We start from the raw sequence: 121896 nt of genomic DNA, 5'->3' as shown, positions 1-121896 counted from the left end.
CTGTTCTGTGTCTGCACTGTCGTTTCCAGTAGCCCTGGGGCCGCTGAGTAATGGAAATGGGGCTAGTGCAGCGGAAGACCTACATGTTTGCTTTAATTTAGTTTTAATTAATTGAAAAAGTCACTGGTGGCTACTTTGTTGAATAGCACACATGTAGAATCAGAAGTGGAACATGAAAACTTAAAATCCTTTTATCCCAACTTTGAGGTTTTCTGGGTGCATTTCTCTCAGTTTACCTGGTGTTTATTGTAACACAGGCTTGGAGAGTTCATGGTCTTCTAGATCAGTGGTTCTCAACCTGTGGGTCGCCAACTTGTGGGTCGTAACCCCTCTGGGGGTTGAACGACCCTTTCACGGGGTCACCTAAGACCATCGGAAAACATATATAATTACATATTGTTTTTGTGATTAATCACTATGCTTTAATTATGTTCAATTTGTAACAATGAAAATACATCCTGCATATCAGATATTTACATTACGATTCATAACAGTAGCAAAATTACAGTTATGAAGCATCAACGAAAATAATTTTATGGAGAAACCAAGATGGTGGCATAGGTAAACACCGGAGTTTGATGCCTCGCACAACCACTTCAAAAATACAACTAAAAGACGGAACGGACATCACCCAGAACCACAGGAAGGCTGACTGAGTGGAAATTCTACAACTAGAAGGAAAGAGAAAAGCATACCGAGACTCAGAGGAGGTGTGGTGCGGAAGTAAAATACTAAGGTACAGAGGCACACGCAGAGCGGGCTGGCGGCTGATGGCGAGGTTGTCTTTTTCTTTTTTTTTTTTTTTCTTTTTTTTAATAATTTTTATTTCTTAAAGTATTACAAAGAGTATTACATATGTCTCCTTTTTTCCCCCCCTTGACATTACCCCGGCCCCTACCCCCCGCCCCCCCGGCCCCATGTCTTGTGTCCATTGGTTAATCTTGAGGTTGTCTTTTTCAATCGGGAGGGAGTCTCAGGCTCTGAGCTCCAGTTCTGGGTGAGTCTCTGGGGACCCAGACTCATATGGGAGAAGCGGGACTGTCTGGCATTGGTCAGAACTCGAGGGCAGCTTTCTCTCAGAGGTACTTGCAGCAATTGCTGGGACACTGAGAAGCGGGGCCTCTGAAGGCAGGACTGAGAGCAGCCATAACTGCTCGCTCCGCCCGCCCTGTTGATCCCCTGGGACCCGCCCTGCTCAAGCCTTGCACGAAGGCATTTGCTGGATAGCCTCAGGCAGAGGCTAGATTAGCACCTCCCTAGAGCTCCAGGACAGAAGTTCTCCCACTGCAGACACAGCTGATTCTCACAGCCAATTGGCCTGGAGGTCAATCCCTCCCAATGTTACTTACAGCAATCAAGGCTTAACTACAACAAGACTGTGCACAAAGACCACAAGGGGGAGCACCAAGAGTGTGCTCCTCAGGTAATTGGGGAGGCTGAGCCACTGGGCCCTAGAGGACACTTAGCACAGAAAACCACTTTATCAACACAAGGAAGCATGAAAAAATGCGGAGACAAAGAAACAGGACACAAATGACAGAAATGGAGGAAAGCAAACTGCTGGATATAGAGTTCAAAACCACACTTTTAAGGTTTTTCAAGAACTGTCTAGAAGCCGCCAATAAATTTAGAAAGACCCTCGAAAAGACTGGTGAGACTGCCGATAAATGTAGTGAGATCCTCAAGAAATCTAGTGAGACCCTCAATGTTGTGATAAAGGACCAACTAGAAATTAAGCATACACTGACTGAAATAAAGAATATTATACAGACTCCCAACAGCAGACCAGAGGATCGCAAGAATCAAGTCAAAGATTTGAAATGCGAAGAAGCGAGAAACACCCAATCGGAAAAACAAAATGAAAAAAGAACCCAAAAATACGAAGATGGTGTAAGGAGCCTCTGGGACAGCTTCAAGCATACCAACATCAGAATTATAGGGGTGCCAGAAGAAAAGAGAGAGCAAGATATTGAAAACCTATTTGAAGAAATAATGACAGAAAACTTCCCCTACCTGGTGAAAGAAATAGACTTCCAAGTCCAGGAAGCGCATAGAACCCCAAACAAAAGGCATCCAAAGAGGACCACACCAACACACATCATAATTAAAATGCCAAGAGCAAAAGACAAAGAGAGACTCTTAAAAGCAGCAAGAGAAAGAAAGTCAGTTACCTACAAGGGAGTACCCATACGACTGTCAGCTTATTTCTCAACAGAAACTGCAGGCCAGAAGGGAGTGGCAAGAAATATTCAAAGTGATGAATGCCAAGAACCTACAACCAAGATTACTTTATCCAGCAAAGCTATCATTCAGAAGTGAAGGTCAGATAAAGAGTTTCACAGATAAGAAAAAGCTAAAGGAGTTCATCACCACCAAACCAGTATTATATGAAATGCTGAAATGTATCCTTTAAGAAGAGGAAGAAGAAGAAAAAGGTAAAGATACAAATTATGAACAACAAATACACATCTATCAACAAGTGAATCTAAAAATCAAGTGAATAAATAATCTGATGAACAGAATGAACTGGTGATTATAATAGAATCAGGGACATAGAAAGGGAATGGACTGACTATCCTTGGGGGGGGGGAAGGGGTGTGGGGGATGCGGGAAGAGACTGGACAAAAATTGCGCACCTATGGATGAGGACAGTGGGTGGGGAGTGAGGGCGGAGGGTGGGGTGGGAACTGGGTGGAGGGGAGTTATGGGGGGAAAAAAGAGGAACAAATGTAATAATCTGAACAATAAAGATTTAATAATAAAAGAAAAAAGAAAAGAAAAGAATTTTATGGTTGGGGGTCACCACAACATGAGGAACTGTATTAAAGGGTAGCGGCATTAGGAAGGTTGAGAACCACTGTTTATATATGTTTTCCAATGGTCTTAGGTGACCCCTGTGAAAGGGTCGTTCAACCCCCAAAGGGGTCCCAACCCACAGGTTGGCGACCCACAGGTTGAGGACCGCTGTTCTAGATCATCCATAAGACACCAAATAGGTTCTCCTAACAGTTTCTAAGAACTTCATCTTCACACTTCACCAGCCAGAGACATGCACACTGAAGCAGCTGTTTCTAAGTCCTTTAATTTTTTTCATGAGAAGTGGCCCTCAAGCCCTATCCTCAGTTCTTCTACTCCCACCCCACCCCCAGGGACACATTTGGTTTGAAATCTCTGCAGATATTTCTGAAAAAGTAAAGTAAATCACACCTGCAGGTTCCCAGGCCAACTTATCCAAAATACATCCTCTGGCTGGACATGACTTTCCCACGTGCAGATGACCGTGTGGTTTGGTGGTGGGGGCTATTTTTGCTTGCTGTGTTAGGCGATGTTGCCCCTTATCATAAACCCCACATCCTTGGGGAACAGAGCTGGGCGCATTGGCATCTCTTGGTCCCTGCAACTCTCCATCACTGGCACAGCAACCATTTCAAATACAAAACGTATTTTTGTCAACAGTTGCTTGGCTTTCATTCTTGAGGTTCTCAGTTAAGGGCCATCATTTATGGGATACCATTGAATGCTTCCTGAGAGTCGAACACCAGTTGATCCGGCCCCTCCAATTCTCCCATCTCAGGGCCTCCTTTAGGAATGGGAACCTCCCTCACATGCTCTTTAGCAGAGAGCTGGCAAGACTGTGACTTGTCAGGTCACTCGACTCAGTAGAAGCAGCAGAGTATAGCAGCTCATTAAAGGCTTCCGGAGCTAGCTGCCAAGGGTTCAAATCCCACCTCTCCACCAATGTGGCTTTGGGCAAGTTATCCCCTTTGTCCAATGGGGGTGATGGCAGTCCATCTCCCCTGGGGTCCTGATAAGGACAAAGCAAGTTGGTGTGCATAAAGCATTTATTTACAGCAGCACTTGCCACGAAGTAAGTAGTATGAGCTATGTAGTATGAGCCATTTTTATTACCATAAGCAAGCCTTTCTTCATTGGGTTATTTCTGGCAAACGTCTTTTGTTTTATTTTTCTCTTTGGAAATAACTCAGGAGGCTTTCTTTAAAGCCTGCTTTTGGCCCTAGCTGGTTTTGCTCAGTGGATAGAGCACCCACCTGTGGACTGAAGGCTCCCGGGTTCCATTCTGGCTAAGGGCACGAACCCTGGTTGCAGGCTTCTCCCCGGCCTGGGGCCCTGGTCAGGGCTCGTCCAGGAGGCAACCAATTGATGAGTTTCTCTCACATCGATGTTTCTGTCTTTCCCTCTCTCTCCCACTCTCTCTAAAAACCAATGGGAAAATATCCTCGGGTGAGGATTAACTAACTAAATAAAGCCTGCTCTTCCGCTTCATGCCCAGCTTTCACCAAGTCTGTCGTACACCCCAATCTTTTCTGTTCGCCTCACTTGGATTCTCCCACTTATTCCCAGTGAGGCAGCAGAAGGAGCTCTCTCCCAGAATCTTGTTTAGTTGGCATTTTGGGGCACACACTTTCTAGAGTTTCCAATAATATATTTTAAAAGTATTCGATTTATGAACATCTGCCTTCACCTTCTCTCATTCTAAAGCAAAACAGATGATCATCACATTTCCTTCCAATTCAGCCCCATGAAATCTCACTTTTCCTTTTTTTTTCTTCCATCCCAGCTCCCAGACTTCCCTTTGGGAGTGGGGTGGGTTGTTGTGGGCCCAGGGCTGAGGAGCTGGCGTTCTCCATGTCCAGTCGGGACCTGGAGGAAGCAGGATCAGGGGGAGAGCTGGGAAGGCGGAGACATCACAAAGACAAATGCACTTTATTGATAAGGCAACAGTATTACAAGGGATGAGGCAGAGACCCCATCTGGCCAGGGCCACCCTGGGGGTGGGGGTTCTGATTCACATTGAGACACAGGCTGAGGTGTCCCTCACCCTCCTGATGGGTCAGTGGGGTGACAACCCCGGGAAGGGAGGCAGGGGGTTGGGATCTAGACTTGCTCTGTCTAAACTCCAGCACTTCCCCCAAAGGACTGGGTTGGCCACTGGGGGAATGAGCAATGGGGTCTGAGCTCAAGCGTGGTGTAGTGAAAAGAGCACGGGACCTGAAGTCAAAGTCGGGGTCTGGTCCTGGCGCTACTTCTAACTAGTTATATGAGTTGGGGTGAGTCACACCCTCCTCTAAGCGGCAGTTTTCTCTAATAAGGAGGCTGAATGACGTTAGCGATTTTCAAACTTTTTCTCCCACTGAATAGCAAGCTGGACCAATGTGTTTTGCAGCTAAAAATCAAATAACAAGGGTCTCCCCCAAAGTTACAAAACAACAACAATGACAACAATAATTACTGTATAGAATTTTCACAATATAAGTTCTCCCCCCATAAATATCTCTTAATCAGTGGTGCCTACTACCCGCTATATTAGAGTGTAGTGCGAAGTGGAGACGGATTCCAAAAACAACTCACGTCTAATAAACACAAGATTCGGCCATGAGGATGCTATTCTGCAATGAGGACTGTGGCTGCCAGATGTTTCCCACCTGAGGACACGCGGGGCCAGGTGGGCACTGACGGCTCTGGCTGTGGTAAGTCGGGTTGCTCCCGGCATTTTCAGGGGAAACAGATGCAGGTGGAAGGGTGTCCTACTGACATGAACTCCTCCGTATTGAGACCTCGAATATGGCTGTGTCCACCAAACTCAAGAGACTATCTGAAGGACCCTCGGGGACTCCTGGCAGAACCCTCTACGTTGGTCCCACATACCTACACTGAGGAACCCCCCGCCCAGAGTAAACGGACCTCGAGTTGCCATCTCCTGGGCTGGTCTGGCTACGAAGAGCACGGAGTTTGAAGTTATGTACCCCACCCCCACTCTGCCCGCCAGGCTCCTTATGACTTTGGGGTGGTGGAGCGAGAATAAGAGGGGAACCAGCCCCCCACACAACTCCACCCCTAAATGCTCTCCGACTAGGCACAGAGGCCAGCCCATTCTCCCTGCACCCACATCCTGAGGTCTCAGAGCACAGCTCCTAGGTCTCCTGAGGGAATGGCCACCTTAGAACTACAGCTAGGTGGGCAGGGAGAGTGTGACTTAGGCTGTTGGGGTCTGGAGGGCCCTCACCTCCATCCCACCCACCAGGTGGAAAGGACGTGGCCCCCACTGATAAGCAGAGCACTGCTTCTCTAGACTATGGGGTGGTGGGAGAGTGGGGGGATCTTTGGGTCATCCTTGGCCATCCGAGGGTGAGGTCCCACCAGCACCCGTGGCCACAGTGGGAGGGCCCTGGAGCTTGCAGCAGGTTCTCTCTCTGGGGTGGGAGGTAAGGCACTGGCAGGGAGGGTGAGGACGGTGCCTGGTGCTTCCCTGCAACCTGGGGGCAACTCAGTCCTGCCACGTGGATTGTTGCAAGGAGAGTTCCCGCCTCAGCTAACCTCTTAGATCCAGGCTGAGGAGCCAGGGAAACAGTTGTGGCCACCACCACTACTTATCTGTAAGGCAGGGTTTGCCTGTGTCCCACCACTGGGCCCTGCTTTCTTCCCTCCTTCGCTCTCCCAGCAGGTGGGTTTTGGGCCAGTGGCCCAGCCATAGGGAGAAAGCTCCCTCACCATAGCTACTTCCAAGGAGAACGTTACCATGGGGATGGGATGAAAGTGGGCTCTGAGGGAAAGGCAAGTGCACTTTGGCCAACGGATGGGTGAGGGGGGAGTTGTGACCTTAGTCACCCAGTTTTTGGTCATTCTTGGCAGTGAGTATCCTAGACAGGCCAGGGATGGGAAGACAGAGGGAGAAGGCCCCATCATGGCATGCTGCCCTGAGACAGAGCAGCACAGACTGGTGGCAGGATGAGGTGGGGATAAAGTGGGGGCTGTGGCCAGTTCTTTATCATGGTGGTGCAGGGGAGGGAGATCCCCACTAGGCTCTGGACATGTGGACCTGAATTGGGGGGGAGGTATGGGTATCTGTCCCTGAGGAATGGGTGTGTTTTTCCTGCCCACCTGTTTTTCCTTTCCTAACCCTGGGCACCAGCCAGCAGCCACTTCTGGAATGGTGGGGACATTCCCAGGTGAGGCCCTGCCTTCAGCCTTTGCCCTCTGCCCCGACTTGAGTCTCTCTGTCAAATAAACAACAACTCCTCATAACTGAGGTCTTCAGGGACTGGGGTCAGCCTGTGGCCTGTAGCTATCGGGGACCTGGTGTTAGGTTGGGCAGGGAGAAAAGGTGGGGGAAGAGGGGCTATACTGGAGAGTGGGTGGGAAGGGCTGTTGGGCAGCAGCCATCCCCAGGCCCCGTCACCCAGCCCTAGAGGAGCAGCCCCACCCAGGCACCACCACAGGGTGCTGTAGTCAGGAGATCTCATTGCCAAACACCTCCAGCACGAGAGGTGTGAGCTTCATGCTGCACTCGGGCTGGAAGGAGAGGCAGCGGTACTGCTTGGAGTGCTCCTCGTTGAGGCTACGCAGGTCAGCCAGCTTCTGGATCATCTTGGCATAGAGCAGGTGGCTGCCTGGGGGTGGGTGGCGGCAGCGGATATAGGTCTGCAGTGTATTGGACAGGCGGTCCTGGATGGCCTCGATCAGTGCAGCATCCTGCACTCCGGGACGGTCTGTAGGCACAGGGAGGCAGGAGGAGGAGGTACAGGAGCTCTGAGCTGGGTCCTTACTATTCAATCTCCCCACCACCCCTTGGTCTACACAGACAGACCCCCAACTTCAGCATCCTCCTAAGTCATCCCTGTATGACTACTGACCTGTGACATCACAGTCCGTAAAGCCCCTCAACCACTTCCTGTTGCATTTAGGACCAAGCTGCAGGGAATTTTATGGGCCCATCTGGCCCTGTCCCTCTATCTTTACAGTCTTTCCATCAGAGTCTTTGGCCTTCAGATACACATTTATGTTCCCTCTGCCTGGAACTCAACTCTTTATCTTTGCCTGACTTTTACTGATCCTTCAGGTAACAGTTTAAAAGACTTTCAAGAAAGCCATTCCTGATAACTCCCTACCTCCATGCTCCAGACTACATCAGGTTCCCTCCTTTTATTATACCCATCTGAAGTATCACACTCTTCTTTATTTTTTTAAAACTCTCATTACATTTGAAATTAGTTGTTAAATAGTATTTGTTTCATGTCTCCTCTTACACTTCATGGGAGAGAAAGCGTGTTTGCTGCTGAATCCCTATGCCCAGCATAGTACTTAGTACCTGGTAGGTGCTCAATAAATCATTGCTGAGTGTATGTATGAATGAATGAGTGAGTGAATGCTGGCTGAAAAGGGGAGGGGAGCCCATATCCATTCCTTGGTTCCCCAGCCTAGGAAAGCATCCCTGGGTAGAAGTCACTTACTTGTTCCCTGAGTAGAGTCTAGGCTGAGACGGCGCTGCACCACTTTGGGCCTCATCACCAAATATAACACCCTTAGGACCACAATTACCTCCTCCTCAGCCTCTCTCCCTCTTCCCATCCCAAACAGGCAGAAGAGTTCATGGATCACAGCACACTGCCTCCAAAATTAGTCAGGTATACTGTCTAGGCAGAACCATTCATTGGTTCCCAGGTTTGTTTTTGTTTTTTTTTACCCTGCCCCCCTAGGAGAGCTCAAGTGTCAAGGAAGTTCGGTGTTATTCACACAAGAGCAAACCCTGAATATTGGGACTATCCAGGACTGTCTGTGGTCTGAGAAACCCCATCTACCTGACTCCCAAGAATCCCACCTATGAATCACTAACCACCCCACTAGATAAGGCCAAGGACAGTGGGGCCCCTCAGTGTACAAACACCATATGAGCTTTGCAAACCCAGCAAAGTGGTTGCTTCCTGGTCTGTCTGTCTGTCTAAAATTTGCTCACTTCTCTCTTAAGACTGCCATGCTGGCTCTCAATAGGGCTTTCCCTATTCCCCATGTCCCAGGTCCCTGAGTTCCTCACCACTAGGCCTCATACCTGGGGAGACAATGCAGATGGCCATGAGCAGGACATGCTCTTCCTCATGCAAATTCAGTTTCTTTAAACCAACCTGGAACTTGATGAGCGGCTCAATCAGGTCAAGGCTGTGTCCAGCTATGAGAGAGAATGGTCAGATGCTGTGGGCCAAACTGAGGAGACACCCATTGCACCCCACCCCACCCCACCTCCAACCCTGACCAGGCCTGACCCTTGCCTTTCTCTCCCTGTTGCTGCCTGAGCAGGGCCCATGATCCCAGAATGGGTGGAGCCAGAGTCTGGAGCTAAGAGAGGGTGAAGACAGAGCCCAGACACACCTTTGGTCACATCACTGATGCGGTACTTGTAGTCCTCAGCCCCACAGGTCCAGGACATGTCGTCCATGGTGAAGGACTGATTGGAGCGTAACATGATGACTTCGATGGCACTTGACTTCAGCAGCACAATCTGGTCCTCAGCGGTCAGATCTCTGCCAGGGAGGGCAGAGGTGAAGGTTAGATCTGCAAGTAATGCAAATCAGTGTAGTGTTTTGACAGGTCTATACCTGCCAGGTAACCAGTATGTGCCTTGGATCCTCCATTGAGGAGCTTAAAGCCTAGTTGGAAAGAACAAGACTGTTTCTTGAGGGAGACAACTCAAGACTGTATGTCAAGATAAGAAATGAAGTAGCTCAGCTACTAAAAAAGAGGAAAACCCAGTGACTTGCCAGGATCTCCCAGTTCTAATCAACCAGAGATATTTTAGGGACAGGAGGATAGAGCCTGAGGAAGCTCCCAGGTTATGACATGAATATATGGTCTACAAATGTATGGCCAAATCTGTTAGCTCTTCATTAAAAGTCTTTATTCTGTTGATCTATAATTCACATGGTGACACATTGCTTGTACTTCTATTTTCTCAAGGAACACAGAACCAGACCTTTCCATTAGGTATGGGCATCCCTTTAACTTTTTAAAGAAAGCCACCATGCACCCCTTGCATCTTGTCCAGAATAGACAGCCCTAATGGCACGGCATCTAGACATCTCACCATCCTTATCACTTTTCTCTAAATGTTCAATCCACATTTAAAAAAATAGAAACACCCTCATTTGGGTTTTAATTCATTATATAGCTAATACATGTTCATCATTACATCTTTAGAAAATACAGAAAAAATATAAAAACAAATAAAACTATTCATAACCACAATGAACATTTTGGTATATTTTCTTACCTTTTTTTCTATGCAAATATCTTTTTAACATACTCAAGTTCATAGTAATTCTGTCCTACTCCTTTTTTTTCCAAAATGTTTTTATTAATGTCAGAGAGAAGGCGATAGAGAAATATAAACATCAACGAGAGAGAAACATTGATCAGCTGCCTCTTGCATGCCCCCTACTGGGGATTGAGCTCACAACTTGGGCATGTGCCCTGACCGGGAATCAAACCTGTGACCTCCCGATGCATGGGACATGCTCAACCAACTGAGCCACACCAGTTAGGCCTGTGTCCCACTTTTTGCATCACTAAAATTTCTTTAGCCCAGTTCATAGAGGGTTGGATAATGTTATATTATATCAACATACTATAAGTTATTTAATCAGTCTCCTATCCACTTATTTTGGGACATTTAGTTGCTTCTAATTTTTGTTATTACAAGTAATTTTGTGAGAATTATCTTAGAACATAACCCTTTGTTCAATGGCCCACTAAAAATTAATGTCCAGAAATGGTCAAACATCCCATGGGTGTTTGGCCAGAGAGATTGCTGGGGAGACCACTGCCTATTGTGATCTGGACTTCTATGAAAGCAAACCTAGAATGACCTTGAATTACTACCCAGGGCCTGAAAATACAGGGAATTTCTAAGTGCAGCTCACAGCCAGAACTGGAACTGGTGGAGGTGAGGGTAGAGGTGGAGAAATCCCAAGAGACCTTGTTCCTGCTATGACAGATACCAGCTCAGGCTCTGTCTTCCTCCCTGGGCCTGTGTAGTGTTTATACCCTGATCAGTTTTTGCACCTGTGGCCGCTTCTGGGCACCTGTGATGAGCTCTGGAAATGTGTCCCAATCCTGGCTTTCCCACCCCGCAGGCAGAATCCAGCCCCTCCCACCTGTATTCCCACGGTCCCTCTAGCAGGCCTCTCTAGAGCTCTTATCTCCTCCCAGCAGTTGTTTACATGTCTATCTCTTCCATCAGACTCTGATCCTGGGAGGACAGAGATTGTGTTCTTGTCAACTTTAATGCCTCACAGTTTATGTAAGAAAGCAGCTGGTTGGATAGATGAACAAGTGAATGCAAAGGGAAGGACATCGGAAGCACTCCGTCCCTCAGGTCTGAGACCCAGGAAGGAGCCCCTGGGAATGGAAATGCCAGTGAGGTTGAAGGCTCTTAGCCCACAGGGCCGGGCTCCAGCTGATTTGGCCTGGTCTCTCATGCACCTCTCTTGGCAGTGAAACCTATGGTCCTTGACTCCCCGATCCAGAACTGCTCCTGGCCCCACTTCCTCCATGCATTTCTTTTGCAACACGGAGGGAGGGATATTGATGGGGTGCAGACTGAGAGTCTGAGGGAGGGGAGGAGGGAGTCAGGAGCAGGGCCCAGGCCACACCACAGCACTGTTCATACCCCACAGTCCATCCAGTCCTACCCTACTTTGGTCCCATGCCCACATTAGAGTCTCATCCTGTTCCCCCACCACCCACTCACCCACGCAGACGTCTAATCCTGCCCTCTCCACACCCTCCACCCCTGCCTACGGGCAACAAGATCAAAGCCACCAAGGACATAGCCACTGTTCTTGCACTTCTTGGAAAAACAGAACCCCTAAGTACAGAAACCGGCAGAACCGGAGAGCTGATGGGCTGGCCCCACCTAGGTGCCCCCAGAACAGTGGTTCTCACCCTTCCTAATGCCGAGACCCTTTAATACAGTTCCTCATGTTGTGGTGACCCCCCACCATAAAATTATTTTCGTTGCTACTTCATAACTGTAATGTTGCTACTGTTATGAATCGTAATGTAAATATCTGATATGCAGGATGTATTTAGGCGACCCCTGTGAAAGGGTCGTTCGACCCCCAAAGGGGTCGCAACCCACCGGTTGAGAACCGCTGCCCCAGAACCTGGGCTCTGGCCCTCTTCCAGGCCACATCACCTCTGTATCCACATCAGTGTGCCCCCAAGAGCTCTTTCCAAGGCCTGCTCCATTTCTATTAGAACACAGTCCGATGAGTGACTTCTCAAGTCATGCTGAGGAGAGGGAAGCCAACCCAAGCATGTCAGGATCAAGTTACACGGTTTTGCATCCATAACTGCACGGCTCCAGTACCTGCTCAGATACATGTCATTTTGGCCATGACTGCAAGGCTAGACAAAGGAACTCTGGAAATGAGGCTTGAAAGGGAAGAAAAGTGAAAGACTTCAACTCATCCTGGGGGAGAGAAATTGAAGAACTGGTAGTGTTATTTGTGTAAGCATATATGTGCCGAGGTTAAGGGATAGGGGCCAAGGGCATGGGAGAAAAATGGGGGTTTGGGTTACGTAATGGAGGGGGCTGCCATGGGGTAATCTGGTTAAATGAGTGGCTTTCTTTTCGGGACCATTTCCCTCGTATGCCATCCCAGCCACCACTTAGAATCACCAAACCTTAGCATGAGATGGCCTTTCATCCCCCTCCCCACTTGGCAGGGAAGGATGGACCCTGCCTAAATAAGAACTGCTCCCTTAAATTAAGATGAAAGCCGGGTGCTGCCATGTATCCGTTGGCACCCTGAGGTGTTTTTTTCCTCTGGCTGTTTACATAAAACAAGACTCTGGAACACATGGAGTTTGCAAACAATAACGTGAAGAGTGGAGGAGAAAGTTGGAACTTGTACTAAGCGGAATGTGCTGTCTGTTCCAAGGAAAGGCTCTAGTCTAGAGGGTAGATCCCAGGCCCAGCACAATGCTGAGCTCACAGGTGACAGCAGCTCGCTCCTGCCTGACTGCCAGAGTGCCCCTTACTCCCTTTGCTACAACCAAATGTACAATGCAGTAAGCGTCTCAATGCCATTTGATGTTTTTTTCTTCTTTACAATTTTCCCATTAATTGTAGGGAAAGAGCATTGGAACACCCCTGGTATTTGGAGTGGTGAGAGGCATAAAATAACACAGAGCCAGTGGTCTTGGGGCAGAAACAAACTGGGAAGTGCTGGGTTTTAGCCTTGTGAATTACCATTATCTAGCTGGCATTGTGGTAACTTAGATAGTAACTGATGATTTCCCTAAGTAGCAGAGAGATTCACAAAACAATAAATGGTACCCCATTTTAGTTTCCATTCAGAGCTGGCCAATGTGAAATTGTTTTCTGGCTCCAGCACTGAATCTGAACATCAGTATCTAGGAGCCATTACGTGCCTGCTGCTACAATTGCAACTATTGTCATTACTTGAAATGATTGATTTATTTCTATTTCTCAATCACATTGTATATGTATATTATGACAATGTGCTAAATCAGTGGTTCTCAACCTGTGGGTTGCGACCCCTTTGGGGGTCGAACGACTCTTTCACAGGGGTCGCCTAAGACCAACAGAAAACACATATAATTACATATTGTTTTTGTGATTAATCACTATGCTTTAATTATGTTCAATTTGTAACAATGAAAATACATCCTGCATATCAGATATTTACATTACAATTCATAACAGTAGCAAAATTACAGTTATGAAGTAGCAACGAAAATAATTTTATGGTTGGGGGTCACTACAACATGAGGAACTGTATTAAAGGGTCTCGGCATTAGGAAGGTTGAGAACCACTGTTCTAAATGAACTTTTAGAAAGAATGAGGATATGAATATACATACATATAGATATAATTACCCCACCAACATATCTACTAAAGGTGTCAGCTTTTAACTATTTTAAGACTATTTGAGGTGGTACAGAAGAGGAGGAAAAACAGCAGCCGAATAGGCAGACATGTCCTGTGCCTTGTCCCAGAGCAAATAGAAGGAACAACTAAATTGAATAACATCAATTGGCAAATTAGACACAGCTGGTGAGACAATTTGCAGCCAGAAAGGGCAGAGGATGCCTAGAATGGTAGGATCGGGGATCTGGGCAGGAGAGAGACGTGTGACCACTGGGCTGAGAGGGTCAGAAAGAAGTTACACTGCACCAAGTCCGTGTCCCTTGGGGACAGGCGTAACATCCGACTGTGGAAAGGAAGTCCACAGGGCTGCTGATGGCTGGCGGCTGGTGGCTGGGGAATCTAGATCTAAGTCCACAGCCATGAGAGGCTGTGCCCAGAAAGGCGGCCTGAAGAGCTGCCTGAGCTGCACAGTGCTGGAGGGGGGCAGGGGAGAGAGAAACTCGTAGTCGTGTGGTTGTTTTGCTTCTGTTTTGTCTTTGCTTTAATTCGCTAAACCTAGTTCATAGGACCTTTCTATTACAAACACTCACCCAAGGCTGCGGTGCAGGTGGAGGTGCAGATTTGTGGAGTCTGGAGAGAGGTAGTAGAGGAGAGCAGGACAGGGAGAGGTGACCGGGAATCTGGCACTGAGACATTCCTGACCCTCCACACCTAAGCAGGCATTTTCCCCCTGAAGAGCGAGCCCCTCCCAGCAGCTTCAAGGCAGCTAATACAGCCACATCCAGCCTACACCACGAGCTTTTCAAAGGAAACAAAGACTCTGAATAGCCCCAAAGAGCCCTCGGTCCCAGAAAGCAATGCACCACCACCCCCACCTAAAGCCCAGTCAGAAACAGATGCTCGAGTGATTAAGATTGACAGCAGGCAGACAGGCAAAGCGGGCAGATGGTCCCGCCTGCTTGCAGCCAAGGCTGTGGAGATAGACACAGAGGAGCAGTGGATCGCTTGGAACTTCAACACGGTGCTGACTACCTAACAGGAAACTGAGAAGTGGCAGACAGAACAGAAAAATGAGATCTTAAACCAGCCCCCATGGGGCATTAAAACTCAGCTGAAGCGAGCAACACTTCACTTTTTATTTTATTTTTTATCTTTTATTAAAAAACTTTTTGTTTATTTATTTGTTTTTTTACCTTTTATTTTTTGTATTATTTTTTTTCATTCTGTTTTTATTCTTTTTTGTTATTTTATTTTATCTATTTTTTCCACCCTTTTTCTTCCTCACGTCTTCCTTTTTCATCCTGTTTTCTCTTCTCCTGTCCCCATTTTAGTTTTTCTCTTTCCTTTCTTTTTACCCCTTATTAAAATTGATCTTCTTTATCTGCTTTATTGATGTATTATTATTATTGTAGTCTCTGTTGGCTTACTCATATATCTAATTTCCTCTCCCCTGCTCCAAGTCCATGCACCCCTCTCTTTTCTCTTTCTTCACTAGTCAGTTTGTTTTAATGTTTTTATTTTCCTTTCCTCTCTTGCTCTCTTCTTCTAATTATTTAATTAGATTCACTCACTAAACTCAAGTCTATCTGCTCTCTCCTCTATTCTCCTTTTCCAAAAATAAATGAATAGCTAAATTTAAAATTTTTTTTGTTCTATCTATCTACCTATCTATCTATTTATTTTTCTTTTCTTCTTATCCACTCATTCTCTTTCTACCTCCTCTATGCTGAACTGTGGTCCTTCCCTTATTCATTCAATTCCTTAATCTTACTTTCTGTATATAAGCTCTGCCTCTACAGATTCTGTCTTCCCCTTTTTCTGGGTGTTTGTTGTTTGCATTTTTTGGTTTATTTGTTTGCATTGTGGTGTTCTCTCCCCATATATTTGTTCTTCTTTTTCTTTTCTCTCTTACCTTTTTTTCCTTTTCTCAATATAACTTTTGCTCTCTTTTCTCTCTCCTAATTCTCTTTTCTCTGGTGGTCACTTTTATTGGGGTTATCAGTGTAGTGAGTACATTCATGTTTTCTTCCCTTTGTGTTGTGTCTTGTTGAGTTGTATTTTGTGCTGTTCAGTCAACATGGTAGAGAGCGATCCACATAACTAGACATCCTGAGAGGAGACTTCATCCACAAACAGAAGAATAATACTCAAGACCCAACTACACCAAGAAAATGCAAATATCCCAAGTAGGGGGCATCCCTAGAATACTCAACCCATAAGACCTGAGATATTGCACCATTGGGTTCCACAAAACATCTACTATATAAGACAAACTCTTTTTTTTTTTAATATTTTATTGATTTTTTACAGAGAGGAAGGGAGAGAGATAGAGAGTTAGAAACATCGATGAGAGAGAAACATCAATCAGCTGCCTCTTGCACACCTCCCACCGGGGATGTGCCCGCAACCCAGGTACATGCCCTTGACCAGAATCGAACCTGGGACCCCTCAGTCCGCAGGCCGATGCTCTATCCACTGAGCCAAACCGGTTTCGGCTATATAAGACAAACTCAAAAAATCTGGGTGGCATAGCAGTTTAATCTAATACATAGAAACAATCACAAAGGAACAACAAAAATGGGGAGACAAAGAAACAACCCCATATGAAAGAAAAGGAGGAATCACTGGAAAAGGAAATAAACAAAATGGAGGCAAGCAATTTGTCAGAGAAAGAATTCAGAGCAATGGTTATAAGGATGCTGAAAAGACTGGAAGACAAATTCAGCAACATGTGTAAGAATCAAGAGGAAATGAAGAATGACATAGCTGCAAAGAACACAATGAAAAGTTTCAACAGTAGACTAGAAGAAGCTAAGGACTGCATCAGCGAGTTAGAAGATAGGGTAGAAAAAAACATCCAAGCAGAGCAGCAACTGAAATGATAGCCTTGCTGGGTATAGTATTCTTGGATTCAGGAGGAGAGCTTTGGGACAACATGAAACGAAACAACATCCACATAATGGGAGTGCCAGAAGGAGAAGAAGCAGAGCAAGAAATAGAAAACCTGTTTGAAGAAATAATGACAGAAAACTTCCCTGATGTTGGGAAGAAAAAAGTCACACAAGCCCAAGAAGCACACAGAGTCCCAAACAAGATGAACCCAAAAGACCAACACCAAGACACATCATAATTAAATTGGTAAACATCAACAACAAAGTAAGAATCTTTTTTAAAAAAAATATTTTTATTGATTTCAGAGAGGAAAGGAGAGGGAGAGAGATAGAAACATCAATGATGAGAGAGAATCAATGATTTGCTGCCTCCTGCATGCCCCCCACTGGAGATTGAACCTGCAACCCAGACATGTGCCCTTGACCAGAATCAAACCGAGGACCCTTTAGTCCTCAGGCTGACACTCTATCCACTGAGCCAAACTAGCTAGGGCCAAAATAAGAATCTTAAAGGCTGCCAGAGAGAGAGACAGAAATTTACCTATAAGGGATCTCCCATCAGGCTATCAACTGATTTCTCAACAGAAACATATCAGGCCAGAAGGGAGAAGAATGAAATATACAAAGTGATGCAAAGCAAGGGACTGAATCCAAGAATATTATACCCAGCAAGGCTATCATTCAAAATTGAAGGTGAAATCAGGAGCTTCACTGATAAAAAAAGGCTAAGGAAGTTTATTACTACCAAGCCAGCAATGCAAGAAATGCTAAAGGGACTGCTGTAAAAAGAATAAATAGAAAGGGAAGAAGGAACATAGGCATAAAGAATAAAGCTGGCAACAAAAAAGTACCTATCAATAATAACCTTAAAAGTAAATAGATTAAATGCTCCAATCAAAAGACATAGGATAGCTGAATGGATAAGAAAACATGACCCATATATTTACTGTCTCCAAGAGATCCCCCCTCAGAATAAAGGACTCACACAGACCAATAGAAAAGGGATGGAAAAAACAATTTTCAGGCAAATGAAAATGAAAAAATAGCAATACTTATATTGGACAAGATAGACTTCAAAGTGAAGTCCATAACAAGAGATAAGGAGGGCCACTTCATAATACTAAACGGAGCAATTCAACAAGAGGATACAACTCTGGTAAACATATATGCACTCTATACAGGAGCATGCAAATACGTAAAAAGACTTCTGGAAGATATCAAGGGAGAGATCAACAGCAATACAATCATAGTATGGGACTTTAATATGCCATTGATACCACTGGATAAATCCTCTAAACAAAAAATCAGCAAAGAAACAGCAATCCTAAATGACTCACTAGATCAAATGGAATTAATTAACATCTTCAGAACATTTTACCCCAAAGATACAGAATATACATTCTTCTCAATTGCACATGGGACATTTTTAAAGGTAGAACACATATTGGGACATAGGCAAAGTCTCTTCAAATTCAAGAAGATAGAAATCATATCAAGCATCTTCTCAGATCATGATGGCATAAAATTAGAAATTAACTACAATAAAAACAATGAGAAAAAAAATCTAACACTTGTAGGCTAAATAGCATGCTATTAAACAATGATTGGGTTACCAAAGAGATCAAAGAAGAAATAAAAAGCATCCTGGAAAAAAATTACAATGAAAACACAACAATCCAAAATCTATGGGACACAGTGAAAGCAGTCCTGAGAGGGAAATTCATAGCTCTACAGGCCTACTTCAAAAAACAATAAAAATAGTAATAAATTATATAACCCTACCACTTAAAGAATTAGAAAGAGAGTAACAAGAAAAGCCCAGGGTGAGCAGAAAGAAGGAAATAATAAAGATCAGAGAGGAAATAAATGACATAGAGACAAAAAAAAAAAAAAAAAAAAAAAAAAAAAAAAAAAAAAGAAAAGAAAAGAAGTAAGATCAATAAAACCAAGAGCTGGTTCCTTGAAAGGATAAACAAGATTGATGAACCTCTAGCCAGGCTCACCAAGAAACAAAGAGAGAGTACCCAAATAAACAAAATCAGAAATGAAAGAAATGAAGTAACAACTGACCCCCACAGACATACAAAAGGATTGTAAAAAAATACTACAAACAACTCTACTCCAACAAACTGGACAACCTAGATGAAATGGACATATTTCTAGAAAAATACAATCTTCCAAAACTCAATCAGGAAGAATAAAAAAACCTGAATAGGCTGATAACTACTGATGAAATTGAAGCAGTAACCAAAAAACTTCCAGCAAACAAAAGCCCTGGTCTGGATGGCTTCAAAGGGGAGTTTTACCATGCATTCAAAGAAAAACTAAACCTATCCTTCTCAGATTATTCAAAAAAGTTCAAGAGGAAGGCACACTTCCAAGCTCTTTCTATGAAGCCAACATTACCCTAATTTCAAAACCAGATAAAGACACTACAAAGAAAGAGAATTATAAGCCAGTATCCCTGGAACATAGATGCTAAAATCCTCAACAAAATTCTAGCAAATCAGATCCAACATTACATTAGAAAGATCATACACCATGACCAAGTGTGATTTATTCTGGGGGATGCAAGGCTAGTACAATATCCACAAATCAATAAATGTTATACATCACATAAACAAATTGAGAGACAAAAACCACATAATCATATCAATTGATGCAGAAAAAGCTTTTGACAAAATCCAACATCCATTCTTGATAAAATTTCTCAGCAAAGTGGGACTAGAGGGATCATACCTCAACATAATAAAAGCCTTATATGACAAACCTACAGCCAACATCATACTCAATGGGCAAAAACTAAAACAATTTCCCCTAAGAACGGGAACAATACAGGGATGCCCACTTTCACCACTCCTGTTCGACATAGTACTGGATGTACTAGCCATAGCGATCAAACAAGAAGAAGAAATAAAAGGCATCCAAACTAAAAAAGAAGTAAAACTGTCATTATTCACAGATGACATGATATTATTTATACATAAAAAAACCCTAAAGCCCTAACTGGTTTGACTCAGTGGATAGAGCGTCGGCCTACGGACTCAAGGGTCCCAGGTTCGATTCCGGTCATGGGCATGTACCTTGGTTGTGGGCACATCCCCAGTAGGGAGTGTGCAGCAGGCAGCTGATTGATGTCTCTCTCTCATCGATGTTTCTAACTCTCTATCCCTCTCCCTTCCTCTCTGTAAAAAATCAATAAAATATATTTTAAAAAAAGAAAAAGAAAACCCTAAAGATGCCATCAAAAAACTACTAGACTTAATAAATGAATTTGACAATAAAGCAGGATATAAAATTAACACCCAGAAATCGATGGCCTTTTTATACACCAATAATGAACGCACAGAAAGAAAAACTAAAAAAAAAAAAAATCCCATTTACCATTGCAACAAAAAAATTAAGATACCTAGGAATAAACTTAACTAAGAAGGTAAAAGATATGTACTTGGAAAACTACAGGACGTTGAAAAAGAGGTAGAGGAAGGCATAAGTAAATGGAATAATATACCGTGTTCATGGATTGGTAGAATAAACATAATTGAGATATCCATACTACCCAAAGTAATCTATAGATTCAATGCAATTCCCATTAAAATACCAATGGCATACTTCACAGACCTAGAACAAACTCTCCAAAAATTCATCTGGAATAAAAAAAGACCCCGAATAGCCACAGCAACCCTGGGAAAGAAGAACAAAGTTGGAGGGATCACAATACCAGACATCAAGCTATATTACAAAGCCACTGTTCTCAAAACTGCCTGGTACTGGCACAAGAACAGACATATAGACCAATGGAACAGAATATAGAAGCCAGAAATTGACCCAAGCCATTATGCTCAATTAATATTTGACAAAGGAGGCAAGAGCATACAATGGAGTCAAGACAGTTTCTTCAATAAATGGTGTTGGGAAAATTGGATGATACATGCAAAAAAATGAAAATAGACCACTAACTTACACCATACACAAAAATAAACTCAAAATGAATCAAGGACTTAAATGTAAGACAGGAAACCATAAAAATCTTAGAAGAATCCATAGGCAGCAAAACTAAGGAGAAACAAACAAATGGGACTACATCAAAATAAAGAGCTCTTGCACAACAAAATAAACCATCAACAAAACAACAAGAGAGCCCACTGCATGGGGGAACATATTTGTCAATATTATATCTGATAAGGGTTTAATCTCCAAAATTTATAGGGAACTCATAGAACTTAACAAAAGGAAGATAGACAATCCAATCAATAAATGGGCAAAGAGCAGATCAGTGGATTAAATAACTGAGGTACATCTGCAAAATGGAATACTAGGTTGCTCTAAAAGAAGAAGGAACTCTTACCATTTGCAACAGCATGGATGGACCTGTAGAGCATTATGCTAAGCAAAATAAGCCAGTTGGAGAAAGATAAATATCACATTGTCTCACTCATTTGTGGAATATAATGAACAACATAAACTGATGAACAAAAATAGAGCCAGAGACATAGAAGCATTGAACAGACTGTCCAACCTAAGAGGAAAGGCAGGGGAAAGCAGGGGTCTAAGAGATTAACCAAAGGACTTGTATGCATGTATATGAGCATAAGCAGTGGACAAAGACAGTAGGGGGATGAGGGCATGTGCTGGGGGTGGGGTGGGAGTGGCCAGGGAGAGGTCAATGGGGGAGGGGGAGGGAGACTTATATAATACTTTAAACAATAAAGAATTTAAATTTAAAAAAATGGGCAAAAGACCTAAATAGACACTTTTCAAAAGAAGATATACAGAAGGCCAAGAAACATATGGTAACATGCTCAAAGTCACTAATTATCCGAGAGATGCAAATCAAAACAACAATGAGGTACCATCTCACACCTGTCAGACTGGCTTTCATCAACAAATCAACAAAGGACTATTGCTGGCGAGGATGTGGAGAAAAAGGAACCCTCGTGCACTACTGGTGGGATGCAGACTGGTGCAGCCACTGTGGAAAACAGTATGGAGTTTCCTCAAAAACTTAAAAATGGAACTTTCATTTGACCCAGTAATCCCACTTCTGGGAGTATATCCCAAGAAATCAGAAACACCAATCAGAAAGGATATATGCACGCCTATGTTCATAGCAGCACAATTTACAATAGCTAAGATTTAGAAACAGCCTAAGTGCCCATCAGCAGATAAGTGGATTAAAAAACTGTGGTACATCTACACAATGGAATACTATGCTGCTGTGAAAAAGAAGGAACTCTTACCATTTGCAACAGCATGAATGGACCTGGAGAGCATTATGCTAAGTGAAATAAGCCAGTGGGAGAAAGATAAATATCACATGATCTCACTCATTTGTGGAATATAGTGAACAACATAAACTGAAGGACAAAAATAGACCCAGAGACATAGAAGCATCGAACAGACCGTCCAACCTCAGAGGGAAGGCAGGGGAGGGTAGAGGGGATAAGAGATCAACCAGAGGGCTTGTATGCATGCATATAAGCATAACCCATGGACACACATAGTATGGGGGAAGGGCATGTGCTGTGGGGTGGGAATGGCTGGGGAGAGGTCAATGGCGGAAAAAGGAGACATGTAATATTTTAAACAATAAAGAATTTTTTTAAAAGCAGTGGTACATTTACACAATGGAGTACTACTTGACCATAAAAAATAATAAAAAAAGACTATTTGACACAGCATCACACTTTAAATATGAGTATTATACATGCCATTAAAACACTTGAATGAGTGAAAGAAATTTGTATGAATGAATCCATAACAGGATCTCTACTCCAGTAGAACTCCTTATACTTATCCTTTTGGGCAAAAAGGTCTCAGTATGGTTAGGAAATGGCCTTGGGTGAAGGGTATATTGGGTGAAGGATGCCCAGATCTTAAATGCCAGTAAATCTGTCTCCCCCTAGGACTCCAAAGCGCCTTCACAAGTCTTTGTGCCCAACCCTCTCTCCCCTCTACCACTTCATTCTGGTTTCAGAATTGAGTGTGGAGGGTTAATGAGGGCTTAACTTAAAGGCATACTATGAGGATTAAGCCCAAGCCAGCTGAGTGGACACAGCAGTGAGCTACGAGTTCCAGACCTGGCTCTGACCCATGGGCTCCAATGCTGGGAGTCCTGGCATTGGCCACTAAACCTTCCTGGGCTTCTGTTTCATCATCTACAGGGTGTGGGGCATGAATAGCTCTCTCAAGTAATGCTGGAGGGTTGCACTTCCTAAAATACAATCCCCTGGGCTTAGCCCAGAGATTCTACTTAGAAGGTCTGCGCAGGGCCTCACTTTCTATTTTGGGAAGCACTGGATTTGTGATCTTCAAGCCTCCTTGCAACTCACTCCAGGATTCTAACTCTATTCCCCAGATGTCCCCAAATCTTCTTACCTGAACCCTGGGATCATCTTGGCAAAGCCAATGACCTTTTGGATGCTGTAACTGACCAGGTCAGCCAGGTGGGGCAGCATGGAGAGGTGGGACAGGTCTAGGGTCACAGAAGAGCTATCTGAGTTTTCTTCGCTCAGATCCAGGTTGGAGAAGTTGGTCGGCTCCATCAAGTCTGAGGAAGGAGGAGGGAAGAAAAGGAACTCCTTAAGGATAGTTGAGCCTGGCTTCCTCCTGCTGGGCCCTGTGCGGGCCTCCTGTGCCATGGCAGCTGGGCCAGTTGGGAATCCCACAGTGACCACCTCTCCCAAGGTCACTCTTCAGCCCAGGCTTCCCTCTAGGATTCCCCTGTCACTTCTTTCAGCAGAGCGGGGCAGTAAAACCCAAAATCACAGATACTCCAAAATGAGACTTCCTCAAGTTATGATTTTATGTTCTGTGTGTTGTTCCTAACGCTGCCAAATCAAAACTAATTTGGAACCAATAAACTTGTGGGAAGCAATGTTTAACCTCACCAGTGATAAAAAAAAAATTTGTCACATAAAACCTCGAAACTTTTCACCTATAAACTAGAAACAAACATGCTTAAATGTTGAGACCAATATTTATGAAGATGCAGGGAACTAGGCAACTTTGTGCACTAAAGGAGGCACCAATCTTCGCAAGTCACCTCGCAAGCTATTGACAATTACGCATATTCTTTAACCACTACTCCCACTTCCAGGAATTCATCACAAGGAAGACATTCCCAATAAGTGCAAATATTTAGCAACAAGTATACTGTTATCTTAATGAAAAGCTGGGAAATAATCTAAATATACTATGGTAGGGGATTTAGATATGTTATTGTACATTCATACCCCAGACTGCCATGCAGCCTTTAAAAATAATATGATACAATGAAAATATAATACAATGTATTATTGTGAGAAAAAAGCAAAGTACCAGACTGTGTATGGCACAATTCCATTTCTGAATATGCAAATGTGTTTTTTTAAGAAATGAGTCCTGGCCAGTGTGGTTCATTTGGTTGAGCATCGCCCAATGTACCTAAAGATCCTCTGGATTGTAGGTTCAGTACTCAGTAGGGGGTTTGCAGGAGGCAGCTGATTAATGTTTCTCTCTCCCTCTCCATTCCTTTCCCTATAAAATCAATAAAAATAGCCCAGCCAGCATGGTTCAGTGGTTGAGCATCTACCCATGAACCAGGAGGTCACAGTTCGATTCCCGATCAGGGCACATGCCTGGGTTTTGGCTCATCCCCAGTAGGGGGTATGCAGGAGGCAGCCCATCAATGATTCTCTCTCATCATTGAAATTTCTATCTCTCTCCCTCTCCCTTCCTCTCTGAAGTCAATACACACATATTAAAAAAATAAAATAAAATAAATAAATTAATTAAAAAATAAAATCAATAAAAACATATTTAAAATTACAAAATAGGAGAGATACATCACAGTGCTAACAGTGGTTAAATGGGTAGTAGGGTTAAAGATTATATATATATGTATGTATATATATATATATATAACTTAATTTTTATTTTCTTAATGTCAACAATGAACATGTACTACTTTTGTATGATAATTAAAAAATAAAAAATGTTAACTAGTTTGAATTGTAAATAAACATATGTTTTACTGGTAATACCAAGGGGGGGGGGGCTGAGCATCTCAAATCAACTTATGAGAGGGTATAAAAACTCCTAAATAATATAAAATTATTATTAAAAACTGAAATACAGACAAATGTGACATGCAGATGGACCCTCATTGATGCAAAGGAATATGCCAATGTCTGGCTCCACTGCCATCTCTGTCCAGCTGGCACTGGGACCCCTGCCACCTGTCCTGGATTTGGGACCCATAACCATCAGTGAGTCTGAAGGGTTCTAGTTCCCCGGGGTCGGGGGAGAGGAGGCCCCAGGCTGAGGGCAGCAGGGTTGGGGTTGGCTGAGAGGTAGAGGGTTGAAGGACAAAAGCAGGGGAGGATGAGGCAGGAAGATGAAGAGGAAGGCAGAAAAAGAGCACATAAGAAGAAAAGAAAGGATGGGCTGGAGGTGACAGGTCCTCTAGGGCCTTAATGGTCCCCGGGGACTCTGGGATAAAGTTGGCTGCAAGGGGACTCTTCCAAAGGCTCAGGCTCTGATGATTATAGTTAACAATACTGTTTTGAATATTTGAAAGTTGCTAAGAGAGTAAATCTTAAAAGTTTTCATCATACCAAAAAATCTTTGTAACTATGTAAGGTGATAGATGTTCATTGGTTGTATATATATATATGATCATTATGTTGTACACCTTAGACTTATACAGTGTGATCTGTCAATCATATTTCAATAAAACCGGAAACACTAAACAAAAACCCCATAGGGCCCAGGCTCAAAATACCATTTAGAGGAACCAGGTCTCCCCCAAGGAGGGAGCCAGGGGCAGAAGCCTGGCTCAGAGGGAGTAGCAAGAGCTCCCGCAGGCAGACCTTGCCTGGGACCCCCGCTTGGCCTCTTCCCAGCGTGGGCCCTTGGGCAAGTTCTACCTGTTCTGAGGACACCATGTGGCCCACAGGGTGACAGGGCCATCCTCCCATTGGCAGCCTCAGACAGGCAGGTGGGGAAGCTCTGGGCTCCTCTCCCCGCTCACCAGGGAGCAAGGTGTGCAGTCCCACTTACCTGGGGAGCCGGTGTACTGATCTGAGCAGGAGGAGGACGAGTCCCCAGAGAAGCTGGGCATGTGTCTCAAGGATGACTTTGACAGATGGCTGTCTCCACCCTCAGACCCTCGAACCGGAGGCTGGAAGGGAAAGATGGAGTATCAGAAGCTCACTTTTCAGGCCACCTTCCTACTTTGGCCTTGATCTCCCACAGGAGTGGCTTTAAGGAAGTTCCATGGGAGGGGGCGGCCTCCCTGAAGTGAGAGGGACGGAGCAGCCTCCATTGTTCCCTTCCTGTTGGACTGAGAGGCCTTGGTCCTTCCCTCCCCTTCCCCCCCTTCCCCAGGCCAGGATCCCCTTGTGGCTCATCCTTCAGGGCCAGTGGGCGGCCTACCCGGAACTGGCTGAAGTCGGCATAGGTGGGGTCGTAGGTCTTGTGGTGGGCGTCCAGCAGGATGGTGATGATGCGCTGCTGCTCCTCCGACAGCCTGGGCCGCAGACTGTCCTTCAAGGCCTCCTCCTCCTTCCTCTTCAGAATCATCTCCCGCTTCCGCTGCACCTCCTCATCGGTCAGGATGACTGTGGGTAAGAAGAGAGCATTGGGAGGGCTGGGTCTGCAGCTCCTCCAAGAAACCTTCCTCTGGTCTCTAAAGACACAAGATGTGAAGGTTGCCTCCCCCACCACACACTCAGAGCTCACGGAAGGGGGAAGTGGGTTCCTGCCTCAGGGGAGGCCAAACCCACTCTATGGGTAGAAAATTGGATTTTCTATGTTGAAAAGGCAGGCACCTGAGAGAGGAGGAAAAGAGGATCTGAGAGGTGGATGGCCTGGGCATTAGAGAGGCTGGGTGTATGCATCTGGACAAACTATCTGAACTCTCTGGGCTTGTGTTTGGCCCGGCTGGTGTGGCTCAGTGGTTGAGCATCAACCTATGAACCATGAGGTCATGGTTCGATTCCCAGTCAGGGCACAGGCCCGGGTTGCGGGCTCCATCCCCAGCAAGGGGGCGTGCTGGAGGCAGATGATCAATGACTTTCTCTCACTGTTGTTTTTATCTCTCTCCCTCCCCCTTCGTCTTTGAAATCAATATATATATATATATATATATATATATATATATATATTTTTTTTTTTTTTTAAATATATTTTATTGATTTTTTACAGAGAGGAAGGGAGAGGGATAGAGAGTTAGAAACATCGATGAGAGAGAAACATCGAACAGCTGCCCCCGCACACCTCCCACTGGGGATGTGCCTGCAACCAAGGCACATGCTCTTGACTGGAATCGAACCTGGGACCCCCGAGTCCGCAGGCCGACGCTCCATCCATTGAGCCAAACCGGTCAGGGCATAAATATATTTTTAAAAAATGACAAGTTTGGACCATGCAATCTCTTCTAAGGCCCCTTTTTTTGTTCCTTCCTCCGTAAAATGTGTTCAGGGGTGGCGAAGTAAAATATCTACCTGGAAAGATGGACTGCTTTGAGAACTGAATGCGATGCATGTTGAGCACAAAGCAGCTGCTCATTCAACATTAGTTCCCCCTCTTCTCCCCCTCCCCATATTCCCTGATCCTGAGGGAGACATCAGGGGGAAGAGAGGGTGAATGAGTCACGGTGGGGACAGTCACAGTGTTGGAAGATGGGAGGTGCTGAGAAGACAATCCCATGAGGCCATTCCCACGTCCAACTTTCTGGGCATGGAATCCAGGCATCTGATCTATTTTGACCAGCAGTGAAAGACTTTTCATCTTTGGTTCCTTGCAAAACAATACCTCCCCAGCCTGTCCAGTCTTGAAATTTCTGCCCAAGGAAGTTTTCAAGTCCTCTAGAAGTCCCCGACAACCACACCTCATTGTTCTAATCTGGGAAGTTCTCGCCAGCTGCTATCCAAGTGTCTGAAGATGGGGAGACCTCACACCCCTTCATGCCGTGCAGGGGCTCGGGGTGGTGCTGGGGCAGCTGCCTGGAGGGCGGGGCTGGGAGCAGGGATGCCTGGCACAGAAGCCAGGCAAACAGACCTCCTGGCGGGGCTTGCCGAGAGCTGACGGCAGGAGTGGGCACGGGGGCCTGTGGCCTGTAGCTACTTGCTCTGTGCTGGTGTTGCCAGGGCCTCTGCCCACAGAACTGGGGAGTTTCACAAGAGCAGGGAAAGCAACCAGAACCTCAGAGTGGGTGGGTTCCAGGCTTCAAGGAAGGCCCATCTGCCCAGGCAATTCAGGAGGAGGGAGGATGAGAGAAGTTAGAGGGCGGGGGCGGGGCGGAGGGTGAGGAAAAGCTTATGGTGGTAGGAGTGGGCAACGAGAGCCTGGGGCACAGAAGAAAACGGATGCCTGCAGCAAAAGATGGTGCGTTCCATCCACAGCTGAGGTAAGCCATACAAAGAAGAGGACTGGGAGGAGGCCACGCCCAGCTTACTGACTCACCTGCCAGAATTGCTGCCAACCGTCCTCCCACAGAGGGTGTCTGCTCAGACCCCAAAAGGTCAAGTGGAGTGGGAGCAGGGAGCATCCCAGTCTAGGCAGGGTGCCAGGCTCTAGCCTGGAGAACCCAAGAGTAAGTGTCTGGTCTTTCCTGCTCACCCGCGGGGTGGCCAGAAAAGTGATGAGACTGGATTGGAGGGGGCTAGCTCTGCCCGTCACGCCAGGGTGTCCACTGGCTTGAGCCAGTCCTTGTGGTTCTATGAGGTCTCTCCTCTCAGAAACTTCTCCCGGGTCCTTATTGCTTACCACATGCAAACTAACGTCAAGGTTCTCCATGATTTCACTTCTTCCTGACTTTCCAACTTCACCCCCCGGGGCCTGTGGATGCACTTCCCCTCTAGTCGTGTTGGGATTGCTGACCCGTGAACACGACCTGCTCCCTCTTGGCACCATATTTCCACTCCTGCTGGATGCCTGTCCAGCTGAGTCTTGTCTCCCCAGTAGCTGTGCAAGTTCTACCTATTCTTCTGCACCCAGCGTACAACTGGCTGTCTTTCACAGGAAGCGTTTCTTGATTGCCCTGACCTCTCCTTTTTTAATCCTGTGGTATGTCTGCTTTTTCCTACCTACACTGGCACCCGATTGCCTTCTGCTCTGTAATATTTATGGTTAGTACGGTGTGCAATAAATGCCTGTATAGAGAGAACCTAAGAAGTTCAAGGTCTCCTTCACTGGAACTATAGGCTACTGAGTAAGGCTAGGGGCCACATCCTATAATTGCTGTTTCCCCCATAAAGGCTAGCCCAGTGGAGCTTTCTGGCCATGGTACTTATTCAATAGTCTGATTCCAACACATCAAAACTGGTTGTCCCTATTATGTGCTAGTTGCCCTGGGCCCAGGAAAGGACTGTGAGAGATGCACCGATACTGCATGTACCCTCCAATGTCAGGAACACACACCCTGAAGGCCAGTCCACCAGATCCTAAGCTGAGCTTACCTTTTTATTTAAATCGTTGTTACTGAAATATTTTCAACACAGAATGCCTTGTAACAGAACACCTGTAACATCATGAAACCTTTTCTTGATGATTCAGAGGCATCCTTCTGAACAATTACTGGACTTTGCAGGAACAAAGTTATGACCTCAGAATTCTTCAGGGCTGTTTCCCTGCACTGCATGACTCAGCCTGCTATGATTTTTTTCTTGTGCTACTTTCCATGGCTTTCGGTCTCCTTCTCTCTGTTAAACTATGTGTTGTCTCTTCCTTTCGGTGCCTGCCCCTAAAAGTGTGCCTTCTCCCCTGAAGAGTTACTTCAAATCTGTTGGGAGCTGGAAATCCTGGTGATCAAGGTTTTTTTGCAATAAAAAAGTGTAAATAAAAATGGATAAAATATATGGAGGTTTTTATGTACTGGGTACAATTCTAAGTGTGGTTTTGTTTTTTCATATTAACTCACATGTATTTAGTCCTTTTAAGAACCACCTAAAGCAGGTGCCATTATCCCCATATTGCAGATGAGAAAACTGAGGCAAGAGGCTATATACCTTGCTCAGAGTCACACAGCTAACAACTGGTGGGGCTGGTACTCATCGCAGGCCAGGGTGGTTCTAGAATCCATGGTTTTATCTAGGACCTCATACGGCCTCTGATTAGAATCAGCTAAGTGCTCAGTAGGGCCCTGGTCCTCGGCATTGAACACACACAGTGTTCCAATCCATCTGAAGAGTATGAAAACTTAATTAAAGTAGCAAAGTTTGTAAATGATTTACTTCGAAAGGACAAAGTTAAGAAGATTCAGTGTTAACCTTATGACACTGTCCCCCTGGATCACTTGTATCAATAGGGACCACCATCCTGCGTGCAGTCCCAGAGGAAGAAATGCTGGGATCTGCTGGTTTGAAACAGGGGCCACCAATCCGTGGGCCTCCTTCCAGGCCACATTGTCTGGGGACTGAATAAATCATAAGTCTCTCACATATGCAGATGCTATTGTGATTTATGAAATACATCATTTGTTTAAGGGGTTATTAATTCCGTAGGAGATTATCATTGGCTCAGTGAATTGCTACTAAAAATGCCATTACTATCATGTAGGAGGACATATGTTTTGAAGTTAAAAGCCACTGACCTAGAATAAGAGTAAGTAGGTTCTGAAAGAGCATTTGATGGGCTCTCTAAAGAATAAAGTGCATGAGATGTGCAGTTAAGTCCTTACCTAGCATGTGGATAGGTTCTATAACTAAGCAAAATGACAAATAACAAAAACTGTTTTACCATAGCCTAAAGGATGTGAATAAGAGTTAGTAACTACCACATTTCATCAATGTTATAATGAAGCAATGTTGAATAAAACTTATTCGAAAATCTGCTGTACATGGATTTTGCGAAACCTGTATGGCTTCCTAGTAGCTTTTCTCCACTCCTACTAAGTTCCTTGCCGAGTGAGAAAATAGCTTTGGGCAAGTTATTCCCATGCCAGCGAATCGAGTTAGGGAGGCAAGGTCTGAAAGCACAAACAACTTATAAACATTTCAAATTGTCACTGGTGGCCTAACAGCAGGGAAGCAGACATAAAGGTTTTCCAAATGAATGACACAGATAATATCAGGTTTGGGGGATCTTCTTGATCTATAGACCAGTATGGGAGATGTAGTGGTACAAAGAAGCAAACATTCAATCATTCAACACATTTATTGAGCACCTATTATGTGCCAGGTTCTGTGCTAATGCTGGGTGCAAAAGATGCACAACTGTAAACATGTTAAACCAGTTAACAGAATACGTACTTCTGTGTAGGGCTGGTCTACAAGAAGCAAGAACTCAATTATGAAATTTCTTGGGTTCCAAGGACATAAAGTCAACTAGGACTTGAAGAGAGAGAAAGGGAGACTTCAGTGGGACAAAGTTCTCTTTAGCTCATTGGTAGGGCCCTAGGCAGTGCCTGGAAATGCACGATGAAGGAGCTCTGGCCCCCTGGGGATACCTGGGGGCTGTGCTGGGCTGGAGCCCATAGGTCTGGTCTTTGGAAACAGACGGACCTAGGTTAGAATGCCCACGCCATCATCTTATTAGCTTAGAGGCATGTTCTTTTAATTCTTCTGAATTTCCTCATCTATTGAATCTTAAAGGGTATTTACATATTTAGGAATTTATAAGAATTTAACAAGAGAATGCATGTGTCTGACACATATCTGGCACTCAGTAGGTGGTCAATAAACATTGGTTCCCAGGCTCATCCCTTCCCCCTTCCTAGCCTCCTCCAGGGAAGGGCCACCTCCGTTTCCCCATCAGAAGGGGCCTGGCACCCAGGGCTTCTCACAGGGAGCTGGGTGTCCTATGGTTTACAAATGCTGGCACTCAGTTGTCTCTAAGCGGGAGGCCTTGGAGCAACAGCCAGCCCTGGTGGTAAATGAGCAGCAATCCTAGGGATATGACTGGGAACTCCGTGCCCAGGGATATGACCGGGAGCTGACAGGCCTCCCAAAGTTGGGCTGCCCCAAGGCAGGGACCACACCTGTCCCTGGAAGAAACTTCCCTTCCAGGAAGTGGTCTTAGAGCTTAGTGCTAGACCAAGGTTTCTATTATTTTCCTTTTTAAAAATTCTTACCCAAGGATATGTTTATTAATTTTAGAGAGAGGAAGAGAGGGAGGGAGGGAGGGAGGGAGGGAGAGAGAGAGAGACATTGATTGGTTACCTCCTGAACATGCCCAACTGGGGATCAAACCCACAACTTTTTGGTGTATGGAATGATGCTCCAACCAACTGAACTACCCGGCTGGGCCAAGTTTTCTATTTTAAGTGGAGCTCTGGGGCCCATCCCCAGCTCAGTGTAGCTCCCTGCACTGGCATCTAGAGAGCGGTGGGCATGGGCTGCACTGGGCATACAGCAGACCCAGCGACACGGGTTCCATGGGGAGGACTGAGGCTAGGGTTGGCATGGCTGAGGCACAAAGCTGATTGGGGGCAGGGGAGGATCCACTTCTGGATGGCGGGCCCCACCACAGGGTGCTCCTGGGCAGGGGTCCCCTGACCCACTCAAGGTCTGCTCCTCACTATGGCTGCAAAGCTCTCCGTGGGGCCCAAGAGGGATCGAGGAGGGGACTCCGAGTTGGAGTCGAGTCTCAACTTGCTTTCTGACTCCAATCCTGATAGCTTTACCTTCATGGGGCTCAGAGGATTTCTAAGTGTTCCTCCTGCTGCAAGCGGATAGATCATCTCCTTCCCCTGAGACACAGGGGAGAGGCCTCGGGGATATCAGTGAGGCCGGCCCTGACCGGAACTCCTGGGGCAGAGCCTTACTGAATCCCAGCGGTGTTACTCTGTGCTGCTCCTGGTTGGCTGGAGCCATAGAACCAGTCTCCCTGCCCCTGGAGGCTGCCCAGGCACTCCCCGGGGGCGGAGCAGGGGCTGCGGCTGCACCTGGTTTGTGTCCAGCACCAGCTCACACGGAGCAGGCCGCACTGAGCAGCGCGTGAGAAGCCCAGGAGGCACCCAGGCCTGCAGCCGGCATGCTCCAGGATAAACACAGGAGCCGGGCGGGGCAGGGGACTGGGCACGGAGCGATGAGCATGTCGGGGCCTGCAGGCTCTCGTGGGGGCGAGGAGGAACAGGGCCTGGAAACTCCTGCCAGGGCTGCCAGTGTTGGCTGGGGAGCTGGGATCAGGAGTGAGGGGACGAGACCTGCCAGAGGGGACCCTGTCAAGGCCTGAGGAGGGGCCCCGGGTGAGGGCCTCCACTCGCCTCTGTTTCTCAACAACAGAGATTGTTTTTTCCCATCAAGGAAGAACTTTCCCATCCCCTCAGCCCTGTACTGTGACTTTTCCTCTGGTTCCAGATACATCTTCCTTATACCTGCCCCCCTCTCCCCCCAGGTCTAAGCGCACCTCCCCAACCTCCTCAGGCCTATGGTCTAGAGGGCCTAGGCCCTGTCCCAGGGCTGAGCGCAGATTGCAGACAGGAGTGAGCAAGTGGCAAAGCAGGGGCTGAATGTGCAGAGGGCACCCATGCCCAGGCCAGCTCAGTGCCCCTGCCTTGAGCCCCCGAAGGTGCTGGTTAGCCCCTCCCAAAATCTACTGAATTCAGTGTCTACTCTGGTTACCAAGTAACTGGTACCAGAGCTCAGATGCAAAGTCCAGGGGTCAGAACATCTGAAACTGCCCCACGGATCCTCTCCGCCTGCCCAGAGCTGGACAGAATGTCCTGCAGGCTTGCTCCTCTTTCTCTGTCTGGATCTAGAGCAGCCGTGGGCAAACTACGGCCCGTGGGCCGGATCCGGCCCGTTTGAAATGAATAAAACTAAAAAAAAAAAAAAAGACCGTACCCTTTTATGTAATGATGTTTACTTTGAATTTATATCAGTTCACACAAACACTCCATCCATGGATCCAGTTTAAGAACCCATTGTGGCCCTCGAGTCAAAAAGTTTGCCCACCCCTGATCTAGAGGGTCATCTGAGAGCCCAGTGCTTCCCCTCACAGAATCGTTCCACCCAGTATCCCCTGGGCACCAGCCCTCAGATTTGCTCCCGGGGCCAGGGAGGCTGGAAGGCTGGGGTGGGCGGACCCCGATGCCAGCCAGGCTCGGAACATTCATTCTCCCACCACTCTTTTCCGCCCCAACCACAGCAGGCCCCTCTCCCAAAGGCCAAAGCACCCTGGGGTCCTTGAGCCTCATTCTTTCCCCTGGATCCAGGGAGCTGTGAGCACAGGGATGGCATCTTGGAGGAAGACTGACCTGGGAGCTCAGGAAGGCAGTGCCCGGCCTCTCCCTCCCACCAGCCTCACTGGAGGGCTCCTCCTGGCCTCCCAGACCCAGACACGCAGAGGCTTTCACCCTGGCGGTTCGGCCACCCTCCCCAGGCTGCTGGCCCCGGATGCCAGGATGCCAGCAGCTATGGGGGAGGAGCGGGCACACCCCTCTGGCCAAACCCGCATAAACAGCAGCCAGAGATTCCTCTGCCCCCAGTCCCGTCCCAACCCCCCGCCCTGGCCCCTGGACACTCACACTCCTTCATCATGCCGATGTCCACACAGCGCTTGAGCCGGCAGGCCTGGCAGTGGCGGCGGTTGTCCTTGGTGATGCGGCAGTCCCCGTTGAAGGGACAGGTGAACAGCGCCTTCCGCTTCATGCTGCGTCTGCCAAGAGAGGACATGCTCTCCACTGGGTCACCCACCTTCCAGCTCCCCAGTCCTGGCTGCTGTGACAGCAGGAACCTGCCCACAAGGCCCCAGATGTACATTTCTCCCCAAACGACTGGGCTACTCTCAGTGACACCAACGCCCACCCCCCCGCCCCCCACCTCCCGCCAAAGGTGGCAGCCGTGCCCTGCTCCTCCCTGTCTGCTCTGCTCCCATCATTGCTTCATTTACTTCTACAGCACTCTACCCCTCACCTTCTTGTTAATTACACAGGAAATATATGAGTGAATTAACCGAGTAAAAACATTTTTTTTAAAATACTGAAATCTGCAAAGTAGCCCTCACTGCTTTTACAGAGCCATTCTGAGAGGTGAGGATGCTAGTGTCAGCCTTTACTTCCTAAGAGTCCAGAGATCTGGAAGGCTGGGGGTAGGGCATCCCCGACCCAGGGAAAGACGTGTGCACAGGTGCAGGGAGAAGGGAGGAGAGGCCCAACCATGGCTTTAGACATTGACAGAATCTGTCCAGAAGGAGAAGGGGCCAGGTGAGCAGGGGGGAGCCCTGAGGTCTGGCTTTGGTTTTCTGAAAGGCAAGGAAACAAAGGTTCTGTAAGAACAGAAAACTGTCAGAGGTTCTCGGCTAGGAAGCCAACACCCACCTGGTCTCCACTGTAAACGTGTATCTGTGTGTGCAAACTCATTTTCCTGCTTCCGCTTCCTCTCTCACTGCAACCGTCCCACAGGGGAGGCTGCACCAAGGCCACCTTCCGAGAGGCCTCCCACACCCATGTCTTAGAGGCTCTTCTCTCCCCCCCTCTGCCCCCCTCCCCCAGCCCCAACCCCAGCAAGGGGAGGCCCCACTTTTTCCCCAGGACAGGTGGCGGGATTTAGCCGGGAAAGAGGATGGCAGAATCATTTTCTCCCTGAGTAGCATCCTCTGAGGCGCTAAGCCTTAGAACTGAAGGCCCAGGCCCGACCTTCTCCTTTTCCCAGAGATGAGCTGGTGACATCATCTTCCCCAGAAGTCACACACTCATGTTTCTTGGTGACAAATGACTCACTGTTCACATTCACTAGAACATACAGGGATTCAGGAAAAACACAATCAGTTGACATGGACACATGGGGGCCAAGCCAACCTGACCCTAGATATAGGGAAGAAGAGACCAGAGGACCAGCTCTGCTGGCAGTCACAGTCCCTAAGGCCCGCAGGGGTCCAGTGCACCCCCTTGTTTCATGGAAGGGACCGCTGATGTAAAGAAACTTATCAGTGAGGCGATTCAGCAAGAAGTGAAGGCTCCCAAGTTGGAATCCTTAGGGATGTGGTGCTCAGCGTTTAGCTTCCTGGATTGAAGGTGCTATTTCATCCCCAGAAACTCAATGTGCCCCATGAAGCTGAGCCCACAGGTGAGGGGCTCTGAGCAGCTGGCCCTTGAGCACAGATCAAGGTGAAGGACAACCCAGCGGTCCAGGAAGTAGCTGTTGTTGGTTTTGGCATTGGCCCCTGTCCCTCCTGTCACAACCCTCATTACCTGAGGCCAACCACCAGACCAGGCTCTACAGGGAGGCGGAGTAGCCTAGGGCCTAGGCTATTGGGGGTGGTCTAGCCCTGAGCCCAGGCCACCCAAGGCTGTGTCCTGCCCCTGCGGTGACTACCCAGGGAAACACCGAATAGCAGGCGTTTGCCCACCTTTATGGAAATAGGAAGCCTTTCCCCTTGAGCCCCCATTCCTCCCAGCAGCTTTCCCGGGGACAGGAGAGTGTGGAAGTACTCTGGCTACTGTGAGGGCTGCCCCAGAATGACATGCTATTATCACCACAGGGTATCTCTCTCACTCTGGAACGTGAGCTTGGTCCCTCCGCCCCTTACTCCTTCCCACGTTGCAGTTCTCGAGGCTCCACCTGTTACCACAAATGCTCAAGCCCCCAGAATGCCCATAAATCTCTAAACCTACTCAAAGACCAGAAGCTTTTAATTCAGAGCAAACTCTCATTCCCCTCCGCCTGCCCCCTCCTTTTTTTTTTACAATTGAGCCCCCCCCCCCCCCTCCGGGGTTGAGGGGCTATATCCTCCCACCCACTCCCCTGTCAGGCTCAGTGACCTTCCTGTTCATTCTCTGGGCCATGGGCTCCAGGAGGACACACACAGGGCACCTCCAGACACATGAGCCAAAGCCTCTCGCCAGCCCCGGCTATGGAAAAAGCAGTGCCCTTGCTTCCAGCTTCATTGTTGCAGTATGAAGCCTAGGAGTATTGAGAGGAAGGGAGGAGGAAGAAGAGGAGGAAGGAGAGATGAAGAGGAAGAGGAAGGAGGAGGCGGGGGGGGGGGGGATGGGGGAGGAAAAGAGAGAGGGAGGGCGAGAGGGAGGGAAAAAAGCAGAAAGTTGAAAGTCCTCGGGCCAGGCACATTATCTCACAGCAGGGCCCAGACCTGTGGTGAGAATGCCACCCATGCTTTTCACTCTTGGCCACACCTTGTCCCAGCGCTCACCAACCTTGCAGTGCATCTCTGCATTATTTGCGCAATGCAGAAAGTCACCTATAAACTTACGAAGCTCTTCAATTATTATTATAAATAAACACAGTCAGCAGCTCTCCCCATGCTCCTCTAAAGGCCCTGGAACTGTAGCAGGGAACACGGAGTTTACACATCACCTGGAGCATCATCAGGCTCTGGAGTGGGTCAGCTTTGGGGGATGGGAAGCTCCCTCGCCAGTTCACCAGGCAACCCCAGGTCCTTCCTGGAGCCCAGATCCCAGAGCAGCCCCTCAGCTGTGTCTGGCCCAGCAGGGTTGTTTGCCAGGACACAGGTCCCGAGGGCCCCACGTCCTAGCTCTTCTCCTGCCTTCTAAGGACACTTCCACATGTGTGGCTGTCATCTAGCCTATGCCCACGAGGAGTCAGGGCAGCCGGACTGGCCAGGCCTGGCTCGGTGCTCTGACCTGAAGATGCACACCCTGACCTGCCTTCTTCCCAACGCTAATTGCCTGTGAGCTGGTTCGGTTTTGAGGAACCGGAGCCTCGGGTTTCCATGGGAGCCTGTTGCCTTTGCTGCTCTGACCCTGGACCCTGTCATCCTCTGGACGGTTGGCAATTACACCCCAGTTCAGGAGGGGTAGGGGCAGTGCAACAGGGCTAAACATAGACACCGTTTCTAGAAAGTCAGGGGTGAGAGAGGACACGGACCAAATCTCATGCCAGAGACCCGTTCACCAAGGCAGGAGAGACAAGCAGTTCACAAAAGCATAAAGTGCCTGGGGCCAGAAGAGTCTCGGGCCTGGGACAGCAGGGTCCTTTGCCAGGAGGTGACCCTGCCAGCAGAGACACAGCTTGCAAAACCTGAGCCTGGGGCCAAGTACCAGCTCCGGGCTCTGTCTCTGCTGCTGCTCTGAGTGTCACAGAAATCTCAGAACCTGGTCTGGATGCAGGAGCCTGGTGGGTGGAGCTTCCGGTAGGAAAGACCAATGTGGTCTGACAGGTGGCACCTACATGGCTGTTTGTATGTGGTGGCATCCAAGCGTTCTCAGCAGGTGATTTTAAAAAATCAACTTTAACAGAAGGTAGGTTAACGACGCAGTAAAGAGCACAGGCCTTAGTTTTTTGGAGAGCAGTTTGGCAGTACCTACCACCATGTAAAATGCACAGAGTCTCTAACACAGTAAGTCTACTTCCAGGAATTTATCCTGTGGGTAATTCAACCCATGGGCCCCATGATACGTGCAGAGGGTGGTTTCTGCGGCACTGAGAAGCCCAGGACGGAGCCCAAACGCCCAGCAGTGGAGGCCTGGTCACTGCGGCCGAGTGCAGCAGACAGAAGGAGGTGGCTGTGGGCAGGACACAGGAGGGATGCTGGGACAGGAACAAGCTTGAAGAAGCGTTCCTCACTAGATAAAAGCAAGACAGAATGGCGACTAGAATATACCCGCCCCGCCCTCGATTTTATATAAATAATCTGAGCTGGTAACAGTGACAGCTTCTGGGGAGGAGCTAGGGGCCTGAGAACTGGGTTGAGAAGGAGACAACTTTTTCCCTAATATGTCCTTTTGAACGGTTTGCATCTTTAAAAACAACAACAACAAGACCATACGCAGGGGTTTGTTTTTTTAAACCAAAAAAATCTACTACCCACTATAACTATGTAACAATTTAAAAGGAAGTACAGCTTTGGTTAGCTTGATCTGTTTGGATTTAAATCCTAACACACAATCGTGGACACGTTACTTAATCTCCTCAGGCCTCAGTTGCTGCATCTGTAAAATGAAAGCGATCCCACAGAGAAGGTGTGAGGATTAAGTAAAGGCCGCAGGACTGGACACCAGGTACACACTCACTCAAGGGCAGGGAGAGGCAGGGGGAGGGAGTGCTGCCGGGCGGCTGCAGAAGGCGGTATTGCACCATCCCAGCGAGGACCTGAGAACCTGGGAGCCAACACCAGGGCTCTGCAGGCCGCGGAGGCTCGGAACATGCTGTTGCTTTTTATGTTGCTGCTGCTGCTGTCTCAGACCCGCCGCCCTTGTGGGAGTTACAGCGACGGTTGTCCAGTTTCCCTGAGCACCAGCCAGTCTCCGCGGAGCCTCTGACTGGAGTAAAGGTCGCTTAGAGCCTCCCGGCCCAGCCCTTCCTTCCTCACACCTGATAGCTAACTTCTGCGCAGGCCCCTTTTCTCAGAGGTCCCCGAGACACGCGGACACGTCACAGTCACGGGCGTTCCAGGGTCCATGATGGAGGAGAGAAAAGGCTGACCTGTTCTCAGAAACTAATACTGGAAAGGGAAAGAATAATTGCCGCTTACTCAGACTTTTCATGCCAGTCCTTCACCTATTACCTCCCAGGCTCTCAGCACCCTTCCAGAATAGGGATTATCCCCTTTTCCAGGTGACACGCAAGGGCCCAAGTGACATCACAGCTAACAAATGTGAAAGCTGGGATTACAGTCAAGTTCTGTTTGATTCCAAAGCCTCTGGGGTTCTTACATAATATGGTCCTTATCATGAATCTCCCAGATCTCAGTCGCAGAGAGAGCAGCAGTCAAAAACATGCCCCCAACAGCCCAAGAGCGTGTTTAAAGGGCTCCCCTGGACTCACAAGCCATGGACAGAGGCACACCCGAGCTGTACGGCTTGGAAGTGTGGGCAACATCTGGCCGTTCTCTCTGCTGGCCCTACGTTACCATCGTGCAGAGTGGACTCATGCCAGGGCGCCCTGATAAAAGTGCTGAGTTCCCAAAGAAACAAAACACCGGCCAAAAAGACATGTAAGGTCTTCATCACCTCTTTGCAGCTGCCTTTCCTGACAACTCCAGTGATCTTCCCTTTCCAAATACTCTGGCCTTCTCTCCCCAAGCTCCCAGCATTGCTCTTAGCCCTTCCATAGAGAATGTGCCCAGCCCACCCCTGTTCTCTTCCATTCACACTCCTGAGCAGCTGTGGAGGGAGGCCAGTGCCAGGCTGACCTGGACAAAGTTCCCCCAGCAACACTGACTTCTTGGTGACTCATTCACTTGTGCCCATTGAATGGCCTGTGCGGCCGCTCCTCCCCTCCTCTCTACTTATTTACTCCATTGACATTTAAGCACTTTGAGTGTTAAGTCATTGGACACCTGCCCCATTTTCTCTGCTTCCCTTTACATCACAGTTTCTACAAATATCAGCTGGAGAAACTTCGTGAAAGAACATTTCTTGTGTTCCTGCGTCCTCATCAACCTTCCCGTTGCCCCCTGACACGCTACAAGACCCATAACTGACAAGGCCCCTGAGAACTTCAGGGCTGGCAATTGAGAAGGCATTTCTCCACACTGCCTTTGTTCACTTGGCACTTTGCAACATACAGCTTCACAGGGTTCTGATTAAGGAGAGGTTAACAGGAAGGATGAAGACAAGACAGAGAGGCAAACAGTGACCTGCTTCTCAGTCTTGCCTTCCAGGACATCCTCTTAAGCTTCACCATGATCTTCATTCTCTCTATCAAGGGATCCCTCTGGTTTTCTTCTGTGTCCTTTACACTATTCCCTTTACATTAGAGCCTGGACAAAGCCTTTCATGACCAGAGATTCTTGCACACCCATAGGTCATCCACTACATAATATACTTTGCAGGAGTCCTACATATTTCCCCCTCTGGCCTTTACTTGTGCTCTGGTTGTTAACATATAGCCAAGACATATAACCATCTACAAGCCTGCCCATGCACTGGACATGTCATCTGTCTCTGAGGATGTCCATGTATTCCAGAGGAGCAGGAAGCAGGAGCAACATGAATTAGCTTGTAGAAGGACAGGCTCACAACTGTCTCTAATTCCTGACCATACAGCAATAGAACTGTCCAGCCTTCATCATCACACTTCACTTTAATTGTGAGTCTTGGACCTGCTGGGATGACCTAGGTGTTCCTAAGTGCAAGAAAGCTGTGGTGTACTTTACAGGGAAAATACATGTTCGATAAGCTTTGTTCAGACATAAGTTCAATGTTAATAAATCAACAATATGTATTAAACTAGAGGCCAAGTGCATGAAATTTTGTGCACTGGGGTGAGGTGTGGGGGGCGGGGGGAGGGGGGGGCCTCAGCCCGGCCTGTGCTTTTTTGCAATCCGGGAGCCCTTGGGGGATGTCTGGCAGTTGGACATCCTTAGTGCTGCCACGGAGGCTGGAGAGGCTCCCATCACCACCCATGCGCTTGCCAGCCGTCAGCCCGGCTTGTGGCTGAGTGGAGCTCCCCTGTGGGAGCACACTGACCACCAGGGGGCAGCTCCTGCATTGAGCATCTGCCCCCTGGTGGTCAGTGCACATCATAGAGCAGTGATGGCGAACCTTTTGAGCTCAGCATGCCAGCATTTTGAAAAACCCTAACTTAACTCTGGTGCCATGTCACATATAGAAATTTTTTGATATTTGCAACCATAGTAAAACAAAGACTTATATTTTTGATATTTATTTTATATATTTAAATGCATTTAACAAAGAAAAATCAACCAAAAAAATGAATTTGTGTGTCACCTCTGACATGCGTGTCATAGGTTCGCCATCACTGTATAGAGAGCAGTTGAGCGGCCTTAGCATATCATTAGTATATTACACTTTGATTGGCTGAATGGCCGACCAGATGACCAGACACTTAGCATATTAGGCTTTTATTATATAGGATAAGGTGCCTTTAAACAGAAAACACACACAAGACAAGGTTATGTATTGATCTATTGATGAGATATTGTGATCAGAACCTCACAGGAACCTGACCTTGTATTTCCCCTGGGAGCTTGATTATGAGTTTTGGACCTGCTGGGATGACCACAACTAGCTCCTAGAGCAGTTTAGTTTGACTACCTTAGAAGTCAATTAAACACTAATGGTCAAACAGGATTACTGGTCCCCAGGGCTTGAAAAATAGCTAGTGACCCAGCACTAAAGTGATGCCTTTTCCTTGAGAACTGGCTTGAAAGGGTTGGGTGAACTCCTCGAGAGAAAGGACTTGCTTGCCTTATCTTTGTGTTCCCAAGCTTGCAGTGCTCGGCGTAGATGGTACCCACCACTGACACTGGGATCAGGATTTCACAGACATAGTGACAAGGGATTCTCAAACATCTATTTGAACTAAACTAAAATGGAAGAATACTAAGTAGATTTGAATGAAGCTAAGGAGAAAAGGATAAATTATGTAAATCCAGTTCATTCTTGTTATGCGAGGTAGTTACATTCTATAAAGTCAACCCTAACACTGAATTAGGGAATACTGAACCACTGCTTTTGGGGGAAATACAGGCTTAGCCTGTGAGCCTCCAATCACAACGTTTTCGTCAACTGATCAATACATAACCTTGTTTTGTGTGTGTTTTCTGTTTAAAGACACCGTATTTAATATATATATACTGCTGATTTGTTAATACTGAACTCATGTGTGAACAAAGCTTATCTTAACGTGTATTTTCGTTGTAAAGCACTTCACAGCTCTCTTGCACTTGGGAACACTTGGCGGCACTTCACCAGGCTTGGGGACCATCTGAAACAGTGAAATCACCAGCACAAAGCACACATATGCAAAACACTTGTCACTAAGTAGACTGCGAAAAGGACACTTGTTCAGCACAAGAACTGAACAGAAGGCAGAAGAACATGGCCCTCAGCTGGGAATGTGTGCATTGGGAGACTCGGACTTTTTACCGCTCTGCACATGCCCACAAATGACCACAGAATTGCTGCAAGTATTGATTTTGAGGTTACAAGTAAATTTTAGCAGGTGAGCAAATTTGCAAATACAGAATTCACAAATAATGAGGATCGATTCTGAGTATGTATGTGTTTATCAAACAAAACTCAAACCAAACCCCAACAGAGATGATGCTTCAGATAGTGCAGCCAGACGCAGTCAAGACAGGGACAGTAAAGATGCAAGCAGACCGAGGACAAGGTAACAAGATAACAGACCCAGAGCCATCCATGTCACCACAGACCAACAGTGTGGCTATGTTGCCTGTGGACACACTATGCTACCATATCCCTCCCTTAGCTCCTCTCTCCAAGATTCCTTAGAGCAGCGGTTCTCAACCTGTGGGTCGCGACCCCTTTGGCGGTCGAACGACCCTTTCACAGGGGTTGCCTAGGACCATCCTGCATATCAGATATTTACATTACCATTCATAACAGTAGCAACATTACAGTTATGAAGTAGCAACGAAAATAATTTTATGGTTGGGTCCCAACATGAGGAACTGTATTTAAAGGGCCAGAAGGTTGAGAACTACTGCCTTAGAGTCTATCCCTGGCTCATGGCCAAAACCCCTGCCTGCAAATCCTGGCATTATGGGCAGCATGCTGTGTTGGTCTAGTTCAAATTGTTGTTTGAGAATCCCTTGTCACTTTTGCCTGTGAAATCCTAATCCCAGTGTCAGTGGTGGCTACCGTCTTTGTCCATTTTGTCATCTCATACACTTGGCCCTTGGCATGAGAGAACCCACCCTCCCTCCACCCAGACTCCTCACCCAGTCTTGTCCCAAGGATTCAGAGCCTACAGGTATGTCTGAGGGCAGCAAGCATGGATGCACAGAGATTTGAGCTACTCTAGTGAGGAACTGACCTCCAACATGCCATCATCCAACCAGCAGCCACCTAAGGGTCCTCTCTTCCAGAGTTGAACCCAGCAGTAGGTGGCCTGGAAAAAAGGGGACTTAGGGGTGGGGTCCATAATTAATCAAACAGCCCAAAGAGCTGTTGCAGACCTTTGGGGATATGTGACCTGCCTTCTCACCAGCCCTGTGGGACTGGGGGACTCAAGATCAGGAGTCTCCATATTAATAACTCTGAGCCAATGTCTGGATCATAGATGCTCATTAAAATCTGATGAGGGAATGTGTGAAAGAAAACACAAAAGGGGGGTGGGTGGCTGGAGAAACTTTTGTTATTTTATTAGGGAGGGGTTCTACTAAGAACATCAGTGTTGACCCATCACACTAAAAAATAATATACTTATCTTGCACTTTATGTTTTTTTCAAAGCACTTTTATATACAATCCTGTTAATCCTCAGATTAACTGTACATAGTAGAGGGATAATATATTAATGTACCATGTGGTTTAGTTGAAGTAACTGCAACATAAAGAAGTCAAGATATTTGAGCAAGAGCATACAGTTAACGAATGGCATGGCCAGCTACCCAGCTCACACATTTCTGACTGGTTTCGTGATAGGAAGCAGGCCCTTATGTGCACCCAGACTCCCCATGATCACTCAGGAGCAGCTCCTCATCCCCAGGCCCTCGCAGGAAAGGGTCCAGGCGGCTCCCGGTGCCCTCGGCCTGGGCTCTGGAAGGCCCACCCTGCAGGAAGTGCAGGCTTCAGGCCAGAGGAACAAGAGACGTGGCAACAGAGTCAGAGCCAGCGATGCTGCTGGTCTGGTTCCCCAAGCTGGGGAGCAGGCTGCCGGGAAGCCGAGCGGGCACCCCGTGCCAGGCCAAACAGGCAATTAGCACCCACGGAAACCCCGCTGCCCAGCGATTACTCAAGGCAATGAAACTCCCGGTCTGCTGATTCCCGGGACAGCGGGCAGGTGAGCCTGGAGCCTGTGTTTATAGAGGGGACTCACACAGGTCCCGAGGCCTCTGATTCACTCTGTCCTCCAAGTTGAGAGCCCAGCAGCTCAGGGAGCCAGGCTGACCTCCGTGTCCTTGTTTTGGACTTGGTTTGCTCTTTCCGCTCTTGGTGGCTGCAGCCTTGTCCTTCCCTTTGCCTACCTCCACTCAAGACTCCTGCATAGAGCTCCTTTCTGGATACCTTCTTCAGGTTTCTCTCCCTCCAATACATGCCCAATGCTAATTCCTCATGGCTCCCAGCCCCATACTGTAGTTCATCACGTTCCCATCCTCCTTTCCTGGCTTTGGATGGGAACCGCCTTCCTTCCCTTACCAGTACTTTCCCCACACCGATCCCATAGGTAATGCTGGGCTCACAGAGAAAGAGAAGAGGCAGCTGGTAGAGAAACTGGCGCTGGCCAAACAGCACACCGCTGACACTGCCTGGGATTCTGAGGCTGGCTTTCCAACCCGGGACAAGCAAGCCACAGGGGAAGGAAGATACGGGCAGAGATCAGGGATGGAGGTCTGGCCCGGGGTGCAGTTTCCCTCATTCCAAGAAATAGTTTGATTTGAATGGGAGGGCAAGCTCTGAGGTCAAGGTCTTGGGCTTCCCCAAGGACATGCCTGTCTCGTGGATTAGAAAGCTGTTCATGTCAACTGGGGAGGAAGTTCACTGGGAAGGACAGACACCCGGGTTAGTGCAGGGCGCTGTGGGTCAAGGGAGAATGGAAAGATGGGGACCTGCACAGTGGCCTCAAGAAGGCATTTTCTTGGAGGGTCAGAGGACACAGATGGAGTGAGGAGAAGGGTGGGAGGAGATACCCCTTACCAAGACCCTGTGGCTCCCAGTGGCTGTGAGAACTGGCATGTGCCATGGGCACGGTAAGGAAGGAGACATGGAAAATGCAGGGGTTTTCTTCATGGGAAATCTTGCTTCCTCTCCTTCTTCCTGCCCTCGGGGAAGACTCACCTGAAGAAGCCTTTGCAGCCTTCACAGGTCATAGCGTTGAAGTGAAAGCCTGTGGCTCGGTCTCCGCACACCCCACAGATCCGAGGCACATTCCGATCAAAGTCGCCAGGGTCAGGCAGGGAAGTGCTGGCCGCCATCGCCTCCATCCCTGCAAGAACAGCCGGCAGGTTGTGGCCAGAGCCAGAGTCAGTGTCAGTGCCGGGGCCAGCGGGCATCCTGGGCACCCCCTGCCCCCATCTATCGGGAGCTCTGTGGAGCTGGGCAGCTCCCTGAGGCCTGAGCAGGATTTCTTTGGTGCCCTCACTACATGACTCTCCACATCCCAGCTTACCCTCCTGGTCACCAGCAGGAGCAGGGCTCCTTTTCCCAAGAAAGCAAATCTGTGGGTGATGCTGTGGTGAAGTTGCTCATAGCCTGGGTGCAAAGGCTGCCTCTGTCACTTACTAGCTGGGCTACCCTGAGTGAAGTGATTAGCTTCTCTGTGCCCCCCTGTCCTCGTCTGAAGAATGGAGTTTTACTTAAGGTTGAGAGGAAGGACTATATGAATGAACATATGTGCACCACTGGCGTCAGCTCCATTGGCATCAGCAGCAGGTCAGAGGCCTGTGTTGCCCAGAGCCCAGTGCTTTCAGGAGAAAAGGAGAGGACCACCAATAGCCTTAGACCTCACATGCACAGAGGACCTCTCATCCGCTCGGTTCTTGAAGGCGAGGGAATAAAGCACTCACACGCCCAAATCTGGGCCCTTGTCACTCCTGTCCCAGTTCCTCACAGCCATCCGGCTCAGGACCCACAGGCCTTGTGGCCCTGCTGTGTTTACCAGGGTAATCAAGCCTCCCACCCCCCCCCCCCCCCCGCCCCCGCCCAGTATAAATTTAGCACATTCTTTTCAATGTCTTTCTGAGTAACGTGAGTCATATACAACGAACTGATTTTGTTTTCAGAGATGGCTTTTATAAATAAGCATTATCATCTAGAGATGGATTTCAAACTTGAGAAACGGGGGAAAGAGATAGAAGGAACAAACTCTAATAGTTCAGAGAAATCCTTTTCGGGAAACAGCTGACGTGACTCTCCCATTTGGCTCACTGGGCCCTTGGCTCCACCTGCTGCCTCTGATCCTGAACACGGTCAGCCTCAGAGCTGCTTCTGGGGCACCTCGGGCCTCCCTGAAATGGGTTCAGACCCTGCTGCCTCCCAGTTTTATCTGAGTCCTCGCAAGGGTCATCACAGGTGTAAGTGGCCCCTTGGCCCCACAGTAGGAGGGTCCCTCAGGTCAGAAGAAAAATAAGAGAGAAGGCCAGTTACGAGGGGATAAGCACCCTTCTGTGCACCCTCCCACCCATGCTCTCTGGGCCAGGGTTTGACACATCAAAGCCCATGAGAGTTTTATTTCAGTTTATCTTCATATCACCCCAATGTGGGGAGTGCTATTATCACTCTCTTTACACATGAGGTCCCAGAGAAGCCCAAACCTTGAGGTATCTCTAGCAACTATGATTATAAAATGCACAAAATGAATACTTAATTTTTTAAAAAGTTCCACAAAGAGCTTCAAGCCAAGGGAAAGCGGGACAGATAAGGATATGGAATGTCAGTCCCAAAGGCACAGAGGGGCCCTGATCGCGGACAGGTGTAGTAGGTCCCCTGACTTTCTCCTTTAGCTCTTCTTCTCCTGGGAACTTCAATGTAATAATAGTGACACTGTTACCTCTTCCTATTGCAGCTAGATTGACACCTGTTCAACTATAATGTTTATATATACTGAGGGAGAGAGAGAGACAGAGAGAGAGAGAGAGAGAGGTGGGAGGGGAGAGAGAAAGAGAAACAGAGAGACAGAGGAGCAGAGAGAGAAACACTTTAAGAAAAAGAACAATGCAGCCCTGGCTGGTGCGGCTCGGTTAGTTGAGTGTTATCCTGTGCACCACGAGGTTGCAGGTTTGATTCCTGGTCAGAGCACATGCTCGGGTTGCAGGCTCAATCCCCAGTAGGGGGAGATGTTGTGTCCTCACATTGATGTTTTTCTTTTTCCCTCTCCCGTCTTCTCTCTCTAAAAATCAATAAACTATTTAAAAAAAAAAAGAATAATGCAATGATTAACAGAAACCTTTGCTAACCTTCGAGGGGGTGAGATGGGCATGGGAAAGGGCATGTGGAGGCATTATGTAGTAGCCACATTCTATTTCTTTGCGGTAAGTATACGGTATCTTATTATTAAAACACGATTTTATGTTTTATAGGCCTGTCTGTATATAGAAAACATTTCACAAATTTAAAACAATTTAAAAAGAAAAAAAAAGTGACTGTGGGTCTGTCCACAGTGTCCCTATAATCCACCCCGGGTCTAGGCTGACTCCCTGGGCTAGGAGAGTATCACACACATCTAACATTTGGGCAGGGATCCCAGGGGCCCAATCGCACTGCAGGGCAATAAGAGAAACTGTCTAGGATGCCTGTGGCTTAACCCCAGGTCAGCTGAGATGTTGCAACTCCCAGTCATCATGACGTTGCCACAGAGTCTGCATCATCTTCGAGCCCAAACATCTGGTGGAAAAGAGAAGTCAAATGTGGGGGTGGGGGAACATCAGTCAAATCCGTGTAAGAAGTGTTCGGCGTCACACGGGCTCACTGGGAACTGTGATGAAACACGGGGGCTGGGAGGACTTGACATCAGCAAGGCTCCTGGCGGAGCTCTGGGTTAGGCAGGCCGGAGGGCTGGGCCCGGCAGCCAGAGGCTTCCGGCGAAAAGCACAGTTTTCGGGTGAGCTGAGAGAAAATGCAGCCCTGCGTGGGGTTATTTGCTGATGCCAGGAAGCCAGAGTCGAGGACCAGAGTCCAGAGTTGGAGAAGAGGCCTAGGCATCTATGGCCTGGGGCCTGGCAGTCCCACGAATGGTACACAGGAGGAGACTGGAGGGCAGGAGAGAGAAAGAGGAGCTGCGAGCAGGAGAGGAGACATCACCATGCTGGACGGTCCCCGGGGGTCCCAGCCTGGGAGGCAGCAGGCCCCTCCCTCTGAGCCCCCACTGCCACTCTGGCAGGTCTCTGGGTCTCAGCTGCGGGCTGCTTCGAATTCTGCTGACACAGGACCAACCCGCATGTGCGAAGCCCAGGGTAGTGACCTCTTCCTCCCCCAGCCCAGCACCTTCCCACGGCCCATCCCGCCCCGGGAAACAGAAGGTCAGGGTGGAACACCCACCTGGAGGAGCAGGGGGCAGGTAAGGCGAGCCCAGGGGTCCCTTCTGTGAGGTCTTGCAGACACTTCTGACCAAAAGGGCTCTGAAAGGAAAAGAGAGGGAACATTTTATTTACAGCTCAGCACTGACCTCACAGCCGGTCCTCTTAGGAGCCTGGCAAGCCGGTGACAGAGGCTCTTTCCAGGGACATTGATTCTAGGTCAGGGACTGAAACCTGACAGAAGTGACTTGCTGAGGGCAGGCGTGCCATGTCAGAGTGGGCAGGGGTGAGGGGCAGGAGTCAGGCAGCACAGCCCTCCCAGGGGCAGGCAGTAGCAAGGAGCAGCGAGGGCAGTGGGGACTGGAGGTTCTCCCCTCGCAGAGAGGGTGTCAAGGGGAGGAGGGCTTCTTTATAAGGGGACACTCCTGCTCCATAGCCCTCACCCCAGGTGTGAGGGGTGTTCGGAGAAGTAGAGCCACAGAGTGGCCTGGAGGGTACCCCATGTAGGACACAGAGGAGCCTAGGGGAGCTGGGGGCAGTAGGCTGGGGTCCGGCCCAGGGCCTGGCCGGCTTCAGTGACAGGTGTCTGGGATCTCTTGTCTGCGGAGACTGGGTGTAGGCGGCACAGCGCTGCAAGGGTTAAATCCAGCTGCGCACTCGCAAACAGGATGTTTTCTGCCACTTTTAGCTCTTCCCCAGACAGTTTCTCAACTCCCCCGGCCTCAGTGAGGGCTGAAGGTGACTGCTGCCCAGACTCTGGGTTTTAGTGGCTTGACGGGTCACCAAGGTGGGGCTGGCAGAACTTCACTCTCCCCACTTCCACCCACACCCAGCCCTGCTTATCCACCCGTAGACACATACACACACACACACACACACACACACACACACCCTCCCTTCACTGATGCCAACAGGAGGTGGCTGGGGTGATATATAGATATGCAGGTGTCTGACGCTGCAACCTGGTGACAGCCTCCCAGATGGGGAAGGCTTAGACCCCCAACTTTGGTCTCCCTGCCTCCTAGTGGCCCGACTAGACAGGGAAGGGGCTTCCAAGATCTGGGCCCAGGCCTAAGGCTGCCAGCCCACTGAGCCCACTTGCCACCCTCTCAGGCACTGCCAGCCCCATGGAACATCCGGGGAAGACATCAGTGAATCACAAGCTGAGGTAACCTGGGCTAGGCTGGCCCGCTGCCCAGGACCTTGGTGGGAGGAGGCATACCTGCTGGGGACAGGCATGTTGTCACTTACCCCCAAGCTAAGTTCTCCTTTGCTCCCTCTACTTGTACTGCCCAAGGCCCCGGCTGACCATGCACTTCAGGATTCTACCCCTTGGCCTTACCAACCCTCAGATGCCCTGTTTGCTTCCCAGAGGCTGAGGTGAGAGCCCAGTGGGAACAGAAAGGACCCCTGCTTTCCTGCCCTTCACCTCTAAGATGCTCACAAGTCACACATGAGATCCAGGTAGACACCACTCTTGAGTTTAAAAAATAAAGTGCATGGAGAACCTACTGTGTGCCAGCCTGCTAAGCTCGCACGCAGGATCTCACGTCAGCTCATAACATCCTGTGAGGTGAGCAGCAGCCCCTTCTGCAGATGGCAGCACCAAAGTCCAGAGAACTCTGAGCGACTTGCCGTGGGTTCCATGGCCAGGCAAGTGGGGTGCCAGGGGTCACACGAGGACAGGCTGACTGTCATGCTCATGTGCGTCCCTTGCCTCCTGCTGGCTCCTCCCATCCCAGCGATAAGCATCAGCATAGACACTATCACTCTGCCAGGCCCTGCCCCAAGTTCTTCACAAGCACTCACTCATTTAGTCCTCACGACAACCTCGAGGTGGGTAGTGTTATTATTCCGATTTCAGGAGTGGGAAACTGAGGCACAGAGAGCTCGATTGTGCCTGGAGCTCAGATATGAACCTAGGCATCTTAGCCCGGAGTATCTGCTCAGTTGCCTTTCCCAAGGGAAACATCTGTCATTTCCCCAAGCCAAAGCCCTGGACATCTCTCACTTTTGAGTCAGGGAACAATGAAAAGAATAACCCCCAAGCCGCGAGGGGAAAATGTCTTTTCCTCCCAAGGCTCCCAAAATCAGGGCATGGGAGGCCTCAGTCAGGGCCTCCATTCTGCCATTCAACTCTTCTTTTTGTCATCCTCACCCGAGGATATTTTTCCATTGATTTTAGAGAGAGTGGAAGAGAGAGGGAAAGACAGAGAGAAATATTGATGTGAGAGAAACACATCAATTGGTTGCCTCCTGCACATGCCCTGACCAGGGCCCAGGCTGGGGAGGAGCCTGCAACAGAGGTACATGCCCTTGACCGGAATCAAACCCGGGACCCTTCGGTTCACAAGATGACACTCTATCCACTGAACCAAACCGGCTAGCGCCAACCAGCCCCTCTTATCTGGGAAAATACCATTCCACATACCAGCCTCCCCTCCCCATGCAGCTGTGTGCTACTGGATGGTCCTTGTCAGAGAGATTATCTTAGGTGTAGCTCTCAGGTCCTAGTGCATGGAATGTGAGGCAAAGACACAGGGTGAAAAAAAGGACAAGTGGAAAAACACCACTTACTGCCAGCCCCCTTTACCACGTCATAACTCCCACCCCCAACTCATGTTCTGAGTACACAGAACGTCCCACTACTTTTGCTGGGGCTGTCCCCACAGCAACCCCCTCCTGCCTCTGCTTTAGAAATACCCAAAGCCCCAGCACAGAGCCATAGAGAGGCAGAGGGGGTGGAGCTCAGCCCTGCAGAAAGCCCCTGGCTTCCATTCCTCTAGGGTCTGCATCCCACATCAAACGCCTGCCTGAACCTGACCCCAGGCCTGACCTCGCTTTTGCAAGAAGTGAAGAGATAACAGGTTTCCTTCCAGTCATCCAAACCAAAACCACTGCCTCTCCGGCACGTCTGCCCATCAGCTCACACAGCAGGCACCCCATCTTCCAGTGGCTTCTGGGAAATGGGCATCCCAGGCCAAGTCTCATCAGGTCAGCCTCATGGAGTGGTGTCTGCAGGGTGTCCTGGGCAGAGCCCAGGCAAGACAAGGATCAAAGAGCCACTGGGCTCAGGGTCACAGCACCACATTCACTGGACTCTCCTCAGAGCCCTGAGGATGCTACCGCTGTGACTCTGGGAGGACAAGTGGTGGACAAGAGGTCTGACCTCTCAGACCTTTGCTGCTCTGAAAATGTGCCACCCCAAGGCCAGAATCCCCATCACGATGAGGCCTAAGACCACTCAGGAGTGAGATTCCCTCACTGAGCTTTCCCTGGCCCCCAGTAACCAGATGAGTCCCAACGTACATGCTAGTGCAAGGGAGGCCCACTCACCCTCAGAGGCTAAGGAGCAGAAAGGGCAGGGGTGATGTGGCCCCTAAGGAGCCCCATTGGGAAGGGAAGCCCAGGAGCGGGCTTGGAACTGGAGTGATCAAAACTGGGCTTTCCAATTGTTGACACGGACACAAGATCCTCCTCTGTCTAGAAAGAAACGGAAAGCGAAGTGATTTCCCAGAAGGGGAGAAAATGCTGCTGCTTCCTAAAATTGGTACAGAGTCAACCACACGTGGGCTCTCTGGAGCAGGCAGGCCCGTGTGGATGCCAGCCACAACTGTGCATGTGCGTGCACGCCCTTTCCTCGCAGCTTCTCATTTACTCATCCTTCCTGCTCTGCCCATAGAGTGGTGAACACTGTTTGACCCACCTTATTCTTTATTTGGCATCTTTTCATGCCACTGTAACTTAGGCACAGCAATATCATGGCCAGCCAGGGTGATGCCCCTTCTTCCTTCTCCACTAGCCCAAACATATACCCACACTCTTTTTCCAGAGCAATCTCAGCATTACCTACCTCCCAAAAGAAGCCGAGGGGGAACAGGGCAAAAAATGAGGGCAAGAAGAGAGGAAGCGAACTGTAGAAATGGATACCTTGTGCAAACCACTTCTTACCCCCGTTGTCTCCCCAGCTCCTGCATGCACATGTTTTAAATATGGGTGATAACGGTTGGAAATTATTTTCTGCAGATTACAATGTCCAAAGTAAAACCAAACAGATACCAGTCATCTCAGAACATCTCAAGATGGGAAGGAAACTTCACACCACCTAGTCTAACCACCTAAATCCCCCCCTATAGAGGGAGCCTCAGACTCTGGGCTACAGATCTGGGCGAGTCTCTAGGGACCCAGACTCAAACGGGAGAAGCGGGACTGTCTGGCTACGGTCCCTCCGAGGTTTGCAGCGGTTGCTGGGACAGAGAGGCAGAGCCCCTGGGGACGGACTGAGAGCAGCCATAGCTGCTCCCTCCCCCCGCCCTGTTGATCCTGCCCCCGCCCAAGCCCTGCACAGAGCCATTTGCCAATCCCCTCAGGCAAAGGCTAGATTAGCACCTCCCCAGAGGACAGAAGTTTTCCCACAGCTGATTCTCACAGCCAGTTGGCCTGGTGGTCAAATCCCTCTAGTATTAACTACAATAATTAAGGCTTAACTAGAACAAGACTGCGCACAAAGACCACAAGGGGGTGCACCAAGAAAGCATAAAAGATGCGGAGACAAAAAAACATGACAGAAATGGAGGATATGGAGCTAAAAATCGCAATTTTGAGGGCTTGCAATAAACTTGAGCAGAGCCTCATGAAAACTAATGAGACCCTCGATGCTATGATAAAGAAACTAGAAAGTAAGCATACATGGTCTGAAATAAAGAATATTATACCCAATAGCAGACCAGAGGAGCACAAGAATCAAACCAAAGATTTGAAATTCGAAGAAGCAAAAAACACCCAACTGGAAAAGCAAAATGAAAAAAGAATCCGAAAGTGTGAAGATAGTGTAAGGAGCCTCTGGGACAGCTTCAAGCGGACTAATATCAGAATTATAGGAGTGCCAGAAGATGAGAGACAGCAAGATATTGAAAACCTATTTGAAGAAATAATGGCAGAAAACTTCCCCCACCTGGTGAAAGAAATGGACTTACAGGTCCAAGAAGTGCAGAGAACCCCAAACAAAAGGAATCCAAAGAGGACCACACCAAGACACATCATCATTAAAATGCCAAGAGCAAAAGACAAAGAGAGAATCTTAAAAGCAGCAAGAGAAAGAGACTCAATTACCTACAAGGGAATACCCATACGACTGTCAGCTGATTTCTCAACAGAAACTTTGCAGGCCAGAAGGGAATGGCAAGAAATATTCAAAGTGCTGAATACCAAGAACCTACAACCAAGATTACTTTATCCAGCAAAGCTATCATTCAGAATTGAAGGTCAGATAAAGAGCTTCACAGATAAGGAAAAGCTAAAGGAGTTCATCACCACTAAACCAGTATTATACGAAATACTGAAAGGTATCCTTTAAGAAGAGGAAGAAGAAAAAGGTAAAGATACAAATTGTGAACAACAAACATGCATCTATCAACAAGTGAATCTAAGAATCAAGTGAATAAATAATCTGATGTACAGAATGAACTGGTGATTATAATGAATCAGGGACATAGAAAGGGAATGGACTGACTATTCTTGGGGGGGAAAGGGGAATGGGAGATTCGGGAAGAGACTGGACAAAAATTGTGCACCTATGGATGAGGACAGTGGGTGGGGAGTGAGGGCGGAGGGTGGGGCGGGAACTGGAAGGAGGGGAGTTATGGGGGGGGGGAAGAGGAACAAATGTAATCTGAACAATAAAAATTTAATTAAATAAATAAATAAATAAATAAATAAATAAATCTCCCCCTATAACCTTCTAGCCAGTTTGCTGGACTGTACTTGAACATTTTTCCTTATGGAGAACAATCTCCCAGGGTAATCCACTCTCTCTGGATGGCTCTATGTTTAGAAAGTTCTTCATTATGTTGCTTAGATCACTGGTCCTAGACCAGCTCTTTGCAGCCACCCAAGGTAAACCTAGTAGGCCATTCCCACAGGGTCTCTAGAGGAGGGGTCAGCAGGGCCACCACATGGTGCCACTGTGCAAATTAGAAAAAGGGGCCCATTTCCCATCTGCTGAAAAATTGTCATGGAAAAGAAAAAAAGGAAAATTGTTATGATGTGAGTGAGGTGGCAGGGGAGAAGCAGAGGAGGCTAGACGGGGCTACATTGAATTTGATTTGACCTCATAAATTTGCCAGGTATGATCTTGAGTCCCACAGGGTAAGTAAGGGTGAATGCAGACAGCATCGGCCTCCGTGGCCTTCACCTGGGGAGAACAGTCTTCAGCCCAAGAAAAGGACGCTGTGGAAGAGGGTGAACAGCTGCATGAGCTCTACCAAGCCTTCCTGCCTCCTCCGTCTGGGGTTCCATTGTTTCCAGGGTAGGCTGGCCCCAGCACTGAGCTCGAAGACACATAAGAGGTGCACTGAACTATTTAATGACTGACTGAATGATGGGAAATGAAGTGGCTGATGACTTAGCAGTTGCACGAAGGAGTTTAGCCCTGAAGGTGCTTCTTTTTTAAAAATTTGACTTTAGAGAGAGGAAGAGGGGGGGTTGGATAGAGAAGAGAGAGAGAAAGATTGATGTGAGAGAGAACATCAATTGGTTGCCTCCCACGCGTGCCCCAACTGGGGATTGAACCCGCAATCTCAGCAAATAACTCTTTGGGGAATAGACAGCACCTTGGAGAAACTTCTAAAAGTCAAGGGCTGATGCCCCATGCAGTGTCAAGGGTTAACAGGTCACTCCATAGAAATGAGATAACAAACTCCCTGGCCTGGCCATTCCCCAGGACTTCCTTGGCTGCCTGTCCTGTCACTCTTGAGAGCACTGGCAGCTTCTTGGAGCCAGGGTCCCACGAGGCCTCAGGCCATGGAGTAGGAGATACATAGCTTACTTTGATATATTTCCATTTCTTATCTACAGCAATTATTCCTGCAAGCTGCTTTTTTCCAGTGGAAACTCTGCCCTCAGCCTTGTCAACAAGATTTCTGGGTTGATTACTGCTCCCCAGGTAACAGGCAGGCCATGCCCTGTCACTGCTGGAAAGTGTGGGCAGCGGCAGTGGCCAGTGAAGCATAGGGCACCAACCCATTCATAAGCTACAGCCCAATATCTCTGGTTTTACAGTTGAAGAAACTGAGACCATCAGAGGGGGAGCAACTTGTCCAAAGCCACACAACGAGGGAAAGTGACTCTCCACCTCCGCCCTGGCCAAATCCCAAGACCTCTCATCACCAGCCTGAGCAGCTTCCAGGGGGATAGAGTCGGGTGAGAGAGAAACGGGCCATGGGAGGAAAGGGAATTTCATTCTTCAGAGGAGGGGAGCTGTGGGAGGCCACGAAGGAGGCCTCGTGTAGACTGCAGTAGGACTACCCAACACAGCCTCCATCCATACACGCAATACAGAGAAACAAAGAGGTGGGTGGTCCTGCCTGACCAACTCCAGCTCCCGTGCTCTGGCCTCCACGGCCTGAAGAAATGGACGAGGACTGAGGACAGGGAATATTTTAAAGCAGGGGTGGGGAGCGTCTGGCCCTTAGGCCGTATAAGGCCTGCGAAATCATTTGGTCTGGCCCTGACAAGGCATTAGGAGTGACTTACCTAAATGTGTGACTAAATATAGGCTAATTTTTAAGTTGATAATTTTGTATGGGCTGAGAATATTATAAATGTCTAAATGGCCCTTGGCATAAAAAAAGGTTCCCCATCCCCATTTTAGAGGGAAGTAGGATACACCTGACCTGCTCTCTCCCTCTTCTGGGTTGCTTTCCTGAGATACCAGGATGAGGGTACTTCCCTGGGGTATCAGCTACAGGCGAAAGTTGATAGGGCAGGGAGACTGTGTGTCCGGTGACTTGGAGACCAAGGAATAGAAACCAAGGCAGCCCTAAGGAAGAACATCAAGAATACAGGGTGAGTGAGGTTAGCCCTCTTCGGGGAGACCTGAACCCCTGCTGTTGCTGATGCAGCTGATGGCTAATGAAATCCCCCCTCCCCACATAAGACTCCAATGGCCGCAGAACAGCAGGAGAGGGCTGCTTCTTTTCCCCAAGAGATTCTCAGCCCAGTTTTTAGCCTCTACCCAGACTAAGCATTCCCCCAACCCAAGTCCACCCTTGCTCAGACAGATGGCTTGGAGGCCCGCTCCACCCACAGCCTCCCTAGTCAGTCTTCTTTTCCTCATCTTTCTTCTGGGACCAGTGTGATCTCTGAATCACTCAGACTTTTCCTGCTCTGTATGAAGGACAGTACCCAACCCCCCGGGCCCGCCAGCTCTGAGAGACTCAAGATCCTTGGCATCACATCCCTTGTTTACCTCACAACCAACATGGCCAGCTGACGCCCTTGGTTACCCAACCACCATCCAGCTCTCCCCAACCCATCCCCGAGAGATGATAGCACTGCTGTCTCAGGGCTATTGCTGGGACCAAGATATCTGGGTTGCACTCAGCACGGCTCCTGGCACACTGTGGTTTTATATGTTAGCTCATTATTAGAACTATAGCTGTTATACAATAGTTGGTGAGCTGAGGGCCTGGAAAATGAGAAGACTTGCAGAGCCCAAAGAGGTGCTGTGGGGGCGGGAAGCCCGCTCTCACCCCAAACGCTCCACTCCAAGCAAACATTGCCCAGAGAGCCACATTTCTGCTGAACTGGGAAGAAACTGACCACCCCACCCATTGGCTGTGGCTTCCAAAAATCTGGCTGCTCAGGGTGGGGAGAAATGGATCGTTCTACTGTCTCTCCAAAGAGCAGGGCGGCTGAATCACACATCTGGACTTTTCCTCCATAAGGAAAATAAGGCCTGTGGCTTTTAAGGTGTCACTGATTACTAACCTTTCTCATGCTCATCACCCTTCCCTTTTTTTCTGTCACCCAGCACTGTCTCTCTCCTACCTCCTATGTCATCTAGAGCTTGTCCTACATCTGTCATGCATCTGTTCTCCTCTTAGTGGGGCCTGAAGCTCAGCAATCCCATCATGTCCTCCTGTTCGTCATCAAGGCAGTGGCACCTCCTCCCCCACCCATCAGCACATGCAGCAGAAGGCAGAGCACTGGGAAAGGCTGCAGTGGGGGGCCAGGGGGGCAGAACCTGAAGGTGGCAGTGAAGGCTGAAGATGCCCTGGTAGCAGGTGACCCTGCTGTGACCCCTAACCTAGACACTGGGCTGGCTATGGCTCAGTGGGCCTGGACTCCTGGTTGCCTCCAGCTCTTGGAGGCTTTGGGAGGCCATCCACTTATCGTGGGATAGATTCTGAAACCTCTGTCAGAATCAGTAAAGGAACCCGGGTCCTCTGAGACGGGGAGGGCTGGGATAACTCTCTATCAGGCAGCTTCCATCCCATAAGAGGATGACTTACCCAAAGGCACCCTCTCTATCTTCTGGGTTGTTTGCCAGGGTAGACACTCCTCATGTATTCATGAAGCTTCTAGGGCTGAGGCCAACAGGGAGGTTCCCATTCACCTAGAGAGCAGAGCAGTCACCCTGGGTGAACCAGCTGCTCCTCAGGTCCTGATTAGAATGATTCCCCCCTTGAGAGCTTTTCCAGAGCTTCTGTATGGTCAGGTTCCAGCATTCTTCTGCGTAGATTTCCTCTGGGGGACCCCTTGGAAAGCCAGGGGGGCCACAGCATTTCTTCTTGGCAGGCATTGGTTCTGGCCTCCTATGCCTTATCCTTGATGGTGACCCTGCCTGGTTTTAAGTGCTTGACTACGTGGCAAGCCCTGTATTAGAAGCCACAGACATGATGGCGAGCCACACACAGACACTGCCATCTTAAAGCACACAGTGTACTGGGGAGGCCAACAGGAACTACAGTTCAGTGCAGTCCATGCTGTGGTACAGGTACGCACAGTGTGATGAAGTGTGAAGGAGAACATCTGGCCTGTGTTGGCCAGGTAGAGAAGATTCTTTAGAGAAGGTGACTTCTCAGCCTCTCCACTGAGACAGGCAGTGGTAAGAAGGAGACCAAGGGTCCCTAGCAGATATGCATGTGCAAAGGCTAAGCAGCAAAAGGGAAAGAGTGTAGTTGAGGCAGAGAAACTAGCTCTGTATGGCTGGAAAGAGAGGGGGCATCAGGAAGAGATGGAACAACTGGCCATTTTAATAGGAAGTATATTCTATTCTTTCTTCTACTGCATACTTCTTCTAGTAAAACCACTGAGAATTGAATACCAGGAATTTTTAATTATTGTAATAATATTTTGAAACGGAAGACTTTCAGGCTCCATTCAGATCCCCTGAATCATTCCAAAATGAATCAGCCTTGAGTGTTGTAAAGTAAATTAAAACGGGCCCCTCTCCCATCAATTTGTTTGGAAAGGGCCCCCAAGGTCAGCAAAGCAGCGGCTACCCCTGTAGCTCAGTTAAGGTCCCAGCTGGTACACACCCAGAACCACCACCCCTACCCTCCTTTGGGGCGGAGGAGTGGAATCCATTACCCTGGACCATCAGTAACTGAGCTGGAAGGGAGAAATAGAGGAAGAGTTCTGGAAAATTCAGCCCAGATGAATAGGGAAAACTGTTTTCTGAGAGAAAATGAAAAGAAAGAACAAAAGGTTCAGTAAGGGCAGATGGAAGTTGGTGAACTCTCAGTCACACATCACCAGTTCAATCCATATTTAATGCATCAATCTGTCCAGGGTGGCAGATATGGTTGCTGGGCACAGGGAGACCCAAGTTACCACACAGCCAACTGATCCCAAACCCAACTCCTCCCATCCCCAGGGCCCACTCCTCTCTCCTGGTCAACAAGGTCACTTCCTTGTTTCCAGGAATCGCTCTGAGGAAGAGCATCAGCCACAAATACACGATGGTCACAAACAACGTGCACCATGGACATGTGTGGGAAGTCCCCTGCACGTGTGGGCACATGCCAGCCCACACTCTGAGTCAGGGTGTCACATCACTGCTGGCCTATGTAATACAAGCTCAGCCTTCCCCTCAGAGCTATGATAGAAGATAGCCTTTGGTTTCAATGTTTTGGGTCAAAATGTCCTAATCTGTCAGGAGATTCCCAGGGCCACCAAGTGGTATGAAATAACTCCCTTTGTGGTAACCCATGCACTCCCTTCAAACTATAACCCCCCTCCCCCAGCCCTATCCATTGGCCATCTTCCTCTTCCTTGTTTTTCTTTGGTGCCCAGGGGCAAAGATGGCACAGATTTGCTACACAGAGCAGCATTCAACGCTGCCTCAGGAGGCGCTAAACCAGGGTCTCCAGAGAAACGACCTCTTTCCTTCCTCAGCAGTCAGCTGGCTGCCCCCCTCTTCCCTGGCTGCCCACCCGGGCCTCTGTACAGGGTAACAGACATCCTACTCCCTTCACTCAACTCTTTCCAGCAAAGGCAAGCATCCCCGGGGAAGAGAGGTGATGCACCAGCTCATAGCCTGCGCCCAACTGAAGGAGCTGTGAGTGAAACTCCGCTCTGGCTGGCTGAGCAGGCTCCTCTCTGTCAGCTGGAGCTGCTGCCAGTCAGGCAGCCTGATGGGTAGGGAGGAGGCCAGCGGCTGCGGTCCATCACCGCCCAGTGGGGAGAAGTGACGGCCCCTCCACCCACTACTTCCCCTTTGCTCCCCTGCCTCTTACTTTTCCCAGAACTCCCCCTGACCTGAAAAACAACTCTGCAGCCAGGTTCTTCAGGGATTGAAGTTTAACAGAGACAAAAATAATTCCCTAGTGAGCTATTTTCTGCTCAGCTTTGGGAACAATAGCTCAGGGTGACAGGCGGTAGGGGTAGGCATGGGAGAAGGCTGGCCACCGGCCACCCAGAGTCAGTTTAGGGAATTTTTCCCATGTCTACCCCCGACTTCCCCTGGATTGGGATTCTCAGGGAGGTGGGAGCCTTAGTCAGGGGCTCAGGACTTACCGTCTGCCCCACCTACCTCCACCTGTGGACCCCAGGTGAGGAGTGAGGGCGGCAGGTGAGGAAAGGCCTGTGGAAGCCCAGGGCTCCCTGCACAGTGGGCTTCAGTCCTCCATGCCTACACTGCCACCTCACCAAGTCTCACAAAGAGGATTCTACACCCATTTGTCTGCCTCATGGGACTGTTGTATTAGCAGAGATGAAACATTTAAAGTGTGTTATAAAAATCGTTATAACCCATAAACATGTTACTTAATGAGTTTACTATTATTCTCCCAGTATTTATGAGAAGGAGGAGGACTAGATTCAGGTGTAAAGTAGAGCAGAGGCTGTGAGAGAACATTCTGAAGTATTCCACGGAGCATGACCCTCTCTGGCAGCGTGAGGTCCTCACAACCAGGAGGGCCCAAAGTGCAGATCATACGTGGTAAGCGCCATTCATTGCCTACCAAGCCCTCCAGAACATTCCATTTTTTTTTTTAATACTTAGAGATCCTTTCCTTACTGTTAGTTTCTGTTTGATTTCTCTATTAATTTTCTTTCTAATAAATATTAGGAAAATATTTATTAGAAACAACTGGGAAAACAGAGTAGGGGAGGAAAAAGGGAAGGAGGGAGAGAGGATTCATTCATGGAATATCATCAGACTGAAAGATTTCATTATGTCTCTCAGAAAAACCCTCACTCTGCATTACAAAGTACCCCCGGAGAGTGCTCTGTCGCGCCTTCAGTGAGAAATCCTATCTAAACAAGGACTTTCCTGGTCCCGTTCTATGTAACAGGCACCTGTTAAAAGAAAGAAACTACCAGGGGACACACTGGAGGCCTGCAGGCCAAAGGTGACCGGGGTGTGTTCTGTGTGCCACCCCACCCCCATCACCGCCAGTAACTATACATTTTTAAATTAGTTGTCACTGTTTGAAAAGTAGAGAAATTGCACTTTCGAAAAAAAAAGAAACATCTGGATGTCTATTTTTCTATTTTTAAAATTAGATAATTTGGCCACACTGGGCTGCAGTTCCAGTGGCAACCCTGCTGGCCTGAGACAGGACTGCCCTCTAGACCAGGCTTGTGCCCTCCAGTCCGTCCCACCAGGGTTTGTATCCCTCCAGCCTCGCTCTTACCCCCGGCCCTCGCCCCCCGGAACCAGCCCACAGTGACACCAGTGGAGCTCTGTGATCACGGAGACATGATGCAGAGAACAGGCTGCCTGGGTGTGAGTCCCCGCCCTGCCTTCCGCTCCCTCCTAGCTGTGTGACCAGAACCAATAACCTGGGCTCCTAAACTTCAGTTTCCTCAGCTATAAAATGAGGAGAATAACAAGACCTCCCTCACAGGTCTGAGGATTACATGAAATAATGCAGGTAAAGTGCTTAGCACAGTGCCTGGCACAAGGCGCCGGCGCAGTAAAGGTTGTTGCTTGTTACTATGAGCCATTGGTTCAATACCTGGGGAGAATCTATGTGAGTTGCAGCCCAGCTCTTTAAAGATGTGTCAGCCACACAAAGCAATTGCCTTTCAAATCCCCCTTCTAGCTCAGGGGACCCAGTCTACCTACAAACGTATCTCCACCCAATAAACATCCCTTGTGTGTTTCTGCGATGGGTTAGGTATTGTGAATGGTGACGCTTGGGAGATGCGTTTCAGGCCTGTTCTCCGGGGCTCCCAGCAGAGCGGGGCTTGCGCAGTCACGGTCCTGTCAGGTGGAGTTAAGCACAAAGCTCGCTCCTCCCTGCCCTTCCCCAACTGTCCAGGAGCTCGGCGTTCGAGAAGAAACTGGGGATGTGTCTGACTCCTTTCCTTCTAGGCTCCGAACCTTTCCAGAGCTCACTGAGAAACACTCAATGGCACATTAGCCCCATTTCACCTCCAGATTCTCAAGCTGCACACTTGAGTTCTTCCACTGCCCACAGGTTAACATAATTCCACTTGGACAAAGCTGTTCAGATCTCAGATGGAGTTCATTATAATGGAATTTTACCTGAGGCAACCCGTCCCCCACTTCTTAACATCATGGCACCCAAGGCGTTGGTGCGCTTGCCAAATAGGCTGGGCAGGAGTACCTTCCCACCCCTGGCAGAGGCCGGGCAATTCAGAGCGTTTGGAACAAAGAACTCTGCCCCGAAGGTGTTTTCCAGCATCCTCCCGGCCAGCCTGGAACTGCCCCACTCCCCTTCCACGGGCACCACCTGCTGCCTCCTTTCCAGCCTCCTTAGAGAGGCGGGGGGGGGGGGGGGGGGGGGGGCGCGGGGGACCAAGCTGAGGCCTGGACACTGTGTGGGAAAGGTAATGAGCGGGCGAAGAAGCGCCATGCATTCAGGACTTGGGAAGACCTGAACTTAAGCTTTGGTTCTGATTGAAGAGCTCCGTGGCTTTGGGCAAGAAATGAAGCCACTTAACTGCTTTGAACCTCAGTTCTCTCTTTTGTAAAACGGGGAAAATAATATTATCTAACGCATAAGATTATTTAGAGGCATAAATGAGAAATGCAGGAAAACACTGAAAACAGTGTCTGGAACAGAGAAAGTTATAATAATCACTGGCAGCTATTATGTGATATGTAAGCTTCAGACGGGTCAAAGGTTGATGCAGAGAGAAACACAGGGACAGAGTTGGGGGTGGGGGATGGCGGGAGAGTTGGTGGGGCCCTGCCACTGAGCCCAGCGTGGGCCTGGTGAGGAGGCCTCGAGCAGAGGTGCTCCCCTGCCTCCAGAGCTGACAGGCACCGACTAGATGAGTAATTACAGGATTTCGGGTTGGGGTGGCCCAGGCAACTGCCCAGCCAGCCACATTCTTCTGTCCGGTGAGTGGGCAGCTGGCTGTTTACGTGGCTGCCAGAACACTGGGTACATCTAGCACCTCTTAAACCAGCACCCCCAGGAACAGTGTTCAACCCTTGGAAGGAGAGGGGGTTCTCTGTGGGCATTCTGCTCCTTCCACGTGGCACCACCTCCGTTGTCTCTCTGCCAGTCCTGCAGCCACTCCCTGCTTCTCAGATTGGACAAATCAGACGGTCAAAGAACAAGGCCAGATTCTGAGCAATCGGTCAGTGGGGACTATTAAATTCAGTTTACCTCACCTGGAGCCTTGAAATGATCAAGGAGCCCTGGACAGATATAAATCCCATCACAGCCCCAGCCCCATGTGCTTTGATTAGCTAGCATACATGTGCTCCTATTACTTCCATGTCCTTTTCTCAAAACTGATGCCCGAGGAAAAGAAAACATACATCCCTCTTAATGCACTTGACAAAAAATGCAATTCGGTAGGCATTCATTGATCACCTCGTATGTGGTGCGCAATTCAGTGGGCATTCACTGACACCAGGCTTTTGAGTAAATGGAACAGAACGCCAAGTGTGGGGAGGATGTGGAGCCCTGGGTCCCTCACCCGCTGCTGGTGGAAGCACAGAGAGGAAGCGCTTCAGCGGCACCCAGAGACCCTGCCCAGGCTCTCAGTCAGGCTGTGGCACGTCCTCCGGAGCCACCTGAGCACAACACACCAGACTGGCATATACATCAGCCAGAAACCAGGTCCTTAGGTCAAGGATGGTACAATTATTGTAGTTGAAAGGGACTTCAGAAACTCATCTAGTACAATGTTTAGAAATGAAGTCTGTACCAAATATTAAAAGAATGGGAAATAAGGAGAACTTTTATTCACTATTGTAAGGAGTTGGGGGGGTTGAGGAGGTACAACCACTGTGGAAAACAGTTTGGCCTTGTAGTGTAATGCCAAACATGGAACTTTGTCTGAACTAACAATTCCATTCCTGGGGATGTGCCCCCCCGAATGCCTACATATGCGCCAGGAGACGAGCACAACATATTCCAAACAGTATTATCTCCTCATAATGGCCCCCAACTGGGGACACCCCGAATGCCCATCAACAAGAGGGAAGACGTACAAATGTGGCATATTCTCACAAACGAATACCACATGGCAGTGAAAACTCATGAGCTACAGCTGGGTGTATCGGCATGGATGCCTCTCAGGGACATGATATTGAGTAAAAAAAAAAAAAGTGCATCACAGAGAACATAAATGTATGTAAACTTCAAAGACGTGTAGAATTAAATATATTGTTTTGTAAAACATATGTAGATGATAACTTACAAAGAAAAGCAAGGAAATAACTAAAGTTCAAAATATTAATTACTGTGGAGTAGAGAATGAGGAAGAGGATGCAAATGGGCAGGGCAAAGGGTGCTTCTCTGGTACTATAAATGTTCCATTCTGAACTCCGGGGCAGGTACAGGATATATTATATTGTTCTTTAATCTATACATAAGTGTATTGCATACTCGTGTGTGCACGATATATTTCACAGTTTAAAAAAAAAAAAAAAGAACTGAAGACTCTGAGAAGCTAAATGACTTTCCCACGCTCATCAGCTAACAGATGACAGAAAGAGAAATTGTACAGAATCTGAGTTTAGCCCAGACAGCCATTCCTGGATTCTAAAGAAACCTCTTGCAATGATGAGTTTCTGGTCTAGTACATTTGAAAACATCTGTAAGAGTCTTTTCACTGTGTAAATCCCCAGCGTCTTGAATACTGCCTGGCACACAGGAAGCCCTTGATATGTATCTACTGAGTGACTGTCATGCTTTTCAAGGGCCTATGTCATCCCAGGCGCTTGATTTACATCATCTTCAATACTCACGCAATTCTACACGTGAGTTATTATAACCCCCAGTTTACAGATAAGAAAACTGAGATTTGAAGAGACTAAGAAACTTGCCCAAGGACACAAGCCAGAAAGTGATAACACCAGGATTTGAACCACAAATGCAAACCCTGTGTTTCGCTCATCCCACCAGGCTGCTGGCCCAGCTTTTACTAGCACTGCCTCAAATGTCAGCCGTGTCCCAAGGAACCCTGAGAACCAGAGCTGAGGACGGTAAGCTGAGTGTTTTCTCCTTCCATCTCTGTATCTGAGCTCTGGCACTTGGAGTGGTTTGCAAGGCCAGCCCTGCACCAGCAAGAGGTATAGAGTATGGTCACGGATTAACGTTGCAGCCATGAGCAGGTTACTGCACTTCTTTAAACCATATTTTCACCACATATACGCTGGAGAGAATCGTAGTAACTTACTCCAAAGAGAAGCTGTGATGATGGAAGGAGACAAGCAAAGTGATGGGCACAATGCCCAGCAGAGGCTATCAGATGAGGCTAGAGTCCACTTCCCCCTCCATGCGGGCTAGATTCAAGAGTATTCTTTAAGGGTAGCCAGGAAGGGAAGAGGTAAACAAGGCAATAGCTCCCAGGTGACAATGGGACAATGGCCTTTTCTTTCTTGGTACACTTAGCTCAGAGAAGATTATCGATAAAGTGGCTTGCTTGAAGTTGAAAGTGTTTCTTATTTGCCTTCCAGACCATTCAAGTCTTATTTGCTCCCATGCGATCACCCTGCACAGAGCCACCTCTCTCCGGTTCCTGTCAGCTGTTTTTACCCAAGTAAGGTGCCCAGGACTGCACGGAGGCCTGAGGGTGCTGGCAGAGAGAGCCTCCTTCTGAGAAGCCACTGTCCCCAGAGTAACCTTTGGGCAAACCAAGCTTGCTCCCAGGTCAACTTGTTCAAACTAGTTAGTGAATCTAACCCTGCCGTTCACAAACATTTATTGCAGGCCTATTATGTGCAAGGCATGGCGCTGAACGCCCTGTGGCTGTCCATAAATGTAGAAGTGGTAGGGTTCCATGGAGGTTAAGACAGACCCAAGTGTGAGTCCTGACACTCCCACTCACCAGCTGTGTCACCTTGGCACGCTTCTCAATCTCACCGAGATTCAGCTTCCCATTTGTGAAAGGATCACAGCAGTTCTCTCTCTCAGGTGGCGGCAGGCCTAGGAGGCTGCCCATGCCGTGTACCTAGCACAGCACCTGGTACAAGTGAGGGCTCCGTAAGTAGCTGTTCCTGGAGCTACAGCTTCAGTGCCAGCAGGTGGCACACACTGGATGTGTTACCAGCAAAGCCTTAGGTGCCCCACAGGGCCTTGAATGTCACCTTGCATAACACCTCAAAGTTCCAACCTGTCATCAGAAGGCCAGTGAGAGGCAGCAGCTTCCCAGGAACCAGCTGCTGGTCCTGCCCAAACTCCACTTTCCCGCTGGTGCAGCTGCCCACACCCTGCTCAGGATCAGAATGGGGACTTTGTGTGGCATCTGGTTGTGGGAACACTGCTTGGTCTATTCCTTGGCACGGGACCTGCAGGGCAGGTTTGCAAAAGCATGACACACACTCAGAAGCCTGCTGCTTCTGCCTCTCACTCCTGCCATTTACTGATCAGCCCCCCATCCTCTCCTCTCCTTGCCGGCCCAGGAGGTATCTCCCCTCCCACTTCCCCATAAGTCACTTCAAAGGGTGGGACTTCCCAAAAGGTCTTCCTTTGCCTTTGTCATTTGTCAGTGACGAGAATGACTTCCTTTCTGCAGAATAGACAGAACCCCTGCAGTCATCAAGGAGGCTCCACCCCTCCGCGCTGACGTCCCCATCACTCGAACACTTGCTCTGGGGACTCTCCAGGGAATCCACCCTGAGCATCTGGACCACAAGGACCAAGGACACAGAAGGGAGGGCAGTTTCTCTTCCACATGTCACCAGGGCAGGATGCAGTCACTGCCACCAACGCCTATGGCTTGGGTTGAACAAGAACAGCCTGTCTCCACCCTGGACCATTTCCCCAATAGTCAGACCAGACCAGGGAGTTAAACGCCAGAGGCCCAGGAACTGACCCCATCTCCTGCGAAGCAGCCTCTCTCTGGCTCTGGCTTCCACTTTGCTTACCATGTCCCCGGGACCTGATTACATGTGACCTGTGCCCTTTTTCCACATGGGCAAGGTTTGACTACGCTTCCCTTTCTAGTTGTTTACCTGCGTTAGAGCTGGATGTTCCCGTGGAATGGTGTGGCCCCCAGAGATCTGGGAAGCAGAAATGGGGGAAGAGGGAAGAGGAAGCATGGGGCTGAGTCTTGGCTCTATTATAAATCCGATTCCCCTAGGGGCAGCTAAAGGGGAATTGGCAGGCCTTCCTGTCCCTGTCTGAGGTAGGGGTGGGGCAGGAAAACCAAAGGTGAAGCCGGTCACAAGTCAAGGGTGAAAGGAAGGCACCCAAATGAGAGGTAGGCTGGGTCCTGGGAGAGGGTGGCTGGGAGCAGGGCTGCCCTCGGGGGGAAGAGGGAAATTGGCTGATGATATATGGGGAGCAGGCTGGGGGTGGGGGTGCAGGGGAGGCTGCCCTCAGAATTAAGCTACCCCATCTTCCCCTCCCCATTAAGCACCATCCCCATTTTCTCCTCCTCATTAAACCCATTTCCACCTACCTTTCCCTCTGTGACCTCCACTAGGTCTCAAGTGATATTTACTAGAATGATTAAATATGCCACTTTTCCTGGGACAGTTTTGGTTTATTGTACTGACATAACTATTAATAGCACCTCCTTTCACGCAAAAGTCTCAATAGATAATAAATTACACGGTCACTCGCCAGCACATCCATGAGGGCACTGACGCAGGAGGGTCAAGGGGGAATCAGAGAAATGTAACTAGAAGTGAGGGCCTGGTGGCCCAGAGCAACAGCCAGAGCTGCCCATCTTGGATTCAGACCCTCTCTGGGAAGAGGCCTGGTCTAGTGGGTTCTGCTTCCTCTCATCCCTCAGAGGGTCTGGCATCATTCTGAGCAAACAAGAGGCTGTCAATCAAACCCTGGCATGTCCTTACTTCTCTCTACCTGCATGCAAAACAGACTTGCAGCAGTGACAAGTGGGAAACTGGAGTCCTGTAACTCATCCTGTCCGGTAACCAACCAGAATGTCATACTAGCTCAGCCTTCCAGGTGCTCCTGACTCTGGCTCTCTGGCCACTAGAACCCACCTGCTGGGCGTTGATGACAGCAGGCTCCCAGCAGAGGCCGATCCCAGCCAGGATGGCCGCTGCCTCCTTCGGATGTGGGGTAAAGAGCGGAATGACCGAAATGCCTTCTCCTATTGTGGATAACCATTTGGCCTGGTCCACTGAGCCCCAGGCCTTTCTCCAAACATGGAAAACATTGGCTTTAGACACTAGCTATTCTGGGAGTGAAGGGTGGGGGACCAAGAGGTCCTTGTGGTGCTTTCTTGGGGACTCAGTCCCTAAAGGAGACAGTTCTGAGGTTGAAAAGAGGAAGAAGACTGAGAGACCTTAAACACCAATAGCCAGGGCACCCCGACAACATCAGACCTTCCACAGTATTTGTATAAATAAAGTCCTGGCTGAAGAGCTGTGAGAGGTCAGGAAAGCTTTCGAACTCTCTTCCTCTTCCTCCTTCCTGTCCCACTCTCCTCTTTTCTGAACTTTCTTCTCCCCTCCTTTTTTATTCTTTGGCATGGAAAGGGTCCAAGTTGTGGCTGATGAGAGATCAGCCAAACAGAAGCCATAGGACCAGCCAGAGTACAGACTGAATTCCCCAGATTTTTTTTTTTCCAGTTTGATTCAGCCCCACAACTGGCTGTGGAATTTTCTCCAATGGGTTCAGAGAGGCCAGTTGAGTGAGGGGCAATGGACTCTGGGGGCCTCTATTTCTGCTCAAGGATCTGAAGCCTCCAAAACAAAAGCCAGAGGAAAAAACTGCAGTCCTACTACCTCCAGACCTGACTGCACACCAGTGCTGACACCATCCCAAAAGGACCCACAATCCCTCCAGCACTTGGACAAGGAAGGGACGAGGATGCCCCCCCCCCCCAATATATAATACTTTTGGTTCATAGAGTTGAGACTCCAGTGTCTGAATAATCCATTTCTGCCTCAGCAAATCACCTCCACTTCCTAGCCTGGCTTAAAACCTTTGCCAACACCATGGCTTCCCTAGCTGCAGAACCTTCCTGACTTCTTGTGCACACCACCTCACTAACAGAGACGGGAAGCTAATAAGCTCACGGGGCAGACATGGAATGAGGGGCTAGAAAAGTCTGCAGTGCTGGGATGCACTTCCTGATCCTGGAAGGAGAAGAGATGTGGATTTACCACAAAGCCATAATCCCTTCACATAATCCCTCCTGGAATCATATCATAGCCATCCATAATGATTGCTTGCTGGGTGTTTCCTTCAGAAGTGGCCACCACCGGCATGAGGAAGATGGCCTTGCAGCCGGGATCTGGAGCAGAGCTGAACTCTGCCCAGGAGAGCTTCAGCAATGCTCCCAAAATGCCTGCCCAACTGCTTGCCTGGGCTCTGGCCCTTCTGGCTGCAACTGAGCCCAGACAGGAGGCTGACTCACTCACCACACAGAGTAGGAGGAGGAAGAGGAGGAGGAGGAGAAAGAGGAGGAGGAGATGCGGGAAGGGCCTGGGCTCAGAGACCCAGGGCTCTCCCAGCTCAGGCAGCCTGGGTCTCAGCCTCAGTTGTCCATGGGGAGGTGGGCAATGCCCACTGCTCCCTCGAGAACACATGTGCCCTCCTAGATACTTCCCCTGAATCCTCCTCACCCACTGCCCACAACGTGCCAGCTCCTCACTCTCCAAACAGAAACTACTCCCTGAGCCCCCTCCTCTATTAGATGCTTGCCCCTGAGTTCGTCTGGACATTTATGGACAGCTCCTGAAAAATAAGGCCAGTGCCCTAGGGCCAACTGGGTCTAAAGTCACTAGTGGTTAAAAAGTCAAGAAAAGAAAAAAAGAAAAGAAAATGAAAGAAAAGAAAAGAGAAACACTCTACTTAAAAGATCCACCATGGCAAGTGACCATACTTGGGTCCTACAAGATAATAAGGCCACACACAGTCCACCCCTAAGAGACATTAGCACCATCAACAGCCAATCTCGCCGTCTTATTCCTCCACTCCATGCCAAGGCGCCCCGACAGAGGAAGGAAACAAATGTTCTTGTTGCCCAAGTGCTGAGCACTGTGCTAGCGGACCATATCTGCGTTAAGCTGCTTGGGCACGGAGAGGTCGCTGCTCCCTCGCCAGCCTGGCATGAACTTCAACTCTTTCTCAGACCACAGTGTCTGTCCCTTCGGTGACCCAGCCTCATGGCACGACAGCCCGGATCTTAGTCGCCAAGTTTGCTCCTGCGACTTAGACTCTAAGTTTTGCACCTGGACACTCAGGCCTGGTACTCCTGACGCCGCCACCCCGGCCCTAATCCCGACCCGGGGGCCCCCTTCCCCGCCGCTCCCGGGTCCGCACCTGGTCTGGCGGGTGGGCACGCTGCTCCGCGTTCCCGGCGAGGTCTGGCTGCGCGGCAGCCTTTTGACAAGCAGAGACAGCCCAGCACCTGGCCCCGCCCACGCAAGGCCCCGCCCACAGGGCAGGCCCCGCCCACAGGTCCAGTCCTTGCTTGCCTAGAGCTCCAACTGTGCTGCAACCATCTTGGACTTGGAATCAACCACTGCACTCTGGTTTGGGAGACTCTGCCTGGTGTCGTCCCCCATGACTGCCGTCCGTAGGGCAGTGCATGCTTCTGTCCTCCGTGCGTGAGAGTTCTCGATGTTTCCGTGTGTGCAGATCAACGCTTCTGCCTGCGATCATCTGTGATGAACCCCCCCACTCCCTGCTGCTGTGGTTCCACCCAGCCTGCTGCGGACGACTTTCCAGGTGCGTCACCCCCACCTGGGCTGACCCGGCCAGGGCTTCGTCGTCTTCGGGGCGCTGGGGGGCGCCTGCCGCCAGCACCAACGGTTCTCACCGAGTTCCTGGGAAATTCGGGGCGCAGCTAGCCGTTGTGTTACTTCTGCAGAGCTGCAGGGAGCTCAGCCCTACCCCACACCCTAAAATAAAAGCGCAAACAGAAAACGTGGCCGAAGTGTAGTTGCACCATTGTCCCCACCCGCGACCCCGGCTGACCACATTCCTGACCAGTCTTAACCTCTTGCAAGCGAGCTTAGTGTTAGCCTCCCTGGGCCCTGTCCCCAGTTCCCTCCGCCCGTACCCCAGCTTACAATTGGTGTGAAGAGAAGGGCGGAGTGGAGTCCATCCTGAAACCTGTAATTGTAGGTGGATGCGGAATATTCGCCATAGAATATTTTGGCTACAAATTATTCTACTCTGCTTCTTTGGCACAGCTCTAGACGCCAGAGGAGATATGAAGACGTGGTTACCTCCTTCTTAGAGTTCACTTTCCAGTGGGAGAGTGTATGCATAAATAGTAATTTCAGCATACTGTTCTACAACAAAGATGCCCAAGTCAGGGAAGATATCGTCTTTAGCAGAGGAGGAAACTATAGCTCAGATGTACAAGCTGAGCAGGTGGGACATTGAGGTATGGATTTGCCCAACATCACACAGCTGAAGGCAGAACTAGAGACCAGATGGCTTCGGAACCATTTCTGAGACAGCTATGCTAGACCATGTGGTAACTAGCCCTTCTCAAACTCTCAATAATTGAATCAAGAAAAGTGGACTGAGTCTAAACAGAAGAAAGAACCTTCAAATGGTCAGGATTGTTACGCACTGAAACAGTTCATTAAGGGAGTATCATGGAAACGTTCTCTCTGGAAAGATTTAACAAAATAGAAGAGAGACTCATTGATTGAACGAGGGTATGGACCATCTATTCTGAGAAACAGATGAAAGAATGTGCCCCTGTGGAGGTCCCGCCAGTCTGATGGATGTATTCTCATCTGTAATGAAAGTAAAAAGAATCTCCTTGCCCAAAGCATTGTGGGAAAGCCAGCAGTAATTCTCATGCAGAGAAAAGTATGAGGAAATCTTTGACAACCAACACTTTGGGACATTCTCAAGAAGTACCATAAGCCTCTGGACACAGTTAAATGACTCAGAAGTCACTTCTGTGGTGCTTACCTGGCCAAGCAGGTGAACATGGGAAAAATAAACCTTGTCAAAAAGTGAGAGAAGATGAGTACTACGTGTTTCAATAGTAATGGACTGTTGGTCTCTTTTCACAGTTTTTCATTTGATGAGTCAGGTCGACTAGAAAATACACTCTCCATCGTAAACTGATGTGCAGAGTTGTCAAAGTTCTTCTAGCTGGGGAACAATGGATACTTGAACCCAGGTCTTCCCTCTGCACTGTCCACTGCTCCATGTGCCTCTCTAAAAAAAATTATGTCCATGGGCGTTTTAGCGATCGAACCACGATCTAGATAACCCAGCTTGGAGAACTCGCTGGGTTTTGGCAGATTTACAGGATTATAGATGTCATTGTAGTCCCTCCACGTGCTGTCGTCAGCCCCATCACTATGTCCCTAACCAAGTTCTTTTTATCTTCTGCCAATAACCTGATCTTCCTTCTCTTATCTGTTTCTCCAGACTCTCTACTCTTTCAGATCCCATCTGTCACCTTAGGCCTCTCCTCTTCATCTTCAGGCCAAAACGACTTATCATTCTCTGGTCTTTGTAGCATGTATTCTATGTATTGCATAGTTTATAACCTGATATTGAGTCATCTTGTATTTATTGAATAAAGATGGATATTTTTTTTACTTCAGCTTTATTCTTAGGAAGAATGCTATTTTGTAGAAGTAGAAAAGCAAAATACATGAGATTCACTTCTCCCGGTTTTGTCATAATCACTAATTGTCTCCTGATCTTGCTTCTTCCTAGCTAGGGACTGGCTATCCATACCCTGTTCTCTTGAAGACTTTGATGACAGACAGCATTCCTGTACTCAAAGTAATAGCTTTAAACTTCTTTAGCTTGACTGCTGTATGCTACATATACCAGAAAACACTAATTTTCTTTCTTTCCCAAAAAGTTAACATTTCTTGTATTCTCACTTGTCCCTGGGAAGGGTACTCCTTATAGAATGTTCAGATTGTGTTTTTTTGGTCAGTTTTCCTCTCTTAAAAATTACATCAGGGGCCATCTACTAGGCACCTAGTAGATGCTATAGACTCAATGGTCTGTATAGAAACAAAAGAGCTCTTCCAGGTGTGGCCTGCCTGGGAGAAGAGATCCCGAGATGCCAGGCTGAGGCCACCTAGGTGTACTTCCTTTCACAAAATCAGGGGAAAGGCAGAGCTGGACTTTCGGCCTCTGCCAGGCTCCAGGTGCCTGCGGGTGGCAGGGCAGGCCTACAGTCAGACCACAGAACTGCAGACTATCCTCAGCTAATGGATCCCCTTTACTGCAGCCTGGCCACTGTCCTCTAAGCTGACTGGCACCCTCTGGACCTCTTGCCATGGTGACAGGGCTGGAGTAGATCACCTTGTCCCCGCGAGGTTCCCAGAGTCCCTCTCCCCTAGGACAGAGGTTTAAAAGCTGTCCAGAAGCCACTCTCTGGATCCAGGTAAAATGTGCCCTTTGAGCTCTCCCTGGAGCCCTCCCATCTAACTGTTTACTTTCCCTTTTTTTAGGGCCCCCTTTTCCCCTTAAAAATTTTATGGTTATGGGCATGGTGGGAATGAATAGAAGAGTCTCAATCAGCCAACTCCCAAAGAACATTCTGAGAGACAGAGTCATGGATTCATAGAGACGGAAACCACCAGGCCTCTCAGGCAGTTCCCTTGTTTTAGAGATTTTTAAAAAGTATTAAGTCCAGAAAGGAATTTATCTCTTCTATGCTATGTTAGGGCCGTTCTCTTGTGTTTACGTTCTAGATGGTAAAAATGGAATGATAAATGGAAGAAGCTGTAAATAATGAAATAAATCAACCCAAACAAAAGTGTCCTCCCAGGACAATGTTTTTCAAAATTTTAACTGCAACCCATAGTAAGAAATAAGTTTTATTATGACCTAGTTATCTATGCTTACATCATTTTCTATCATTTTCTCTTCTCACCCTCCCTCCCTTCCTTTTATCTTTCTGTCTTTCTTTTGGGGGATCCACCAAGTTGATTTCATAGTCCCTAATGGATTGTGACCCAAAGTTTGAAAAAGTCTCTCACCATGGGATGCCCTCATTTAGCACCTGCAACATGAGGTCCCCAGAAAGACCAGCCCAGCTTACACAAAGCACCCTCAGAACCCTAAAGTGGCTCCACAGTGGCTCTGGGGCTGAGGACTCTCCCTCCAAGGTTACATGGTCAGGGTTAAGTCATTGAAGCAGTGTTTGCCTCTGTGGCCTGAACTCAGCTGTTATCTTACCATGCTCCTGCATTTTCCAGCTTAGAGGAGTCCTCTCAGCCTCAGGAAGTTTTATTGCATCTCAGAAACCCTGACTCCTCCAGAACAGGACAGCTGTGGGGGAGTCGTGTGCAAAGCCATGAGAAGTGAGTGTCCACAGACTCAGCCTGCCCTAGAAAGTGTAGGGCACGGCCGGTTATTCAAGCCAAATCTGTCTGGCTCCAGGCCTCCATTCCCAGTAGCCCAGCTCATGTCTCTGTCCTCTGGGCTTTTGGCACTTGTCTTTCCCACCTGCTCCCACCTCCTTGAGCCCTAGGCTGCCAGCCTGCTGGCCCTCACACAGCGTCTGCTGGCAGGGTGAACAGAGCCTAGGGGCCGGATGAAGGAAGGTGTAGACTCCCACCTGCATCTCCAGGCAGAGGCAGCTGCAGAGTTCTCCCAAGCTCCCAGGTATTTGCTTGGCTCCCATCCAAACCCCAGCAGACAATGATGACTCTTTAAGCCCCAACCTCAACCATAGAGACCAGTGAAATACACGAGAGGCTCGGGGTCCTTTCCCATCCATGACTCCTGTGGCTGTCAGTTTTGCAACCACTACAATGACTCTAGTGGGAAATGAAGTGACCCCTACCCTCTCACCCTTGGGACATTCTGATTTTTCTCCTCTAGGGAAGTGTCTTGTGGGAGAGCCTAGCGAGGGAGGTAAGATGAGAGGCCCTGTGGCATGGGGGTAGGTGTCCTGGGAGCAGGTGAGAATGTCACATCACCGCTGAACAGGTCAGTTGGGAAAGGCTGACTGTGTTCAAAAGAAGCTTTCCTTCCCCAGGGGAAGGTGTCCAGGGAAGGACGGCGATGATGCAATGATCTCCCTTTCTTCTTACCAATGAGCAGAAGCCCCACATGCCTCATCCTGGGCATGTCAGCTTCTCTCTCCAAAGGAACAGAAAGGGCATTCCGTAAGCAGCCCAGGAATGCATTAAACAACTCTCGCCTGGGGCCCCAACTCTAGAAAGATGTGTATTCTGACAGCTCTTCTCTTTTGCCTTTGGTCTCTGACCTGGACCAGACATACTGTTTGACATAGGTGCCTCTCTCTGTTGTATTTGCTCTGTTGTCCTATGTCATTAAATGTGTCGCCATTGTTGAAACTGATGTTTCAGGTGTCCACCTCCGCTTTCAGCAGAGTTTACTCTGGACTACATGGCAGTGGTGTGGTGCTGCTTTGTATCACCCATACGTCCTATAACCAAGAAGTGGTCATTAAATGTTTTTTATTGTAAAATCCTATTGACAAAAGCCTCTAGTACAGTGATGACAAACCTTTTGAGCTCGGCATGTCAGCATTTTGAAAAACCCTAACTTAACTCTGGTGTCACATATAGAAATTTTTTGATATTTGCAACCATAGTAAAACAAAGACTTATACTTTTGATATTTATTTTATATATGTAAATGCCATTTAACAAAGAAAAATCAACCAAAAAATGAGTTTGCGTGTCACCTCTGACACGTGTGTCATAGGTTCGCCATCACTGCTCTAGTATATATATAAAAGGCTAATATGCTAAGTATCCCTCTACCTGTCTAACCGGTCGCTATGAAGTGCACTGACCACCAGGGAGCAGACGCTCAACGCAGGAGCTGCCAAGCTGCAGGGACTTGGCAACGGTGGTTCTCAGGCAACGCACCCAGAAACCAGAGAGGAGGGAGCCCAATTCCTCATGGGGCTGCATGATTCTACCTTTGGCCGGCCATGCGTTATGTTGTTGCTGGGACACTGTCAGCCCTGAATCTGGTTTACTGCACACTTGTGTTTGCGTGCCACACCCTATACGACAGCAACTGTGCAGAGTGCCTTCTCGCATGCCAGGACCCCTGGGGGGATGTTGGAGAGCAGGTTTCGGCCAGGTCCTTGCAGGCCAGGCCAAGGGACCCCACCTGCCAGAGGGACCCCGCTCACTCTGCAGATGCCAGGGAGGGACTTCAGGAGGTTGGCTCCAGGGCATGTCCAGCCCGTCTCACCCAGTCCTGTCCCACAGGCCACCTTCTAATTAATTTCCTTTCAATGTGCATGAATCTGTGCATTGGATTACTAGTATATGAATATGATTTTAAAACTTCTATCATTAGTTCACATCTCAAGTCACATTACAGTTAGGGTGAGATTCATCATCAACATTAATGAATGTAAATCTGTATGTCAAATGATGTTCTTGATACTTTTGAAATTTTTACTGATTTCCCTGACACTACCTTCTTCATATTCAGGTACCTCAGCCAACAGCCCTCACATGTTGACTGATAAGAGGACAAAGTGACGGTGCTATATATTAAACATAATAAAGCTTAATTTTTAAAAGGTAAAATATCAAAAAGGAACCCTTTGATACTATCCTATACCCAGTGGATCATGTAGCTCGTCCTCCCTGGAAGACCTTTGCTCTAGAGAAGAGGGAAGTAGGATTTAAACCCAAAGGATATAGCAAGTTTAGGTGACCCATCCATGTTTATAGTTTATAATCAGTAAGTTTCAAAGCAGGAACTAGAGGCCACGTCTACTGCCTTGAAATCCAGGTCTCACTGTTCTCATCACCCTATGTCTCCTCTTCCCTCTGCTTCATGGAGAAATGGAAGCACACCGTATGTGTGTGTGTGTGTGTGTGTGTGTGTGTGTGTGAGAATCTGTTGAGGGCTGAGAAATTCAATTCTTGGCTTATGTAATCAGGGTCTGAGGCAAGATCCAGGTAGAATTCATTGAGATCTGTGTCTCACAGTGGCTAATAGTCTGATGCCACAGGCTCCCAACCAGATTAAACCAGCGATGAAAAGAGCAGAGACTCTAGGCAATGCCTACCAGCCCAGGTGGTGGCCTGCTTTTGGTGTTGAGGAATAGGAGAGCGCCTGTAAATTCTTAGTTTGCCCACCACCAAAAACCGTCCTTCAACCCTCATTCTCAAGAAGCGCTGTCACTCAGTTGGGGTTCCTGGGACCTGGGAAGGAGAGATGTCCAGCTTGACTGACTTTTGAGCAGCACCCACCAAGCGCAGAAAGAAGGTGGTGAAGAGGCCAAACCATCAGGGGTTTCCATCCCTTCCTAACAGGCCTCATCTCAGTGGAATGTTTTACCCTTTAACCTTCCTCCACCCACTCTTCTCTGTCTAGAGAAGCCAAGTACTCCTTAAAACTTGCTTTTCCGCCTCCCTCTGCTCCCCAGTTTACCTCACACACCTCTGTACATTATTCATCACCAGGCTCTTCATCTGTCAAGTGATAGGGAGTTTAAGGGTCAGCCAGAGTTGGTGGTCAATGAGACTTGGACCTGCCCAGAAAAGAGAATATCCCAGTTGCCAACCTTTTCCTGCATTTGCCCTGCCTTTTCCTCCAGTGAAACCCAAAACACGGGTGAAGATAGGTCAAAAGAGAACATTTAAGCAAGGAGTTCAGGTGTCCAACTCATTGGCTCCTCACTGGATTTGAATGGAGATTCTGAATAGGATGCAGGATTCAGAACAATGAATTACAGCAACTGAATTTGTGACCTATGTCCTTGAAGTAATTTTGGCATCCCAGTTCCCTGTCCTGAACCTTATGCTGGATCTCAACAGGAATTGGAAGTAAATCCCATAGGCAGGTGTCAAAATCTCCGCTGTTGCTTTCCAAAGATGAATGAAGTAATTCAACCATTTCCACCATTGTTGGGAGCTGAAACTCTAGAGACTCACCTGTCTCTACATAACCTTTCCCTCCCACATATTCTCCCCCTTTCCATGAGGCCTAAACTTTGGACTGATACCGTACACCCTCTTAGTTGTGACAACGCTGATAGAGGTTGGTTCTGTGCCTGCAGCTGGTTTACTTCCTTGTCACAGCTCTGAATGTGAGGAGACACAATCCCTGCTCTGTGATTAATAAGAGTTTTCCCTCCAGTCCCTTATCTACTACATTAAGCTATATGTTGACATTTGATCTACAGCAATTAAAGATTTATTGCCATGTTTCTTTCTCCAAAACAGCATACACCCTTTAAGTAGAGAGCATTTGAGGACAAATGATGTTGGAACGAGAACAATTGACAAAGAATTGCATGTGTCTAGGTTGCATTACCTTTTTCTCAACCCCAGCCTTGAAAAAGATGTTTCATTTCTAACAGTACAATGTATTACATACCCTGAACAACCTTTCCAACTGAAGCAACAATTTTAATAACAGCAATTTCAATTAAACAACATTTTTTCTTAAATATATCGCCAAGCTGGCACAAAAGAAAGTAATCTAAAGAACTCAAAATAAAATGAAAGTAGGAACACAGGTTGGTAAGCAAGGACCAAAGCTGGTCTGTGCCCTGAGAGAGTCTTTCGAATCTTGAGCTTTCCCTTTGATGGCTTCACAGGGCATAGGACAGGAGATAGGGCTAAGGGATTCTTTTGTATAAAACTGGGCCCTCAAGAGGTACATTGCAGAACTCTGTGTAGGCGAATGAGAAATAAATCCTCCCATAGAAGGTGACAGCAAATAAACTGGCCTGGTTCTTGCTGGATGGTAAGGAAAATAATAAATATCCCCTCAGAATTCACAACCACAGCCAGTGCTCAGCTGGGTTTGCAGTCCAAATTCACATGCTGCATAATTCAAAAAACTCAAGTAGAAAATTTAAAGTAATCCCAGATGGTTCTGCTCAGGTAACTGGTTGGATCACATGTAAATCGTCTCTGTAGGGCTTATTCAACCTCATCTTAGCATGCAAAGACTTGCCTCCATTGAAAATTCAAGGAAAATTACAACTCCTGGTTAAAATCACAAAACACACATGAAAATAAAGCACATTGAGTGAGAATCGGCAGAAACAGACCCACAAAGGCTTCAGATGTTGAAATTTTTAGAGATGGAATAGAACTAAGTTTAATAGGTTTAAAGAAACATAAAAGAAGCTCAAAAAGTGAGTAGAGCCCTGGCCACTCCTGTTTGGAGCATTGTCCCATACACCAAAAGGTGGTGGGTTTGATTCCTGGTCAGGGCATGTACCCGGGTTATGGGTTCAATCTCCTGCTGGGTCACGTACAGGAGGCAGCTCTCTCTCTCTCTCTCTCTCTCTCTCTTTCTCTCTCCCTCCCCATCTCACTTCCTCTCTCTAAAAATCAATAAAGAAAAATGTAAGAAAAAAAGTGAGCAGAGAATAAGAGACTATAAATAACTAATTAAACTAGGAAAAGAACCAAAAAGAATTTCTAGAAATAAAAAAAAGGATTGAATCTTGAAACTTGGTGGATAGATTAAGTAGCTAATGAGACATGGCTGAGGAAAAAATGAGTGAACTGGAAGCTAGAGATGAAAAAAAATTATCTATAGACCAGAAAGATAAAGACATGGAAAATGTGAAAGGTTAAGAGACATAAAGAAGAGAGAAAATTTAAGAGACATAAAGAAGAGAGAAAATTTAATTGTGCCTAATTAGAGTTCTAGAATAAAATCGAAGAGCAGGGAAGAGGTAATATTCAAAGAGACATTGGCTGCAATGTTTCTAGAACTGTGGAAACCGTGAATCTTTCTGGAAGCCCAGTGAATGCCAAAGAGACAAATAAAAAGAAATTCACATCTAAGAATATTATAGGAAACTAAACATCAAAGAAAAAAGAGAAGATTGCGAAAATTGCTAAGGAAAAATTTCACCTACAAAAGAATGAGGGTAACTAAACTTATGGCCAACTTCACAACAGTAAAAATGGGGGCCAGGAGAATGAGGGATATAGCAATATCTTCAAGGTGATGAAATAAAGTGACTGTGGGTCAGAATTCCATGTCCAGTGCAACCATTTTTCAATAATGAGGGCAAAACAAAGATATTTTCTAATAAAAATTGAAAGTATTTACAACCAACACATCCTCACTAAAGGAAATTCTCACATATTTATTTCAAGCAGAAGGTAAATGATCTTAGATTGGCCATTTGACATACACACACAAATGGTGAACAGATCCTGGTGAATACATAAATGAATACTAACAAATAGTAACTATTTAAAATAGTAATGATAATGTCTAATTTATGTGTGGTGGGGGAAGGCTAGAACTAAAGGAATGGACAATAAAAGCATCTAGGTTGGGCAGGGGCATTTAGGGTTAAAGTGTTCTCAGATCTTTGCATTGTTCAAGAGGAAGATACAGAAATTGATTAATTGCAGTCTTCATTAAAGTAAGAATAAGTATAAAAATAGCTAAGATAACCATCAAAAGTAGAGATAGAGTGTATAATAACTTCAAGAAAGGTATATTAAAGAAACAGATACAAAAATCAAGACAAAGCACTTAGTGAGGTGGGGGCAATAAATAAAAATATGTCAATAACCACAGTAAATTACAAGTAAATAAATGTTCCAGTAAAGGATGAAGAGAGGTTAGATATTTAAAATTCCAGATATGCACTGTTAAGAGTCGATCAGGAAGCTAAAAAAATAATTCTTAATTTGCATGACTTCATAACAGCCTCAAAAATATAGAACAAACTGACAGGATGATAGAAGATGGCAAACCACTATCATAGCAGGAGATTTGAACATATCTCGCTCAGGAAGTGATGGACTAAGAGAACAAAAAATCAGTGAGGCTAGAGAAGATAGTTAACAAGCTTGATCTAATATTCATTGAAGGAGCATTGTATATAACAATTAGAGAATAAATATTCTCTTTAAGCACTACATGGAATGTTTATGGAAATTGGCCACATGGTAGCCCACTGAGGTGGTCTTAACAACTTTAAAGGACTGCTTTTGAACCAAATATATTCTTTGACCATAATTCAATTAAAATGGGAATAACACCAAAGAGAATAGGCTAGACTATGCTGTGGTTATGACATCAAAACTTCAGTTGCTTGACATTTATTTTTTACTCAAGGGGCAGACAGCTGTCCAGAGTAGCTGCCCGCTGTGTTCCGACTGCTCCGGTCTGGTGGCACCTGCACCTCAGCATGTGTTCCCCCAATCCCCGTGGAAAGGGAGAAAGCATGAAGAATTGCATGCGGCTTTCCTAAATGCTTCCACTCACATTTCATTGATCAAAGCAAGTCACTTGGCTGTGACCAACTTCAGGGGTCGGTGGAGTGTAATCTTCCCATAGGTCCAGGAAGGGAGGACAACTGGAAATATTGATGAACACCACAGCAATCAATAACAAAAGGTTCAGGAAAGAAACTTTACAACTAGCAATTGTAAAACATACTTCTGAAGAATGAATTATAGTGGAAAAGAGAAGATACTCAGAACTTAAAAATAACAATATTATGCATCCAAACTTATGGGTATAACTAAAATAGTATTTAAAGGAAATATACAATTCTCACATTTACTTCACATCTACTATGTATCGGGCATTGTTTTATGTGCTCTACACATTTCATTCATTCGATGTTCATTATGACCCTGGAGGCAAGTGCAAATGAAGAAACCGAAGCACAGAGAAGCAAATGAAGCCACACAGCTAGCAAGCAGCAGAGCCAGGATTGGACTCAGACAATCTGGCTTCAGAATCCATGTATTATAGTTGCAAGTGCTTACATTAGAATTTTTTAAAGTTCAGAATTAATGTGCTTAAGTATCTTGTGGAAGAAGTTGGGGGGATGACGCCAAAAAGTATTTTAAAAAGTAGAAATTAAACTAGAAAAATATATATATATAACAGAAAAATCAACCAAGTCAAAAGTTGGTTATTTGAAACAACTAGACAAACCTATTGCAAGACAAATGTTAAGATTAATCAAGAAAAAAGGAGGAAGGTACAAAGAAACTGTATTAACAATTAAAGGGGGTTCTAATTAGAGATGTGGAAATTAAATAGTTAAGGAAATATAAACAACTTTCTATCAATAATTTGAAATTTTAGAAGAAAGAGATAAATTCATAGAAAAACACACTTTGCCAAAATTGATTAAGAATAAATAGAATCAGGTCAGAGAAAGAGAAATAACACATGATCTCACTCAGTTGTGGACTATAATGAACAACATAAACTGATGAACAAAAAATAGATCCAGAGACAGAGAAACACTGAACAGACCGTCAAACCTCAGAGGGAAGACAGGAGAGGGTTGGGGTGGCGGGGTAAGAGGTCAACCAAAGGACTTGTATGCATGCATATTAGCATAACCAATGGACACAGACACTGGGGTGGTGGGGGCTTGTCCTGGGGGGTGGGAGTGGCCCGGGAGGGGTTGATGGGAGGGGTGGAAAAGGAGACATATGTAATATTTTAAACAATAAAAAAAAAAGAATAAATATAGTCAGGGCACATGCCCGGGTGGCGGGCTAGATCCTTAGTGGGGGTGTGCAGGAGACAGCCAATCAATGATTCTCTCTCATCACTGATGTTTCTATCTCTCTCTTCCTCTCCTTTCTTCTCTGAAATCAACAAAAATATATTTAAAAAGAATAAATAAAAACCTGAATAGTCTATTTTTAAAAAATGACTTGATAGTGAAAAATGTTCTCATGAAGAAAGCACCAAACAGCTTAATCACAGGCAGGTGTCATAGCCTGGGTTCCTCCTGAAAGTAGAGCCTGAGTCAAGAGCTTGTATGTAGGTGGTTTATTTTAGAAAGTGAAATGTTTAATTGTGGGAATGGGGAACCAGGAAAGAAGACTAGCCAACACAATGGTGTCACCACTATGGGTAAATGGGGTGCACTGCTGCTAGGTGGAATGCATCTTAGACTTGTTTGTCCGAGGGATGGGAGAGGAAAGCATTTATCCACCGCTTTCCATCCCCCATTGGTCAAGGTAGTGTTAACTTTCTTGAAATTCCAGACTTGCAAACCCTCAAGTGCTAGGGGTTTCTCCAGGCTCCCCTCAACAGCAGTAGTGAAGAGAACCTAGGACATAAAGTGAGAGATAGATGAGGCAGCTGAGGTGAGATGCTGTCAGGTTAATGGAATGCTTTCAAATTAATTGTATTCTTTGACCATTATTCAATTAAAATGGAAATAATACCAGGAGGATACGCTAGATTAGGCTGTGATTACAACATTAAAACTTGAGTAGCTTGACACAATGATGTTTATTTTTTGCTCAGGTGCAGACTTCCCTCCAGGGTAGCTGTCCAGGGTAGCTGCCCACTATGTGTAACTCTGTGTCCAGACTGCTCTGGTCTGGTGGCACCAGCATCTTCACATCTGTGGGAAGCTGGTTCTCACTGCAATTTCTGGAGTGAAAGTGGTGTGAAGTGGGACACAAGAGGTGATGTGCTCAATAAGTTCTAGCAGACATTCAAAGGCCCATTATTTCAATCTTATACAAACACTTGCAAACAATAAAGAACATTCTTCAACTCATTTTATGAGACTAATATAATCGTGATACTAAAATCAGACAAGAACAGTATAAGAAGGGAATATTACAAACTAATCTCACCCATTAACATAAACAGAAAAATGTTACACAAACTTTTAGCAAACCAAACCTAGCAATGTGTAATGCACTAATGGATTAAAGGGGAAAGGACCACATGGTTGTCTAAAATATATGCAAAAAAAAAGTGTTCAATAAAATGAAACATTCATTCTTGGCTTTTAAAAAACATTTGAAAACTTGATATAGATGGGAACTTCCATAACCTGATAAAACATATAGAAAACAACATACTTAGCAATGATGCTTTGAAATATTTTTATTAAAATCTAGAACAAAATAAGAGTGCCCATTATTACCAGTTCTATTCAACATTATACTGGAAGTACTGGCCAGTTAATATAAGTCAAGAAATATAAACAGAAGCTATGGGGATTAAAAAGGAAGGAGTTAAATGGTCATTATTTGTAGGTGATGTGATTATCTATGTAGAAAACCCAAAATTATTTACAAATAAACATTAGAATTAATAACAGTTTAAGACAATTGCTGGAAACAAAATGTAAAATCACTTGCTTTTCTATATACCATCAGTTATCTGATGGAAAAATTAAAAGAATGAAAAGAAGAATCTTGTAATAATAGCGACAATATACAGTTCCAGGAAATAAAATCTAACAAAAAGTGTTTGAGTTCTTCAAGGAGAAAAATATAAAACTCTACAGAAATGTATTAGGGAAGATCAAATAGGTGGAGAGATACCCCATGTTCTTTGCTAAGGTGACTCAGTATAATAAAGATGTCAATTATTTACAAATTGAATTATGAATTCAATGCAATTCCAATAAAAACCCAACAAAAATGTTTCTTGGAAATGGGTTAGCTAGTTCTAAAATTTATTTGAAAAATCAAGTGCCAATCACAGACAAAATATTTCTGATTAAAAAAAGAATAAGGTGGGTTACTCACTCTGCTCAATATCAAGTCACAGTATAAAACTCTAAGAATTAATATTCTGGGATATTGAGGCAGAGAAAGACAATTAGACCAATGAGTCAGAAATGAAACACAGACCCACACATGAATGGAGTTCTATTTGTAATAGACTGGGTATTGTACGTTAGTGGAGAAAGGATGGACTGCTCAGTACAGAAGGCTAGAACAACCAGTTACCCATATGAAAAAAAAAGATTAAATTGAATCTCTCCCTCAAACACTATACATAAGGATAAGTCGATTAAAGGTTTAAATGGGAAAATGCAAATTTAGAAAACTGTTAGAAGATAATATGGGAGACTCCTGATAGAACGCTGACTTTAAAAATGGATTTTTTTATACTTTGGGTTATAACTCAATACTCTATAATTTATTTTGTTGCTCAAATTGTTTCCAACTTTGGCCACAAGGAGCTCTCAAGACTTCTGTGTTCCTTTGACATACCCCCATCATAGTGAGATTTTGAGCACTTCCTTACTTTCTGTCCCTCTAAGATGCCCCTGGCTCATCTTGTATATTTCCTGCCTAACCCTATAATGGGACATTTCTCCAAGGCCCCTGGTTCTTTTTATTGGTGAATGGTATTAGAAATTAAAAACTGATTGTTGGGTGTGCTCATTATTGTTGGGGTATTGTAGACTCTCTTAACAGACAGAGCTAGGAAATATATGTGTTTACTAGTATACACATATATAATTATTTCTATATTTATCCATATTAAGTGTCAATATCTATATTAAGCTAAACCTGAGTTCATATTAATGTCTTCAACTCTCAACTAGAACGACATGGTTTGTTCCAGCCTTTCCCCTTACTTATCTGTAACCTTCCTCTCCAATAGTGAGAAACTTGGCTTCCACCTTCAATGGTCCACAAATAAATATCCAGGATAAGTAAATATTAATTAGTGATTGAATAAGTAAACAAATAGGGGAGAATAGACAACTCTCCCATAGAGAAGGACTCCAAATAATTTATAATACTGTCCCCTTAAGGAGGTGGAGCATACTTCCCTACTCATTGAGTATGGTATGCACATTATGACTTCCTTCTAAAGAGTAGAGGATGGAAAGTGGTGAGGGATGGAACTTTACAGTGGAGAAACCTGACAAAACTACCTTACTCAAGTGAACAAGGTTAACATCATCAGTGATGTTAGAGCACTTACCCTTGATATGATAGAATGAAAATGGCACTTTACCTCTGAGGTCCTCTTCCTGAAAACTTGTAACTCCTGTCTAACCATAAAAAAAATCATACATAACCAAATAGAAGAACATTCTATAAAAAACTTTACCAGTACTCCTTAAAACTTTCAAGATCACCAAAGACAATGAAAGTCTGAGAAACTGTCATAGTCTAGAGGAGCCTAAGGAGATTTGACAACTAAATGTAGTGTGGTAACCTGGATGGGAATCTGGAACAGAAAAACTAAGGAAATTTGAATAAAATATGGACTTTAGATAATCACAATGTACCAATATTGGTTCATTAGCTGTGACAAAAGTACTGTAGCAATGTAAGATATTAACAATAGGGAGAACTGGACATGGTATATAAAAATCATCTGTAATACTCTTTCAACTTTTCTACACATCAACAACTATTCTAAAGTTAAAAAAAAGTTTCTTAAACAAGAAAGGAAATGGGTAAACCAAGAGAAGACTAACAAATTTGACTGTATTAGACTGGAGAACTTCTGTTTATAAAAAGAAACCACCAAAAGAGTAAAAAGATAAGCCAAACAGTGGAACAAGAGATTTGCCAGAGATAACTAACAAAGGATCAGCATCAAGGATATACAAAGAACAGCTATGAGTCAATAAGAAAAATACTGGCACATAAAAAGAAATGAGCAGATAGGCATTTCACAGTAGAGAAAACACAAATGATCCATAAGTATACGAAAAGAAGAAATCCAACTTCATTAGTAATCAGGGAAATACAAATTAAAACCACAATAAAATACTACTTTACACCTCCCAATTACAGTCAGTCAACTCAAGTTTTAGGAGAATCAGAAGGCAGGGTATATTGGAACCAGCATAGAGAACACTTATCACTCAAACCTTACAGTCCAACAAATATTTATCAGTGGTATAATAGATAAATCATGGTATGTTCCAAAAATGAAGTACTATAAATCAGTGAAAGAATGAAGGCAGTACAATAATACATACCCACATAGTTGGATCTCAAAATATGATATTGAGCAAAAGAGGCAAGTGACAGAATAATATATACAAAATTGTTTCATTTATTTAATGCCCAAAGCATGCAAAATTAGATCATATAATAGGTAAGGATATATACACAGGTGGCAAAACTATAAAGAAAGACAGAAAATGATTAACACAAAGTTTAGAATAATGGTGAACTGTCAGGGGAGTAGCACACAGTGGAGGCTTCTGATGTATTGATATTGCTCCCTTTCTTAATCTAGATATATGGGTATTCATTGTAACATGTACTAGAATTAGAATTCAACTGTGTATAATCATAATATGCTCTTTTTGAATCATATGCATGTGCATTAGTTGATAATAACTAACTACCTCAATAAAAGATGTGTAAGTGAGCTACGTAGACATGTTGAGATGGCGGGCATGAGCTAAGAGCAGCATTCAGTAGGTGGAATTCCTTTTTTACATCTTCTCACTAAGGCTGACTCCATTATACAGTCCAGTTTCTCATTTTAAATTTGTGTTCATAAGTCTTTTCATTTTCTATCTGATCATTTCAGGTAACTGTGTGCATGGTCTTCGCAGTGCCCTCTGAACTTCCCAGTCACTCCTGGCACGTGCTTCCTTCCAAGGCTGCACATTCAGGTCTGCTCTCCTCAGCTCCCACTGGGGCTGGACTTGTTCATGTTTGGACATCTCTCCACATTCCACAGCCCCAGGCTCTCATTTACAAATCCATCCTGTTATCTGAGGCTGAAGGTCTTGTTTCACATGAACTTCTGGTCGCCATCTTTTGTGGGAATCTTGCCCACTCACATCTCAGTCTTCTTCTTATTCTGCTGTTTGTGTTCTTCTTCTCTCAAGACAAGAAAAAAAATTAGTTTAGAGATCTGTACATTGATCTGAGATTTTAAAAAATTCCTTTTCCCCATCTTACCTTCAAATTCAGCAAGTTAATAATCACTGTTCTGCCTCCACGTTTGGGCAGTGATTAGTATTATGGTTCTGGGCTCAATTTGAATCCCAGGCCTGCCATTCGATAACTGCATGACCTTGAGCTAATTATATCACCACGTGAACCCCACAGCTTCTTCATTTGTATAATAGGGATTTTTTTCCTACTTCACAGAGGTGTCTGTACATAAATTACATAACGTACACAAAGCACGTAGCGGGTTGTCTGAAATGTAGCAAGCACTCAATAAATGTCAGATACTATTCCTTTGCTTTTTATCTCAATAATATTGATTTGCTTTGGAAGCTGAGTTCTTCCTCGTGGTGAAACTATTTCTTGTTAACTTTCTTGGACTCTGAAATAGTCCTTTCCCCAGATGTCTTACCCTCCCACTGTCACCTCCACTGCCTTGGCATCAAAATAAAGTTCCAGGAAGTTAACCTAAAATCTCCCCAGGCTCCTGAGCTGCTAGAACATTCTATACTAGTTCTCAGTAATTTCTCACAGGGCCACATTCTTCTGTTGGTCTTGAGGTTCTTCCTGATTTCTGATTTCAATTCCCTTTACTGGGCCCCGGCCGATGTGCTTATTCATTCCTCAGGGAGGATAAGGAATAACTGCCCTTGATCTTTCACTCTGTGATAAAAACTCTGCATTCCCATCTCTTCTCTTTTCCACATAAAAGAATCTTAATTGGTTTACCCCTCCCTCCTCTCTCTGTTGTTCAATCATACCGATTTAAAAACATTTCAGGATGTAATTTTAAAAGCCAACCTTCAAGAAACATTGGCATTAAAATATTTAAAACTTACAAAACCAATAATTTACATACATAACCTTTTATGAACTTTTAAAATGACCTCTGACAACCAGGGCATGTTTTATTATTAAAATAAGCATCAAAAGAGGAAAGAAGAGAAAAATTCTCCCATTTGCTTGTTGAAGTCTGCAACTCTACTTTAAAGCTTTATTCTGGTGGAATAAACCCCTGTTAGAACACAAATCCCCTCAAGAGGATGCAATCATTCTGAAAGGGATAAAGCTTTTAGGCTGGATTTTGCAAACTAGTTCTATGGTGTATCGGTAGATAATTGTAAACCAGCAGGGGGTGTGGAAGGGAGAGTTTTCTGATCAAATAAGGCTAGAAAATGCTGGGTAAAGTAAAATCCTTTCTGAGGATGACAAGGTCCTAAGTGATCTAGCCCCTTCCTACTGATCAGCTCTCACCTGTTCTCCTCTAGTCCAGGTGCACCTGCCTTCCATCTTTCAGACCCCAAACATGCAAAAGCTCACTTCAGTGTGAGCACCTTCGCATCTGCTAGAACCTCTGTCAGAAATGTGCCCCCAAGATCTTCACATAATTGGCTTCTTTTGGTCATTAGGTCTTGGTTTAAATGTCACATACCCAGAGAGGGTTTTCCCTGACCTGCCATTTAAAACAGATAACCTCCGCCCTGGCCTGTATGGCTCAGTTGGTTGAGCATTGTCCCATGTACCAAAAGGTCACTGGTTCGATTCCTGGTCAAGGCAGATACCCAGGTTTCAGGTTCAATCCCCAGTCAGGGCGAGTGTGGATGGCAGCCAATCAATGTTCCTCTCTCTCTCTCTCTCTCTCTCTCTCTCTCTCTCTCAAACACACACACACACACACACACACACACACACACACACACAAACATATTTAAAAAATAATAGTATAATAAGATAGATACCCCCACCACATTATCCTTCATCACAATCTTTAACAGTTTGACTTGTGTATTATCTGCTCCCCCAAATAAAATGAAGGAAAAAAAGACTATAGCTTTCCTATTCATTGCCATAGCTCTGGTGCCTAGAATAATGCCTGGCACACTGTAAAACTTAATAAATATTTAAATGAATGCATGAGCCAGACCTTAAATAGATTTCTTCACAACAGGACTTCTCAGAGCCACTCATGTGTGAATCTGTGTTGGAACTCTTCAAGCAGGAGCTGTAAGGTGCAGGGCTGTCCAAACCTACGTGTTCCTGGAGCAGCTAGTGGAAAGCTTTTTCATCGTTCATACTTTTGGACACGCTGCATTAGGTTTTATAAATGACTTTGTACCTAAATAAATGTTATATTCTGCCTCAAAGCTATTTTAGAGGATTGGAGAGTCAAGATGATTTGTGAAGCTATACATTGAGTGAAAGTGTATAGATAATGGGAGTGGAGATGGAAAAGATCATGAATAGTAAAATGGAGACCTTCCCCCAAGGTTGACCCCGACATCTAGCTCATTAGGTCTCTCTTAGGATAAGTTTTAGAAAGGTCTTGCTCAGACCTTTCTAGTCCTGGACTCATTTGTTTCTGCTGAAGCTTTATTTATAAAAAGAAAGGTTGCCTCTCAATAAAAACAGTCACACACACACATACACACGCACACACACACCACACACACACACACACGCACACGCACACACCACACACACACACACACACACACCACACACACACACACGCACACGCACACACCACACACACACACACACACCACACACACACACACGCACACGCACACACCACACACACACACACCACACACACACACACACACCACACACACACACACACACGCACACACCACACACACACACACACACCCCACACACACGCACACACACACACCCCACACACACGCACACACACACACACCACACACACCACACACACACACACCACACACACCACACGCACACGCACACACACACTACACATACACACACACACACACACACCACACACACACACACACTACACACGCGCACGCACGCACACTACACACCCACACACACACACACACACACACACACCACACACACACGCACACACACACACACTACACATACACACACACACACCACACACACACACACTACACACACACATGCACGCACACGACACACACACGCGCACACACACGCACACACACGCACACACACACACCACACACACACTACACACAACTTTGATAAATGCTTCAGATCACATCCTGACAGGTAAATTGGAATGTAACTAGCGAGGATTCCTGCACCTCTCCAGTGTATGGCTGTTCCTTATTCAATCGTCTCAGTAATTGTCTCCTTTCTGCATCCATCCAGGGCTGTATTCAGGGAAGACAGGGAAAATGCCAGAGAGATGGTTTTGTCCACTTTCTGTCTACTGGAGAGAAAATATTGAAATGCTTTGAAAACATCTTCCTGAACTTTTTGCCTGCTTTCATCTGGGTAGCGGCAGATGAGCTGGGAAATGAGAAGGGCTTGGTGGTGAGGAGGAAAAGAGAAAGCTGCCATCCGGAGAAATTAAAATAAGACCTCATCTTCATCTTCGATGAACCTGTAAACAGGTTCAGTACTTTGCTTGAAAAAATGATTTTGCTAGACACTTCTAAATTGGCTTAATAGTTCAGAGGAGAGAAAATGATCTCTATGGAAATCAGGCCCCACTTAAACTGTGTACTAGCTGCAGAAGTATTATGATTAAGCTTAGAATTCAGGTCGCATAAAATAATTTTCTGAAAGGAGCTATAAGAAATTGTCAACAGTGGCAAACTTTAGAGAGAGGAACTCAGGGTGGGTGAAGGATGTGTGGAGGAAGGCTTTTATTTTTCGTTTAATCTTTCTGTTCAGCTTGGGTTTTTACCATGTACATGTATTACATTTATTATTGTTTAGTGTCAATGCATTAAAAGGATGTGTTTCCTTCATCGAGTCACCTTTCTCCGTGATGGTACCTGGGTCTGGGGTAGGAGAAGAGGAAATGGGAAACATGGGAGAAGAACCAGAAAGGACTGACTTGGGACTCCTGCAGGAGGCACTGGGGTCTGGCTATGCCACTGGGTTTGGAGCTCCTTGCTTTCAGTGAGGCGTGTGTCTTACTACTGAAGAAAGAGAAGAGCTGCCTTAAAGGGGTCAGTGCCTCCTCTCCTCCACTGGTGGAACACCAGGAAATCTGATACCCTATTGTTGAAATGTATGACTCTCCAAATAGAAAAGGGTTGGATTTTTTTCATTCCCTGTAAAACCTTGGTGCTAAACTCAGAGACCTCACTGGGTTCATATCTGTCTGAAGCTGGAAAAGTTCCCAGACCTCCCAGGCTTTGTCCATTGTGACCTGTCCTCTTGGTCCCTGCCTTGTGAAAGAATGACCACTGGACGGACTTACACTAGTTAGGACAAACTTCTTGGGTGAATAGAGGATGCACTTGGGTAGGAAACAAAGGTATAAAATGTCAGTTCTTGCCTCCTGGGGTCATAAACAAGTGCTGATTCCGAAACTTTTCCAAATCAAGGTTGAAGAACAAGGAAGAGAAGAGGGGCAGGTAGAGAGAAGGTGGAGCAAACTTAAAAGAAAATAAAGTGGTCCTAGTATCCTCACCATCTTTATAGAAATGTGACTCTTCAAAGCAGATGACCTTTCAGGTGCTTTTCATTTTGTCCTTATCGCCTTTTAAAAGCAGAAGCTTTTATCTAGCTGGCGGCAGAAGAATAAGCCAGAGAGAAGGGCTCAATATTCCATCGCTGCTCTGTAGATGGAGGGACCATGAGAAGGAGTGAGGGGGGGGGGGGATTTAAGGAGCTGAGAGAGACCCCTGGATGACAGCCTGCAGGAAACTGGAGCCTCAGTCCTGCAGCCACAAGGAAATGAAGTCTGTCAATAGCGCGAATGAGCCTGGAAGCCGATTCTTCCCAGAGCCTCCAGATAAGAGCCTACCCTGGCTGATACCTTGATTTTGGCCTTGTGAGACCCTAAACAGAGAACCCAGGGGAGGTCATAAGTAGGTGTTGTGTTAAACAATTATGTATGTGATACTTACTGCACAGCAATAGAAAAGTAATACACAGTGGTTTCTACTCAAAGGGCAAAGCATGAGCACAATGATGGGAGAGTGAGAGTGCTGAGAGACTTCGGGGGAAGGCACACGGCTGGGAAACTCGAGGTGCATGAGTGCAAGGGAGTGTCATGGAAAGTCTACAAAGTTGAATTGGAGCCAGACTGGGAAAGTCACTGAGTTTCATGCATGTCAAGCTGTTTGGGCTTTATCTTGAGCACCACGTTCTATCTCCCTTTTCCCCTTAGCAACGACATTATCTCCTGCCCAGCATGGAAATGCTTCTCTCACCTGACTAATGTCTGGCATGTTCATCCAGTTTTTTATGCTTCTGTCCCTCTTTTCTGTTTCATATCCACCTGCCTCATTCCTGCTCTCCAATCTAGGCGCTCGTCCCCTTCATGCAGGGGGGTGCCCAAGAGTCCTTCCAGGTGATGGTGGGAAGAACCCATAACTGTGTGGCCATTGCTTTGACAATGTCCTCCTGTTCAAGTCCAGCAATGTCCACCTCCAGGCCCTTCTAACGGAACTGGCTTATGATGAGAGAGAGCAGAATCAACTTTTCCAAATGCAAGGACCAGAGTGGACCAGAGTTGAGGTATCTCATGTGGGCAGTAATGGGAGAAGTATGGGCAGCAAGGCGCTGAGCATTGAGCCAAGGATCCTGGGTCAAGTGCTGTCTATGTGGGCAATGAAGGAGGTAAGATGCGTCCGTCAGGCTCTAGCAGGAAATATGACCGATCCTAGATGATTCAAATGAAGAGACTTTGAAGAAGTCATTTGAAGTCAATTGACAGATGTGTGGGCAAGATGAAGGGGGAAAAATGAACTTTAGGAATGGAAGTAAACCTTTACAACTTCTACCTTGATGGCCCGAGGGATAAGGAAAAAATTGTAACCAGAGCCGGATGAGAGCTGAAACCATGGAGAATGGGCCACCTGGAGGGAACTTCAGTCATAGAGGCATGAACCTTTTGCTACAAAATTACTCTGAAGCAAGCAATACCCAAGCTCTCTCTCCTGCCACTCTCTGACCTCCTGTAAGTGCCTCCATGGTTGGACCCCGTTGGAAGCCAGTCCACAAAGGAGCTCAGGGAGATGTAGTCCAGAGGGGTCAGCCTCTGAGAATGTATCTGGAGGTGAGGAAAGAGGATCAGAGGATTATCAGTGTATAAGGGAACCTAGAAGGCTCATTGGCCTTGCCATGATGTTGACCTTGCCATAACCTAGGCCATCTATGGGCTCAACCATGGTGATTCTTAACCCAGGGACCCTCACTATAGCTCTACTCCATGGCCCAAATTCCCTCTAAAGCCCAGAGAAAGCTCCCATAGCAGAGGTCCCAAACTTGTACATCAGGCCCTCTTCCCTTGCTGGTGGGATCCAGAGGAGGGATAATCTGAAAGAGGGAGAGACCCCATGACAACATCTTGGCCCTCCATTTCAGGGACCCTCTATGAGTGCAATCACCTCCCATAATAGGAGAGGATTTGGGGGGAAACACAGGAGTATCATATGTCATTGTGGGAGCTTCTAGCCTGAGGACAATAGGGGCTTCCCAGAGATCACAGTCTGAACTATTTAGGGTCTACATACTCAGAGTGGTGGGAAACCATGCTTAGAGTTGTGGGCTGGACTGACCATTTCTGCCAGGGCCTTATAGCTGTGTTTTGAAGGGTAAGGGTAGCAAAGAGATTGCACAGGGGAAGGATGTGGTTAAGTCCTTCTTTAAGAGCACAACTTGTTATCTTTTGGGTCAAGAAAATTATAGGGGATTGAAAAATTTACTAGAACAGCAAGAATCACACTGTTTTATTCAGCTTTAAATAAGAACATTTTCCCAAAAAAATATCTTTCTTAGTCTTAGAATGATCCCAGGGAGTTTCTGACCAACCAGGGACTTAAACATTAATTCTGGTGAAGACCCACAGTCAATACTATAGAACAGATGAAGACCTTGAATGACCCAAATCCCATTACAAATACCACTGGGCTTCCTTGACCAGTTTGGACAACCCCTGCTTCCTCTCAATGTTTGGCTCAGAAAGGCTAAGTACTATCTCTCACTCCTCACCTAACCCCACACCTGGCCCAGGGCCTGGGCTCACCGAAGCAGGCTTTTCCAGCCTTGTGGGACTTTAAGGACCAGGTCAGCAACCGTGAGCTAAGGTAAGGCAGACTGAAGCCCCAGATGAAGGGCCAGGGAAGGCGTCGGGCACAAGAGAGGACTCTTTGGCTGAGTGCAGTATCCCCTCCCTGAAGATGATTCCGTGTGGCCTGGCCCACAGGCCCTGGGTCTGAACACTGGGTCCTCTCCCTCAACTTCAAGCAGCTGGTCCGGGCAGTTCTTCTCAAGAACATGGCCTGTTTACTCCACAGCCCAAATTCCCTCTTGAGAAGGCTCCCACAGCAGAGGTCTAATCCCATACTTGCACAATCAGGCCCTCTTCCCTGTGTCCCCAGACACAAGGAGACCAGGCCAAGATGGGGGTGGGAAGCCCGGGTCAGCATGGCCAGTGGGGAGGGTGGAAGCTGAGCCCAAGACCACGCTGCCCTGTGGTATCTGCAGCCTGCCTGAGACCACAGGCGAGATGCACACAGAGGCGTCATAGCCCCTGCTGCCAGGCTGCCATGGCTCCCCAGGGACTCCTGGAGCCCATGAGCTTGGCATGAAGTCCTCAGCCAGGCTTTGTACCTTAAGTGCAGGCTAGAAATATGGGTGGGGGTAATGGATGGGTGGGGATAGCAGCCATCATCAAATCCTCCCTGCTTTGATGTCCAAAGACAAACTTAGGGCCAGACAGGACTTAGAGTTTACTAGCTTCACTGTAAGCAAGAGAAACCCACTGTAAGCAAGCAACCCAAAGTTGGGACTCTCTGGGTACCATCAGTACCTCCACCCTCACCCTAACCCTCAACTCCAGGCCCCAAAGCCCCCTGGAGCAGGTTCTTCCTTCCGGAGGTACCAGGTGCAAGAGAGCTCTCCCCATCAATAAGCCAGCTTTCAATATCCTAAACTCACTTCGTTAGGTTCAACACCCCTCCTGCCCCATGACACACACACCCTAGCACAATTACACACCTCACCTGCCATGGTGGTAATCAGTAATCAGGCCAATTACTCTAATGCTGGGTGCCAGGGAGGAAGGGACCCACCCACACACCCACTGCTGAGATACTTTCTTCCAGAGCTCTGAGTGGGGCTGACACCAGAGGCTCTCCGGGAATTCAGTGTACCCACTGATCCCAACAACTGTCACCAGAAGAGATAGGATCCAAAACAAGTCGGGGGCGGGGGCAGAGAGCCCTCCCTATCCCCAAGATGCTGCAAACAAACCTCGAGTTTATCTCAGCTGAGCAAGTGAGTAACACGGGGGTGATGTCTGCACAGGATCTATCGAAAGATTTGGGTTTGTGCTGAGCCGCCTGGAGAAAAGCTGAGATCTGGGGAAATCCTAAAATTTAGACACATACCACTCTGCATGCCCCAGCCCAGTGTCCTTTCTGCCTGGTGCCCAGAACCGAGAATGCTATCCTTATCCAGCTCTGTCCATCCTGTTCGGCTGATGCTAGATGGCTTAGTTATATCTGGGTGTGCTTGAGACAAACCAAAGTCAGAAAGGAAGTTACCAAGTGAGAACATGCCCCTGTTCCTGTTGTAGATGAGAGGGCCACAGAGCTCACTTGGGGTCAGCATCTGAAGAAGCCTTGACTTCTTAGCTTAAGCAGCCCCAGGTGTTGTACAGATGTTCCCACATGCACGGTTATTGCCTTTTATCCCACCTGTGAGTACTGAAATCTAGGATATTGGCCAGAGGACATTGTTTAGAAATTGTTTCAGTGTTTCATTTCAGTCATTGATTTGTGTGAACATATATTTTGGTTCCCAAGCATACGTTATAGTTTCTGAGAAAACTCTTGTTGCTAAAAAACAAACGAACAAAAAACCCCTGGCCTCTCCTATTGTTTCCCATCAATAGGAAGGCTTTCAAGCAATGGAAGCTATCCATTGCTCCCAGCCCAGTAGGGTCTCTGACGAGCTGGTCTTCAGATCCTGCCAATTCAGTGGAGGTTGAATGGTGGTGATGGCCCTTCTTCATTCCCACTCCTAGGCTCTGTCACCCCCGTCTCCCTAAGTCCCTGGACTTCACCTGGTACCTGATCTGGCCCTATGAGAGCCCCCTTTTGCTGGCCTGAAAGATTGTGCAAAGGTTTGGTGCTGTCTTGCTCACAAGGTCTCTAGGGACCTCCCTTGTTGCCCACATCGCATCCCCTGAGACTGCTGGTGTGCTCGTGCACATCAGGGCCCTGTGCAGCGCATCAGGCCCCTGCCTCCTGCCTCCTGTCTTTCATGCCTTTCTCTGGACCACAGACACTCACACAGCCTCTACAGTTTCCACACCCTAAGCCACTAGGGTGGGACTTTTAGAAATGATACCACCTCTCCACTGAAGCTCAGCTCAGCCTTTTGAAGTCTAACCTCAGGCTGGATGAGGAGATAGCCTGGACACTCCAATCCCAACCCTGTTGTGGGCAGGAAACATGGGACTCACAACTGAGTGAATACGGGTGCTTCTTAAATCCACCAATGTCATTTGGTCACCAGATCAGTGCCCCCACCTACACTTCCCCCTTGTCCACTCTCACCCCCAGACAATGGAACTCTTCAGAGCAAAATTGTCTCTAGCCAGTTTATACTTGAGCCAGCATAGGAACCCACAGGCACGTGTGTGTGTGTGTGTGTGTGTGTGCGCCTATGTGTGCAAAGTGGGAGAGTTGAAACATTTAGCAATATCGTCTTGAAATATAAGAAGAAAAATTGATAAAATTACAAAGAGAAATCAATAAATCTACAATTAGAGTGCGAGATATTATTTTACATGAGCATTCAGAAACTTTATTTGTAAGAGCTAAAAAATGGAAACAACCCAATGTCTATCAATATGTAAATGAATAAACAAACTGTGATATATTCACACAATAAATACTACTCAGCAATAAAAAGGAATTGACTATTGATCCATGCAAGCAAATATATGAATCTCAATTATGTAGAGTGAAAGAAGCTAGATTTTTTTAAAAGTACATATTATTCCATTTTTAATGTTCTAGAACATGTAGATTAATTCATAGTTACAGAAAGCAGACCACTGTTTGCTTGGGCATGGAATGGGGAACAGAGAGAAGCAGGATTAAAATGAGGCACAAGCAAACTTTTGGGAGTGATAAACATGTTCATTACCTTGATTGCATTGATGGCTTCACACATATATATCAAAAATCATCAAATCATTAACCTTTAAATAGGTGCCATTTGTTGTATGTTAATTATACCTCAATAAAGCTGTTTGAGGGGGGAAAACATTGTGTTGTTTTCATAAAAATGAAGAGACAGCTCTGACCCTCTGCCATTAGATTGGGTAGATCGAGTGCCTGCTTCCTGTGTGGTGTTCGCTGCTCCTTGGGTGTGGGCTATTGTGATGTTTTATTACTGGACAATAGGACCTGGTGAGTAGAATCCATCTTGGTCTTCCCCCAGCATGGTACCCTGCAGTGGGAGATGTCCTTATCTTTTTCAGAAACTCAAAGCTTAAGGAGTCAAAACTGAAGAACATAAGTCATTTTAATAGAATTTATTATTACATGTTGATCTGAAGGACATATATAGAAGCTTGTACCCCAAAACTGGCAAATACATATTCTTTGTTAGGTCGGAGAGAGCCCAGGATCGGATACATGCGGACATGTGATGAGACAATGGACTCCCCCTGGCATGTCTAACAGATCAGCATGCCAGACACAGATACCGGCTTCTCCCTGAATCAACACCGACCCCCACACAGATACTGACTCATTCCTGAATACCTGACTGACCCCCCTGCAGCTGAAACTTCCTCAACTGAATACCTCAGCTCATGTCCCCGCCCCTCACCCAACCGCAGTATAAAAAAAGCGCCCCCCTCCCTGTTGGTATGAATCCACGTGCCCTGTCTTTGGGGGTACGTGGGTCTCCCAGGGACGCAGAATAAACCTTTTCCTTTCCTTTCTTTTCTGATTCACTGGACTCTCTATTTCTTGCGCCGCCTCTTGAGCCACCTAACCTAACATTCTTTTCAAGAACATGTGACACAATATTTACTAAAGTAGACCGTACAGCAGTCTCAGAAAAGATAAAAAAAAATGTTTTATACGTTCTGTGACCACATGAAGTAAAATAAAAATTCAATTTCAAAAAGGTCAATAAAATTTTTATTTGGCCAACTTCAAGCGCTCTCTTAAATAATTTATAGGTTAAAGGAAAATAATTATAGCTATGAAAGTTATAACCAAATAATGAAATCAATACATATCAAAATTGGTGGTTGGGGGGAGGTTAGAGAGCAACAAAGGACTTGTATGCATGCATATTAGCATAACCAGTGGACAGAGACACTGGGGTGGTGGGGGCTTGCCGGGGTGGGAATGACTGGGGGGGAGGTGTCAACTGGGGAAAAAGGAGACATATGTAAAACTGTAGACAATAAAAATAAATTTAAAAAATTGGTGGATGCAGCGAAAGTAGTGTTTATTAGGAAATGTATAGTTTAAAATCTATTGATTAGAAAATAAGATTAAATGTTAATGAGCTACCTATTCAATTTAAAAAATTAAGAGGATATTCAAAGAAAGAAGAAACAAAAATAAAAGCAAAAATCGACGAATAAGAAAACAAACTCAAAAGCTGGTCTCTGAAAAGATTACTAAACCTGACAAACTGAAAAAGAAAAAGAAAATGGTAAGATCCACCTAGGAAGAAGAAAGAATAAGAAAGAGGCGGAGGAACAGCCTTCGTGGCAACTAAAGGCAGTGTAGTGTGACAAAAGCCGAGAGAATATGTCCTTAGAGGAGACGGAGCGCTCTCTCCCGCTCGCTGGCCACAGAGTGTCCGTGTCTTACTTACCTGTCTCTCCCAAGGCTGGCAGCCTGGTTCATACTAGATTCCAGTGGATCTGTTGTATAAAATCAAATCCCGTTTTTGAGCAGGCAGTCCCTGGCCCCAATATTGGAGCAAGCAGAGTCTGTGGACAGAATTCTCAACAGAGTATCCATATGTCACTATTTGTTCCTAACGGTAAATAAAGCACCAAAGTTTAGTAATGCTATACTTTAAAAACTAATCATCAGAGCAAATCAAGGTTATCCTTATAGTATTATTCTTCTCCCTTATGTGGATGAGATTGGCCTGAACAAGAGGGAAAAGGGTAGAAGCATAGCTGGGCTGGGGGCTGAGGTGGGGGTGGTACTCATTGCCCAGGGCACTCGGAAAAGACTGTGCCCCACACGGGAGCAACCGCTGCCAAGGCCGTCCCCGGGGAAGCAGGCTGAGAACCTCTGGCTGGTAATGACAGCTGTGCCCAAGCTTCCACGTGGCCAGGAAAGCCGGACCTGCCAGATTTTCACATCAGTCCATAAAATCAAAGGGGCTGGTCTCAGCCTTCACAAGTGGGTCAGGAGCACAGCAAGGTTGGCATGCTTCTGGCTGGAAACGGAAAATGGCAAGGCAGACCGACGCAGGACACTGAAGTCTGGGATTTCCGAGGTAATAGAGAGGCCTCTTGCCCACTTCCAAAACTGCCGCCCCTTCCAGGCACTGCTGCCTGAACTGTTCCCTTGTGGTTCTAACCCTCATCTTGGCTTCGGCCCCCAAGGAGAGGTCACCCCTAAGCCTTATCAGCCATTGCCAACTCTGTGAATTTGAGTATCAGGCGCTTTCCTGACCTGAGGTTTGATGGGGGCGGGTGGGGTGGGGTGAGCTGAGGGCAGCAGGGCATGAGGGCGTGAGGGCACTGGCTGCCCGAGGGGAAAACAGAGGAAAAACTGCCGAGTGCAGAGTTCTGCCCAGGGCCAGCCCCGGGCCTGCGGTGAGCTGAAGGGAGAGCCCACAAGCTGGGAGGGGGAGGAACGAGTTCCAGATGCCCCAGCACAGCTGGAAGCCATGCGTCCTCCCTGGGCCAGGAGCACAAGCTGGCCTGCAATCAGAGGGCGGAGGGAGATACACGGACATCTGGCTCCGCAAATAACAGCTTCCGGGAAACACTGCACGTGAGCGCAGCTGTGAGCCCGAGAGAGGAAGCGAGGCTATCGCTCCATCAGTCCACCTACCAGTCAGCAGCTGCCAGGGGTGTTTCAAGGTAAAGCCGGGCATCCCCGAAACAGTAACAACAAACATCGTAAGGCACTTGAGGACATGGGAAGGCTATCTCGTGCAGCCTCACAGCCTCCTTTGGGGGAGTGTGTTTACGCCTGTTTTTATTTTTCAAAAGAGGAAACGGAGGCTCAGCAAAGGTAAGAAGGGATGGACAGACCTGGGCTTCTCAGTCCAGACCCAGTGTGTTTCAGGCCTCTCTTTCTTCAAGTGTGGTCCTCGTGGCCGCATCGCCCACCCTGGGAGCGTCTTAGGAATAAGGAATCTCAAACTGAGACCTAGTGAATCAGAACCCACGTTTCAACAAGATCCCCAGGCGACTCACGTTTAACATGGACACGAAAATTTGAGAAGCACTATTTCCACCATGTCAGACCGCACCTTATAACACCTGATGAAATTATTTGAGTTACACACTCTTTTGTTGGGGGTTGGGGGTTGGGGGTTGGGGATTGGGGGTTGGTGGTGGGGGGGGGGGGGGCGGGGAGGGTTCCTCAGTATTTCAAAGCTGGAAGGGACTTCTCAGAAAAGACCTGGACCTACTCCATCATGATGTAAATGATGTCGCTGACAAATTTTCAAAGCAAGTCTCTAGCAGAACTAAGGCGAAAACCCACCTCTCTCTTTTCTCTCAGAAGCCTTCATTATACCTGCTCTCTTCTTTCTTTCTTTCTTTCTTTCTTTCTTTCTTTCTTTCTTTCTTTCTTTCTTTCTTTCTTTCTTCCTTTCTTTCTTTCTTTCTTTCTTTCTTTCTTCCTTTCTTTCTTTCTTTCTTTCTTTCTTCCTTCCTTCCTTCCTTCCTTCCTTCCTTCCTTCCTTTCTTTCTTTCTTTCTTTCTTTCTTTCTTTCTTTCTTTCTTTCTTGTTTCATATTCACTGCTATTTATTTTGGGTTCTGTTTTAAAAGCAGGCTTTCTTTGCCAGGTATGTGCAATTTAGGCTAATAGTTAACTTCACTGCATTTTCTGAGCACGCATTAATAGGGAATAAAAACAATCATAACAGAAGCAATCATGGCCTTGTCTTTGTTGAGTATGTCCTACTTTCTCAGTGTTTTATATCCATGGGCCAGTCACATGATAGGCAGCTGTAGAAAACCAGCCTTGTATGAAAGATTGGTCCCAGATAATCTGGGACTCTCATTGAGTCGGTTACAAATACATATTAGATGTAATAACATATGGAAGGATAGACTTAATAATAACGTGTGGGGAGATATCTATGTATATGCAAGGATGTGGGCCACCCTAAAACTGTGTCTGTTTTGCTAAGTGCAGGACTTTGGCAATTTTCTGGTTAATTTGCTAAGTCTAGATGGCCAAACCAATAATTCAGGCCCGTGGTAGATTTTTTGAACCTAAATATTCTGGCTTGGCTGTCTTCATTTCTAAAGTTAACCTGATACTTGCCAAATCACTGCCTCATTCACATTCTATCCAGGGACAGAAATGCTCAGGAGCGTGAAGACACATGTATTTTAATGTGTGCATTTACATGTCATTCAGTTTAGGTCATTTTGTTCTTTGAAATGAGGTAATATGAACTCAAACATTCATCCCACAGGTCCCTCCCAATATCTCTAGAAATGTTTGGGGTGGGAATGGAGTTGAGCTTGTGTCCCTGCCCCCCGCCCGCCCTCCCCGCCCCCCCACACACATACCACCTCCTCCCCCAGTCACTTCTGGCTCTAAGTTCTTGCTTCTGTGGAATTTTTTCTCTCTTATGTCTTGCCTCCTGTAAACATTTCTACTTTCCACCTGCATTGAATCAAACATCTAATTCAGTCCATTTACCATGATTTCTTCAAAACATCACTCACCAAGGTCAGTGGATGCAGGACACTTTCCCTGCAGATATGAAAGTAACCGAAGGGCAGTTCTTTGTCGCCCAATAAAATAAATCATAATGTTGATTACTAGAATCTTTGTCCTTAAAAGTCTTTCAGCTATTTCCTTCCCCCACATTCCCACCATGGGGAAATGTCTTCTACTTGGGTTCAAGCCTCCTATTATGTTATGGCTCCTTCCTCCTCCAAGCTCCTTCTAAGCTAAACAGCCCTCACCACAAATTCCTATGTTGATTTTCTCTTTGTCTCAGCCGGAGCCCATCCCATTCAAGGACTGCCTTTCTCGACCCAAATGGCCCATCATGATGTTTGTTCAACAAAGGGCCCAAGGATGAATTTTCCTACAGATTGTCAGTGATAGTGGGCCCTCTCCTGACACCAATGCCTTTTGTTACAGGGTGGACAGATGGATGGCATGCAGGTGCTGGTGTAAGTGTATGAATGTGTGTGCAAGCATGGGTGAGAGAGCATGTATGTGCAACTGTGCATATGTGTGACTGTGTATGTGCATGCATGTGTAGGGAGCAGCCCCGAGAATTAGACCAAATGTAATTAAGAAAATGTGTAAAGTGTGTGTCTAGACCAGGGGTGGGCAAACTTTTTGACTCGAGGGCCACAATGGGTTCTTAAACTGGACCGGAGGGCCGGAACAAAAGCATGGATGGAGTGTTTGTGTGAACTAATATAAATTCAAAGTAAACATCATTACATAAAAGGGTACGGTCTTTTTTTTTTTTTTTAGTTTTATTCATTTCAAACGGGCCAGATCCGGCCCGCGGGCCGTAGATTGCCCACAGCTGGTCTAGACTCACTCATTAGGTGTTGGATCCATCGCTGAGAAATCCCATGTGTCAGTCCCATGAAGAGCTCAAGGAGATCCTCCACACTCAAGCTACATCTCCTTGAAAATTAACTAATTAATTGGGAAGTAACATGGAGACACAAGGAAAATAAAGATATAAAGCTGTGGGAAACTGGAAAGACAGAAAAAGAATTAGTTGAACAAGAAATTCCAAGGTCATCTTGGTTCTCAGAGACATGGGCTCTAGCAAGTTGCCACAAATGCCACTGAAAGGAAGAAATCTGGGTAGAAGTTTCTACTCCTCAGGCATAGAAGACTATGGGAAGATGAGCCAGATGGGCTGTGCAGCCTCTCCCTCAGGGATTTCTGATGCCTACTTGTCAACGTGGGGGAAGGCCTGGCCTTCCTGGAGGAAGAAGGAGGCCAAGGAGGCCCTCTTGGAGCCCAGACTGATTGAGAGTCTATGAGACATGGGGTCTCCAAGCAAAGGAATGTGAGCCCAGCTGTAACCCCAGAATCAGAAGGGACAGGGGCTCTCAGGGTGGGAGGTGGGGTCAGGTGGGTTAGCATTTCATCAGCCCCTTCTTACATACTGCTTGTATTCCCCAGGGCTTAGAAGCTTTGCGGGGACTGAAGTCAGTAGACAATATGTTTAATGTCCCTGGGAGAGGCTGGTGAGACCAGGACGTGTGCAGTGGCCAGTCCTATCATGTGTCCAGGCAACTTCTCTGGGCCTGGGTGCAAAGAGACTGTTAGGAAGTTTGTGCTCTGGCCCTTGTTGCAGGGCGTGAGGGGAGTCCTGCCCCCTTGCCTCCCGCAGCCCAGCTCTGGCCTGGCTCTGAGAGGGAGGAGTTCTTTTCCAGGTATTTGCTTCCAGCTCCATGTCTTACTTCCTGTGGGACATTTGCTAAGCTACAGAATCAGCTGGACAGTTATTTCCTTGCTTACGAAATGGCAGCAAACGTACCTTCTCCCGTGGGGGTCTTTGGAGGATGAAACAAGATGAAGCAAGGAAGGCGCCCAGCCCTGTGAGTGGGGACCATGGGTGCTGGTGATGGCTTGCCTCCCAGGGCCAGATTTTGTTGTCCAGCGCTCAGGTACGGGACACTGAAAGGAAGGGACAAGTCTTGCTCATCTTTGCACCCTTAAATTTGACACGTCAGTAGGTCATGGAAAATGAAGGGTCTGGCAGGTTTGCCTGTGACTTGAAAGGACGAGGACCTGAATTCCCACGCCCACCTCAGGCCCGATCTCAGTCAATGTCTCTCAGAGCTTCCTCTGCACCTCACCCCCAGGGCACCGCACATGGGTACACTGTTCACATGCTCTGCTGTTACCTGAGTAGGTCTCAGGACAGCCCCTGACTCCACTGGTCCTGCATACTGTCCCCCCGCCCTCTATCCAGTGATGGCGAACCTTTTGAGCTGGGCGTGTCAGCATTTTGAAAAACCCTAACTTAACTCTGGTGCCGTGTCACATATAGAAATTTTTTGATATTTGCAACCATAGTAAAACAAAGACATATTTTTGATATTTATTTTATATATTTAAATGCCATTTAACAAAGAAAAATCAACCAAAAAAATGAGTTCGCGTGTCACCTCTGACACACGTGTCATAGGTTCGCCATCACTGCTCTATACCATCAGGCTCTCGCCCCCTCCCACCCCACCCTCCTCACCCACTCCACCCTCTTCACTCACCTGGTTGCCAGATAAAATACAGGATGCCCAATTAAATTTTAATTGTGGACACACTTATACTAATAAAGGATTTGTTGTTTACTTGAAATTTGAATTTAACTGGGCATCCTGTATTTTTATTTGCTGAATCTGGAAACCCTATCTAGGAAGTGTCTTTCTACCAACTATCGTCTTCCCTTCCTCCATACCTTTCTTCTAGCCCCACCAGAACCTAACTGGCTTTAGCAGCTCGAGGCCATTCATTAATTTATTCATTTACTCATTTCAGTTTTATTGCATGTCCACCAAGCACCAAGCCTCTGCTAAGCATTGGGGGGTAAAATGGTGAAAATGTCATAGTTCTGCCCTCACGGAGCTTACATTCAACAAAAGTAAAAGTAAGTAAATAAATAAAAGGATTCTAAAGGTAGTAAGTGCTAGTATGCAAATAAACTAAATAAAGCAAGCATGTCAAACTTGTGGCTGGCGGGCCGCAGGCCTTGAGTTTGACATGCTTGAAATAAAGGATTGAAATAGAAATGAAAGGAGGAGGGCAGTTTTGGACAGGACAGTGAGGAACCCTCTCAGAGGCGATAATAGGCCTGAAGGGTGAAAATGGGCGGGCTGCCAGCTGGGGGAGAAATTCTAGGCCCTGAGGCAAGAAAAGAACTTTGACCATTAGGAACTGCAAGAAGACCCAAGTGCCTGGCCACTGGGGAGGGCATGAGATGAAGCTGGAGAAATGGGAAAGTCCAGAACCACTGAGAGCCTAATGGGCTACAGTAACATTGTGAACACACACACACACAGAAAGCCGTATGCCGAAAGGGTTGTAGGGTCTGAATGACGAATCTTAATGCTCAATGCACACTGAAATGGAGGAGCCTCAAGTTGGAAGCAAGGAGGCCAGTTAGGAGGCCACTGAAGAATCCAGGTAAGAGAGGAGGGTCATGTAGAGAAACACGGGGTGGGGTGAGAGACATGGCGGAAGTAGAAGTACACGTTGGAGGCAGGATTTGCTAGGCTGGATATAAGTTGGATGTGAAAGGTGAGGAGGGATCAAGGACCACAGTCTTTAGCAACTAAGAAGGTGGAGGTGATGTAGCAAGACTGGAGGTAATAGGATGAGAATCAAGAGTTCTTGTTGCGACAGATTAAGTTCAAAATGTCTGGGAGACCTCAAGCAGAAATACCAAGTGGGCACTGATTCTGAAAGTCAGCGCTCAAAGAGGAGGAATGGGCTAGAGCAGCCGTGGGCAAACTACGGCCCGCGGGCCGGATCCGGCCCGATTGAAATGAATAAAACTAAAAAAAAAAAAAGACCGTACCCTTTTATGTAATGATGTTTACTTTGAATTTATATTAGTTCACACAAACACTCCATCCATGCTTTTGTTCCGGCCCTCCGGTCCAGTTTAAGAACCCATTGTGGCCCTCGAGTCAAAAAGTTTGCCCACCCCTGGGCTAGAGTCAGAAATGTGGACTTGCCACCAAATGGGTGGTGTCTGTGGCCATGGAAACATAGGGAGAGAAACCCAGGACCAAGTGCAAGGGCACTGGCATTGCGGTGGTTTTAAAGAGGAATCTGCCACGAAGCCTGAGAGGGAGCCACCAGCGGGGCAGGAAGGCAACCAGGAGAGGACCCTTTGGGGGGACAGGGAGAGAAGGGCTTCAGCGTGGGGGTCAGCTGAGTTTCAGTTGTTGAAAGAGGGGAGAAGGGAGGCTGAGACGTGTTCATCAGCTCTGGTGAATTTTTTTAAATTTTTATTGATTTGAGAGAGAGAGGAAGGGAGAGAGAGAGAAACATTGATTTGTGGTTCCACTTACTTATGTATTCATTAGTTGTTTCTTGTATGTTCCCTGACCGGGGCTCGAACCCACAACCTTGGTGTATGGGCTCAACACTAACCAATTGAGCTGTTCAGCCAGGGCCTCAGCTCTGGTGAATTTACTATGAGCAGGTGCAGTGGAGAGGCTGGTGGGGCAGAAGGCACATGGGGGTGCAGGGGGTGGTGAAGAGGGAAAGTCTGGGGAGGAAGTAGCAGGTGCACCTGTCGCCCAGGCTGGTGAGGAGCGTGGCTGTGAGAGGAGCAGAGTGATGGGCGGTGGCTGGAGGGGCCTGGGTCTTGTAGAGGGATTTTATTTTTAAGGTGAGAATTAGAGCATGTTCGTGTGCTGATGGGAATGGTCTAGGACAGTGGTCGGCAAACTGCGGCTCGGCTCGAGAGCCACATGTGGCTCTTTGGCCCCTTGAGTGTAGCTCTTCCACAAAATACCGACTTCTGCGCATGGGCCATGAAGTTTCAATCGCACTGTACGTGCACGCCCACACGTGGTATTTTGTGGAAGAGCCACACCCAAGGGGCCAAAGAGCCGCATCTGGCTCTCGAGCCGCAGTTTGCTAACCACTGGTCTAGGAGGAAGCAGGAGAATGAAGGTGTGAAGGAGAGAGGGGCTAAGCCGCCCTCAGATGAGCCGAGGATGACCCTGCCCTTGGACCTGGACCCGGCACCCAGCCTATCCAGGGCTGGATGGAAGGAAATGCCTACTGAGGCTCGAGGCTCAGGGTGGAGGAAGCCGGGCCGGGAAGGCCTGCCTTGCTCTGGAAATAGAACACCGACACTGGTAACTGAATAACTCGTGGCGAGGGGCAAAGGCACTGGCAGAGTCTGAAGGGGCGAAAATAATCTGTCCCGCTTGGGCAGCGAGGCGAGTCGGATGTGGTCGGTGGAGAGGCCTGGCCTGTCGTCCTGGGCCCGCAGCACCCCATTCTGGCCTGCAGGGGTGAGCACTGCTCTTCTCAGTCCTGCTCTGGCCCAGCCAGGTTCCCGGTGGACAGAGCATCACCAAGTGAAGGTCGTGCACTCAGCACCCGGCCAGCGAGCTTGATTGCCTGCACAGCCGCTGCCTGCTGCACACTCCAGACCGACGGACAGCGCAGAGCCCACCGAGCCCCAGCCAGGCAGACAGGGCTCCAGATCGGCTCCCCTGCTTCCCTCCACTCCACCTGCCACCTCCTCTCCGACCACACCAGCTGGCCCAGTGTTCACTGGCCTCCCACCCCTCCAGGAAGCAGGCCTTGGCGTGCCAACCTCTCTCAGATCTCCCTCTTCTGAGTGCTAAACCTCCCATCCAATGCTGCACATCTCCTGCACCATACCCCTCCACACACAGCTGCAGTATATGTCCCTCAGACAGGATGCTGATGTTCTAACAGCATCTAAGAATTGATGAGGGATAGGCTGGTGTTTGAATACAGAAGCTGCCGAGTGAAGATCTGAGCTTTCTCCCTTTTTGCTTCAGCACCTGTGTCCTCCCTCACCTTGGGCTGGTCTCCCATCTCTCTCTCTGCTTCACCTCTCCCTCCCCAGGCTCACCCCTAAGGTGGCAGGAAGCCCGAGGCACCGTCTGCTCACCCAGCAGACAATGCCGGGAGGTGAGGTGACACCTGAGGGGATGCTCTGCTCTGGTTTGCCCCCAGGGCTACCCCTCTCTCCCACAACATGCCATCCCCGAGGAAGGCAGGTGCCAGGCTCCAGAGCATTGGGGGGTTGGGCCCATCTCTCCTGAGGAGGAAAGGCAGGTGAGAATCACTGACCCGAGAAGTTTCTGTGAACTCTGACCCTGAGAGAGAAGGGCGGGGAGAGGGCAGCGGGAGCTGGGCAAGGCGCTGGGGAGGGAGCAACCTGGCAGAGTGGTTTCCTTGCTGTAAACATCTCATTGGGTCCCATGGGAAACACACTCTGGGCCTGCCCTGAGGAATGAGAAGGACTGGGAGCCACTAGCCACTGGGACATTAGGGGGATTAGGGGTGTTCGGAACCAGGGGAACCATGGCCCTGGACAACTGGAGGCCGATCCTGGGTGAGGGAGGCAGCTTATGCAGGAAAGGCAAAGAAGACTGTGCCCATCCTGTTCCCTCTGCCCAACCCCCCCCCCCCCCCGCCCCCAAAGAAGTGCGATCTGTTTATAGGTAAACTATGTGAGTGTCAGTGAGAGAGAGAGTTGTCAGGTTGATCCTCAGAAGTGCCAGGTCCTGTACCCGGCTGCTGGGCTGCTGACTGAGCCACCACCTACTGTCCCCTCTCAACACCTCCCTCACAAGCTGATGGGAACAAAGAAGCCGAAAGTTTCCAGTAGTAAAAATCGGGGAGGAGCAATCAAGAACAAAGATCAAGGCTTTGGATTTTCCATGACACTGGTGCCGAGGCAGAGGCACCAGGCCTACCTGGCTCAGTTCCCATCCCCCATGCCCTCTGGGAAGCAGGAAGCTGCCATTTGGGCAGGAGGCAGTGCCAGCCTCACCATCAGCACAGCTCCTTCTCCTGCGGAGGCCTTCGCCCATGCAGGCTTTCTGCTCAGAGCCTCCTGAACGCTGGTCCCTGAGCCCAACTCTCCCCAGCTCTCTGAGATCAGATGGGCTCAGAGGCCAGGCACTCTCTCAGCAGCCCCCAAACCTGCAGCACTGCACCGGGTTCAGGGTCAGGAGGAAGAGGGGAAGGGGACTGGAGAAGAAAGGGTGGACTTTGGGTGGGTGGGGCTGTAGGGGAATCCGTTTGCAGGTCAAAGGGCAGCTGGGACTGGGCTGCCTCCCGGGGTGGGGCTAACTTTTGAGGAAACACTTTCCTTGTACCCCTCCCCTTGCACCCTACTCTCTCAGCTTCTAGGAGACAAGGGGAGCGAGGACACGGAGGGGTCTACCCCATCACACACATGATGGCACATCTATTTAATGGAGCACTCTTCAGCTGTTAAAAAAAAAAAAAGTGAAATAAATCCATGCATACTGACAGGGAAGAGGGCAAAGGTATAGTCAGTGAAAAAAGGTTAAAAAATAAGATTTTTATACTATTTTGTTAAAAATCATTAAACCTAAAACAGCTGCATTTGGAAATTACACCTGGGATCATTTGGATTAGAATTAGAGGAAAGACTTTTGTATTTGAATTTTTTATAATGAGCATGTATAATGAAAAGAAAAAGTTGAGGGTGGGGGAGCGGTTCAGAGCGATCCAAGTGTGTAGTAGAGTGGGGCATGCACATGGACATGCCAGGAGCACGCGCACGTGCACACACACACACACACATGCACATGCATGTTCACACCAGGCATACCTGGCCCACCAAGGAGGGCACACCTGGTAAATCTGGCATACACTTGGGCACACACCTGGCTCAGCCACATCCCCAGAGTCCCGGTGCCCTTGGCATGTGTCAGGCAGGGCCTGAAGCTCTATCTAGGCATTGATCCCATCCCACATCATCTCCCAGCACCTCTTGCTTCTCAGACCTCCAATGGCTCTCCACTGGGCTTCCATCATTTCCCGTCAGGTACTCAGAGAGCAGAACCCTGGAGAGTCAAGAGAGTCAACCAACCCAGGAGGGGAGTACCTGGCCTGGCTATGAAGTTGACTTCTCCCTTCTCTGGGGCACTAGGGCACGGGTCTCCAATGCCGGGGCTGTCCCAGCATTGCCTGTGGATTCTGATTTGACTAAGAAACTTTCCTGGGGGCAATCAGCCAATCCAAATATGATCCTGGTTCTGCTGCTTCCTGGTTGGGTGTCCTTGGACTAGTTATTTAATCTTCCTGAGCCTCAGTTCCCTCATCTGTAAAATGGGAATAATAAGGTTATTGTAAAACTCAAAGATGATTATATCTAAGAGACTAAATGCTTTGGAAAACAAACAAGGAAATGACGATCACAAAAGTCAGGACAGCCCAGCTGACGTGGCTCAGTGGTTGAGCATTGACCTATGAACCAGGAGGTCATGGTTTGATTCCATATTGGGGCACATGCTGAGGTTGTGGGCTCAATCCTTAGTAGTGGGCATGCAAGAGCAGCTGATCAATGATTCTCTCTCATCATTGATGTTTGTATCTCTCTCCCTCTCCCTCTCTGAAATCAATAAAAATATATATTTTTTAAAATGTCAGGATACTAGTTCCCTCTAAGGAGGAGGGATGGAGTTGTGATCCAGGGAAAGATACAGGAACCTCTGGGGTGCTGGCAGTATTTTATTTCTTGACCTGCACAATAGATACATGCGTGCTTGATTTATAGTTATTTATTCAGTTATAATATATTAATATATATCTATGTTATGTTTCATAATAAGAAAAAATGCTTTGGGAATTTTCATGTTCACTATAAATGTAAAATGATAGAGGTAAGTGTCAATTGCCACCTTCCTAGCCTCAGAATAGTTTCTGGGACTCTTAAATTTTGCTGTGGTCCAAGTTAACCAGTGGCAAGATCAGCTAATATGTAGAATTTCATTTCTAAACCTAAATTAGTGCTGTTCTCCTTGCTGGAGGAGGCTTAGGAGGGTGTGGATGGCTAGGGGTAGGCCTTGAAGAAAGCTTTAAACCAATCCATTCAAAACTGAGCAAGCTTCATCCTGGCCAGAGTGGCTCAGTTGGTTGGGCATCATCCTGAAAATCAAAAGGTTGCTAGTTCAATTCCCCATCAGGGCACATGCCCAGGTGTGGGCTTGATCCCTGGTAGGGGGCATGCAGGAGGCAACCAATGGATGTTTCTCACATCCATGTTTCTCTCTCTCCCTCTCCCTCCCTCTCTCTCTAAAAATCAATTTAAAAAAAATCTTTAAAAACAAAAAACTGAGCAAGCGTTCCCTCCCCCATCGGAAACTGTGAGAGCGGCAGGCACTCTTTCCCACCCAGACTTTCTGCTGGTGCGTAGTCACCCCTGCAAAGCCCCCTACACCCTCCTTTCCACACCTGCCCACCACCCCCTAATCCTCAACAGCACAACCTCCCCCACATTGGTCCACTTACCTGTTACACTGGTGTCCCACCTTGTTCCTAGAAGATAGGCTCCCCACTTCCCAGCCTTTTCTACGCCCCCGCTGCTGGCTCCCCTAGACTAGGAGGCTGTCTCTGCCACCCACAGCTCCTCGAGGCATCACCCCACTGCCCGCTCTGACTCCAGTGGAGGGAGCCCTCAGGAGAGCTGGGAGTGGAGGGCAGTCTTCCCTGTCTGAGACCCTATGCTGGGCCCCAGCCCCCGCAGGCACCAGGCAGCCCTGGGGCCGAGCCCACCCTGCCATCACAGGCCACAGGAATGTCCATGTGGGCCTGGCCAGGGGCACTGCCTGGTGACAGTCAACTCCCTACCCCCACATCTGACTTGCTCCCTGTCTCTTTCTGACTTGGTTTCTGTTCAACTCTATGATTTAGTTTCTCTCCCATCCCTGATTTTCTGTGCGCCTCTGTCCCAGTCCTCCCCGCCAGCACAGGGGCAGCAGGAGCCTCCATCACTGTGTGTGGTAGCCATGGGCTCTGCTCCTGGCTGTCAGCCTGGTGCTGCCTGCTCCTGCTGGGAGTCTCCTCACCTCAATGCCCGCCCCCTCCATCTACTCAGGGAGGTGGTTGAGGTGAAAATTTCCAAAAAGAGCGTGAGGGCCTCAGTGGCAGAGCCAAGCTCAAAGGGAAGAGGAAGGATGACACCTGAGGTGCAGGAGGTGGGACAGCACTGTTAGGAGGATGAGTAACAGGGGGTGGGGAGGGGGGGGCGGGCAGGCTGTCTGAGGCGTTATGTAATAAGAGCTCACAAGGAAGTCGAGTTCTGGAGAAAAGCAGAGTCTTGGGGTCATAAATGTGGTTTTCTGGGATGGATTCTGATATTAAGTTCTTTTCAGTATCTAACCTCAACCTGGCCTGTTGCAAAACTAGCTCTTCCCCATCCATTTAGTCCTTGTCTCCTCAGAACCCACGCAGGGCATAAAGTGAAAGCACGCGCAAGAGATGCTTACAAGGGCAATCTTCCTCCTCGGCCTGTGAAACCACCAGCGTGTCTCCCCCCCCACCCCCCCCCAGCCACCTGATGGGAGTCCTTGGCAGGACCCCCGAGCCAAGCTGTAGACCACAGCAGCTCCAAGCCATTCAGACAATCTTCCTTTCACAAGCTTATTTATTATTCTTTTCCCACCTCTCCACCTCTTCCCCACCAGCTGCTTAAAATATTTTTCAAACAGAAAAATCTAACCGCAGCTGGAAACCAACCCTAAAGTTAGTCCAGAACGTGGGAGCTGCCAGGGAAAATTGCCGGAGCTCAGGCGGGGCTGTGGGAGGAAGGGCCACAGCCACGGAGACAGCCCCGCTCTGCAGGGGACCGTCGCAGGGACAGCAGAGGAGAGAAGAGGGCACTTGAGTCCATCATCATTCCGTAGCCAGTCAGTGAGGACGCCCTGTGGCCAGGCCCTGTGCTGAGACCACAGGGAGACACAACTCGGTTTAAAGTAAGAGACTGATCTCAGAAGTTGCTGGCTTCATTAAGAGACAAAACACAGACAGACACAAACACTCCAATGACAACAATAGCACACACTTAGAATGTGTTTCCTATGTATGGGGTCATGAACCCACTTCAAGTCCTATCAACCCTGCCAGGAAGGTGCTATTGTTATTCCCATCTTATAGAAGAGGAAAGTGAGGCACACCGAAGTTAAGAAACTCTCACGCCACCATACAACTGGTAAACGGTGGAGTCGGCCTCTGAGCCAAGGCAGTCTGTCCAGAATACATGCTCTCAGCCCCTGTGCTATGCACTCTACAGGGGTGGGCAAAAGTAGGTTTACAGGGCTTACAGTAGTGAGTACACATTGTAGTATTATTTATTATATATTTATTACAAACAACTGTACACCTACGTTCGCCCTCCTCTGTATATGATCCTTCAAGGGTGAGGCAGAAACCCCTGAGATCTACAAAGCAAGCAGAGAAGTACAAACTAATCAACATGAGAATTCAGGAAGGGAGAGATGGTGTCTGGCAGAGGGTCAGAATCAGGGAGTGCTTCGTGAGGAAGGAATATATGGGCTGCTTCTGGAAGAATAATGGGGATTTTGAGCCTATGCTCAGTGAGAGGGTCGGGAGGCATATACAGAGAGAGCTGAGGCAGGAGCAGAGGCAGAAACAAGACCCAAGAAGCCCAGCTCCCCCTGTGTGGTCCCCACCACTCAGCAGCCAGAGGGGAAGGATGGGCAGCCAGGCCAGGCCCAGCACTTGTGGACAGTGATTCAGATCCACGCTCCATCTCTGCAGCATCCGGAACTGCTTTCTCGCCTCCCTCTGATGCCTCCCTGCCCATATAGTTCTCTTATTCTTACCATTTGTACTGGTCTCCTGGCAAACCTGTTCACAGGGGAAAATGAAAGACAAAAGCCACAAAACTGCAAAAACTTGTTATAATTCAAATATTGATGACATCTAATTTAGACAAAAAGCACCAAGTTGTCTTGGTTGGGATGAGTGACCCAGTGGGGTGGCCGCACAGCCATGTGGCCCCAAGAACCCGAGAGAGAGGCTAGCTGGTCAGTGGACTGGTCCCTTCTCCCCGCCCTATTCCACTTGTCGCTGTGATCTCTTCCAGGTCACATGGCATCTCTGGGCCACAGTTCTCTCCTTTGGATCTATCTGGTGTGCTCACTTTGGGGTCCAAAATCTCCGTGAGCTCAGAGTACTAAGTCCCCTTCTGCATAGAATGACCAGCTGGGGGGAAGCTCAAGGCTAATCTAAAGATACAGGTCCGGTTGATGTCCTGTGCCTTCACCTGCAAGCGTCTACAGACCTGCTGCTAGAGAAAATGATCATTGTGATGATAGCTTTCGGTTATGGAATGTTTGCTACTTGAAAGATACTATTCTAGAAGGCTCTCATGGAATAACTTATTTTATCGTTCTAACATCATTAACATGAAGATACGGAGGCACAGAGGGGTTAAGAATGGTGCCCAAGGTCACACAGCTAGTGAGGTGCTGAGCCAGGATTCCCATGCAGGCCGCCTGGCTGGAAGGGCACGGGTGCAGGGCTTCCATGGAGGGTGGGGTGCGGGTTCCTGGAGGGCAGGGACTATGTCCTGCTCCCACTGTCTCCCAAGGCCCCAACTTCCTGGAAGATGGGGTTGGCCTTGACTGCACGAGGTGAGGTGGGGAGACAAAGCGTGAATTCTAATGAGTTACCAGTGTCCAGGAATTGATGCTAACTTCCTTCCGCCTTCATGTAAAGGGCTCTGAGCTTTTTCCCAGCTCTTGGCCAATTTGACTCCAGCCACAGCCTTCAGCTGCAAGGCCCTGTCTATCCCAAGATGGGCCTGATCTGGGTGTATCCTGATTCCCCAGTAGAAAGCTGGCTGTTTCCTGTCCTACCAGGCAAGGGCAGAGCAGGCCAGTCCCCAGCTCGCTGCTGTGGTAACCCAGCTTTGGGTGGGCTCCTTCCCTGTGATCCTGGCTGCCTCCTGAACCCTTCTATGGAGGGAAACAACCAACCCACACTCAGTGGGTTTTAAGGCTGAGGCCCCAACTCCCGGACCTCTGGCGCCCCCTGGTGGAGGAACAGAGCTGTGCCCAGGCCTGCACTGCTGTCTAACCCAATCTTCCCTCAACTCTCCTCCCCTCCATCCTCTCTCCTCCTTTGGTCTCTATTCATTCACCCTGACTGCATGTCCACTGAGTGCCAGGCACTTGCCACGAGATGGGAACACAGACTGTGTCCTGTGACTATGACATTGTCCCTGCCCCAAGGAGCTCCGCATCCATTCACTCAGCTCCCTCATTCAATCAATGAAATATTTCTGAAGCGCCTACTCTCTGCCAGGCTCTTCTCTCAGCTCCAGGGACACTATCCTAGCCCTCAGGGGGTTTACAGTCTAACTGGACACCCAGGCAGGCTCACAGGTGACACTATAGCATGAGGAGAGCTCAGAGGAGGAGACAGCAGGTGTGGGCCAGTGGCACTGACGTGGGCAGTGTGTGTGTGCAGGGGCGGCGGGAGACGGGTTTAGAGGGAAGATTTCAGAGTGACTTCTGGGCTGGGCTTGCACGGTTGTGTAGGATCTCGCCGGGCACAGGAAATGGGTTGTGGAGTGAGGTGGGGCAGGGAGAAAAGAATATCGTCTGCAGAGAGGACAGAGCGAGCAGGCACATGAAGTACCGGCATGTCTAGGGAGCTACAAATAGTCCTCTGTGGCTGGAGTGTGTGGTTAGTGGGAGAGGGCCTTGCAAGCTGTGGAAGGGGGTTGGTCTTTCCCTGCAGCGGCTGAGGAACCAGCGGAAGTTTTAAGAAGCAGAATGGCAGGACCGCATTTGCACTTTAGGAAAGGACCATGGGACTAGAGCACAGACCCAATGCGTGCGGAGGAAGGGCCGTGGCCGGGAAAGACGCTTGTAACCCAGCTGTGACCCTGGGCAAGCGGCTTTGCTTCTCAGAGCCACAGACGCCACATCCATCACAGGGGGCTGATGCCCAGCCTGCAGAGCTGTTGAGAGGACCAACTGAGATGATGTTCAGGAATGACCTACTATAACACATAATAGTCAGTAAATTATAATTTTTTTAAGCCAAAAAGCCTACTCAGAAGGCTACTGCCATTGCTTAGGCAAAAAAATGTAGAGGGCCTGGAGCTAACTGTGCCTGTGGATGGGGAGGAGGAACCAGGAGCTATTCAGACTGTTGACTTTTGGGATGGGGTTGGGTATTGCTTTGGTTTTTCTAAAAACCTCTTGGAGTTCATTTCCGCCTTCTGTCCTCAGGCTCTGCCTGTGGCTCTCTCAGCCCTCCCGCCCCCTCCCCATCCCCCCCCCCCCCCCCCCCTGCTTTTCACGGGCTGCTTTGCACAGGGTGTTCCCTTGCTCAGTGCTTGTCCCGCTTCCATTTCCCTGGCTGGTGCTCAGGCGGAGGCTGCAGAGGTGCTGCTGGCCTAGGCCCCAGGCACCGTGCCCAGCACCGCAGCTCACACAGACAGGGGTTGAGTGGTGGTTTCTGAAGACAGTCACGTGTGGATCTGTTCAGCCACAGGGATTGTCCCCGAAGCTGGCACCGTGGGTGAAAAAGGCAGTGCCAGGAAGGAGGGGGTCGACCACAGAGACTGGCTGACCATTGCGTGGGTTTCCTCAAACACTAACTGCAGAGTTAGCATCAGCAAGCCCACCCCTGGATACCCTCAGGCATAGCTTCCCCAAGTCTCCAGCTCAGGTCGCCTTCCCGCCACACCTGCCCTGACAGTGCCCGCCCCTAGCCCAGTTCCCACTCAGGAGGTGGCCCAGAACTTTTGGGCAGAGGTGCTCAGGGGTGGCAATTCCTGGGGGGGAGAAGGGGCTACACAGTTTGCAGAGGTACAGCACGCACGCCGATGTGACTCAGCGTGTGCGTTCATCTGAGGTGGCCGGGGCAGGGATGTTGGCAATTATTAAGGAACAAGGCCCCCAGAGCCATCACACAGAGCCTGGGGACGCGGTTCCTGGTGTTTAGGGGCCGGGTAGTGTCTCCTCAGCCTGCAAGCCCCCCAGCAAGAGCCCGGCTTAGGTGTTCCCTAAGGCTGTCAGCTTGAGTGTGGGTTTTCCCTGTGTCTCTGTCCCCTGTTCCAAGGAGAGAACAGCTCTTTGCGTTACTTTGATTCCCGGGGGGGCAGAAATCTTTCTTAAAAGGTTACTTTAAGACACCACCTTGAACTGTCTTCCACCAATGGCTCAGTTGTTGGAGAAGCAATGCCAGGTTTCCTGAGCTGCCACTGAAGGGAGAAAGGAGAACAGGAGGAGAGCAGGGAGAGAGGCAGCCTGCTCCGCTGGGGCGGGACCTCCGGGGGAGCCCTCTGGCAGGGCCGTGGGGACAGAGAACCTCCCTGGCATGGCTGTGGGGAATGGCTGCGCTGGGCATGCCCGACCCTGGGCACCAGCTCTGGGCAAAGATTCTGGGCCCTGGGGTAGCAATAATGACACCCAAATCAGAGGCCTGCGTGGTGCTGGACAAGGAGAGAGCGTGACCCATGGGCGGAGCAGAGGCCCTTCCTTCCCTTGCTTCCTGGGCTCCAAGAAGCGAGTCTCCGGGACTCTTGAGTGACCTCGGCGAAGGGAAGGCGGCCTCGATCACCAAGGAGATTAAATTCCCTGCCAGCCCGTCAGGATGGGGCTCTGAGTTGGACTTAAACGCACCCGATCTAATCTTGTTTCCATTTATTAAAAATAGAACATCTTTTGTCCACCTGGGCCTGGGAGGACGAGTCCTACCTCCCGCGGCAGCCAGCAGAGAATGCTGTGTTGGCTCTTCTGGGGCGCACCCCCAAGCAGGTAAATGGGGGCCCTCCAATCAGCCTCCTTTATGCCCCTCAGGGAAGGGGCTGAGGAGACCCCGGCCTTGCAGGCCACTTTGATGGACTGTGGCTTCATGGGTCCCCTTTACCAGGTTGTGTGAATTGTCAGTTCCTGGAACACACAGCCCCCACAGCCCCACGAGTCCCCCTCATCGGGGACTTCTCTGAGCAGAGCCACCTGCCTACAGCTGCTGCGCACAGCACACAACGCAGCCCCCACCCAGACCCCTTTATGTCACTAAGCTCCCTCTGCGCCACTCCTTCCCCAGAACTTGTCTGTAAATGTCCTTCCTGTGACCGCGCTTCATAGGAAATAGCACAGTGAGAAGAGACAGGACTTGGGAGCAGAGCCCCACGATCCAGTTCTGACCTTACCGCTAGCACTGGGCAGCCCGCTTCCCTGGTTGTGTCGCGGTGGAAAATGGAAATGAGCTGCTTCCCAGCAAAGGAAGTGCCCGGTAAGTGGCAAAGTGCTCTACTGCTGTAAGGGTTCTTAAATGCAAGGCACTGGCGTCTCCTCTTCTCCTCCGTCCTTCCCTTGGAGGAACAAACCAGGAGCTGCAGAGACGGGACTGTTTTCTGTTCACTGACAGCACATGGGCCGGAGCTCTGCGCACTGAGATCTCTGATTCACGTTACAATAAACACGGAATCCATTACACAGGAGGGTTGCGTGGGCCTTAAATCCCCCTGTTGTACCACAGTGGCTGCAGCAGTGGGGCTAGGACCTGGCTTTGCCCCACCTCTCCAAGCTCTAGCAAGTCCCTTTGTAAAGTACAGCAAACAAGGACACCGCAGATTTGGTTCCAGTTTTGATTCTTTCCCTTACTGGGTATCATTTATCCTTAAGCAAGTTTACCCAACTGTGGGGTAACTACATGGGCAGAATGAGGAACATGAAGAGAGCTTTCAACCTGAAGCCCCCCATTTCCCTCTCAGGGCAGAGGGAGGTTAACCCAGTCCTAGACATTCCCCTGCCCCGTCCTGTCCTGTGTGTGAGCAGAGAGGGTGCAGAGTAGGTGCCTGGCCTCCGTCTGCCCCTCAGAGCTTTCAGGACAGCAGCCCTTTGAGGTTTTTATTCCCCTCAACTTGTGGGGCCCGGGGGACATAATGCACATGGAGAAACTGAGGAGGCTGGGGGTGCAGGGACCCCCAGCTGGCCCCGCTCTGTCCCGGCCCACCCGGAGAGCCCCAGTGAGCTCATGTCTGCAGAAACCTCACTGCTCATAACCGGATGATGAGATAAAGCTGGCAGCCGGGCACAGGTGAGAAGTGATGGGTGTCTCCTTAGGAATGTGCTGCTCAATTAAAACTGCCTCCCAGATGGCTCAGGTGGGTGCTGGGACTTCCCCCCGGGCCATGCTGGCCAGCCTTTAGGCTGAGTCTTTCTGCAAGCATTTATTGAGGGCCTACTATGTGCCAGGTGTTGCGCTGGGTGCTGGGGAGACAAGGAGAAATGAGAGCCACACCGGAGAGTTCAGTCCGTCTGTCCTGGACACACGTTTGGAAGCAGATTGGAAGAAAACCTTGAGGGATCTGCTTCTCCTCCCCACAGGCCCCCAGCCTTTGGCCTCTTTCTCTTCCTTTCAAAGCATCCATAGCCCTCAGCCTTCCTCCCACCTACTCTTCCTCTTGACCCGGTGTGGATCAGGCCGCTGTCTCCTCAGCTTCTAGGGCAGCCTAGACAACCCTCCATACTGTCCGTCCACAGTTCGGACTCTAGGCTTATTGTGCCCTGTCTTTGGCAGGTTCCAGCAGAGGCTACACAGTGAGGCGACACCCATGTCACTGAAGGATGGGCTCATTCCCCAGGTTCCCTAGGCGGATTCCCTGTCAGAAGTGAGTCCTCAGACAAGAAAACTGAACTTGGAAGACAGGCCTCAGACAATCGGCCTCTCTCTCTCTAAGGGCGTGTACCCCAAGAGCAGACATTTTAAAAGGGTAGAAACCGAAGTGTGCTCTACCTGGCCTGTGGTTAAAGCAGTCAGACTGCTTGTGTTAAAACCCAGGCTTTCCCCTTCCCTCTGTGTCTGTATCTTTCAGGATGTCATCCTACTGTGAGAAACAACCAAAACCTCTCACAGTGTTGAGGGGTGGTTATTTTCCTCTTGTAACGAGAAGTCAGAAGACAGGGAGCCCAGGGTCTGAATGTGGCCCCAACGGCCATCAGGAACCCAGGCTCCTCCTACCCAGCCTTTCTCAGCAGGCGCGTCTCGCCCCATGGCCACGAGATGGCTGCCCCACCTCCAACATCAAATCCAAATTTCAAACAAGAAGAGGAAGGTCAAAGGACTAGTGGAGTCTCCATCCCTTTTAAGGAGCTTTCCTGGCAGTCCCACAAACAGCTGCTTCCATATTATCGGCTTGGATTGGCAAGAAAGGCTGGGAAGCATATTTTTAATTGAGCATATTGCTGCACCCAGCAAAAACAGATTGGTTTAGATAAGGAATATAAACTGGTACAGTATTTGCAAGGAGAGGGGTGAAGACCAGATTTCAGGAAGGAGACGGTGTGGGCAGAAGTGAAAAAGGAGGAGCAATGGCTCCTTGTTGCTTCTGACAAAGATTTCTTGCTTGGCCAGACTTTAGTCAGGCTCCTGAACCTTCTCCTAGGCCCCTCTGTGCACTTATTGTAAAATTCATTTCCAGTGAGAACTCCCAACCCTCCGTAGCTGATCACCTTAAATCTGATTGGATCCCTCGGCCTCCACCAGGCGATGTCTGATCACCCTGGCCTGTCTTCAGCGAGAATTCTATTAGGTTGCTTTAGCCAGAGTTCTCCTTACTCCTAATGTTCCCTCTTCGTAATTTCCCATCCACTGCCCCTCACCCTGCTCCTGGCCATAAATTCCTATTTGCCCATGTAGTATTCAGAGTTGAGCCCGGTCTCTCTTTCCCACAGCAAGACCCTACTGCAGCAGTCCCTACACATGTAGCCATGATCCTCTTGAATAGTCTGCCTTGCTGTCTTCAACTGTCATGCAATGTGTTTTCCTTTAGCACTTCTTATCCTAAGGCTCAGGGAGGTGATGGTGATTAGAGGTTGGGTAGTTGGCTAGACAGATGCAGGGGCCTCTGCCTTCCCCACAGGAGAATGAGGAAAGAGAGCTGGAGGTGGCAGAGTGTGGCGAGCCGGCACGGCCATGGCATACTCAGCCCCAGGGCGCCTTATGTGCCATGCCAGCTCAGCCTGGTTCAGTGACCCTGAGAGGGGGCGGTGAAGGCTGGAGAAAAGACAGACAAGAGAATAAAAGCTGGGTCTCAATGGGACGCTGCTTCTTTGATGGAGAGACAGTACCAGCGTCCACAAGCCGTGTCTTTATTTTATAGCTGATGCCACGAGGCAAAGTAAGGGCGTGATCAAGATGTTTACAACATTCTCGTGGGTTTCAATCCTACTCAACTACATGCACCTGAATTCTATCAAGCCCACATCACTCAGGCACGTGAGGCCACATGTTCCGACCAGAGGTTCAAGCTTACAGCTACAGCTGTTGGCTGTAATTGTGCTGGGAAGGCTCTGCCCTCCAAGCTGGGACTTGCACGTGGCAATGAGAGGACTGTGTCCTCTCATCAGTCCAAGGCTTGAACCTGTCCAAACTCTGTAGCGCTGCCCCACAGCAGAGAACTCGGAGGTGTCCAGCCTGCTCTCCATTGCCAAGCAGGCCCCTCATTCACTCCGTTGAGAATCTCTCCTCCCTCCAAGCATCATCTTTAGTAACTTTAACTGCTTAATGTCCGCCCTCCCTTCCTTCTGCTTGCAGGCTAAGCTCGACCTGGCAGTAC

At 47.8% G+C, this 121896-nt stretch overlaps 1 protein-coding gene and 1 long non-coding RNA gene across 2 annotated transcripts; one reads left to right on the top strand and one right to left on the bottom strand.

Annotated features, from left to right (window-relative positions):
- Positions 1 to 4706: 4706 nt before the first annotated feature.
- Positions 4707 to 70391, bottom strand: VDR (vitamin D receptor). The gene is made up of 10 exons (XM_070410350.1): positions 70332 to 70391; positions 48392 to 48471; positions 45194 to 45341; positions 34032 to 34162; positions 25997 to 26181; positions 25622 to 25742; positions 22958 to 23129; positions 9163 to 9314; positions 8846 to 8962; positions 4707 to 7508 (listed from the first exon to the last, which is right to left on the bottom strand). The coding sequence occupies exons 3-10, from the start codon at positions 45337 to 45339 to the stop codon at positions 7249 to 7251; spliced, it is 1284 nt and encodes a 427-aa protein (XP_070266451.1). The 5' UTR covers positions 45340 to 45341; positions 48392 to 48471; positions 70332 to 70391; the 3' UTR covers positions 4707 to 7248.
- A 155-nt stretch (positions 70392 to 70546) lies between these two features.
- LOC139005570 (uncharacterized) lies at positions 70547 to 71989 on the top strand. Its single transcript, XR_011470679.1, has 2 exons — positions 70547 to 70739; positions 71207 to 71989. It is a non-coding gene; the product is annotated as an uncharacterized lncRNA (long non-coding RNA).
- The last annotated feature ends 49907 nt before the right edge of the window (positions 71990 to 121896 follow it).

This window comes from Myotis yumanensis, unplaced genomic scaffold (assembly GCF_028538775.1).
Source record: "Myotis yumanensis isolate MYYU_CA2020_CCGP unplaced genomic scaffold, mMyoYum1.0.hap1 SCAF_3, whole genome shotgun sequence".
Lineage (NCBI taxonomy): Eukaryota > Metazoa > Chordata > Mammalia > Chiroptera > Vespertilionidae > Myotis > Myotis yumanensis.
The sequence above is the reverse complement of the archived record's forward strand: the minus strand, read 5'-3'. Positions and strand labels throughout refer to the sequence as shown.

Excerpts from the sequence above, each read along its gene's own strand:
- VDR (XM_070410350.1), bottom strand. The coding sequence starts at position 45,339 with ATGGAGGCGATGGCGGCCAGCACTTCCCTGCCTGACCCTGGCGACTTT. Across the intron at positions 34,163-45,193 it reads GGCTGCAAAGGCTTCTTCAG|ACGCAGCATGAAGCGGAAGG; the intron begins GTGAGTCTTCCC and ends CTCTCTTGGCAG. Across the intron at positions 9,315-22,957 it reads AAGATGATCCCAGGGTTCAG|AGATCTGACCGCTGAGGACC; the intron begins GTAAGAAGATTT and ends CCTCCCTGGCAG.